General features: G+C 40.5%; 1 protein-coding gene across 8 annotated transcripts; it reads right to left on the bottom strand.

Moving 5' to 3' along the window:
• Positions 1-25806: 25806 nt before the first annotated feature.
• On the bottom strand, positions 25807-113931 carry LOC131230201 (uncharacterized). Of its 8 annotated transcripts, none has more exons than XM_058226008.1 (7): positions 113514-113931; positions 113198-113388; positions 112716-112761; positions 72256-72338; positions 72025-72141; positions 50308-50368; positions 25807-25930 (listed from the first exon to the last, which is right to left on the bottom strand). In XM_058226008.1, the coding sequence occupies exons 1-7, from the start codon at positions 113758-113760 to the stop codon at positions 25905-25907; spliced, it is 771 nt and encodes a 256-aa protein (XP_058081991.1). In that variant the 5' UTR covers positions 113761-113931; the 3' UTR covers positions 25807-25904. The 8 variants fall into 8 exon arrangements, 6 of the variants coding, with proteins under 6 accessions (XP_058081991.1, XP_058081992.1, XP_058081993.1 ...); XM_058226009.1 differs by lacking the exon at positions 25807-25930 and adding an exon at positions 26367-26745; XM_058226010.1 differs by lacking the exon at positions 25807-25930 and adding an exon at positions 46281-46300.
• Positions 113932-144179: the final 30248 nt, after the last annotated feature.

The raw sequence follows: 144179 nt of genomic DNA, 5'->3' as shown, positions 1-144179 counted from the left end.
TTCAGTTGGCGGACCCAAGTTATCAAGATTGATTAATTCATGGTCCATTCTTGTCTGGCTGAAGACGTTAAACTTAGCGCTCCTGGGAGGCAACCCAGCTTTTTATTCCATTTCATTTTCCTAGTTCAATGTTTGTGGGTAACATTGCTGTAAACCCTCACGAGACTACAACTCGTCCATTAGGGGCAACCTAGGGGTTTAAAGGCTTGTTGCATACGCTAAATACAACCGAGAGCATCTGCGAAAGTGGTATAGGTAGGATATTCTTGTTGTGATTTTATTTTTGTTATTTTACTTTTGTTGATTTCTCTCTTATGCTGACTCACTTTTACGTTGATATTTTGGGGAAAGCCTCTTGATTCTCCATCCAGGTGCTATCTTTCCATCACTCCTCTTTTATTTTCATTGTCCCATGTGCATTGCATGCTTATTTCTTTTACATTGAGGACAATGTAGATTTTAGGTTGGGGGTGGGAGATTAGGTTGCCTAATCAGTATTTTCTTGGTCTTGAGCAAAAAAAAAATTTGTGAAAATTTTTAAATTTTTCTGAAATTTCTTGTGAATTTGAAGTGATTTTAATGGCCATCTTGGATTTAAAATTAAAAGATACGTGATGTTGGTAATTTATAACTCTTGGATTCAGTTGTTTGTTAGATTTCACCGTTAAGTTTGAGTTACTAATCCATGATTAGAAGTTGTAAACATTGATTGAGTCATGATTTCACATATCACATCTCGCTTACACATGAAGGTTCTGGTTCAATATTGAATAATTAACTTGGTAATCACTAAGAAAGGAACCATCCTGATAAAAAAAATTTATCATGTTTAGTACGAAGAATTGAAAGGGTAAGTCACATAATCTTCACCATAGGTTTGCTCCCTATAGGTATAGATTCGATTCCCCATGGTTGACATGTGAAGAAAAGTTAGGCGACAAGTTTTCACCATAGGTTTGCTCCCTATAGGTGAGGATTTGATTCCCCTCCTTGGCGTTACTGTTCAGAAAAAAAATCGAAGGCTAGTAGAATGAAAAGTTAATCTGTAAGGCAAGAGTTGGTTTCAGTTTTGGTCATTATGAATTCTGTTGTTAATCACCAATGATATTATAAAATTGAGAATTAGATCTCTTAGATTGTAAGCCGAGATTACACTATAAATGGAACTCAATGTTTAAAATTTTCTAATTAATGGATTAATATTTTGAACTTGATTATGAAGTTTACCGTGAGCTTGATTCCAGGAAAAAATTCCACTCACCATTCATGAATCTTAGAATTCTCACATCTCAACTATTTGTTCACAAGTCACTCAGGTTTACAGGAATTGTCGTGTATTTCTGAAATTATTTTTCACATGTTTTGCTTGGGACTAAAAAAATGCTGGTTGGGGGTTGTGATGAGGGTCAAATATTGCATATCAGATCCCAATTATTTCTTGAGTTTATGTACATGATAATGCTTAATGTCATATTTTAATCGTGTTTTTGTTGTTTAATCGTGTTTTTGTTGTAGGGAGTATTAGGAGCGTGGACCGAAAAAGAGTACTAAAAGCATGGATTTGACGCTCCGAAGTCATCAGAGCAGGGGATGGATTCTAGAGGACCAAGATTGACGGATTTACATGCTAGGGATCCGAGAAAATCAAGTCATTCACGTTAAAGAGGCCAGAAATTGGTCCAGAATACAAGATCACAGGGTTTCCGCCATCCAATTGACTCGAAACTTCATACATGGGATGGTGGCCATAAATAAACCGTACATATTAAATTTCAACCATTAGATATCTCTAGAAGTAGGCCAACAGACATATCAGCCCATTAATCTCCAATTTCAGGCCAACCTGATATCTGGAAATGCCTCAACTTTGGACTCAACGCCTTAAATGGGGAGACAAAATGAATGGATGGATTGGATTGCTCATAAACATCACAGAGGATACCATCTGGTATGGCGTGTGCACATTGCACAAGTGCACTGAAGGTGCACTGTAATTCAAGACGGGTCAAACTGACTTTGACCCGCTCCTTTTCAAAAATGGCAACTGCCATTCTCTATTGAACGGACGAAGATGTGATCTTTGTGGGTCCACACCGTCCATAAAACCAACAATCAGGACTGTTCATTCGGTCCATGAGGCATCCATGACCCGAGCTAAGGCTTCTTCCTAGTCCTGTGCATGCATACATAGGTAGATTACATTCACTTGTAAGATGAACAGTAGAGAAAAATATCATGTGGGCCTCATCAACAGAAGGCAAAAATTACACATTTCTGACTGAAATTCTGAGAGGAATCCGGTGGACGGTGTGGATTTCTCAACTGTCAGATGAAATGGGCCCCACCAACATCACAGCGTAAGATGTTTATGCCGGCCCTATTGCAGTCACTGTACGACCATGGTGATGATCAGACGACCGATCTGGACCGTCCATCGTGTAGGCCTGTACCAAATTCCCCAAGGGACGTTGAGCTTTTGGATGAAATGTAAGGAAGAGGGGAGTTGGGAGGCTCCGGTTTTGATTGCGTAATGGTTATACACGCCACCGACTTTCAATCTCGCAGATTGCTGGGCATAAAGTTCTCCACCGACATCTCTGCACCGTCTTCCCTGCCTATAAAAGAGAGAGAGAGAGAGAACGTGAGAGGGGAATCCAGAAGGTTGTGGACGTGAGTGAAGCACAAAAAAAGGGACAATAGAGTGGTTTTATTTTTTCTTTTTCTTTTTATTTTTATTTTTCTTTTTGTTTATTTTATTTTTGTTTAAGGAATTTAGCCTAATCATGTTGCTAGGCTAAACTTCTTGGTTAGGGCTGAGATGAAGCTCCTATTTTGAATGACTCTTGTTATGTGTTGATTTCATCTGAATTGATTGATTTATTTCTCTCTCTAGTGTGCTTAACTGAAATTTCTGTATTTCTCCATTCTATGAGCTTAACCAAAGTCTAGATGTGAATATTGCTTGAAATCTTATTCTCGGTGCTTGTGTCTGACCATGAACAGGTTTCCTATAGAGAAAGAAATAGGAATTACATCTCTTCATGCCTGACCATGGATGGAAAGATGTGATCCTAATGCTTTAAGAGATTATACACTCTGTGTGCCCAACCAAGGCCATAGAGTGTGCTTTATTTATAAATATATATATATCAATCTGAATTAGAGTGAATCAACAAGTAAAATAAGGGTCAGGATAATTAGGGGTGGATTTAAAAGTCCTAGTCTTCTCCTTGATTGAATTTTCATTATTGCTCTCGGTTATTTTTCATAGATTTATGATAGTTTACTTAATAGTTCGCTAAACCCTTTGTTGGATTAGTTAAGAAGAGTCGTAAATTTCGAATTGTGACAACCAGTCCTCGTGGGAATGATCTCGTAATATGTACCATATCTACATCTGATTCGTATACTTTGCGAGTTTAAAATCATTTAAATCAGATTGGTTTAAATAAAACATGAGGCCTACAGGGCATGATTACATCAGTTTTATCCTAGAAAAATACATATACATCGATCTACAAATGACCAAATTGCTTGAAGCTAAAAAAGGCATAGGCAAGCAGCTCTTGAAGTGTTTGAAGCTGAAAAAGGGAAAGGTAGAGTAGGATGAAGGAAATATTGCTCTACAAAAGAAGCCAAACTTCAAATCTCAGAAGGTTGCTCGAGAGCTGCCGCCTTAGGAGTCGCTTCATCGCCCGACCCATCAGAACTCGACTCTAACTCATCAAAAGCGAAGAGATCAAGCTCTAGGAACGTCTCCTTCATCGCCCTTATGCACTCACCGTAACCCTGATGATAAAGGTTATCCCTCTCATCCAGGAATGCCTGAGACGACTCGAACTCCTGGACAGCCTCCTTTTAAGTCAGAGCGATCACAGCCTTGGTCTCATTCTTAAGCTTCTCCAGCTCGCCTCGATCTCAACAAGCCGAGCATGGCACTCATCATGCCAGCCCTTGGCTTCCTCCAACCATGCAACTACCTCGGCCTTCTCGGTGAAAGACGCTTCAAGAGCCGTCTTCGCAGCCTTTAGCTTGGCTTCAGCAGTCGAAGCCCAAGCCTCCCAACTAGGCCACCTTTTGCTCGATCTCCTCTGCTTGATCACGCATCCGAGCAAACTCGACACACACCTTCAATACGAAAGGAGCGAACAACAAAGAAAAGAAAAAATGGTGAAGACAAGCAATCAGAAATGGAAGCCAAATCAGCTTCAGATGATGTACTTACTCCAAGAGGGCTCGTTAACACATACGTGAGAGTCATTTTCGTGGGAGAGTCAAACAAGCTGACGAACTCCTCCTTAAATGTATGATGGTTTGCCCAAGGGAGGATCTCCTCCATGGTCCGGTGAAGGCTCCCTCGCCTCTCTTCAGCCTCCCCTCTCCCCAATGGTTGAGCCTCGACAGGAAGCTCAAATGCCCCTTGAACCTTGAGGGGGGGAGGGGGGGGACGTTTTCTGGAACAACTATTCCCACCGCTCCAGAGGAGGTCTCTACCTCCATGCCCCTCTCCCTCAACCTTCAGGATGACTGGGCAAGAGGGGTCGACCTTCCCCTTGGTGTTAGAGGAGGTCTTCTGCTTCTTCTTCTTCGACGCCACCAACTCATCTTGAGGGGGCGCACGAACCTTGGAAGGAGGACAGATGAAGGGCTTAACTTCAGGCATCTCTGCGCAATGCACAAGAACAATACATCAGAAAAATTCTTGAGAAAATTCTAAGTTGTGGAGCTCAGCTGAAGATCTTACCCAAGTTTTTACCAGTGAGTATTGAATCCAAGCCCGACTTAAGGAGTAACTTGGGCTGGAGAAGTACTCTCCAAGACCTCTTATCCCCGTCGATCACCCACAAATCCCTAATCCGAGCGAGTGACCTGCTACTGAGCAACGGAGGATGCTTAGGAATAGCTACAACAAAAATTGCATGTTACAAGGTTGGATAACAGTGAAAATCGATCAACTAAAAGACAAACGACTACCACAAGAAAAATACTTACATGGGTCGGAGAAAGCTCAGGGGACCAAGGGCTGAGTTGATGCTAGCTCGGCCGTCTCTGAGCACCCAGAGGCCCATTACCATTTGTCCCTCCAATTTTTGTTAGAGATTGAAGGGTCAGTTATAAGGGCCCCACCAGTGCTCCGCCAAGCAGAGAGGTAATACCAACCGGGCTGCAGCTTGTTCGGCTTTAACTAGTACAGGTGGAGGAACTCATCTACAAAGAGCTTGGGGTGGTCTAGCTCAGTCCATAGGAATGCGCAGCCGATCAAGGCTCTCCACCCGTTTGGGATCATCTGTCTCAAGGCTAAGCCTGGGCAAGCTAGCAGACGCCTGACTACCCCATGTAGAGGAAGCGACAGGCCGCACTGAAGGGCGACCTGGACGATCGCGACAGCCCCCTTTGGAGGTTGGTCTGGAAGCTCGTCCAACAAAGGAAGTCAGAGAACTACCGACTCGGGGCAATGATAGCCGAGCCTGATCCAAGTTAACTCCTCCTTAGTCAGGGTCTAGGGCACTGGCCCCCTTGGACCCTCCTCATCATTGGGCTCTTCCAAATCTACCTCGCCGGAAGGGTCGCGCCCCACGGCCACGGGTGCTGGGATCTGCGTAGGGGGCAGATTCAACGCCCTAACCACGGGCACCGGCCTCTATGGTGGAGACCTCTCCAATGGCCTTTACGACGACGACTAGAAATCGACGTCTGCCATCATCACTAGCAGCGACAGTGGATTCGACATTACCCTAAGGCAACTACTCATCCCATTGTCACCGAAGGCCCCCTCCCGTGAGCTCAATGAGCTTGACATGGTGATTCTTACAAGTAAAATTACTCGAAAATAGAAAAATAAAAGGAGGAGGGGGAGATGGAGATGGAGCTCACCAGGGAGAGAGCGGGCAAGTCTCCAACTTGATTGAGGAAGAAAATGGATGCCAAAAATCACCCTGGAAAGAAGAGGAAGACAAAGGGGGAAGGAAGTGAAAATGCAAAAGGAAAGACCCCAAGGGTTAGGGCTTCCCTTATACAGCAGTGTCACGTGGCAGTCATTAAAGACGCCCATCAATGCCAGTCCTTACCACCCCTTGACTACCACAACTTGACATGTGGCACGACCCCATGCGCTACTCGACCCCAATATCGAGAACGATGTCATGCGTCACGACCTCGTTGGTCCATCGTTGGAAAGACGACTTGGCACCCCCACGTGACCTCGAGCCATGAAACGACATGTCATGATTACGGACTGACATGTTTCGACTACCGTGCTGGCCGCCATACTTGGCATTTATGACAATACGACTTGACTTAGTCCACACATAACCCGACCTAACTACGGCCAGCTTACTTTTCGAACCTCTGTAGATCGGCTCGAAAAGTAAGGGGGGCTCACTATTGGGGGAAAAATTGACAAGTCGATAAGTTGGCTTATGGAATGGACTAACTTTACTAAACCAGCACGGGCCCAGTAAAACCCAAGCCTGATAAGGCATCTACGTCTAAAAATAGGCCGACCTTCAAGGAGGTCGAGGCAACTGTAAGGACACTCAAAGAACACAACTATGAGCCCATTCAAATAAGATGTGTTGTGACCTAATAAGTCGGTTATAGATCGGATTAGATTGACCATAAGTCGGTCATAGGTCAGATATAGATCAACCATAGGTCGATCCCAGATCGATTACTATCCGGCCATAGCTCAATCATAGCTCGGCCACTAGATGGCCATAGATCAGCCAACGTTCAGTTACAAGTCGGCGATGTCCCATGACAAGGTCAGGAACCATTAGCACCCAGCTAAAAGGGACACGAATCCTCCGACCCAACCATTGGTCGAAGATGGTGAATGATGATCTATCAAGTAGATCAGTGTCGTTTATTCCCAAGTCGTCACCGCCTATGGGACCCAACCTAAATCCGAGCTACAGATTCGAGGAATCTCCTAAACATCCTGAAGATCTCTCCCAAGATCTTTGGGGGATAAGATCAGATCCCGATAACTTTGGAAGCTAGTAATCTCGCAAAGATCCCAGATTTGAACGGATCTCCAAGATATTAGGGAAGAGTCCTCGTGCAATTGTACTCCCTTCCCTATATATAGAGGTGTCTCCAACCATCCAAGGTACACTCATTCTTACCCTAGCACTAGACTAGTGTCTCTTGTTTGGAGACCCTACCCTACAACAAAAGACTTCATTCTGACTTAGGCATCGGATAGGGTCTCCTTTGTTTCTCTTTTACACTTATGCAAGTTTAGGAGGGTCAACCATGGAGGGTCTGCCGGAAAACTACATTAACACATATGTAAAATGAAAATTTAAAATTAACTCAATGAATAATCATTCTACATTTACTACTCAAACCATAACTCTTTAAATAATTATTTAATTACAACGTGAACTTTAAACATCCCAACTACATCTACTAAATCAAATGAAGCCTTAATAATAGAGACATGCTTATTCGAAGTACTCCATTTCTACACATGAGGGAATGTTCAAAGTAGGGTGACCATACACAAGCCCAACAAGATCATTTCTTACCCAAATTTTGAAATATTCAGATTATATCAAAAAATTTATAAACAAGAGAAATAATGAAATTTAAATTCGGAGAATAAAGGAACATGAATTTAAGTAATGGAATAGTAAATATGCCATAAACGTGATACTTTTCATGAATAAATTAATTACATCATATCCAAGTTGATGGCCATGTTGCATTAATGCCCACGCATTAGTACCTCATGGTGAGGGACCCATTCGTACGTTAGGCGATCAGACTACTACTCCAATTGGACTTCTTACGTATGTCTGCGCGCACACTTGCACTCATACATTGTATACAAATGAGACTCTAAATGATCTAGTGGGTTCTAGGAAATTTCACCCAAGGGACACAATTGCCGTACTTATTGACTTCAGGTCTTTCACCCAAGAGACATGATTGCCCTACTTATACTTTTATAGATATTCCAAGGGTAGTGCAGTCGCATATACATCTCAATTTACAATAAAAGTAAACATGCACATGCTATGAACCATTACCTGATATTCCTCAATTTGAGTTAGGAGTATTAAACATCTCAATTCGCAATAAAAGTAAACATGCACATGCTATGAACCATTACTTCATATTCCTCAATTCGAGTTAGGAGTATTAAACATGTCTTCTATCATAGATAGGAAAGTCAAACATCGAAGTATTGTACTAATACTGTTTTCGCTCTATTTAATATTATCAACCATTTAATCTACTAAATTCCAAGCAAGAAAAAATAATTTTACAAAAATCTAGAGATTTTGAAAATTACATAAACCTTATTTCCAATGATATTAATTAAGGATAATTCTACTTTCTAAATTTAGAAGTGTAAGAAGATTAATTACCATTAATTAGGGATTTAGAAATATCATATGATATAGGAAGAATTTAATATTTATTTACTTTTAATTAATAAATTCTAAAATTTATTTTAATCACAATCTAAATTTAATGGGTAAATTTTAAATTTTAAATCTAAACTTAAATAGATCTAAATCCAATATTTCTACCATTCAGAAATTAAGTAAGATTTAAACTTAAAATTACCAATTCAATTTAAATAAATAAATTCAAGGTTTCAGGAATTACATTGAATTGTAATTTAAAATTTTTAAATCAATAATTATTATCTAATAAAACTAGTTTAAACAAATAAATTCCAAAGATTCAAATATGGGATTAAATAAATTCAAAATTTTTGAAACAAAATTATTTCATTAACTGATTTTTCAAAATTCATATTACAAATCAAATTATAATATAATAATTAACTTAACTCAATTAAATTCAGAATATAGTTCAGATGTCAATTTGAATCTAACTTTGTTAATTTAAATCAAATAATTTTTATTTTTAAAATTCAGAAATTTATTCAATCTAAATTTAATAAAATTTGATTTAATTCACTTAATTGTAAAATTCAAAATCTAACTCAAATTTTGATCTAAATTTAATTAAATTAACTTAAATTAATTAGTTATAAAAATTTAGAAATTAAATTTTTAAAAAAAATCCTAAATATTCATAAATTAATTCAATACTTCAAAAAAAAAAAAAAAAAAAGAACTAAATAAAATAATCAATAAATCAGAATATTTCAAATCCAAGTAAGATCACCTACATAATATGGAGTGCTGACCAAAACTTATGCAGTACGCACTCGACGTTGTAACTCTGATGCAGGACATGGAAAATTAAATATGATATGCAAGATTGCAGGCTTAGATCACACCAATTCAGAAACAATCACACAAATTCCACATCCCACATGAAAATCCAAACATTCAATTAAAGGGGAATCTATGCGGGTCCAAGCCGACACAGGCTAGGACTGGACCAATAAAATTATAAGCCAAACAATGTCAAAGGGAAATAAAATCAACTACTCATTCATAAAAATCAGTCCCTAATTCAAGGGATTCTCTAATTTCAATTCAAGGAACCCTAAGGTGATAAAAAGGGGCAAATCAATTAGGGATCATGTAATATAGGGTTAGGATTCATGAAAAAAATGGCTATGAGAGGATAAAAGAGGATAAAAAACCTGAGCCAAAAGATGATCCCGCGTATGGACAGCAACAATGGTCCAGATGGACGTGCGTGTGATCCCGGCCACACGTGCGTGGGGCCTACTATTCAGAAAAATGCCACCTTGGCCCTGGTCGGCCAGGGATGGACTCCAAAACCTCTAAATTTCAGCTTGATCCGATGTACGGTTTGTGCGTAGTGCTCCGCCGAAGTTTCAGCTCGCCTGCGGGCCGAAATCTGGAAACCTACTTCAATGAAGAAATCTGATGCGACAAAAGGACAAATTTGACATATGGATGGTGGGGGAAGATGAAAAAAAAAATGATGGAATATGGGGGTGAATTGGGATCGATGTGGCTTCGCACCACGGTAGTTAGCCCTTCGAAAAGGGAGGGCTTCGCACCCACTTTTGAATTCTTCCACAACTCACGAAGAGAGCAGAAAAAATAAAGCAGAAATTTTTTTTATTAACTTCAATGAATGAAAAGAACTACAAAGGGTACCTATTTATAGGGAGAACCCTATACCCAAAAACTCGCACCATGTGCGACACCTATTACTTAGCGATGAAGTAAAATAAAATAAAAACCAAACAAGAAAATCTAAAGCGTTCACGATGTTCTAAATAATAACAATAAGCAAAACCTAAAATATAAAACCAATCCGACGAGTGGGCCACGATCATGAGATCCCATGGTGGGCTTTTCTTGATTATCGGGCCACTTTTCTGAACCAAAACTTGTCTTCTAGTTAGGAGGCCCTCCCTGGACGTCGTCATCGAGCCAGATCGATAGTGGGGTCCTCCTTCTGCGTACGTACGTGCGTAGGGGTGGTGGTGTGCGGGCGTGCGTGTGCACGATGTCCTCATCAAACTCGCACCTCTACACCACGCACACACTGAATACTCCCCCTCCTTATTCCTAAAAATCTAAGGCTGGAACAGCACTCCAACTATACTTTATCTACGCTTCAACTTCATATCATATGCCCGTATCTGAAACCCTTTTATATACTGCATGTCCATTGCATAAATTTTTCATGCATATGCAAAACAAGAGTCTTAACTCCTTTACTACAAAGGGAGATTTTAATGCTAAATTCAATGGTAGAGCTTCATGTGTGAAGAAAATACGAATTCTAAAACTCCTTGCTTCAATGCCGACTTCAATGGTAGATTCAATACCAACATGGAAGTTTCGGCCCTTTCATGTATGCACATCTCACGTTGAGACTCATGCTACTGCCTTTATTCCTAACTGAAATATTCTGCACATAAAAAAAAGACCTGTAGATGGTTCAGATGATTAATGGTTTAGATTTCTTGATAGGAGGTTTGGTTTGATACGTGAATACATGGATGGATGGTGTAGATGGATAATGGTTGGATGAATGGGAGACTAGATGTTTGAATGGATGAGTATAATGAATGGGTGAATAGACGGTTAGAATTGGGCTGATGTGTACAAGTAGTTTCAGTGGAGAGTTGGATAGGGTTCGTATGGATAGTTTGGTACAACAATCGATGTCACAATTGAGCGGGTTAAAATTTATTCAGGTCACAATAAGCATAGCCTACATACAACAGTTGCAATGACAAGGAGCACTTTTTAGAGCACCACATCAGTGTCGGTCATAAAATAAAAACCTACATACAACAGTTTCAATGGACTGTTCATTGTATATTTCTAGATCTTGAGAGTCCCTCCAAAGCATCAGACTAAAGGTGGTATACAAGATGAGGAGATGTAAAGCAAAAGTAATTAAAAACAATGCGACAATTTGAGAGTTGGGTCTTCGCCCTTATGTCTTGAAAAGTTTGGACGTATTGGGATCGTCCACCAAGCATAACATGCTCTTAGGAGGTTCTCTCCAACTACTGGTTGAATCTAAAACATCAAATTTTGGCCAAGGTAAGGCAAGACAGTACAAAGGTGGACGCGACAAACTAAAATGGAAAAGGATTTTATTTCAGCAACTTGAAAACTCGGATACATCCTGACCATCTATTAGAAGCTTCAGGATCTCGGAAATCACATGGTAGTACCTGGTTGAGGACCAAATGTAAAGGGATGAGACACACCAAGCCTCGACAATGATTTGTAGACCAATGTCCAAAAGATTTCGGATGGATATAAACCACTCATCGGGTACCAGCCCCAAGAATCCTTTTGTGAGGCTCATTTCCAACAAAGAATGCAATGAAAGCGTAAAAGAAATTTTCCTTCATTACAAAGCAGTTAGGATACACACGAGCACGAGCACTGTACACAGAGAAAGTGTAAAAGAAAGACAACACTGCTCCCCATCCTCCTCATCCTACTCATTGTCACCCTCACCGTCGCCCTCGGTGTACTCGTCCTCATCCTCAATGTTGCCTGCACCCTCGGCCGTGTCTCGGTGCACGTGTTAAGGCACAACATTGCTGATCCCATTTTCAATTATTCCATGATCATCAAGTTTCAATTAGGCCATGATACTGATGCAACCAACCAAACCAAATTTCAAACATTCTATAATTGTAATACAACCGAGCAAACCAGATTTCAAACATTCTATGATTATAATATATAATGCAAAAGTACATAGACATGAGATTTCATAGAATTACCTCTTCCCATAAACCATAATCCAAGTAAAAATTAAGAAAGTAAATTGTTAAATTTAAAATAAAGAACCCAAATCTTGAATATTCAAGAAATTAGAAATAAAGGTAAGATTTTAAGAAGTTCAGGAAAAAAAAAAAACTGTCAGATTATGGTTTCTATGAATAATATGAATTGAATTATCTTCTCCTAGTTGGGTACTACTATATATAGATATAATTATATCTTATATAAAAGAAAAAAAATCATATTCTAAAGGAAACTAAATATTCTTATATTTACAAGGACTAATTATAAAATCAATCACACCCCCATAAAATCAATCACACCCCATATACAGCTTATGCAGACACTCCCCCTCAAGTTGGAGCATAGATATCTATCATGCCCAACTTGTCAATTATACCATGGAACACCTTTTCGGAAACTACTTTTATGAGTATATTAGCTAACTGGCTTTCGGACTGAACAAATGGAAACTATATAATCTTTTGATCGAGTTTCTCTTTGATGAAATGACGATTAACTTCAACATGTTTGGTGCAGTCATGTTGCATAGGATTCTATGAAATCTCAATGGCTGCCTTATTATCACAATGGAGATTCATAGGTTTTGCATATTCAATTCCCAAATCTTTTAGTATACTCTTAATCCACAACAATTCACATACACCATGAGCCATACCTCGGAATTCGGCTTCTACACTTGATTTTGCCACAACCTTCTGCTTCTTGCTTCTCCAAGTGATAAGATTACCTTTCACGAAGGTAAAATAACCAAACATGGACTTTCTGTTGGTTTGATCACCTACCCAATCAGAATCCGTGTATCCTTCAATGTTAGAGACACTGTTTTTTTAGAACAACAAACCTTTGCCTGGTTCACTCCTCAAATATCTTAAAATTCGATATACCGCATTCATATGCTCTTCACTTGGTGCATGCATGAACTGGCTTATGACACTTACTGCATAAGCTATATCTGGTCTTGTGTGAAACAAATAGATTAATCTCCCAACCAACCGTTGATAACGACCCTTGTTTATTGGAGCTTGATTTGGAAAAACTCCGAGCTTATGATTCATTTCTATGGGCGTTTTTACTGGTTTGCAAGCAAGCATTCCAATTTCAGTTAAAAGATCTAGCACATATTTCCGTTATGAAAGGAAAATCCCATGTTTCGATCTTGCTACCTCAATCCCCAAGAAATATTTAAGTTGTATGAGATCCTTCATTTCGAATTTAGCAGCCAAATACTCCTGTAATGCTTTCATTTCATATAGGTCATTTCCTGTCAAGACCATATCATCGACATACATGATTAAAACTGTTACCTTTCCTTCTTTGTGTTTTATAAACAAAGTATGGTTTGAATTACTTTGTTTATAACCGAATGTCGTCATTGTACAAGAGAACCTCCCAAACCAATCTCTAGGTGACTGTTTCAACCCGTACAATGACTTCTTCAATTTACCAACTTCACTTCTACACGAAGAACTACGTTTGACTCCAGGTGGTAACTCCATGTAAACTTCTTCCTCTAAATATTCATTGAGGAAAGCATTTTTGACATCAAATTGTTTCAAGGGTCAATCCCGATTTGCCGCTATAGATATGAGAATGTGAATTGTATTGATCTTGGATACCAGTGCAAAAGTCTCTTGATAATCCACCCCATGCCTTTGCGTATACCCCTTTGCAACTAACCTTGTTTTATATCTATCAATACTGTCATCCGCTTTGAGTTTAACCATGAACACCCATCTACATCCAACTGTCTTCTTTCCTTCGGGTAACAGAACAAGTTCCCAAGTCGCATTCTTTTGTAGAGCCTCCATATCTTCGTTCATCGCCTTTGTCCATTTCGGATCAGTCAATGCATCCTGTACACTACTAGGAATAGATATAATGGATAATTGATTAACAGTAAATGCATATGATGTAGACAATCTATGGGAGGACACATGGTTACTAATTGGATATTTGGTCTTGGCTTTAGAATCAAGTTCATATTGTTTCTTTGGAACTTTCTTAGTTGATCTTTGTAGATATTTAGGAGCTATATCTTCTGCAGAAACATGTGTTTCATTAGACTTATCAAATATGATTCGAGATTACCTGAGGAAGAACATTCTGGGTTGATTCTTCAGTTAATGGTGTGGACATGGGCAACTCTAAGGGCATTGATGATTCTGACATGTCGGGAGTACATGAATTGTTTTGGGGAAGAACTATCAACTCACTCTCAACTTCAGGAATACTATCACAGCTTTAATGAACACTTTTACCTAAATTGTTTTGGGGAAGAACTATCAACTCACTCTCAACTTCAGGAATACTATCACAGCTTTGATGAACACTTTTCCCAAAACTTTCATTTACTTTTTCTAACTCTATAAACTCATCTCCTCTGCCACCTTCTTGTACCACATTCTCTTCATTAGAGCTCTTCTCCTAAAGAGAAGGGCCAGAGACTTTCCCTGTGTAAAAAGGTTCTACTTCACGAAAAGAAGCATCAAAAGTCACATGTAATTTTCGGGTGTGAGGGTTATAGCACCTATACCCTTTCTGAAACTCAGAATAGCCAACAAAGACATACTGTTTTGCACATGAATCAAGTTTGTTTCACAGACTTTTGGGGCTGTAAATATATACCGTACAACCAAAGACTCGTGGTTCAAGATTTGGGAGATGAGGAACTTAAAGTAAGGATTACATCTTTTGTTGGGGAGTTTGAAAATCTATGACTCGAGAAGGTGTTCGATTAATGAGGTAAGTAGCAGATTTTATAAAATCTCCCCAATAGAACTGAGTCATGTTCATGCCAAAGAGAGAGGCACGAACCACCTCCAATAGTTGTCTATTCTTCCTCTCTGCCAATCCATTTTACTGTGGAGTATAGGTGCAAGAGGTCTGATAACGAATCCCATGCTGGCTCAAAAGCTCGCCAAAAGATATATCTGTATACTTAGTACCATTGTCGGATTGTAGAACACGAATTCGTTTTTGGTATTGAGTGCCCACCATATTATGAAATTCCTAAAATGATGTACATACATCACTCTTTTTGTTAAGTAGAGACACCCAAGTCATTCTAGTGCATTCATCAATAAATGTAACGAAGTAGCGAGCTTTTGAAATAGAAGGAAATTTTACAGGACCCCAAACATCAGAGTGAATAACCACGAAAGGTTCTGAACGTTTATTCAAACTTGGTAAATAAGAAATACGATGACTCTTAGTCAATTCACAAGTCTCACAATGAACATCCAAATCATTCAGAGCTGAAAAAAGATGTGGTTGTAATTTTCTAATATAACCAAAGGACAGATGTCCTAGTCTCTGGTGCCATAAGCATATAGTTGCTCGAGATTTGTCTTCGCTACTAGTTTGATTTGCCTGATTGAATTTCGGTCCCCCATTTTCTGTCAACTCCAAGTAGTAGAGTTTGCCCCGTCTAATAGCATAAGCAAAAATCTTCCGAGTTAGAATGTCCTGAAAAATACAAAACGAGGGCTAAAAAGTCACAGTGCAAGCAAGAGTAGAGGTAATTTGGCTAACAGACAAAAGATTATACTTAAGGGAAGAAACAACAAGGATAATATCTAATGTGAGAGTATTGGATAAGATGACAAATCCTTCTCTAGTAATAGAAGAGGTACTACCATTAGCTGTGGAGATAACAGATTGAGAAGAAGGGAGAATGGAATGCAACTGACCGGAGTCCCTTGTCATATGATCAAATGCACTTGTATCAATAATCCAAGTATTATTCTTAGAAGTTGCAGAGAATACAGATGCCTTAATTACCGACAATACCTGGATGGACAACGTTTGCTGTAGGCTATGATTGGTCTTCTTCCTTAGATGTCACCATATTTTTCCCTACAATCTTCTTTCGAGGTTTCTTTGTGAAGTCCCACCACTCAGGATAACCAATGACTTCATAACATTGCTATTTCGAATGACCTATTTCACCACAATGAATACATACCAGGCCACCAGACTTTCCAATTGATTGATTGTTGCAGTTTTTCGATGAGTCAGACGATGATCCTTGTCGAGTTTGGTTAGCCAGCATAGCTGAACTCTCAGATATTGGACGAGAGCCTCCCATTATCTGTCTCTGTTGATATTCTCTCCTGACATATGCATATGAGCTTTCCAAATCGAGTTTTGGGTCTTTTCGTAAGATTTCTCCACGGACCTAATCAAATTCGGAGTCAAGTCCACTTAGAAAAATATGAACTCAAAGTCTAGCCATCGCGGAATGCAACTAGACCACCCCTTCAACTGTTCTTCTTGAGAAATAATCCTATGACCGATTTCCTGGAGAATAGCAACAAGTTCATTATAGTACGTTGATAATGGTCGACCATTTTACGTGGTAAAAAAGGATCTCTGATTTAATTCAAAGATACAAGTTTCGTTCGATCCATCATAGAAAGTTTTCGATACAGCCTCTCATATTTCCTTGGCTATGGGGAGACGAATAAATCACTGCAGCGACGGACTCATTGAGTCAATAAGTCAACTCTCACTTTGTGATTTTGGGTAATTCATGTTCCAAGATTGGGATCTCCAAGTGCAGGTTTTTTCGCTTCTCCAGTGAGATATCCTGCTTTGTTACGAGCGCCAATACACATTTCCATGAGTTGAGATCATAATGAGTAATTAGTCTCGTCCAGTGTGATGCCGGTAAGAAACACAGAATTGTCTTGGTGGACAATAATTTGTGGTGCTGGTGTTGGAGCTGGTTCGATTGCTACGCCTGTGGTGATTGTCATCGCACTCACAACAGATTTATGGTGGTGACTCTGGTGTCGTACGCTCTCGAGGTCACGGCCTTCGTCGAGGACCGTCAGTTGAAGAAGATGACTGGGGTAAAGAGTAACGAGAGCTTGATCGTCTTGTCGATAGAGAAAGCAACGGATACAAGGTCCTTGGAGTGGCTGATGAAGCGATCGGACTACGAGTTCCTTGGAATCGAACCCGCTCTGATACCATGTCATATCATGGTTTCTATGAATAATATGAATTGAATTATCTTCTTCCAGTCGGGTGCTATATATAGATACAATTATATCCTATATAAAAGAAAAAAAATCATATTCTAAAGAAAACTAAATATTCTTATATTTACAAGGACTAATTATAAAAGCAATCATACCCCATATACAGCTCATGCAGACAAAAACCATTGTCAAAGGATCACTCACAAAAGAATCTTGATTTTCATGAAAATAAAGAAAAATGCCAAGAAAATAAATCTTGATTTTCAAGTAAAGAAAAAGGAAATAAGTTGAGAAAGATTGTAATAAAACCTTGAGAGATTTTTTGCAATGCATGCTAGATATGGATAGGGATATAATTTCAAGATATAAGGTATAAAGTACTATACTCAAAAGAAAAGGAGTTGTATGTGAAAGGCCTAGATTCTTAATTAAAGAAGAGAGTAAAAATTACCCAAAAAGAAATTATATAATGAATTTTTTTTTGGAATCCCTTATGATAGATAACTCATCTAAGGGAAAATCCCAATTCTCTCACCACAACAAGGGTTGGATGTCCAACCCTCCCTATTTATATAAGTGGGTATCTCTCTCTTTTCTCACATGTGTATAGAAAAAGTTTTCTTTTTTCTTTACGCTTTTTTTTTACAACTTTCAATTTTAAACTTCTTGATCCCCAAGTAACCCAAAATTAGAAATATAATCCACTTAAACTAGAAACACAATCTTCTTTGGAATCTCCCAATTTCAGAAACTAAATTCCTACCACACATTCCTTAAATAATCCTAACTCCACTTTCTAAATCCATAATTAACCTTAATTAAAAACTAAATCCTATCAAAATTAAAAATGAAATCCTAATTTATAAACTACCTTCCCATGTGATGTGTGTGTGGTCCCAAGTTACAACTACTATGGTAAGATTAATATAAAAATGTAAGCTATGCTGTAACACCCAGTACTTTTTAGTACTTGGGTGTTTCCCTGAATACTTAGCTTACTGAACTATTCACCTTCCTTCTAGTCAAAGTCTGAGAGTTAATCAAAGTCTGAGAGTTAATCTGAAGAATGGACCGTTGATGAACAATCCTGAAGCAATCTAATCGTTGGATTTCAATATGTCATTGAACTTCAAAACTAATTTATACCACACAATTCGGATCATTTCACAATTATTTAACCAATCATTGGGTGGCTCAGGGGATGCCAACCACAGAGAATAAATAACAACCCAACCCCGGATGGAATCACACATCTGAGCCAAGGCCAAGAGTCATTTCCATAAACTGTCACCTAATCTCACAAGTGGGATCACTTAATTATAAAAACAAGAAGCTAATAAAAGTCTTATAAACTTGACTAGAAGCCCTAAGAACCATTGATGATCAAACTAGGTAATGATCTGACCGTCGGATTTTCCTAAATCAAAAATCTAAATTAATCTAACGGTTAGATTTCAGCCTCGACCATTAAATCGCAAGAATTATCATTCAAATTGAGATCTGCATAGATTTGAAACTTGAAATCTTTATATGGAAAACTAGTTTCTCAAATCCCAATTATAATAAAACTATATAGGATCCTTAATTAGATAAATCGAACAGTGTAAAATAAATTTTGGGACTTGGATTATCTAATCCACCGTTCATCTATTCCCAACTTATATTTACACAATCAACTGGGTGACCTCAATGTGAACCATCAAAATACAAATTAAGAATCTATGAACCACCAAAACCAATTATTGGGACCTCTATTATCATTAAGGAATAAATAATGATAAAATAGACCGTTGAATAGTTAATGATCGACACTTAAAGTCAAAATTTGATTGATGGGGCCCACATAATCTATGGAACTACCACATCATTGGAAAAACGTCTTAATTGGATAAATATAGATCTCTGAACGGTGTAGATCTGAGGATACTACCATGTAGACCCCACTTTAATGTAGCGTGTGCACCTGCGGAGGTACTCCCGCAGTTCACCAAACCCAAAAGTGAGTCAACTCGAGTTTGACCCGAGCCGTGCCCGAAGAGGAGACTTCCGCTTCCTCTTTCATTTTCCCGCCGGTCACGATTTAAACGGACGTCGTCCGTCTGCTCGGATCTTGGCCCACCATTATTAGTCGGATAAATGATCCGATTCGTTAATCTTGTGTGGAAAGAGTTTCCGACCAAAACGTTGGAAATTTCATACTTTGAAGTTCCCACTTGTGCTCACAAGCTCATCTGCAAGTCGAGTCTCGTGCGGCCACTATTCTGATAACAGAAAATCCGTTTCTTCTATGATAAGCTGGCGATCCCTGTGGAGTATTTTCCTGTTTTCTGAACCGTTGGATGCGGATCATCCCAGCCATTCATTTGAATTCTCCGGATTAGGGTTTTTCCACAAGAGTAAGAGAAAGCGAAGGGAATCTTTCGATTTCGATGGGCTGGTACGATCTCGGGCGTTCTCCTACTTTTAAAAACCTCTTTAGGCCATCCTGGGCGTTGAGTTTAGGGCATTCTGAAGCCTCATTCACGTTAGTTAGGAGATCTCATCGGAGATTTCAATCTCTCACGAGATTTCGTGTGGATTCCAAGTTTCTTATGAACCACCAGATTTTTCTTCGTAGTTGTTCAAAAGGTGGGTCCCACAGTGATCATTAGACCAATCCACGCCGTCTATGATCAATGGACCATAGGATAAACTGTTGAATCAAAAGTCATCATGATCAGCCCCAACATCTTGTGGTGGGCCCCGTTTTACAATCCTGGGCCGAGTCCCGACTTTGTTTATTCAATCAGCGAGGAAATGAACTAAGGAAGAAAAAGAAGGAAGAGAAGAAGAAGAAGATCAGAGAGAGAGAGAGAGAGAGAGAGAGAGAGAGAGAGAGAGAGAGAAATTGAGTCTAGTTGAGTCAACTCAGTGTCTGGGTCCTGAGTTTGTAACGTAGAGTTGAGATAGATGTATCCAGTCTCCGTAGCTGGATGTAACTGAAGAGAAGAAAGAGAGCAATAGAAGGAAGGGAACGAAAAAGAAAGAGATTGAGAAAGAGAGGGCAGGGTTGTTGTTGTTGATAATTTGTCACTGGGTTAACCCGGCCAGTTCCTTCAAGTTCAGTCCAGATCGGACCTGGTTTCAGGTCTGTGTTAATTCAAATCTCACCATAAGTTTTGCTGGATAGTAAATGTTCAGCCAACCGGAGATCTAGTCTGGGTTCAAGTTGTCATGTTGCTGAGTTCGGATTTGAACTGAGTTTTAGCAGGTTGTGTCGCTTGGGGCCATTTGACTCAGTTCAGCCACCGAGTTTGGTGTTAGAAAGAGTTCTAATTTTGGGGTTAATCTAGTTCAGTCACATAGGCAGCTAGAGTGTGGAGTTCGAGTCACGATTGGGTTCAAGTTTTGGGTCGAATTGACTCGGTTGAATGTGGTATGTTATCTCTCCAATCTCCTATGGGATTCAAATAACAAATTAACTTAGATTAATGAGTTTTGATTTTCTAATTGTATGTAGCAATTGAAATTTCCCAAATCACAATGATATTATCCACCTATTTGATCTAGTTTAGATCAAATTGGTGATGGTTATTGAATCAATTTGAGGTACGGTTGTGTCTAGAGCCTATTGATTACAGTTCAATCAAAAGTTAATGTATTTTAATTTTATAATTTAATGTAGGAACTTAAAATCCCTGAATTCATGTTCCTTAATTAAATCTATATCCATTTATAGTTGAAAGCGGATTGAATCGGACCTTTTAGGTACGTAAATTCACATAGGTTGCCATTAGAATTTGAATTAGTGCTAACCTAGATTTAATTAATCTTTAATTTTAATTTGAATGCAGGGAATTCATTGTTCACAAATCTTCACTTAAACATATACACAATCAAGTTGCATAAGTCAGGGTGAATTCAACTTGAAGGTAAGGATCAGCCTTCAAGCTTTCCTACATTATGGTAGTTGGTTTAGTTCATTTATTTCTGTTACTTTCTCAATATAATATTCAGTGAAATGAATGATAAATGTTAGTTCCTATTTGAATAATTCTTTATCTAGGATTGATTCTTAGATTTCTACTCCAATATTCTAACATGTTATGGATCTCAAATTTCTCTATTCTAGTTTAAGATGAGTACTTTGCATGTATATTTGTTATTGATAATGTATGCTGAAATAGTTGTGGCTTGTTGTGCCTCTTAAAGATTATTGTATGGTATTATGGCATGTTCCTCGAACTAATGTCCATTTGTGAAATGGATTAAATGAAAATTGGGTTTGTAGACTTACCACCTCATGGATTATTTGTGCCTATGTAGCTTTTAGGTTGACTTATTTTTGTCATGTCTTATAATGGAATTTTTGCACAATGTGGCTTTTGATGGACTATTTTTGTATAAACTTTTGATGATAAGCTCTACATGTTGCAATATGATAGGTCGTTAGTTATAGAGGGTTATATAAATGGAATAATATAAATCTGTTATATTACAATTACTATCTAGAACCATTATAGTATATTAAATTCCTACTTGTTAAAGCTTCATTAGCCGGGCATAGTGGTATGGGATACCATGCTCGAGTTGTCGGCTTATGTTAGGTGACGAGTCCTCCATTGTAACCTTTGGACTTCCTAAAAATAGCTATTTATAATTAGACTAATAATAGTTAGGCTAATCATGCACATTTCATGGCATACAGGTGATATCGGGTGGCTAATCTAGATATTGTGGTAACACATACCCTTTATTAAGTTATTTTTACTGGCTTCCAGACCACCGTCAATCAACCTAATTTGTGTGAGCTAGTCTCCTGAGTCCGTATTTGTTGTACTTTCACTAGTGGCTAGCCACTTGAGATTGCATGTGGGTTTTGCCCCACTCATAGGTTTTTGCCCAAAGCCAGCTATGTGCATCCCCAGGCTGATATGAATGTGCATGTATTCATGCATTTAAACAAAAGCATCAATCTGTATTATTTAAAATGATGTACTCTAATGAATTTGCCTTATTATTATAACAATCATTATGAATTGGTTGTTGTAGACTTTTCCTAAAAACTATTCTTAATTATTATGATGGTACGGTAAATCTTGGGAGCATAACTCACAAGGATAGCCATCGATGTTATCGAACTATATTCAATTAGTGCAAGAGACGTAAATGATGTTTAGGTTAGTGCTCATGACGAGTTGGATGATCTTACGGCTTTAGATTCTAGATTTCATTGATATTGATTTTGTACTTTCATGTGTTTGTAAGACTCGAGTCATTAGGTTGTATAAGCTCAGTGGTCAACCACTTAATATTTCTTGGGTATTTAAATGTATATTCGGACTTTTCCCTTATGCTCGATTTGTTTCTCTTCCGCTGGTGTACTCACTTAAGAAAAAATATATGTATATTGTGAAATATAAGCTATCTTCAAAGGTTAATACTCCAGATTTTGGAAAACAAGTACTAAACTTGGGTTACGAAATCCAAGACATTACATATTCAATGCACCGTTTAAATTATATTTGGATGGCTTATTTGATAGATGTCATGAATTTATAAAATGAACGGTGGGAAGAATTTGTAAATGTGAAGTAAATGAATGATTAGGTAGCCAATGAGGTGGGTTAACTAGAGAATGGTTAAGAATCATGAATCAATTGGCGGTTGAGGAGATGTAAGGGTGACATGGGTAAAGGCATGTGAACCATTATAATTCATGGTGTATGGCTAGATTAATGTAGGATGATGTGATGGAGACATGAACTGTTAGATTAATTTATATATGTAGGTGCAAGAGAATGTACATAATACATTTTGGATAACTGATGTATAACCGGTTAAAATCAATAAAAAGGTTATAATGATTGGGTGGTTTGATGGTCAAGTGAATGGTCGGATGGCTAGATCCAAGGGTCATTGAGTATGTGGTTGAATGGTCTAGTGTACATGAAGTCGCGTGGTTCAAAGTGTATATGCCTTAAAATGCACTTAGGTTATTAAAGTGATGAATATCTCATGATATAGTCATTGGATCGGATTTCAATGGTAGAAAGGATTCATGTGAAATCAAGAAGTAAAGTGATCGGTTTACTTTATTAGATAGTCAAGTATATGGGCGGATACAATGCTCTAAGGTTTGGTTTATCATGATGGGGTAGTTTGCTATATGATACGCACTGATGGATTACAAAGTCTAAGGTTACTAAGTCATCTCAAAGGGTAGGATCGGTGAAAGATCAAGTCTATAAGCTAAAATTCATAAAAGATGGTCAATTAGGATATATACAGAAATAAACCCAAAAATACAAAAATCTTAAAATAAAGCCTAACTATCATAAGGTTGAAAAAATAAATTAAGGTTAGCTACCATTGTTATGGGAAATGTAGTCCGACCACTATCAGCTCGGCTCAGTAATATCACCATTATTGAAAGTAAAGTAAAGTTAATATCCGATCTCATAAAGACGGTTGTGAGCAATACGAAACGCCAAGCTTATGTTCAATAATAACTCACTAAAGGGGAAGAAATCCATCAGAAACATGGAGCAGTTTGGATCGAAACCCTCTCGTCCGACCTGAAGTGTCTACTTGTCACATCCCATCCATACCTGGATAAGTTATGTCATGCTCAGCCAACCAATGAGGCTAGGCGTAAAGCTCTAGACAGATTAGCCCGTCCTAGGTGGCTCAATGGCAAGCTGGGTTCAGACAATCCTCATTTGGAGAAAGCTTGGCTCGAACGGCCCTCAACCGACTAGCAAGGCTAAATCTACTCCAATAAAGCACGATAAAAGTAACTAACGCACGATCTTAGGGTAACTGTCGATTCCATCACTCGCGCGCATTCCGCCTAAATGGATAATATTGCACCGAGGATTGCGGGCCGCCTCGACTGGGAAGCATTATAAGGGGGAATCTGCATAGAAAGGTACGCAAAATCTCTCACCCAAAACCCCTCTACACTATCAGACCTAGATTCTTGGCCTAACTTTGGCATCGGAGGGTCCCCTGTATTAGCCAGGGTCTCCTTCGTCTCTTTTCTATGCAGGTGCTCAGCTGGACTAACAGCTCGTTCAAGGTGAACCGGATTTTTGTATCAACAACCACAATTCATACGACAAACCCAATCCAACATCTTAGTAACATTTATGGTTGCCCCAAACACCTCATCAAAGCCACCATCATGCTCAAGAACCCTCTTGAAGAGTGGTTAGGCCCCCTCAAGCCAGGCATTCCAACCCGATCATATGCATTGTCCCTTAAGTGCAAGAGGAGCCTTGCCAGCCTTTGCAAAATCTGAAAGATGTCAACCCTCACGAGGAAAGTTCAATGTCAGCCCGCACCGCTTCTACCCCAACGAGGCATTCCTACAAAGATTCCTGAGCATCAAGTCCTCAATCCATCTCCTTGCATTTTCATTGCTAATGGTTAAAAGAGGGTTTCATTCCCTTAAAATCATTTCTCATTGCTTATGGTTAAAAGAGGGTTTCATTCCCTTAAAATCATTTTAAAATCTAGGTGAAAACCCCCATAGTTAACCACGAGGGTAGTCGGCTTGTTCATTTTCCAGATGGTTTGCGCGTGGGACCCACGAATTCACCGATATGGGCAAGATGAAATGGTCCCAATTGAGTCCCACATGGCCCCTTTTGGCCATATGGGTGGGTTTTCCTCAAATGGCTTAATGAATGGGCTAAAGTTGGGCCCACGTTGATCCCCAAGTAGACCCCCTTGGCCGCGTGGGTGGGTTCCCAAGATCGAACATAATGAGATAGGTTCACATGCATTCATGGCCAATGGCAATACTAAAATGGCTCGAGGACTCTCCCTCTCTTTAATGAGCCCATAAGATGGGTTCACATGCTTTCTTGTCAAAAGGAGTCCAAAGAAGGCTTAAGGACTCTTTTTTTTGGTTGGGCCCATGAGTTGAGCCCACTTCATCCCCACATGGGTGGAGGCTCTTTACATTTGCTAGCTTCTCATGCTATGTACGTAGTCGAGCTTAGATAGGCCTACTTCCCCACATGGCCCTCTTAGCCACATGAATGAAGATCCCTCTTCAAAGGATAAATGGTGGGCTAATGTGGGCTAGTTGCAAAAGACCCCTTCTACTGCATCATGTTGGAACCAAGAAAGGTCCACTTTGTTAGGACTCCAACCTAAAGGGCCAATGTTGAAACCAAAATGCATTATGCTCCAAAGCTCAAGTTCACAAAAAGTGTACTTGGGAAAGTTCCATCTTTAAGAGGGTCCACATAAGTGAACCACATGCGCATTCAAGAGATTAAACCCAAAATGCATATAAGGCTTTCTAATCCTTTCAAAAGCCCACTTGCATGGATATCCAAAAAGAAACTAAAGTCCATTTTTGGTGGCTTTTAACTCTCAAGTGAGCCCACCCAAGTGGTCCACTCACGTGTCCAAAGGACTTTGGTTTCAAGTGGGGACATTTTATTTTAACTCTCAAGTGGGCCCATGCAAGTAGCCCACTCATGTCTCCAAGGGGACAAGCCCATATACAGTTTAGGGAGATTTTCTTTCAACTCTCAAGGAGGTCCACTCAAGTGACCCGCATACACACACGAAAGTTCAAAAACAGTTTGGTGGACTTTTCAAATCTCAAGTGAGCGGGCCCAAGGGTGGGAACTAAGTTTGAAAAAAAAAAGGTCCAAGTAAATGTGTCCATTCCACCACCAGAACGGAAGAAGCAAAAAGCCATCATGAATTTTAGATCTCAGAGATCCTATGTATCTGGAATATGTGTTATCCCTGGGAAGTAAAACAAGAAGATGTTTTAATTATTAGCATATGAGTTATTTTCGCCTGCGGAATAAATCTTTACATTTTACTTTAGAGATGAAAGGAGGAATGTAACCCTTGAGAGTCGCCTCTTTGGTGCCATAGGTGATGCCAAAGGACTTTCTAACTACACATGCTCTTGTCATTAGGCTGATGTTTTCAAAATGTGCGAATGTCTTATGTACAACAACTTTCCTAAAGCCCTAGTGTTACTTAGAGTAAATCAGATATTCTGGGTTCAATCCCTAGCAAAGTCACCTCTTTGTTGGTCATGATTTTGGATCGAGTAAATATTGCACTAGAAATCACATTCATTGCCATTCATGTATAAGACATTTATAAACATTCCCGTCACATTGCCATGCACAAAAATAAAAGATCACATGTAGTTAGAAAACCTTTATTACTATTATTTGGGTTCTTATTACATTCCAGGCCATGATTTACCATGAACCCTTCATTGCATCTCTTTTGGAATACCCTTGATTCTAAGGTAAAACATAATATGATAACAAAATAGTGATAAGTAATTCTATGGTGACAAAACGATTATATTTAATAAGAATATGCAGGAATGGATGCATTTATGACTACTCTTTAACAACCTTGGGATCTTCTATGTGATCCATGCTTCAGACTCTATGGCCTCCTCACATGGTGATTTATAGGGGTTGGGACCCTTATCGGTATTCACATTTCCAGTATGAATCTATGGTTATTCAAGGAATTCAGGATAATGGAATGTACGCTTGTCACGAATTAGTCTCCTAGACAAGGAGTGTCCACTGTATCTATTATCGAAGAAAGCATTATTCACATATCAAAGGATAATGCTAGAGCAATGTATATGATATTGAATATATAAGTTATCCACAAATCTGTGCTGGATTGGAGAATAACAATTATTCATCCATTCTTAGTGTATTTGAGACACATGGTAATGGCCACTGAGATAGCTTACTGCATTTATTGTCTATTGTTATAAAAGAATAGAGAAATGAACAGTTAATGCTAGAGAGGATATCAGTGGAAGATGGCACAGTTGGGCTATCACCTTGGTTGGCGTATCGGCCAAGGGGTTTTACTCCGGAGGGGTAGCGCGGCTTTTCCTTCAAGTTGCTCCCATGGCATGGTCATGCCTACACCAAAGATGGTGTATTTCTCCCACAACGCACTTAGAAAAAGCCATTCTATCCTTAGAGCTCTGAACTCAAAGGAAAGGAGGAAATGAAGAGACTAAGTGTTTAAAGAGAGATCCCCATGGGATACTTATAGATTTCCCCAAGGTCTGAATGATGGCATGATGCTCCTGCATCGAATAAGGGTCACACAATGCTACAAATGCACTCATTTGAAAGTTGTTCTGATGATGTGGCAAGAGTGGGGCTTGGGCCAATCCATGTGACATACGATGGCATGGACTTGGCTACAAGGCACACCATCGCGATAACAGGCCACGCCTTTGAACCACAATTTCATATATTCAGCCTGAACCTTTAAGCCACGCTTTCACAATTCTGGCCCATACCTCCTCTTGACATAGCATAATTCTACACTTTTTCGACTTGAACAGCAAGTTGCTCTTTTTCTTCTTTTTTTTCCAAGCAATCAGCTAGTGCAAACACTAAGGCAAGCAACAGGTCCAGACCACGTCATAACCTAATCAGATGGGTAGGGTGTCCACACGCTTTGTCATTTAGTTGCACACAACCTTAACCAAAGAAGGGCATCTATAAACATCCCACCTAGGATTAACAACTCAGTCGATGCAGTGCTTGAATACATGAATGGCTCTGATTCCCCCATCTCCAAATCGAAACCCCATCCAGCCTCTCGTGTGCCTAATCTGAACCCTTGAACCATACCTAAACCCAAGTCTAGCCAAAATCCAGCCCAAAATGCAAGCCAAATTCAGGCCAAATGCAAGAAAAATCTGAATCAAATTCAAGCCCAAGTTTTGGCCAAACTACAAGCCCAGACCCCACTAAACCTGGTCCAGCCCAGAAATCATAAGCCCAAAGGGGTGCTCAAGGTCCACCAAGGCTCCCGGTTCAATTTAGGGGCCACACACATGATGAGGGACACTTAAGGTGCCCCTTGCCATGTGGACCATTTCGCAACTCAAGGTGTGTTGTGCCCCCCCCCCCCCCCCAAATGGTTGTGCCTGGACTCTGAAATGACCAAAATGCCCATGATCCCTCCTGTTTTTACCACCCATACCATACCATTGGCCAATAAGAAGATGTCATATGACACTCTCATTCCCTCAACCATTCACAACCCTCCAAGCCACCATTTACCACCAAAATGTCATCCCCTCTACCTATAAATACCCCTACCCATTTCATTACAACATACACTACCACCTGATGTGAGAGAGGGAAGGCATCTACCTATCACATCAATCCACTAAGGGGGGAGAGAGAGAGAGAGAGAGAGAGAGAGAGAGAGAGAGAGAGAGAGAGAGCACATTCCAACCCATTGGCTAGTCTAACTACACCCAAGCCTCCCTATACGCCCAGTCATCCAATGCAACTCGAGTTTTCTCCTCAAATTTTGCAACAATTTGTCCATCAACCACTCCCTCATAGCCCTCCAATTGAATAACCCAAGCCACAAATCAAGCTCCATTTATCATTTTCATCATTCCACATCTAGTATTTGCATCAACGCATCTCTTCCAATCCCCCTGCTTCTCTGATATGTTCAAGTGTATGCTCTAGGTTTTGTCAATTTTCCCGGATCCTACCACACTAGAAACTCGAATTAGCTGGAGCATTTTTTATTTTCTTTTCATCTCTCTTAGGTAAAGTGGTGCTGGAGGATCACCTTGACAATCTTTCACTCCCAATCCCAAGCCAGACACCCATCATTTTGTTCTTCTTTTCTCTCTCTTAAGTAAATGGGTGCTGACAGATCGCCTCGACAATCTCTCACTCCCAATCCTAAGCTAGACACCCACCATTTTGTTCTTCTTTTTCATCACTCTTAGGTAAACGGGTGATGGTGGATCGCCTTGATGATCTCTCAATCCCAATCCTAAGTTCAACACCTACAGTTGTAGGGTGCTAGCCTGCGGTTGACTAATTAGCAGATATGTCCATTGCCATTTTCTTCCAGATATATAAGCGTTAGGTTAATTAATCCCTTAAAATCTGTTTAATCCCACAAAGTAGAGACCAAAATCACATGTGGACGGAGAGGGTCCCTAACACCTTCCTTTTCTATTACAGAGGTCCCTTACTTGGGATCCTGAGTCATAGATCAAGAATCATTATAAAATAGGGGACCCTCAAATCCTCTGGTTTCTAAAAATTCTGCAGAGGCCCGCAAGCACGACCCTTGATCTCTAGATTCTAGCCGACTGCAAAAATCTGGATTATTGGCTAGTGGTGTTTCTAAGTCAAATATTTCAGAGTTCGAGTGAAACCACAAAAGCACATGAACAAAGCCTGAAAAAGGCCCGCAAGCGCGACCCCTGATCTCTAGTGCCCATAGCTAAAATTCATATAATCGTTTAAAAGGTAGGGGATCATAAGATTCCTCAGGTCAAGTGACTCCTACAGTTGATTTGCTACCGTAGATTCCGACTAAGGGCCTCGGTGACAGAAAAGGAACGGATTAGGTACTCTTTTCTGCCTACACCATGTGTAGTCTCTACTTTACGAGATTTAATAGTTGTTGGGGGGATTTAATGGAATTTCAATATTATTACATCTAGTCGTGCTTCACAAAGTTCAAGACTCCAGGCAGACAAAAAAGAAAATAAATGGCACTTAGCCTTACTTCACAGGGTTTAAAACCCCGGGTGGGCAAAGGGAAAATAAGTAGCACATAGCCTTACTTCAGAAGGTTTAAAATCTTGGGTAGACAAGAGATAAAATAAGTAGCACATACCCTGAGCTACCTCCCCCTTTATTGGTCTCCTAGATCAAGCAGCACCTCACCATGTTGGAAATTTTCAAGGCACTCCAAAACCTTGGACTAACCCTGGATCCGTACCCCTCACCAACTTCTCTTGACCCTTTCATTTCTTTACCTCTGGTCCTTAGAATGTTAGTTGTTATGTGAAATTTGCAAACATTATTACCGCCCATCAATGATTAGGCTTATGTAAGGTTAAGAGAAATGATTGATAGTATAAAAAAAAAAAAAAAAAAAAAGAAGAAGAAGAAGCATGCCACGTGGACCATCGGTTTGTGGCCTGTCAACAGTGATGTCAACCCCCTACTTTCTGTTTTTCGTTCCAATAAGTGTTAGGTAAGCAGTTCTGTCAATTAAAAGCATGCCAAGCGGACCATCAACTCACCATGGGCCTGGGTTTTTCTTTTTCTTTTTCTACGCATGTTTGCCATGTATAGAAGGTATTTAGTGTCCCGAAGGGTCCGAATGTTCGTCTGGTATTAGCCAACCTTATTTGGGATGGATTAATCAGGTCCGTTGGTTGTTTCCGAAAGGTGTCGAGGACCATTTTGACCTGCACCATTTGGATTTACGATGCTTCGTGGGTTGGCTAAAAACAGTTTTATCATAGATATGCATGGTCAAGGTTTCCGAAGAGTGGATTATCGGCCAGGATTTGGTTTGCCAGGTTCTGGATCTACCGATCAGGTCTGTTGGCTACTTCAGTGACGTCCAAGGGTCCTACCCATTTAACTGGTTTGTATTTTCAACGGTTCTTGAGTTGCCTAGAGATGGTTTTATCAAAGCCCAACTGAAGCTTAAAGAGCAGTTTACTCTCGTTTTGGGTGGGACGTCTATATACTCCTAGGGTGGTCATGTAGCAAATGACATCACAGATCCAGACGGTAGTTAGATCGTCATAAGGCCGTGAAGTGCAGGGTGATTACCATCTAGATTCACTGACATTCCCGATTTAACTACCAATCGCGACGTGAATTGTGATTGGATACGCATAATGTCGTAGAAAGTGTTGGGGCAATCACAACATCTTCCATGAACTCTCATGATATGTGCGAGCAACTTCTTGTTGAGACAATCAACTAATGCCAACACCAAGGCAAGCAACCGATCTGGGCCACACCCAAGCCTGTCCAGAGGGAACAGGTGTCCTTTTGCATTTGGTTAAGAGGGGCATCTGTACCCCCCGCCCACCCCCCCCCCCCCCAAAAAAAAAAAAAACACGGGACAATCGATTACCGAAACTTGAGCCTTGGATGATCTCCAATCCCCCACAACCATCAACCCCTAAAAGCCCAAAGCTAAGCCCAAAATTGAGCCTGAAACTTACCCTGAACTAAACCTAGAACTAGCCCTTAAAAAACCCCTTTAGAAACCCCTCTAATGGACCCATGGTTAAAACCCTAAAGCATTATAAGCATATCGAAACTATGCCACGCAGCGCTTGTCAAGTGGCATAGCTTTAGTCTACAAGAATGGTAGGTGAGAGGGAGGCACAAATGGAAGAGAGTATCTAGAGGCAAAAGTCAACCCTTCTCATCTCTCCCCAAAATGCCCCTTATCCTTCTCCAAAATTATATGAAATGCTACCTCAAGGGCCAAGGGGAGGATGTGATGCAGGACATGAAAATTAAATATGATATGCGAGATTTCAGGCTTAAGATCACGTTAGTTCAGAAACAATTACACAAATTCCATATCCCACATGAAAGTCCAAACATTTAATTAAGGGGAATCTATGCGGGTCCAGGCCTACACATGATAGGACTGGAACAATAAAAAATTATGAACCAAACGATACTCAAAGATAAGAAATAATCATCCACACATGCATAGTAATCAGTCCCTAATCCAAGGGATTCACCCATTTCAAATCAAGGAACCCTAGGGTAAGAAAAGGGGCATAAAATTGGAGATTTGAGTAATTTAAGGTTAGGTTTAGGGATTTTGGGTGAAAGCGGAGTGAAAGAGAGGAGAGAGACGAACCAGAGAAGTACCGCACGCGTGGACAACAACAATGGCCCAGACGCACATGCGTGTGATCTCGGCCACATGTGTGTGGGGCCCACTATTCAGAAAAAGGCCACCTTGGCCCTGGTCGGCCAGGGATGGACTCCAAAACCCCCAAATCTCAACTCGATCCGATGTACGGTTTGTGCATGGTGCTCTGCCGAAATTTCAGCCCTCCTGTAGAGCCAGATTATAAAACTCTGTTGTGAGGAGGAGAATTTCTGCAATAAATAATTAATTCTAAGTGCAGATGATGGGGTGAGATGAGAAGAAGGGATGGTAGAAGGTAGGTAGTAGAGATGGCAATGGATAGGGGTGAATCGGGATAAATGTGGCTTCGCACCACGGTAGTTAACCCTTCGATGAAGGGAGGGCTTCGCACGCAATTAGGCTTCACAATTCAAAGAGTAGGAAAACGCAGAATTTTTATTAATCTTCAATCAATTTAAAAAAAGCTACAAGGGGTGCCTATTTATAAGAAAACCCTATACCACAAAACTCGCACCATGTGCGCAACCTATTACTTGGAGATGAATTAAACCAAAATAAAAACTAACAAAGAAATCTAAAGCATCCATGATGTTCTAAATAACATTAATAAGCAAAACTTAAAATATGAAATCAATCCGACTAGTGGGCCACAATCATGAGATCCCATGATGGGCTTTTCTTAACTAACGGGCTCACTCTTTTGAATCAAAACTTCGTCTTCTAGGTAGGAGACTCTCCCTGGACGTCGTCATCGATCTAGATCGACGGTGGGGCCCTTATTCTGGCGTACGTGCGTAGGGGGGCGACGTGAGTACGCGTGTGCGCGTGATGTACCCATCAATTCTCCCCGACTGCGAAGATTTCGCCACTGGCAAAATAAAACTCCTGAACCGCTCCAAGATGTCAGGATCAAGTCTCTGAAGCTCCTCCTCAATGAGCCACGTGATGTCTGAAGCTGGGTGTGACTTCCATTTAACTAGGTACTTCTGAAACCTCTTGTCCGACGTTGAAACTATCTGATGGTCCAGGATATCCTCTATTTCCTTTTTGGGTGTGTGAAGGTTAGGTATGAAAGGTAGAGGCTGAGAAAATGGGTCGGAAAGGATAGGTATGGGAGGTAGAAGCTGGGAAGATGGGTCGGGACGGGTAGGTATGGGAGGTAGAGGCAGGAAAAATGGGTTGGGAAGGGTAAGTATGAGACATAGAGGCTGGGAATATTGGTCGGGATGGGTAGGTATGGGATATAAAGGCTGGAAAAATGGGTCGGGAAGGTTAGGTATGGGAGGTAGAGGCTAAGAAGAAAGGTCAGGAAGAATGGGTATGGGAGGTAGAGGCTGAGAAAATGGGTCGGGAAGGGGCCATGGTTCAAGGGATAAATATGAGGAATGAGGACGGGTAGGCGAAGGGCCGAACAAAGTATTAGTGGTCCCCTAAAAAGTAACTAGATCCTCCACGTTGAATGTGGAACTAATTCCCATAGAAGGTGGAAGATCTACCTCATACACATTGAGATCATTTCGTTTTATAATTTTGAAGGGTCCAGCGCTACGTGCGTGTAACTTATGAACGGCCCCCGGAGGGTACCGTTCGGGTCATATGCGGACTATCACAAAGTCCCTAATATTGAATTCTTTGAAACGTTTATGTTGGTTTGCAAAAAATTTGTAATGTTCATTACTAGTAGTGATCTTCTGCCTGATTTCTTGATGCCATGAATGAATGTGATGCGCAAAAGACTCCGCAGGCTCTGACACCCTATGGGACAGTGACATAGGGACAAGATCAATAGGTTTCCCAGGTTTATAAACAGTAACAACTTCATAAGGACTAAGACATGTGGACCTATCGACAGAACTATTAAATGCAAACTCGACTGTAGGTATTACGGTGTCCCATGTTCTGGAGTGCTCTATATCCCTCCTAGGGGGAGACTCATCCGGTAGATCATCAGGAAAGACATCACGTAACTCATCCATTATCGGAATGGCATCAGTGGGTAACTCTACACTAGTGTCTGGTGCACTCTCTCCAACCACAAGGCCGCACATGTCGTACCCCTCAAAATAGTGGTCTTAATGTCTCTCATGGGGTGGGTGCACAGGTGCAAACCCATAATTGATTCATTCACCAACTCCATTCATTGGTCTAGCCACCAAGCCACCTGCCTGAGATGGGACATCTACCCCAATGGTGGGGTTTGTTCTGGCGATGGTCTTTAGTCGGATAATGTGCACATCAAGTTGTTCTAAGTATTGGTCCATTTCCAAGCGCTTAATCATAAACTCCAACTTTTGGGACAGCTTCTTTAGTGACTCTTGCAATTGTTCCATGCTTGGTGTAGGGTACCAACCAAAATTTAGCAATATAGTTGTCAAAATATAAGAATTTAAAAAAAAAAAAAAAAAAAAAAACAACCTAATTTCTAAAAACGCAAAAGGAAAGTTTTTAAAACAAGTTAGGAAAGTTTCTAAAAAAAAATGCAACCTAGTTTCTAAAAACGAAAAAGGAAAGTTTCTAAGTAAAACAAATTAGGAAAGTTTCTATAAAAAACAAATTAGGAAAGTTTCTAAAAAAAAAAAACAAATTAGGAAAGTTTCTAAAGAAAAGTAACCTAGTTTCTAAAAACGAAAAAGGAAAGTTCTAAAAACAAATTAGGAAAGTCTCTAAAGAAACAAATTAGGAAAGCTTCTATAAAAAAAAAAAACAAATTAAAAAATTTTCTTTTAAAAAAAAAAAAAAAAAAAAAAAAAAAACAACCTAGTTTCTAAAGAAAAAGAAAAAGGAAAGCTTCTAAAAATAGAAAGTAAGTTAGTTTCTAAAAAAGAAAAAGGAAAGTAAACTAGTTTTTGAAAATGAAAAAGGAGAGGAAATTAGTTTCTAAAAACAGATTAAGAAAGTTTCTAAAAAACAGAAAAGGAAACTTTCTAAGCCTATAAATAGAAAACTAAGTTAATTTCTAAAATAATTCAAATAAAGGGATAACAGAAAATTTCAATAGCTTATGTTAGGGTTTATGGACCTGTAAACAGCCATATATGATGAGAATTGATGCGTAATGGACATAAACAACCAAACCCTAAACATGTAATGAATTCCCCTACAAGAACCCTAGACTTTGATACCAAATTTGATGTAGGACATGAAAATTAGATATGATATGCGAGATTTCAGGCTTAAGATCACATTAGTTCAGAAACAATTACACAAATTCCATATCCCACATGAAAGTCCAAACATTCAATTAAGGGGAATCTATGTGGGTCCAGGCCTATACAGGATAGGGCTGGAACAATAAAAAATTATGAACCAAACGATACTCAAAGATAAGAAATAATCATCCACACATGCATAGTAATCAGTCCCTAATCCAAGGGATTCACCAATTTCAAATCAAGGAACCCTAGGGTAAGAAAAGGGGCATAAAATTGGAGATTTGAGTAATTTAGGGTTAGGTTTAGGGATTTTGGGTGAAAGCGGAGTGAAAGAGAGGAGAGACGAACCAGAGAAGTACCGCACGCGTGGACAACAACAATGGCCCAGACGCACATGCGTGTGTCTCGGCCGCACGTGTGTGAGGCCCACTATTTAGAAAAAGGTCACCTTGGCCCTGGTCGGCCAGGTATGGACTCCAAAACCCCCAAATCTCAACTCGATCTAATGTACAGTTTGTGCATGGTGCTCCGCCAAAGTTTCAGCCCTCCTGCAGGGCCAGATTCTAAAATTCTGTTGTGAAGAGGAGAATTGCTGCAATAGATGATTGATTCGAAGTGTAGATGATGGGGTAAGATGAGAAGAAGGGATGGTAGAAGGTATGTAGTAGAGATGGCGATGGATGGGGGCGAATCGGGATAGATGTGGCTTCGCACCACAGTAGTTAACCCTTCGATGAAGGGAGAGTTTCGCACCCAATTAGGCTTCACAACTCAGAGAGTAGGAAAATGCAGAATTTTTATTAATCTTCAATCAATTTAAAAAAAAAGCTACAAGGGGTGTCTATTTATAAGAAAACCCTATACCTCAAAACTTGCGTCATGTGCGCAACCTATTACTTGGCGATGAAGTAAATCAAAGTAAAGCTAATCAAAGAAATCTAAAGCATCCATGGTGTTCTAAATAACATTAATAAGCAAAACCTAAAATATGAAATCAATCTGACTAGTGGGCCATGATCATGAGATCCCATGATGAGCTTTTCTTGACTAACGGGCCCACTCTTTTGAATCAAAACTTCGTCTTCTAGGTAGGAGCCCTCCCTCGACGTCGTCATCGATCCAGATCGACGGTGGGGCCCTCTTGGCGTACATGCATGTGGGGGGGGGGGGGGGGGTGGGGGGGGCGTGAGTGCGCGTGATGTCCCTATCAGGATGACATGTATCCCCAAGCTTTCCCTGGCCAATTAGGGCCTGCCATGTGTCACTTTACTCTTTACCTACTCACTATTAACCAAAGTGTCATGGGTTCCACCTATAAAACCCTCCTCATCCCCTCGTTCCACACAATAACACACACACCACCAAGAAGAGGGAAGAGAGCTCTCACTTCTAACCTTTCTCCCTCCTTAATCTAGTCATCCATCCTAACCATCCACTTTAGCCACAAAACTTAGTTATCCAAACCCTAGCCACTAACCTTAGTCATCCATTCAAAACCACTGAACCACCCTTCCATCCATCTATCTAAACTAATCGTTCGAACCATCCAAGCCATCTATCCCATCCATTAAGCTTACTAAGATCATTTTATCATCTGAAGTTTCGAGGAGTAGAGTTTAAGAGTTCCAATCATCTCTTTCCATGAAGAGTATCAGAATTCTTCTTCTACTCACATCTCCATAGATCTTCCCACGAAATACTCAAGTGTTGTTACATTTATTTTCCTTCTCGTTAGCAATACTTCTCCACTCTTACACCCCTCTGCCCCCTCTCTAGACAACTCTTAGGCATATGTTTTGTTCCTTGCCTAGCTTCCTGGATCTTGGAATATTAAAAGCCTAAGATTGCTTAGTTCTTTTCCTTTTACTTTCAAATAATCCACTCCTTGGTATTGGTTGATGTGAACAAACTGCCTCCATAACCCAACAGAGTAGAATTTTTTAGTCGATTAGTCGGCTCCAAATCTTGTTTGTAATAAAGGCTACTCCACAACTCTAAATCCCCCCAAATCCCAAGAATCCCACAAAGTAGAGACCGCACATTTGTGTCGAACCTGTTCCTTCTCCGTCACTGAGGTCTCTTGTTTGAAATCTCTAGCGTCGGATTTTCTAGTTTCACAATTCTGCAGGTTCTGGCCGACTATGGAATTTCAAGTAAATTAACTAGTGGCCATTCTGAACTAAATGAACCATACTCTTGAGTCAATACCACCCCACCCATAAGCCACATAAAAGAGGGAGTGAAGGACCATGAAGAGGCACATGGGTGCACCACGTTCACAATAAGATGTTGGTCGGTTGCTCCATTAAGGATCATATCATTAAAATGGAGCAAATGATATGTGTCGTTGGGAATGTTGGGAACAGAGAATCAAAAGATCATCGCAAGGCTCCATTCCTTGCCCCGAGTCATGGGCCCCACTTAAAAGGGATTCTAAACTACAATTATTCAAAAACTACATTTAGAGACTTGTGTGGCTGCCTGGTACATGAGGTTGAGATGAATGTAATTCAGCGAGGTGAAGTCAAGGCCTTCGTAGAAGAAACCCACAAGCGGAAGTCTAACAAGAGATGGTCAAAGCTCACAAGATGGTGAAAAAGAACAACCAGGAACAAAAACCTATGACACCTACTCCTAATCCCAAGAAGGGAAAAGGAAAGAAAAAGCAGAAAAAGTCTAACTTGATCTATTTCATCTGTGAAACTCCAGCCACTACACCCGTCAGTGCACACATAAAAAGACAGTAATTCCTAAGTCATTTGATTATTTGTTTGCAGGCATTTATTTCAAAATACTTTCCGTTTATACTCTATCCAACGAATGGATTTTGAATTCAGGGTAACAAAGTATGTGACATGATCTAGTAAGCATTTTCGAATTTCGATGCTCTTATTTTCTGTAAATCATGTTAAATTAGTGTCAAATTGTTACAAATTTATGATTTTTCATCATCTCCATGAAAAATCAGAGCTTTGATTTCGAGATTTGGAGGAGATGGGCTGAGTAGTGAAAAATTGAAAAAAAAAATCAAAATTTCTCAATTTCTCGCAAATCATTTGCAATCTTTGTATTCAATCTAGTGATTTTTCTTTTGCTTTTGAATGTATTGCTTGTATTTTCACATGTCTTCTTACAATTTATAAATTATATGAATAGACATTGAATATACTTGCATCAATTCAGTTAGACAACGCATAGATTAGGACCCAATACAAAGAAAACCTATTATGTGTACTTCTTTTTTGTAATGTTTTGATTTATAAGTGTGTATTGATGTCTTTTTTAACAATTACTGAAGTTTTATCGAAAAATTCAACCAATTTCCCAATGTTTCCCCATGTTTCTAACAACAACAATACATTACACGATACAACTGATATATCCCCTGCGATAACTGATACGTATCCGTATCCCAAGAATGCGATACGTAACGCGATACTGATATTTCGAACACTAGCTACAATGTGTACATGGGGAATAACGTTGTTGAAACTATGTTAAGGACTAGGGTTTAACGTCTTCTTACGTGAGAGGGTGAGCGGCAATCCTCCATAATACTCTTTATGCCGAACATGCATTGGAGTTTAAGTTTTGTTTTTAGGTTGTTAGTAGATGGTTTTGATATTCATTTTTTCATAATTAAAGTTTCATTAAAACTAAATAACCTCATTTTTGCATGGGTGGTTTAGTTTCAGATTTATTGATTCTTGATGTAGAATGTGATGATGCACCCCTTACTTTTTATCTGAAAAGACGAATAAATCGATTGTATCTAAATCTATAAAATGACACTCGAGGTTAGGTCACATTGAAAAAGACAATATGATAAGACTAGCTCATTTTGATCTATTGTGTTCTTTATCCAAAGTCGATCTGTCATTTTGTAAACATTGTGTCCGGAAAGAATTCTAAGAAATCATTTTCTAAAAGAGTTAGGCCTAAGGGTTTGCTACAGATAATCCATTTGGATATTTGTTAACCCCTAAATGTACGTGCAAAAAATGGATGCCAGTACTTGTCACTTTCATTTACAATTACTCATGCCATGGATGTGTATCTCATCTTATTTAAATCTAAGGCTTTGGACTGTTTTCTCAAATACAAAGCTGAAGTTAAGAATCAGTTGGAGAAAAAGATTAAAATCCTTATATGTGACAAAAGTGGTAAGTATAAATCTGAAACGTTTAAATCATACTGTGAAAGCGCTGGCATTGTCTGATAATATATAATGGCTTATACTCTACAACAAAATGGAGTTGCAAAGAAAATAAACATGATACTATTGGACATGGTTAGATTAATGACGGCACATGCCAATCTCTCTACCACATTCTAGGGAGACGTATTGCTTATAGTTGTCTATGTCCTTAATAGATTCCCATATAAATCCGTTCCTAAGACCTCATATGAGATGTGAACCGGGAGGATTCCTTCTTTAGCCGATCGACCCCTTGGGAATTTTTAGAATATGTATTGTTGCTCGCTCTTCATAAGGTAAACTCAATAGCAAAACCATTGAGTGTGTATTCATTAGGTACCCCATGCGCTCAAAGGGATACATTCTAATTTATGAGGATTGTGGAGAATGGACTGTGATATAATCTCAAGACAACCTTCGTCGAAGACGGATATTCTAGTTGGAAAAAGTTGAAAGCTAAGTAGAATTTTTATATCTCCGATGTATCTCAAGAGAGTGAGAGGTCCACTTCTCACAATGGAGATACTCCCATGGTTCATAAGGACAATAGAAGTATACCTCACCAAGCTCATGAATTACGTTGAAGTGAAAGATGATTAATTCCTCGAAGATACTTTGATATCAAGGGTAAGTCATACTCTTGCATTGCTATTAACGATGACTAATGTAATTCTTATCATAACGCATTGTTTGTCTTCAAATCTAGCTGATTGGGTAACTACGATGGATGAAGAGATCGCTTCCATATAGAAAAATAAAGTCTGAAAAGTTGTAGATATGCGTTCTAACCGTAAAGTGATATGTAACAAAAGGGTATTCAAGATCAAAAGAAAGGCAGATAGTACAATGGACAAGTACAAAGCACGATTAGTTGCTAAAGGTTTCATGCAAAAAGAATGCATTGATTACGAGGAGACCTTTTCACCTATTGCAAAATTCTCCTCAATCTCCATGATCTTATCCAATGTCACAACTTTATACTTAAAGTTATATCAAATGTATGTAAAGACCACATTCTTAAATTATGACTTAGATGAAGAGATATGCATGCAACAACTCATGCAATATGTGGACAAAAAGAACCCAAAGAAAGTCTGCACATAGTTAAAATCCATCTATGGATTGAAGCAATCTTTAAGGGAGTGGTACATAAGGTTCCACTTAGCTATCACCATCACCGAATTCACAAGGAAATAAGAAGATCATTGCATGTGTGTGTATAACGGTCTGAAAGATCTTTTTTATACTATCTCTATATGTGGATGATATCTTGCTAACTGATAATGAGCTACAACTGTTGATGACAACTAAAGATTGATTTTTATAAAATTTTGAGATTAAAGATCTTAGTGAAGCCAACTTTATTCTTGGGGTAAAGATCAATCAAGGACCACCCTAGGATATTCTTAGGCTTGTCTCAAGCCACCTACATGCAGAAAATTTTAGAGCAGTTCATGATGAAAAATTCAAAAGTCGTTAAAACTCTTACAAAGAAAATTACCAAGCTAGACAGGAAATTGTTTCCCTTGACAGAAGCTAAGAAATTGATCATGTCCTCAGTACCTTAAGCGAGCACAGTAGGCAACTTAATATATCTCATGCTTTGCATCAGAACAGAAATTAGTTATGTATCCAATCATTACCAGAGCAACCCGTGACAATCTCATTAGAAAGTTGTCAAACGCATATTCCGCTATCTCAAAGGAACCAAAGACCTGATGTTGTGTTATATAAGCACGAATATCGAGCTTAAAGGATATTCTAATGCTGCCTAAGGTAGTGATGCCCATGAGGGAAAGTCTACTTCATACTATGTATTCTTACTCGGAGGGGAACCTATCTCTTGGTCGAGTAAGAAACAGACATCTACAACTCTTTCATCTATAGAAGCCAAGTACATTGAATGTCGTGTTGTTGTTTAAGAGTACATACGGGTTCGCAAATTCTTACAAGGTGTAGGTGTTGTGTTGTGCCAAGTATTCATGAGCTTGTATCATGGAGGATAGATAACACATTTTCCATTGACGTGGTGAAGGACCTCAAACACTACCAAAAGTCCACACAAATTGAGATCAAGTATCATTTCGTCCGTAATCAAGTAAAGGATAAGAAGGTTGCCCTCAACTACATTCCACAAAAGACATGTTAGTTGATCCTATGACGAAGCTTATGACTAGAGATCTAATCTAAGTTCACGTCGGATAGATGGGATTGAGAAGAGCTTAAATGATATGATTGTATCATATAACTTTTATCTTTCATTAATGAATAAAATATTATTTTTATTCAGTATTGGGCACTATTATTGACTAGGTGTGTACATCATCAACATTTGCCTTAAGATCATGTAGGATCTCTACCTTTGTCACCAGGACAATCACCCACTTGTATGGGTTAACCAACACTGAATGAATAAAAGATGTACAATTGGAGTGATGTTCATACGTGGAGGTGTGAACCGCCCTCTATTGTGAAGGACAGAGGATGAGGATACGAGTGAAGAGATATCATATCTGCCTTCAGCCCTAAAGAAGTGAAGATGAGATTGATGAAGTCAAATAACATAATCGCTTCATTACTCTTCTTCACGATTAATGTTAATGGCCTAAATAAAAGCCATGTCATGAGGAAATGAGATGAGTCATACCTCATGTGTGGCAACTTGCGTATTGTAAACCCGACATATGCCGAGTATTGTCTACTTTACAGCGTAGATTATAGCCACGTGTTGGGACCTTTTACCTACATATTGCATTGAATCAATCTAATCATTGCAATGTGCGAATAGTCAGTCCCATAAGAGATTCTGTCCTTAGTTACCAACCTCTTATGTATGGGAGAATGAAATTGAGTGTAGCTACTTTAGTGTACGATGAGAAAGAGCCATTTGATTAGTCAGGCTCAGTTACACTAGGAAAGTGGCTCAGTCAATTCCAAATTACACATATATGTGGGAAAGATCCCGTGACAGCTACATCAAGTTTCCAGAACTATTAGTACGTACTTAAAGGCTTATCCACTCGCAGGATCGAGTTTTTTTTTCATTTTTTTTGTAAACGATATTATTTTTAAACGTATATGTATTACAATATTACTTTAAAATGATTTAAATTGATGTTTAAAAAAAATTGAGTTTTCAAAATTACTTGATTAGTTGGATGAGTGCGTATGTTGGTCGAGTACTGCAAATCGAGAATTTACTCCATTCGGTGTGGTCATGCAAACCATGACAAGCATTGCTAAGCTTGAGTTATTGAGTACTAGTTAAGAGGTCACTGAGTACTCAAATACATATAAGAAGAAAATAATGTTCCAATGAGTCTCCATGCCTCTGATTCTTTTGATTGTGATTTTTTTATTTTGAATGAGCTAGATGGACAATCTATATTGTGCTCATCCCACAATATGATTGAGTAGATGTGGGACATGAGCTTGAGGGGCTCATTAGTGAGTGGGTCCCACATAGGTTTCTCTCCATATATCATCTTTCCATTTTCTCTTGGATGTTTAAGTTTAAAAATTGAATTCTTAATTCAAAATTGAATTTAATTGTAGATAGGATTGGGAAGAAGGAGAGATTTAATGAGATTGGATAACTTCTAGCCTTATCCAAACTCATCAACCTCTCCCTTTAAATAGGGAATGGTATCTCTCAAAAATGCATCCAATAAATCCAAGCCCTAGAGAGAATACGGAGGAGAGTGCAATAGTCATTGTCCATATGTCCATCCCTTATACAATTCAAGTCATTGATCATAATCTAGGGCCATCTTAACTATAGAATCATAGGAAGATCAGACCTCTCTACTTCATTAGTGGTTAGGGGGACCATTGGACGCACACCATCCATCTTCAGCTTTTGTGAAAGTCTCAAGATCATGTAGACCATCAGATGTTGTAGGCCCACCCATCTGGGTCATCTTTCAATGTGATCCTCATACAAGTGCTCAATCAGGCCTAACACAAGAACCTGCATTCTTTGAGAACCAAAACTCACTGTGAAGAAGAGTATAGGTACCAGTGGGCCAATCTCAAAGACCTTTTATCCCAATTCACATCGGTTTCCACACACTAGATAACTACTTGACAATTAAGGATTGACCACTTCTACATCTAAGGTCATGGAATTTAGGGTACTGAGATCCATGAAACAAAACTCTCCCTTCTCAATGTTGTTGTGTCCAAACTCTTCCTCTAAGACACTAGAGGATATCCTCTCCTTTAAACCATTAAATATCCATAGGTTTTATTAGTTCCACACACACTTGAGGTGAAAGATAATTTGATTTAATAAATAATCGAGGTTATACAAAAACATTGGCTTTATAAGGCACATAATACTAATAGTTTCACACATAATTGTGGTGAAAGACAGTAAAGTTCATTCAACTAAGTGATAATAATAAACATAATCCACAAACGTATTTTATTGGCTTTATCGGGCACAAATCTAACCCCCAAAACTCCTAAATTCAAGTGGTGTGACTTGCCTGAGTTTCTATCAAGCTAATGATTAGAGTTTTTGTTCATCCTGGTGAAGAATACCTGATAGATAGACTAGATTAAATATACAAACCATGCTGCACCCCCCACACAAGGCAATGTTAAGGTCCACTCCATTATTATGTTTGGCATGGAACGACATGAATTTTAGCCGCATGGCCTAAAAATCGAGAGGTGTACCTAACTTTTAAAGTGGACGTCTTACAAACAACACAATGGGCCCACATAAGAGTTTGATTGTTGCATGTGTTGTGTACAATTGGTGATGGTGAGGATTCCTAGTCCTGTAGGAGAGCTGATGAGGATATCTAAGCACCAGTTAGAGCATACCAAAGGAGGAGGAGAGCTCTCGTTTCTTTATGACTAGGTGATGCATACATGGGGCCATGTGGGCCTAATTCGAGTGCCTAGCCCGTTGAAGACCCCACATGAATGCTTATACATCTTTGAAGGCCCCACATTGGGAGGATGCATGTGGGTTACTTAGTTGGACCATTTGGACCGTTGGATTTCAATTGTGGACCATTCTGACTATTGGATCATTGTCATTGGACATCATGATCATGGACCCCACAAGCGACGAAATAGTTTAGTTTATTTAGTTTGTTTATATGTTTTGATATTTTTTGTTTTGTTGGTTTAGCTTATGTTTTGTTGAGAGTAGGGAATTAGAATCATATTTCATTTCATTGATCGTCATTATGTGAGATTTTTTTATCTAAGAGCGTCTTTTTGTAAAAAGTCTCTTTTAGACTATGAAGGCTTGTACGTCCCCACCCTAGTTGCATATGAAATAAATAAATAAAAAAAATTTCTCTTTGCTTTGTGATGAAGTAAAACCTCCTGTGATTGGAGTGGTGTGAAGCCATGGAGTGATTCCATCTTATCTATCTCCCTTATCTTCTTCTTTCAAGGTAATATGATCTACACTTTTCCTTTCTTTTCTCTCCTTCCACTTTCCTCAATCTCTCAATCCTTCTCTACTCCTTTATTTTCTTTGTTTTCCCTAAAACTCATCCACAATCTCTTCTAAAACCCATCGAAACCTAGGCCCACTTACACCGTACCACCATAAGGACCTCCACACATGACCGTACTACCGTACGGCCAACCCATCTCCTCCCTATTTCCTTCTTTGATCCTTGCTCATTTCTCTCTAAAACCCATAACCCTAAGACTAAAATCATTAAGTCCAATCCTAGAACCTAGATTTCCCAAAACCCTAATCTTAAACCCTAACCCTAAAATCCCAAATCCCAAACTTAGTTTTCTAAAATCTCAACCCTAAATCTTAAATAAATAAATAAATAAAAACAAAGAAACAAACCCTAATTACCAAATCCAAAATCCCATAACCCTGCTTTTAAACCCTAATTTCCAAAATATGATTCTCAAATCCTTGCAAACCAAGAGATTTCCTTTAGAATTAGATCAATTCCTATGCTAGATGGAAGTCCTACCTTCCCTAGGTCCTATTTAATCATGTTTTATAAATTCTAACTGACAGGTTGTAATTTAGTCTTAAATCTGGCCATTGTTAAATACTTGAATTCATTAAGCTTGTGATTGATTAGCATTATTATGTGATTGCATTATTCTAGGCTAGGCCATCCATCCTGCATCAAGAGCAGGAGATCAGTCTAAACCGAGGGCTTTTAGCAGGTACTACAACCGACATCTTAGATGCGATCAATAGATATACTGGACCCTATATTATGGAAAATGATTTTCCTCTTCTCCCAAGCTCCATTCCCTGCCTGAACCAGTAAATTGACGTTGTTGTTCTCATCTAAGGCAGATGAAAACCTTACCATGGATATATACCACTGGAAATTGACAAGCCATTCTCAGTTGTTGTTGAGGACACCAAAGCCACCGAGAAGTATCTAGTGGGCTATTTTGTGGGCAAACATGCATACTATCTCATATTTAAACAGGCTTGGGAGAAAACATAGAAATCTGCAACTGGATTCGAAATCCTTTCTTTTGAAGACAACTTCCATCTACTTGCAAATTTTGATGAAAGCCAGAACATCCTAGAGGGTGGGCCTTGGTTTATCAGCAGTCACCCTTGAGTTCCCAAGAGGTGGTCATCAAAACTTTCTCCAATTGAAGAAGTCAATTCTATTCCATTTTGGGTTGAATTCCCAAATTTGAACTTCAGCTTTCCTTCCGTTCAGAGGAAGGTCTCAGTAAACTAGCTAGCACAATTGGGAAGCCATTGGCAATGACAAGCAAATGGTAAATGAGATGCTAGACCTTCTTCAGGTTTTTGTAAATCAACGTGAATACCAAACTTCCTGATGAAACTGAAATTTCCTTTGAAAGCTTTCCATGAAAAGTTAAGTATTCATGGAAACCAGTAGCTTGCACACAGTGCTCCACATTCAACCATTCCAACAACAGCTGTCCTCACAAGATCACTACAAGCAAGAGAGTTTCAGTCGAAAAGAAGCAGAATTTTGTAATCACAATGCAATCGAATTCCCCTGAAATCAATCAAGGGTCAAAGCCAACAACCAATTATCCCTGAAGATGCATGCTCGTCTCAGCTGTCTGATCAGTCTACACAATTCAAAGATGCAAGGAAACAGCACCCTAATCAGCCATGAATCCAAGATCCAACAAAAAAAACAAGGAAATAGTGAGTTGAATGTACTTGCTTTTCAAGCTGTCTGGTCTCGATGGAAACTCAGACGTGGACAAATTCTCTATCAAGGAAACAAATGATTTGATCCCAAACATTGTGGCCCAATCAACTCATGCCTCAATAAACATCCAGCCGCCCAGCTTGTACAGCACAACACTCCCATGAATATCCTAATTTGGAGGCCCTCTATGGACCAAGAAATAAGAGAGAAGATTTCCCATCTCAACACTCGTTTTCTTTGTTTAATTGAAACTTGTGTTCCTCCTCCACTCGAATTTACATGCTCTTGTTAATTCTATTTTTCCTCCTGGCTGGTCTACTTTCTCTAATATGGACTTGGCTTCTATTGCTAGGATTCTGTTGGCTTGGAACTCTAAATACCTCTCAGTTACTATCTTCACATCTCACAGACAAGTGATTCATTGCTATATTGCTTCTATTGGCCCGGAAAACTCTTTTCAAGCGTCTATGGTGAAAATTGTGGGCCTGTGACTGAGCCGTGGGATAAAATCATCACTATTTCATGGAATGTTTCAGACTCTTGCCTTCTAGCAAGCAACTACAATTAGTGTGAGGTACCTTGGGGAACAGTGGGGAGTTGCCTGTCCAAATATGAATCATGTCAAGAGCTTTAGGGCCCATTTGAATGCTCTTGCAGATAAGGGGGTTTCCACAGTTGGGGTTTCAAGCCTGCTTTTCTAGTTGATTAAGCGAAAACCCATCTAATTGGTTTTCGTCATGTCGGCATTTTAGCATCTAGATTGTCGAGCAGATGGTGAAATGGAGGTTTTATAAAGTACATCTAAATGCATGTTTTAAAAGAAAAAAAAAAAAAAAAAACTCCAATTTGGCTCAAAAGGGGGTTTACGCCTCAAGTGCCCTTTCGGAGGGTTGTCCAAACGGTCCCCTGATCCATGCATCGAGAAAGCTAGTCTCTATGATTTCAAGTAAACAGGAAGGAAATTCTCTTGGTCTAATTCCTGTCAAGCCAAGATTGATTGCATGTGGGATTGGGCACTCTATAACCTGTTCCACACCAACTTAGAAACATAAAAAAAGGTCAATATCTCAACCCAAATCTCTCCAATCATGCTCGGGTGTATCACACAACTAGCTCCAGCAATGTTAAAGTCCACACGCCTTTTCTTTACATCAATCGTTGGTGCAAAGAGACCTCCAAATGAATAACACATTGAGAAAAGGCTTCAGATGGTAGGATTGCAATAAAACCCTACTAATTTCCTATTCAATAAAATAAAACAGAAATACAAGTGAAACTTTGACGCCGAACCCCCCTCGTGGGCTCCACTTCACAAGGGTCTCACCTCACATGGGCCGCCCACCCCTAAGTGTGCCCCTGCCTCACACAGGCCACCCCGGTTAAGCCCGGCGTGAAAATGCCCCTGCATTAATCACCCTCGGTGAGAGTCTCGAACACAAGACCTCCCACTCTGACGGAGGACAACTAACCACTTGCTCTAAAAACTCGAACTGATAGAGCATAGAGAATCAATCCCTTTATCTCATAGCCCAGGCCCCACATCCCATAGGTTAGGTCCTTGGCCGAACCCCAACCCCCCCCCCCCCCCCAATTCACATGGATCTCACCTCACACGGGCCGCCAACCCTGAGTGTGTCCCTGCCTCACACAGGATACTCCACTCGAGCCTAGTGTGAAAATGCCCCTGCATTAAACTTAAAATAAGGAAATACTCTAATTAATTAAAGAAAGATCTAAATAAATAAGAAAGATTCCATATTGCCTTTTGAGGAGCTACCTCCAAATTTTCCTATATGCGGGAATTCAACAAGAGATTTTCACTCGTGCATCTTACCTTGTAAGCGCTTATATTTAAAGCACACAGTGTTGTCAAATTTCATAGTCTCGAATGGATCACAAGCACTCATGAAGATGTTCTTCGACGACTCATGAAGACTGTATGTGTCAACCATCAAGTGGTATAACCTCAGAATGACCCAACGTTAGATGTATTTCAAATGGTATCATAATGAACATAATTCTAAGTAAAATACACTGAAGTTAGACCAACCCGACTTCTAGTTCAGCCAGCCTAACTACCTTCGGCTAACCCAACACATTTCGGGCAAGTATACAACAAGATAAGGATTTTCCACGTCAAGTTCAGCTAGCCCAACCTGTCAGTTCGGCCAGCCCGAAGTGTTCAGTCAAGTTTCCAACAACATTAGATTTTTAGATCTCAGGGAGATTCGGCCAGCCGAATTTTTGAAAGATCTTATCCCGCAAAATCCGAGTGTTTGTTGGAACAATATCATTGGAATTTGGCCAGCCAAACCAAAAATCAGGCCAACCAACCGAATTTCCAAGACCTTTGACTATAAATAGAGGCCTTCTCTCATTTATTTCAACAACGAAAATTTGTGAGCAATATACTCAAGCAAGAAGAGAAATTCAAGGCGATCTTAAGCTATTTATGCGGTAAATCTTATATTAATTTAGCTTATTCTATTCTCTTTTCTCAAGTTAGTTTTAATCATTTTCAATAGAGTAATCCATACTCGAGAATCAACGAATTGAATTTGCAGCATTACGGTTTTGTTTATTGAAAATACATTAGATCCCTATATTCTTTTTGGGTTAAACACATATACAGCTTCATCAATATCCCAAGAAAGAAGATCGCTGCAATCACGCTACAGTTACGTCTTCGACTCGACATCAGAAGATAAGTACTGTACTTTCATTTGTTATTTTTTTGGGTTTTTCTGAGATAGCCCGGAAATCTCAACGGGTTGTTTTGTAGTGAGCCCATGAAAATCACAAAGTGGGTTTTGTTATGATAACCCGTAAAAATCACAAGAACTATATTAGGTTGTTAAGGTGAACTTGTGAAAACCTTGAAATAGTGAAAGTCAAAATTACGTGGGTAGTAATTTTGGGAGTGGAGTAGGTGTGGGGTTAAGCACTGAACCACTATAACTCCTCGAGTAGTGGTGGTGAATGTTTATTTCTTTATTACTTTCCTTGTGATTGATTGTCTCTTGCTAAGTTTGATATTTTGATCTCAAAGACGATGTGAAATAAGGTTGTCCTGCCTAAATCTTTTAGGTGAAGGTTGTCCTATGAACTATTTGGAATCAAGATTTCAATACTCAGCAATTGAGAGTATTTGTTTAATTATTCCACATTATATCGAAATATTTTGTATTGTCTTATTCACCCTCCCTTTAGGACAACTATAGCTCGTCCTTTCATACATGCATTCAGTAGAGGACTTACGACATCCTGTACCTGAACAAATGTGTACATTGCACATGATTACATCCATAATATGTTGATCAAGATGGATACCCAAAAATTCACAAAAAGCTTCCAGATTAGGAGATGCTAACACTTCGACCAGTGGGGCGCATGGGGGGGCAATGATCCACGTCCAACAGCAAATAAGACAAAGTAAGATAGATCAAACAGCTAACATCTCGTAACCTTGGAGGTTTTGGGCACATTACTATGAGAGAACCATCACATTGATGAATCAATGTTCTGGATCACTAGAATAAGGGCTCCAAATGCACCGAGCCCACGCCTCAACAGACAATACATCTCTTGAGGTTCAAGACTTGAAAATTCCCTCCCAAAATATTTCTCAAAGTTCTTGATACCTTGGGCACATATCAGAAGACAAACTTAACTTGAATTCTTCTTATTTGAATTGATGTAGTTGTGGATATCATGAAACACTCTTGGCTACTGACCTCTAACCAGAAAGAGAACAACAACATATCAACATTGTTCTAAAACCATTAGAAGCCTCCAATGAAAACATGGATTCTTCAGCAGCATCAACATAAGCAAAGAAAAACAACATGAAGGGACTCCAGATCAACAATATAAATCAACCAACAACTGCTGCAGTCACGTTGCGGTGGCCTCAAATTTTACCTGTACCTAGAGGCTGCCTCGAGGTGTCACCAGAAGCCCATGCCTGGTAATCCTTAACAAGCTGAAATAATCAACCAAGAACAATATATGGTCATAATGATAAATCCAAAACTGCTCTTAGGATGTGTATAGATGTTATATTAAATTAAATTACAATTGTTAGGTCGATTAAGGGAAAATAACAAAATTGCAGTTTCTTTGCATTCATATTGAGGCTATGGTAGAGAAATTGCAATTGAGTTATTACCTCAAAGCTGGGATTGAAAGAGACGTAACTGCAACTTAGGGGCTACTTCCTCATTATGAATGCCAGAAAGCGTCACTATCTTTTTGTCATTTTTCCTCTTGACTAAGCTAAATATTCGCAATATAATGCCAGGAAACATCATCATCTTTTTTAATATTCCTCTTAACTAAACTGAATGTTCTCAGATCAATTTTCCATCCAAATGCCACAATAGCACATGTATTTTTCATCCAAGAAGAAAACACAGTTGTTGAACAGAATATAACACAATAATAAAATAAAAACAAAAATAAGTAAAAGAAAGGAAACATGTAAAGGTGTGAGATACACTAAGTTTATTCTGAACAAGCATGGTTATAGAAGCCATTGGCCAGTTTAACTTGTGGCAGATAGTAATGATTAAAGAAACCATTCGCCTCTATGGCAGGATATCATAGAGAAATAGGAATCAGTGTTATCAAAGGATTTCCCAAGATTATTTGTAGAACAGAATGAGTCAATCATCCACTTTGGTATCTTATTGAACAACAATGGTGATATTGTTCCTCCATTGATCAAGAATTTCCACCTTTGGGAAGTATCATGATCATCTAGTAGGAAGGGTTTCAATTTATTCCATTGAACAATCTGAACACCTATTGATTCTGCCTTTCAACAAAAATAAAAAAATAAAAAGATAAAATAAAATCTATTGATTCTAAAAACTGATTGCAGAGTTAACCATTCAGACCTCTCAATTCATAGATGTGGATCTCAGACCTATGAATGGTTATAGAAGCCATTCACTAGAGCTCTTGGAACTGCAGCTAAAGAGTCAAGGGATCCAACGTTTCAAAGCAATGTCAAGCGAACTATGCCACTCTTTATCCAATTAATGTACTAAAAAATGAAAGGGCAGACTAAGATTTCATGTTAGTATCTTTCTTTTGCTATGCCACTCTCTATCCAATTAATATACTAAATAAATGAAAAGGCAGACAGATTTCATGTTTAGCATCTTTCTTTTGCTATGCCACTCTTTATCCAATTAATAGACTAAAAAAATTGAAAAGACAGACTAAAATTTCATGTTTAGTATCTTTCTTTGTTACGCCACTCTTTATCCAATTATCTTTGTTCCTTAATGCATCACCAAATTTCTTTGCTTCAAGAAAATGTCCCTTTATCCACTTGCTGCAATTTTCTTTCAACAAATTTACCAAAGGCTTTGTAAACATTTATGGGAAGGCTGATTAAAAGAATAAAGAAACACAAGTATGCAGCAAATGCTGCATAAAAGTTCTGTTGAGTTCCTTCCTCAAGGTTCAGATGGCAAACACAAGGTGAACGAAATTGTTTGTAAGGCCAGTTACCATGTGGATGAAATTGCAGTGATTCGACAACAGTGATCATCAAGTTGTTTATTTTAATGGTCAATGTGGACCGCTGCTCTAACCATATCTTTTGCAGGTCACTTATTGGATGGCTACTACCATAGATATGAAAAACGGTATCGTATCGGCCGATACGGGTATATTGTATCCATATCAGCTAGATACAATGCAAAATACGGCCCTGTATCGGCCATATCAATATCCGTTGTACCGTATCAGCCGATATGGGCTGTATCGGTGCCAATATTCTGTAAAAGGGCAAAACGCCCCTTTCCTTCCCCATTTTCGATCTCTCTCTCTCATTTCTCCTCCAAGCTTTCAAATTCCTCAAATACATCAACCTAATGGGATTTTCAAAGCCATTAACAGCAACTTGGAGGATCAAAACATCGGATTTCAGCCAATTTGAAGGATCGAAACAGTTTGGGGCCAGTTTTGAAAAAATCAAAAAAGAGGTAAAAAAAAAAAAAAAATCCATTTTTGGTTATCAATCCTTGTTGTAATCCATATTTATGTTTATTATACCCCAAGATCTACCAAAAACTGCCAGCATTGAAGATCTTTTTTACATTTTTTGGGTTTTTGTTTTTAGAGGGGGGGGGGGGAAGGGGGCAGACTCCTGATTTTTGTATATTTTTCAAAAATCATTAAAAAAAAAAAAAGAATCTAATCTCAGATCTGGAGAGGCGACCCATTTCCAATCAGATCTGTAGATCTGATCCAAAAAATAAAAAAGGTTTTTTTTAATAAAAATCTGTCGAAAAATCAGTAAATTCCAGAAAAAAAAATTAATCTGATCACAGATCTGGAGAGGGGATGCATTTTCAATCAGATCAAGTCAAAAAAAAAAGTGTTTTTTTTTTTTTTTTTGTTGGGGGAGGGGAGCTAATTTTGTCCCTTTTTTTTTTTCATCAGATTGAGTAGTTTGGTGATTTTTTTTCAAATATTATATCTAGTTTTCATTAATTTCAAAAAGAAAAATAAAAAATAAAAAATCCAAATATGTTGAAACTTGAAATGTAATGCATGTCTAGGGGGGATGCAAATTGATGCAATTTCTTAGTTGCTGCAATTTCAATTTCATATGCTTAGTTTCATAGTTTGATGCAAATTGATAATACATTTTCTTTATTGTTTGTCGCTTTGTGGCTTGTGCAGACTGTAGAGTGGCCATTGTTGTATAATTATATTTGTTGGGATGATTGGAAATGAGAATGAAGATGTAGGGTGTAAGTATGGAGTATGGATAGTTGGGAGTAGACAATAAATAATGTGCAAGTTTTGCAGCAGGAGTTTGAGCGGGGGCATAACCCGATTAAAATAGCACTTGGCCCATCAATAAGGGTCAAGTTTTAGGGTGTCCAAGTGTCCCTTATGCAGTAAGGGAGGAGATGAAGAAGAACTTGGAAGAAATTAAAGGTAAAAAGGTGATGAGGGAGAAAGAAAAGAAGGATACGCTTGATGCATGTAGAGCAAAGGTGTTTGGGGATCCTACGTGGCTACCTGATGAGGACATTAAGTTAGGGGAAGATTCAAATAGGGAGGTTACAATTGCCGGGAGGAAAAGTTTACAATCTCAACATGAGGAGGAGCGGCATCAAATGTTTGAGAGGAATGGTTCGGTTCGTGATGTGGGTGGGGGGAGTGGCAGTGGTAGTGGGCGTGACAACATAGGATTATTTGGGGGGCGCTAGGGCGGGGTTACGTCGTTCCTTTAGCACGCAATGACAAGAGTTACAGCCTTCTCTCTCTCAAAAAAAAAAATAAATAAATAAATAAATAAATCATAATCTTAATGGCGAGAGGGAGTCACGAGCAATGTTCGAAATATCTGTATCGCACCCTTGGGATACAGATACGCATCGGTTATCGCACAGGATATATCGTTTGTATTGCGTAATTTATCGCACTTTTTGGGAAACATGGTTGAATTTTCAATGAAACTTCAGGAATTATTAAAACAAACCTTAATACATACTTCTAAATCATAAAATCTCAAAAAAGAAGTGCACATAATACGTTTCCTTTATATAGGGTCGTAAGCTATGTGTTGTCTGATTGAACTAAGACAACTATATTCAAGTATGATGCATAATATTTATAAATGTATCAAGACATATATGAAAACACAACGAATGCATTCAAAAGAAAAAGATATAGTAGAAATTATAAATATATCTACCAATGATGTGACTGGCTATGGCCTAGATCCACATAGAGTTACGTGGTGGCTAGTAATCATCGTCTCCATCTCGACATGGCTAGAAAGAATATTGCTCCTCCACGAATCGACAGTATTGTGCCCAGGTCATAATAGAATGGTACCAATTAAGATACTCCTTGACATAACGTTGGTACTCATCCTCTCGGAATTGAACTAATACGCCCATTCGTGGGTACTGTGTAATAGTTACAGTATGTGGCTAATATGGATCTAGAATGGGCATAGATAAAGCTACTGGGTATCCATATTGTTGCTCATATACCTGCCCGTATGTGGAAGTGAAGTCCTGACCGTAGTCGTAAAATGATGATCCGTAACTGATGGAGTCGCTCCTCGCATATCCACTAGCTCCGTATCCATACCCATACTATGCACATAACTCAAGCTACTCTCTTGTCTGTGATCCATATCCATGTTGTGGCCTGTAACTCAAACTCCCCTCCCTCATTCGTGAACCGAAACTAGAGTTACCTCGCTTCCCACGAACGCTTGTGTCCCTCATGCATGTTTCCAGTAACTCCTCAAAATCAGAAAGCTTTTGTGTCTGTTTTTTCTTTTGTAACTTCTAACGCTCGTGTGTCTTATTGTAGATAAGATGGGGTCGTGGTCCTCCTAGACGAGAACCATGGTCAGGGTCCTGTGTAGCATGATCGAAATCCCACTCCCCATTGAAAGGGCTAAGAGGCCTCTGAGACTAAGTCACACCCTCGTCGCCATCATCACCATCACTACTGTCGCCAGAGTCACCATCACCCCCATCGTTGTTATTAGACTTATCAGCATCACCAGATCCACCCGCCACATCACTCTGTCTCAGTGTTGGACAATGTCTCCCCGCCACGTGTCCCGCATAATAGTGACTGCCAAGGACTGTCTACTGAACTTCTCATCAATGGGTTGAATGCCTCATCAGGAGATCTCTACTACTCCACATGTGCATCAACATCGATCCCTTGTCCTACTGCCTCCTCCACAACATGCGGCTCCAGTCGTCCTTCCGAAGTATCCAAGTCATCCGACTTAACCCACTAGTAAATTGGATCATTGTTCGTCCTCAATAAATGAATGTTGTCCGACCGCCATCAGAGCCAATGGGTTCTCCCGTGCTTTTCTTATCCCTTCGGATCATAGCAACCTCTCTCGTAACCTCATATTGTAGTGGTAATACACTAGCTTCTAAAGCCGGTTGTACCCCAGTGTGTTGCACTTATTTGTGTGGATGAGGGAGAATCTGCTCCAATTTCTTTCACAGGGTGAGGAGGAGACTGTCTGTGCGAGCACACAAACAACCAGCCATTGTAAAACCTCACAGTCAGTCCCATACATGGTCCACCATTCGCCTGCGAATTTTAAAGTTATTTCATTACTTTCAAATTTTGTAAAATAATATGAAAACTAACTTTAAATGTAGCCACTCACATGGCATCATGGTGGTCCTCGACATCTTTTTGGCTTCACACCCGAACATTCTAGTCGCATCGCGGAATTTAACAATTTGTTGATGGCATTTAGCAGCCAAGGGTAAGTATGGAATAATTATGATACAAATATGGAGAATGTAGGTGCGGAACATATTTACCTCAATACTGAATGTGCCTTTCCCTATACAGTCAAGGAATAAGTGCTCGTATATTTCATGTACAGCCCTCTTCAATTCATTGTCAGCATAGAGATTCTTGCTGTAGTGGAATTTTGGATTTAGGAAATACGCTAAAAACCAGCATGATTCAAATATTTAGACATTAATAGCAAAGTACTTGAGTATATAGACAAGAAAAAAGTATGTAAGTACTTACTAGCCTCATGTAGTGGGTAGGAAAGTGTCCTCTTCCAACGGTCGTCTATTATTGCATGCACCCACATATATGCGTTGGGGGTTTTAGCCTAGAAAACTTCTTTCATCAATTGTATGGAGGGATACAATGACCCCATCAATGGATTCATTTCATTGTCGACCATCCTCAACACTACATAAATGGGCTCCAGAATAGTAACTGCATCGCATATGCGATCCCAGAAAGAGTGGCGCAACACGGGCTCTTCAATTCTCCAGGTTACTCTATTCCTCTTCTTAGCCCAAACTGTGTAGTCATGAGAAGTGAAAAGTTCTTATAGCCCATGCTTGTGTTTGATGAGGCTATTTAGGTCGATATAAGTTGTGGCAAACTGCGTCACCTCAAGGCGCACTATATCCCTACCACACTTCTCGCGCATCGTGGCTAATAACCATGTGTGGTTGTATATGAAGGTCGTGATGAGCCGTGCATCAGTAATAGTGATCTTCGCTAATAGCCTATTCCCGATCGCCTCTAACACGAGATCAATACAATGTGTTGCGTAGGGGATCCAATACATATTATACTTGTTTTGTATATCCTTCCCCACCTTGACAAATTTGCTTCCATTGTCTGTAACAAATTGCACAATATTCATCCTCCCAACATCATTAATGACACAGTACATTAATTTGTAGATGTAGTTCGTATCTTTAATCTTTTGCTCGCATTTACGGACTTTAAGAACACCGCTTGTCCTCTACAATAGACCATAAAATTTATGACCACATTCTCATCGGTCCGGTCCAACCGTCACACATGACTGTGCAGCCGTACATCTCCCATGACTGCTTATGTGAATCCACATATTTCTTCATCTCATGTTCTTCATCTAAATACTGGCCCATTATCTGAAAGGGCATGGGCAGCTACACACCTTTAACGCAACGCTGCACCCCACTTATCATATTCTTGAAGTGCAGGCTCACTGCTGCATTCACCGAAATTTGATCATATATGAAAAACTTTGCAACAAACTCCCCAACCTTTTTCCTTACGTCCCCTCCACTAAACATGTCCATTATTTTTTTTTTTTGTGTCCCTCCTGCTTCCTTGTACATCATCGGATTTGAGGGTAAATCCAACACTCGCATGCTACTACTCCTCCCCATACCCCTATATCTCCCCCTGCTCCACTCCCCCCACTGAGTAGACCCCTCAAATCTAGGCCTACTCTCTGCCACCTCCTCTCCTACTCCCTATCCCAATCATCCTGTATGGATTCCTGAACTGCACGTCTAAAACCAGGATCATCATTGTTATCGATATCCACTACATCCTCCTCCCCTATATATCAAGGTCTCCCCAACTCCTCCCTAATCTTCATCCCCCATGTACGTCGTTCATCTCTTATCTTCACACTTTTTTTCAATACAACTCCCATCTCTTCTCGCACATCTTGTGGGCTCTTAGGATAGTCCACAACATTGTAATACCCTTCCGCTAATTGCTCCTTCAAGCAGGTTACCCCCCACTCCTCGACACATGGCCACGTAAATTACATATACTCTCAAATCGATCATCGGGAGTGGGCCGACCGTATCACCACCCTATATCAGGTTGTCTCCCTCCTCTTCCTCCCGACATATTTTATCTATAAAAGAACATTATGTTAAAACTTTTTAGGGCCCACCTTGATGCATGTGTTGTATATACATGCTACCCATCCATTTTGCCAAATCATTTGAAGGAATGGTCCTAAAAATGAGAACTATCCAAATCTCAGGTGGACCACACAATAGGGATTTCCACCATTAGAAACTTCCTAGGGCCACAAGTTTTTGATGGCGTGGAAAATTGATGGATGGCGTAAAATTACCAGGAAATAGATGGATGGCGTGGATAAAACACATCCATCATGGTGGGGACATAGAGCACTGTCCAATAGGCAGTAAGCAATTCAAGACAAAAACACAAGCAATATATAATGAGACGCCAAAATTCGATAGTCTCATGCAAGTAGCCATTTTCTTAGAAGTTATTTGATACTCTGCATTGTATAATCTTTAATACAAACATACTTAGAATGTGGTGTGGTCCACCTGAGATTTGGATCTGCATAATTTTTAGGACCCCATCCTACAATGGACTGGAAAAAGTATGGACAGGGTGGATGTCACCAAATCATCAAGGTGGGCCCACGGTAAGGGTAAATACCCTGTCATAACACACCTAATCTGCCCCCAAAAAAGGGGGCGTTGATTGGGTTACGCTTGGGTGAGACATGGAACCAGCGATGTGGCTGGGACCTTGACACTAGGGCCCACCTTATCATATGTATTTTATATCCACACTGTCCATTTGGTTTTTCATATTATTTTAGGACATGGTCCTAAAAATGAAGCCAACAAATATTTCAAGTGGACTTCACCACAGAACACAGTGGTCATTGAACTTCCACCATTAAAATCTGCAATGGACCACACCATACTAAATAGTGATCATTAAATGGGCACCATTAAAATAAAAAATAAAAAATAAAATAAAAATAAAAATAATTGAGGACTACTAACTTTTGGATCAAGTTAATACTTATGTTTTCCCTTAACCGTTCGACCTCATGAACAGATTGGATGGTAAATCCTGAATCATGGTGGGCCCTAAGAAAGCTTCAATGGTAGACATCATTGTCACCACGACTTCCTGTGGTGTGGTCCACTTGAGCCTTATATACTTTTTGGGCTCATGCCTTAAAATGAGCTATCAAAATGGATGGACGGTGTGGATAAAACATATATATCATAGTGGGCCCTACAAAGCCCTGAGAGGACCGTACAAGGTGGGCCCTACAGATTGGTTGGTCTACCACACACCACTAACGGAGGCGGATTAGCTACTGAACTTGACAGTAACGAGTCTCACTACTGAAGTGACGTCACCACGTTCTATGGGACCCACCATGATGTATGTGTTGTATCCACGCCATCCATCCATTTGGAGAGATTATTTTAGGGCATGAGCCAAAGAATGAGGAAGATCCAAATCTCAAGTGGACCCTACCACAGAAAATAATGGGGACAGTGACGCCGACCGTTGAAATCTTCCTAGGGCCCACCATGATGTTTATTTGAGATCCAACCTGTTTATAAGTTAATACAGACATGGAATAAGGTAAAATACAAATATCAGCTTGATCGAAAACTTTTGTGGCCCAAATAAGTTTTTAATGGTAGGCGTTCAATCCCCACGGTTTTCTATTGTGGGGTCCACTTGAGTTTTGGATCTGCCTCATTCTTTCGCTCATGTCCTAAGCTGATCTCTCTAAATGGATGGATGGTGTGGATACAACACATACATCATGGTGGGGTCCACAAAACATGGTGACGTCACTTCCGTAGCGAGTTCAATAGCTAATTCGCGTCCCACCACCAACCTAGTTGGTGTGGGTACGTGTCGTGCGAAGACGGGAAGTGGATTGCGTCCTACCCCACTTAGACTATTATCTGCCCGGGCAGAGCTCTGTGGGGGCCACCGTGATGTAAAGATCTTATCCGCGTCGCCCATCCCTATTTAAAGATCATTTTAGGTTATGAAACCAAAAACAAGGCAAAACTAAGGCTTAAGTGGACCACAAAGTGGGGATTTAACGTCCACCATTGAAAACTTCTTGGGAGCTGCAAAAGTTTTGGATCAAGCTAATATTTGTGTTTTCACTTCATCCAGGTCTACATGACCTTATGAATAGGTTGGATGGTATTTTAAAAAAATCACAGTGGCCCCTATAAAGGTTTCAATGGTGGGTGTCATTATCACTGCTGCTTCGTTTGGTGTGGTCCAAGGGGCTCTAGACCTGCTTTATTTTTTGGATCATGTCGTAAAATGATTTGAGAAAAGGGATGAACAAAGTGGATAAAACCCTTACATCATGGTGGACCCCACAGAGCCTTGCCCAGACGAATTATCATGCGGGCGGGGGTAGGACGCAATCCACTTCCGCGAAGATGAGCGTTGATGCTCCTCGAGATCGAGTTGTACGCATGGTTCAAAGGAGATCAAAGTTACAGGGGCCCCATAATGATGTGTTTAGTATATCCACACCGTTCATCCGTTTGGAGAGACCATTTTAGATCTTGATCCCAAAAATGAGTCATATCCAAAGATCAAGTGTACCACACCACAGATAGCAATGATTCTCACCGTTAAAACATTCGTAGGGCCCACCATAACATTTATTTTCCATCCAATCTGTTCATAAGGTTACACAGACCTGGATGAAGGGGAAAAACAAATATCATATTGATCCAAAATATTTGTGACCCCAAAAAGGGTTTCAATGGTAGACGTTCAATCCCCCACTGCTCTTTACAGTGTGGTCCACTTGATTTTTGAATGTCATATTTTTCGGCTCAAGCCTTACCATGAGCTCGTCAAGTGGATGAACGGTTTGGATATAACTCATACCACAGAATTAGGTGACGTCAACACACCAGGCAGGTCGGTGGTATGTGGTACACCAGCCAATCCGCTTCCATTAAAAAAGGGGGACGCGGATTTCTTGTGAAAGCCTTTCGCACGAAGTTCCGGTACTGGGATGGTAGGTGGGGTCCACCTTGATGTTTATGAGAAATCCACCCCATCCATCCATTTTCTGATATCATTTTAGGACATGCGACAGAAATGAGGTGGATCCAAAAATCAAGTGGGCCATACGAGAGGGAAAACTGGGGAAACAGCTTTCTACCATTGAAACCTTCATGGGCTCCACCTTGATGTTTATATGCCATCAAACCCATTTATAAGGTCATTCCCACTAGGATGAAGTGAAAACACGAAACACTAAGCCTGATACAAAATTTGTGTGGCCTTCAAAATGTTTCAGCGGTGGTGACCGAATCCCCACTGTTTCCTCCAGTGAGGCCCACTTGAGTTTTGGATCTGCCTTATTTTTTGTTGCAAGTGCTAAAATGATCTCGCAAAACAGATGGACAGAGTAGATTTCTCACAAACATCAAGGTGGACCCCACCAACCATCCCATTGCCGGAACTTAAACTGGTTACGCGTATGTCAGAAGGGGTCCAAAGCCCATTTTGGGAAGCTAGACGAGAGGGTTTCCGATTCCGAAACCCTAAAACCCTCAAACCCCAAAATCGCACCCAAATCTCAGAAATTTTCCAATTTTCTCTGATAGTTTTCTTCAATTGGGTTAGCTCAAGATGGAGATTCACTCAGCTACAAACGGTGCGACCATCTAATTCGAATGGCCCACCAAGTGAAGCTTCCAATCAGAGCCAACCCTTTTTCGGGTACCAAATCCCTCTTGAAAGCTTTTTTCTCTCTTTTTTTTTTTTTTTTGAATTTTTTGAATATTTACGATGTCTTAGGTCTCCCGATATCCCAACCCCTTTATCGACAAATTTGGTAGGTGGCTACAGTAGCCTCGTGACTGGGTAGGTGTTATACAACGTTATTGGCAAAAAAAATCCCAACAAAAGTTATAATATCATCGATATCGGCCAATATTTAGCAATATATCGATCGATACCAAGTATTCCTCGATTTTTTTTTTCCTTCCTAAGTACCTTCCGGAGGGTTTCATATCGCTAGACTGTGATACCGATAATATCAGACGATCTATCGGCTGATAGTATCGATATTGCAAACACTGGTCACGAGTACCTCTGGGTGATGAAACAGTGTTTAGAAAGGCCACTAGCACATAAAAGAAATTGAAACAGATATGGTCAAAGCAAATAGTGGATAATCTTCAAGAGGCAGTTGCAAAGTTATTCTTGCACAATAGTATTCCTCCACATGTTGCCGATTGCCAATACTTTCAAGCATTTATGGATGTAACAGTTGATGTGGGACCTGGGATTCAAGCGCCCAATTCTTATAACAAAGATTTGAAGCATTCAAATTAAGTGTACCAGGAAGTGTGGACTTATGTACAATCATTTAGAAGTATATGGGCAAGTAAAGGATGTATAATCATGTGCAATGGTTGGACTAATCCAACAAGATTGAGTATGATAAATTTCATGATATACTCTCACTTAGATACAGTCCAATCTTTATTATAGCCATCAATTCATCTAATGAAGTGAAGAATGATGACTATATATTTGGCCTGATGGATAGAATGGTAGAAGAAATTGGGGAGTAATACGGTGCAGATTGTCACTGATAATGAGGCAACATATAAAGTAGCAAGAAAACATCCTATGGCGAAGAGGCCTCATCTGTTTTGGTCACCTTGTGCAGCAAACTGTATTGATCTCATCCTTGAAGATATTAGAAAGAAGCCTAATGTGTCAATACTAGCTGAAAAGGCAAGATTGATCATGATATATATATTTACAATCACAATTGGACAATTGCTCTTATAAAGAAATTCATTTGCGGGCGAGAGTTGTTGAGGCCTTGGGTGACTAGATTCGCCACAAATTTCATAGCCATTGAGAGTCTATACAATCATAAAGGAACACTTAGCGAGATAGTTGCATCTCAACAATGGCTCAACTCGAAATATGGACAAAAGACAAGTGGCACACCTATGGAGATTGTGCGATTATAAGAGACAAGTATTGGAAGAAATTCTAGGAAATTATGAAAGCAACGTAATGCAGGGGCATTTTCACACCGGGCTCGAGTGGGGTTGCCTATGGGATGCAGGGCCACACTCGGGGTGGGCGGCCCGTGTGAGGCGGGTGGCTCGTGTGAGGCGGTACCCATGTGATTTGGGGCCCACGAGGAGGGTTTGGCCGAGGTCCTAACCCAAGAGATGTGGGGCCTGGGCTATGAGATAAAGGGATTGATTCGTCATGCTCTAATAGTTAGAGCTTTTAGAGCAAGTGGTTAATTATCCTACATCAAATTGGTACTAGAGCAGGTGGTCTTGTGTTTGAGACTCCTCACCAGGGGTGATTAATGCAGGGGCATTTTCACACCGGGCTTGAGTGGGGTTGCCTGTGGGATGCAGGGGCACACTCGGGGTGGGGCAGGCCCTGCCGGTGTGAGGCAGGTGGCTCGTGTGAGGCGGTATCCATGTGATTTGGGGCCCACGAGGGGGGTTTCGCCGAGGTCCTAACCCATGAGATGTGGGGCTTGGGCTATGAGATAAAGGGATTGATTCGCAATGCTTTAACAGTTTGAGCTTTTAGAGCAAGTGGTTAATTGTCCTGCATCACAATGGAGCCCTTAATTAAGGTGGGCTATCTATATGAAGCTATGGACAAAGCAAAGTTGTCAATTAAACGTAATTGTAAACACTACAAGGAATATTGGAAGCTCATAGATAGGCGTTGGAATAAATAGCTTCATGATCTCCACAAGGCATGTAAACACAAGTTACAGGGATTAAATTTAGTTATTCTTTTTCCTTTGGTTCTTTATGTAATGTTGATAACTCTTTTAATCAACTTGCAAGCTTCTTTTTAAACCCACAGCTCCGATACGCGACTGCATACAAAGATGCTAATGAGATTACTATCGGTTTGAAGAATGTTATAAAAAGGTTGGAGCCAGATGTTGATCCTATTAAATTATTTACATATGTAGATTGTATAGTGTAGAGTCTGAGACTTGTGGTACTTATTATTAGCTACTATTTCAGAGGTAGAGGTGTTTGAACTAGCAATGGGCATCTTTGGAGATCCACTGGCACAAGCTACAATACAAAGAACCAATCCAGGTAGGTGTATTAAGTTATAAACTATTAAGTATGTTTTTACAAATTTAATTAACTAAATAATTGATATATGATATATTTCTTTGTGATCTATGCAGCTCAACGGTAGGTCAATTATAGAGAAAGTGTACCTACACTATGGAATATTGCAATAAGAATCTTGAGTCAATGTACATCATCTGCTAGTTTTAAAAGAAATAGGAGCACTTTTGCCCACATCCATACTAAGCAATGGAATCGATTAAAGGAGATAAAGGTGCAAAGAAATGTGTTTATCCACTACAATGCGAGGCTGCGGTTGAAAAACATGAAGAAAGAAAGAGGGCAAACTGGCAACTAAGTGTAATATTGCCCAATAAATTTGGACTATATTTTTTGTTGAAGACAACCCTCTTCTTCCATGGCTTAAACAAAGGAAGAAAGGCAAAGAAGCAGCCAAAAGTGAGGAACTTGAATACCCAGAAATCATTGTAGAAACCGCTCAGAGCCATCCTCCAGAGCCCATTATTGAAGAAGATGACGAAGTTGAATGTAGTAGCAGTGCGACTCATATTGATTGTCATAGCAGTGCCAGTGATGGTGGTGGTGATGCACCTACTGCTTGTGTTGCTCAACACATTATAAAGCCGCATATAGATCGTGTGAGGCAGATGAGCACCGACGTGGTATAAAAGGCCGGACTTATGAGTCTACTAAGTCACAATACAACCAGCCAGGGGGAGGAGCATCATGGAGTGGCTGGCACTAGTGGCACTCATAAAGCATCAGGACATCAGGAGGCTTACGGACATTATGGATATGGTTACGGTCCTTACAGATACGCAGAGCCTATTGCGCCACTTTTGTGTTGGAGTAGTCTTCCTAATCAATAGTATGGATATGGATATCCGGATACATATCCAAATCCAAGTTATTCGTCATCAATTTCACAGTCTCAGCAGTACGAGCAGTAGTATGACCATTTGTCTGGTGCTAGTAGATATCCTTACTTAGGATCAAGGTCGATTCCTAGTCAAAATCAGGCTTCCTCAGATTTCGTTTACCTACTCTTTCCATCCGACTCTGGTTATTATGGATATGCAGCAACAACAATTATTACACAACCACAAGCACAATCAGATGATGATGAGGACTTGAAGGTCAACCAACCACAACTAGCCAGTTTTTCATTTTGGTGGTGACTAGTGAGGTGATTGGTGAGTTTTTATTAAGACTTGAAAATAATGTTTTTTTTAGAGATAATTCACATTTAAGGAAATCGGTAAGTACTAAGTATTTTTACACTTACATTGTTGCACCTGTCGCACATATTCTCCAAGCAAGCACGTACTAGTGAATAAACTAGTGAGTATTGATACTTCTTGGACATATTAGACTATTAGTAATATATGATATCAATTTATGACATATATCAACAGTTTAAAATAAATAAATAAATAAAATTCAACACCAGAACTTACAGTAGGTCAACCTGCCAAGACATCATTCTTACCAAAGAATAGTCCGATACACCATTAAATACATGGTCAAAATACAAACAAACAAAAATAATAATAATAATAATAATAATAATAATAATAATAATAATAATAGATTCATGAAGATCTCATTTTTCCCTATTTTTCTGATATTTTTTCATATTTTTTTGCTTCAAAAACAATTCTAACTTATATGGGCTGATATGGGCCCGATTCCGATACATGACGTTATATCGTATCATTTTTCAGAGAGGCCGATACAGTGGCCGATACCGTCATTCAGAACCATGGCTACTACAATCCAATCCCCGTGGTCTATCCACTTGTTGGCCCAACAACAGTTCGATAGTGCATAGTTTTGTCTCCTAAACAATGGAAAACTATTATGCATAACTTATTTTGTAATGTTTTGAAGTATAAGTTTGTAGTCATATGTCTTTTTGGGGCCCATTTGGATACTACCAAATAAGTAGCTTTTTTAACTTATGTAAGTTAATAAGTTACTTTTCTTAAATAAGTTAGCTTGGTTATTAAACTTAAATAAGTAGTTTTTTAGAATAAGTAACTTATTTTCATAAGTTATTTTTTATTGCTTTTAACTTCCAAAAGTAACTTATTTTCTTCATTTTCATTGGTGACACAGCAAGCAAGGAAATTATTTAAAGGAATATGCTCTCTATGGCCATGAACCCCTTCTAAGTTCATGAGATTGGGAAATCATCCATTGAATGGGTAAGCGATCTAGTGGGTCCCACATGAGCCCATATCGAGGTTGCCCCACATGATGGATGATCCACATCAAATGTCCGCCCCCAATGATGAATGACCAACCTCCAAGGCAAGCCCCTCATGATGAGCAACCCACATTGAAGGTAGGGCCCATGTGATGGGCAACCCACATCAAAGGTGGGCTCCACATGATGGGCAGTTAATAATGGTGGGCCCCACATGATGGATGGTTCACATCAAGGTGGGCCCCACATGATGCACAGTCCACATCAAAGATCAGCCTAATGATGAGTGACACATATCCAAGGCAAGTCCCGCATGATGGACGGCCCACATCGGAGGTGGGCCCACATGATGGATGATCCACATCAAAGGTGGGCTCCACATGATGGGCAATGGATATTGAAGATGGGCCCCCACATGATGGACAATAATGTTGATGGTGGGCCCCACATGATGGATGGTTAACATCAAAGGTGGGCCACACCTAATGAACTATGCACATTGAAGATCGGCCCCTATGATGAATGCCCACAACCAAGGTGGGCCCTGCATGATGGACGGCCCACACAATGAACGATCCACATCAAAGGCTAGCCCCACATGATGGATGGTGGATGTGAGGAGGACCAAACAGATTTTCGGGATAATTAACTGTGATGTTGGAAACCAAATATGCCTTTGTTCGTTTTAGATGATATGCATGTTGTTTACTAAACATACTTTTTTTAAAAAAGATATTTACTAAACATACTTATCTGCTGATTAAGTAGAAACCAAGATAAGCTACTTGTGGCATAAGTAGCTTACCTAAAGTAACCTACGATCCAAACGCCCCCTTTGTCTCCTAAATTTTCGTCAGAAAAAATCCACATGTTCCTAATGTTTCCACCAAACTGTGATATATATTACATGATACATGAGATGTTTCCTGATGCTTCCTGCAATTTTTCTAGCTTTTGTATCCTAAGGGCATCAAGATATATGGTGCAATACTGATATATAAAATATTTCTCACATAATTTTCCCAATAAATTCTCTTTATTGAACCTAGGATGAACCACCACAGTGCTAGTGAGCCAACCTCTGAGATCTTCTAAGCAAAATCTGCAAACATTTTTGTGTTTATAAAAATAAAAATATATTTAATTTCTTTGATGTTATTTTTTATGGAGAGCAATCAAAATGTATGCATATAACTTTATATAGACACTTCGTAGAATTGTCTTTCTTTTCTTCTTTTGAGAATTAGACACTTTCTAGGTTGGGATTGGGAGTTTGGGAGCCTCTCCTAGTTAATAACTTTTTTTTTAAACAGCATTTCCTATCTCCAGTTTGGAATTGGTTCCCATTTAATGTAAATCTAAGATATGGCCTATGGGTGAAATAACATTATCATCATCTGAAAGTATTTGCCATTTGTTTTATGTTAGCTAGTGTCACTTTTATGTAGGACTAGGTTTAGAGTAATTTGAACTCAAATATAGGATGATGTAATGATAATCATAATGCATAGAACCATCATGGTTTCACATAAAATATTAGAATCTGGGGTTGGGAAACCAAGGCAACATTTTTATTTGGCTTAGAATGTCAAAGGAATTTTCTTATTACAAAGTGAAATGTTGCTTCCTTAATGTAGGCAGCTTGCTTTTGAAACACACATTCCACCAATGAAAACTCTTTAGCTTCCTTAAGCAGGAGATTAAATTTGATGCATGACGAATGGTCTAAACTAAATATGGTGCAAAGAAATTATAAACGGATTAAAGGGCAATTCAAAGCATAGAATATATTAACCTACCACAAATCTAAGAAATCAAATAAACAATAAAATTCAGATTTCAAGTTAAATCACAATCCCACAATAAACTAAACCATATAGAACATGAATTTTAAAGGATTAATGGAAGGTAGAACTTCCACTTTAGCATAGGCTTAGGCGTAATTCAAAGGGGCTGATTTGGTCTCTCTAGGGTTAAAGATATGAGAATCTAGGGTTAGGGTTCGAGTATGTAAGGTTAGGGATTTGAAAGGAATTAGAACTTTGGAATGATTTGGGAATTTAGGATGAGGATTAGGGTTTCATAGAGAATTGGAGATTAAGGCTTGGGAAAATAAAAAATAAATAAAAACTACGGTTTATAAGGGAATGGGAACTAGGGGTGTACATGAACCAAGTTAGCTCAGTTAGGTCGCTCGACTCGACTCGAAAAAGCTCGATTCGACTTGGTTGAAAGCTGAGTTCGAGCCGAGTCGAGCTGATTTTTTTGAGCTCGAAAAAATTTCAAACTGAGTTCGAGCTTGCCCAAGCTCGACTCGACTCGGCTCGAACCCCAACTCGAATCGAACTCAGATCGAACTAGTTCGGTGACTTGGTTACTTTGATATTGATGTTGCTCACCAAGTGTTTGACGAAATGACTCAACGAAGTGTTGGCTAGTTGCAAGGAAGGTATGTATATGAAACAAATATCATTTTTTCTTGATTTTGATGTTGCCTAGAAGGTGTTTGATGAAAATACTTGTAAACAGTTGTTGTTGTTTTACACACAGTGAGAAATTGAAAGTGCACAGCATGTGTTTGTGAAAATGCCGTAGAGGCTCGATTTTGGCTCGAACTTGGCTCGAACTGGCCCGAGCTGCTAACCGAACCGAGCCGAGCTGGCCAGTCAAGCTCGAATACGAAGCCAAGCCGAGTTCGAGCTGGGGTCAGCTAGTGGCCGAGTTGAGCTGAGGCCGGCTCAACTCGATGTACACCCCTAATGGGAACTAGGGTGGTTTAAAGGATAAGAAGAAGAATCGAAGAGAGTGAAGAAAGGAAGTAAGGTGGCTAGCTGTACAGTTGTACGGCCCTATCCGTACAGTCGTACGAACAGGTAGTCCATACGAGTGGGGCTTGATAGAGATTGGATGGGTTGGGTTTTGGTGGAGGCAGGGATAAGAGAAGATGGGTTTAGGCTTTGGCAGAGAGAAGAGTAAAGGGATTAAGGTTTGGAGAAGAAAAGAGGGATTTGAGAAGAAGATGAGAAAGACAAGAGAGAAGTACCTTTTAAAAGAGATATAAGAGGGGAAAGATTAGGCTTCACACCTTGGCATTACACCATCAATCTACATTCATAAGAGAATCCATTCTCAAGAAGAGAAATCTTCATTGGAAGCAAAGAAATTTCATTAAAAAAACACCCATCCTTAGGGTTGGACATACCCCCTAGTCTCAAAAAAAAAAAAAAAAACTTTTTACAAAAACACACTACTCTCAGATAAAATTTTCAACATAAAGATGCTCAATAGAATAAAAGTTGTTCCTAACTCCCTAATCTCAACCAAAATATCAAAATAAATCCAACACGAATAATCCACTAAATAAAAGAAATAAATCTAAACATCATAAAGTCTACGATCAATGTAATCTAAGATCACAATGATCCAACCGTCTGATCAAAGCGTCCTCAAGATCCAATCATCCAATCGACGTGTCCTCACAATCCAACGGTCCAAACTACTCAATAAGCAACCCACATGCATCTTCCTAGTGTAGGGTCTTCGAAGATGCATGATCATGCATGTAGGGTCTTCGATGTGGCCCACCTGGACCCATGTAGTGGTCACCAAGCCAAAGTGAAAATGGAGTTGATCTCCTCCTCCTGGTATACTCTTTATGGTGCTCGGATGTCCTCATCAAAATTCCTAGAAAAAAGGAACTTGTCCTTCACGTGGTTATGAATCTAGGTTACAATACGGCCTTGGTCACCCTTATTACATGATACAGGTGTGAACCAGTCCCTTTTAAAAAAAAAGGCATGTATTAGCTGATATAAGCTGATAGCGGCCATTGGCACCGATACAGGGTTGATACAGGCTGATACGGCCATAAAGTTTCCATTTCAATTTTATTTATTTTCAAATTCTCTCGTTTTCCCACTTTTTCTTCACTTCGAGCATGGAAGAAGCTTTGAGACATTTTGCTACTAGATCCAAGCCTATTTTAAGGATCAATAACGCAAGAGGTAATCGACAAATTGAAGTGGAATGGACCATTTTGGAATTTTATTTTATTTATTAAAAAAAAAAAAAACAAAGGGATAAACCAACACTTCTTTCATTTTTTTTATTTTTTTTTCCATATTATGTGTTGTGTTTCAATGAAATGAGCCCTAATCCATGGAAAATACTTGACATGTGTTTGATTAGGGCTGATTTCTTTACTTTCAGTAGGTCACACCTATTTGTTTGCTTTCAGTAGATCATTCAGTGACACGCACACAGGCATGCAAAATTAGGGCCTACTTGACACACAAAATTAGGCCCTATTTGTTTACTTTCAGTAGGTCAACCTAATAGCTAGTATTCTTACCAAAGAACAGCCCATTACACTACATGTCATGCACGCACACATATTATGCATGTATATGTATATATTCTAGATCCTCCCATTTTTCTTTTGTTTCTAGAAATTTTTCAACGAAAATTAAAAATAGGCCAATAACGGTGATTGGTACAACCTGTATCACATGGCCAGCAAGAGGGCTAATGCAGGACAATTAACCACTTGCTCTAAAAGCTAGAACTGATAGAGCATGGCGAATTAATCCCTTTATCTCATAGCCCAGGCCCCACATCACATGGGTACTACCTCATACGGGTGGGGCCCACCTCACACGAGCCACCCACCCCGAGTGTGCCCCTGCATTAATCACCCCCGATAGGAGTCTCGAACACGAGACCTCCTGCTCTGATACCACTTTGATGCAAAACAATTAACCACTTGCTGTAAAAGCTCAAACTAATAAAGCATGGTGAATTAATCCATTTATCTCATAGCCCAGGCCCCACATCGCATAGGTTAGGACCTCATCCAAACCCTCCTCATGGGCTCCACATCACATGGGTTCCACCTCACACGAGCCACCCACCTCACACGGGCCGCCCACCCCAAGTGTGCCCCTGCATCCCACAGGCAAGGAGTTCCGTAATGATAACAGTGGTTGTAATGGCCACCACCATTACCTTTACGATATGGGGCATAACGGTTGTTACGGTCCCATAACGGCCGTTACGGTCTCTCTTATTTATTTATTTATTCATTGAAAAAACCCCCGAAAAACCTGTATCTGCCCCGTAATGTTGATTAATAAGTATGAAAAACATGTATGTCCCGTAATAGACCATTATGGAAAAAAATGACCCGTTAACGGGAATTACGGGTCATTTTTCCATAATGGTCGTTACGGCCGTTACGACCCCGTAACGTATAACAGTTGCCACTGTTACCTTTACATAACAGCCTTTACAGCCCTGTAACGGCCTTTACGGCATACCATCCACAGGTCACTCCACTCGAGCCCAATGTGAAAATGCCCTTGCATTAAGGGCCATCGCTAATATTCAAAACCTTGGTCCTTCTATCAAGATGCAACATTCTTATATTTAAAAGAAGTGGGTTTCAACTGGCTTTTTAAAGCAAGAATGTAGTTAATGAGCTTACCAGGAGCAGGCTCCCAATAACTAGTCACAATGCTCACACCCAATCCCTAAATGGAAAAACTCACGAATGAGCATGTTGTTAGCATATTCATTCTATTAAAGAACAAGAGAAGAACAGAACGTTTATCCTATAGAAACGGATTGGAATATGATGCCCTAGGAATCAAAACAAAATCAAATGACAGAAATAACATTAAATAGGATCTAAGGAGCAACGAAAATGCAGTAAACAGGAAAGCATGTTTATACTGGAATTTTGGTCTTAATGTTGCAGTTTTAACATGGATCTGCTTAACTAGAACCCTTTCCTCTGGTGACCCTCAGAACCATTAGTTCTGACATTAACAATCTAAACTTGGGGTTTATGTGATTACAGGTGATGGAATAGAACTTGCTTCACCTAACTATTATTTAATATAATCCTTACGCACTGAGATAGTGTAACATGAGAAAATAGACACATAGATATTATCCAAGCTCTACCACATATCCAAAAACAACAAAATACAATGTGTGAACTTGACTGGCATGGCATATATCCCAAAATTAGAGACCAAAAAGGTTCATTATTTTTCTTTCTTTGTTTCTTCTTTTTCTTTTTCTTCTTCTTTTTTTTTTTGGTAGTCTTAAGGGGACTACAAGAAACAATCCATAGAGGTTTTTTTTTTTGTTTTGTTTTTTTTAGTTTTTTGAAACAATCCATAAAGTTCTACTGACCTGTGTCAAAAATCGTGGAAGCATAATCTTTAAAAGTTGTTCAAGGACCTGTGTCCCAGTTGATTCAATCACTTGCGCCGGTATTGCTTGAAATGCAAAAGGGATATCAATAACAACCTGAATACGATAACTTGGTCAAAAGCAACTCGAAGAACATACCAACCACAAATTAAATTTCATGTCAAGAGTTGATGTTCATCACATCGCAACGAGAAACTGCACGGCAGTCACCTCAATAGTAGTATCTGAAGTAAGCTGCTGCACTGATGAGTTGCCACGATTGGAGTTGCAAGATATTTTATTCACCATTGAAGCTGCATTTCCCATACCAAATCAATGTCAAAGGACTCCTGAAAGGGCATTGCATAATTCAATTATGAGCTACAACTTCAGCTTCAATTAATTGTTACCACATTAGAAAAGAAACTTGTTTCAAGATAACTTCTGCAGCAGTAAGGAAAAATGGCCAAAATTACAGATTCTGGCCAGGCAGGAATCTGAAGTTGAAAAGTACACACCAAATAAATAATCAACTTCCTGATGAAATGGGAGAACTTTGGAGATTGATTGTTAACGTTGTGGGTCCTGAATGTAGGCTTTAAGTCCTATATTTCAGTATGAGTCTACAGATTGAGTATAAAAATAAAATAAAATAAAATAAAAAAAGGTTACACACAATTCACAAGAACATTAAACAGGAGAATTGTTCAAAATGGCACCCTTCCAGGAATTTCTGATGGATCAGGAATTTCCAAAAAGAAAATCTAAGGCAACATTGTGGAAAGAAAATCTAGGACATCGCTGCAATAGCCAAAACAACTTCACCCTTTTTGAAGGTGCATTCCATGAACTCTCAGAAGAATCTCTACTACTACCATTAACAAATTATTAGGGAGTAAAATTTCCTATAATCCATCAGAATCGATTTAGAAAAATACTTGAATATCTTCCACAATATACATTATTAGAAAACCATACACTCTTGACATATATAAGACTGAGATCTAATCATACACTCTTGACGTGTATAAGACAGAGATACCCTTATACATGACTAGAAAATCTACACTCTTGACATATATAACACTTAGATACCCTTAAAAATATACAAGGCAATACCTCAAGAGTCAAATATCTTCCCCAATGTTTCCCTCAGATAATGGTACAATCCTAGATATCTGTGAAATTAAAATTATCAACGATATTGATACATGTTTTCGTAGCACAAGAGTGCAAAACATATAATGCTAACGACACGTAAAACCTTGCTTGTCTTGCACCGGAATTTCATGCTTTGCAACATGAATCTCTTTCAGTGTAGAATCCAAACCAAAACCAACCTTCAACCACCACTAGCCTTGCGGCACAAAGTTCATCTGACCTATAGATTTGATTCTGTGCTCACCAAAACTCCCCGGCTCACATACATCCTTCCAAGTGACAATATGATACTTCTGTCCCCTTCCGAATCGTGCCACAAGAATCTTCTAATGATGGATTTGAACTTTGACACAACATAAAACCTTGCTTGTCTTGCTCCGGAATTTCATGCTTTGCAACATGAATCTCTTTCAGCGTAGAATCCAAACCGAAACCAACCAGCCACCACCACTAACATAGCAGCACAAAGTGCATCTGACCTATAGATTTGATTCTGTACTCACCACAACTCCCTGGCTCACATACATCCGTCCAGGTGACAAGATGATACTTCTGTCCCCTTCTGAATCGTGCCACAGGAATCTTCTAAGGATGGATTTGAACTTTGACATAACTTTTATCGGAAGTTGTAGCAACAATGCAAAGTAAATTGGGACATTTTCCAGAACCACCTTGATCATGACAATCCTCCATCCAAACACAACAGTTTCTCTTTCTAACTAGCAAGTTTCCTGTTAAATTTATCAATAGCCCCATTTCATACTTCAGCCCCAGGGTCTTCCAGGATTCACCAGGAAGCCCAAATGTTTAATTGAAAAAGAAATCCCCCCCCCACCACCCCGAACAAAAAAAACGCGGCTATTGAAGCAACCAAACTATCTTCCAAGTTGAGACTGAAAATACTGCTTTTCACCAGATTCACTGATAACCCCTACACAATCTCATAGTATCCAAGGATGTGATTAAAAATTTGAGCTTCTTGCAGCAAACTATCACCAAAGATAAGGATGTCATCAGCATACAACATGTGAGATGTCCTGAGCCCATCTCTGCCCATCACTGTCCCCAAAATCAGCCTAACCTCCATCCCTTTCTTTAACAGTATGCTTAAAACAACTATAGTGAAGACTGAAGAGAAAAAGGGACGTTGGATCCCTTCGCACAAACCTCCACTACTATGGGGGGAAAAACAACTTCTGAGATCTGGTGATTAAAATTTTTAAACCAGGAAGAGTTTATGCAGACCTTAATCCACTTACACCACATTTCAATGCAGCCCATACATTGCCTAAGATGTATCAGAAAATGCCAATTGACACAGTCATACTACTAATATGGCTTCTACATATGAACCTTTAGCAAAACGCCTCTCCATCTTTTCTTATGATATTCATCCACCAACTCTTGACCAATGAATGAACCTTAAGAAGCCAATCTCCCTTCCACAAAGGCACACTAGAACTGAGAAATACTATTCCTGAGAACCCCTTTTTACATTGCTGTCATTACTTCCCCAATCAACTTGTGTATTCAGAACGTGTGGGGAATCAGACAATGTATGTAAGTCTCATGTAGCTTCTTCTACACAATGAAGGCAATATTTCTTGAGATGGGTATAGATGGGTATGAACCCAAGCAAGGATGGGATTTCTTGGTGAAAACCTTTTAATTGATGCTTCAAAGCCACTCCAATCCACAAGACAGAGATCTGATTCGACACATCCGCATGTATGTAGGACCCACTAGGGAGGTGGCTTTCAGACGGTTGGTGGAAAAGAACGAAATTCTCACCCTTGATAATCCGAGGAAGACAGACATGATACTGTCAGATGGATGCATCATGTGTTTGCATGGTGAAGAAACAATGGATCATCTATTTCGACGTTGCTCATATTCTCACAAAGTTTGGGAGAGGTTTTTCACACTTCTAGAGACCATCTGGGTAATGCCTAAGAAGATTGAAGATCTACTTAAGAAGAGAATCGTTTCGCACATAGTTCTCTTGGCTATCTTATGGACAATTTAGCTAGAGCGCAATCGTCGAACCTTCAATAATAAGGCCGCTAGTCCCAACCAAGTGTTTCACATTGCCAAGTGATCAGTCATAAAGTAGTCAAGTGCTTCCAAAGCCCTTATTGGTGTTGACACCACACGATGTGAATCGTTTAGACTTATAGAGGTGTTAATGCAGGGGCATTTTCACACCGGGCTCGAGTGGAGTGGCCTGTGGGATGCAGGGGCACACTCGGGGTGGGCGGCCCGTGTGAGGTGGGTGGCTCGTCTGAGGTAGGTGGCTCGTCTGAGGAGGACCCATGTGATGTGGGGCCCACAAGGGGGGTTCGGCCAAGGACCTAACCTATGAGATGAGGGGCCTGGGCAATGAGAAAAAGGGATTGATTCGCCATGCTCTATCAGCTCAAGCTTTTAGAGCAAGTGGTTAATTGTCTTGCATCAGGTGTGTTGTACCAATTTGTAATCCTGAAACATGCACAAAATTTTCCAGTCCCCTTACCCAATTAAACCCAACCTAAGCCTGGATTCAACCCAAAACCTCACCAAAAGCCCCTCGAACCCTAGAGGACTCACATGGAAAGATTCAAGACGTGCGGGATCCAATCGGGCCTAGGTTTGGGGCCCACAAAATTTCATTTTTTTATGATTTCCCTCGACGAGAAGAAAATTCATGGGGCTTTGATGTCAAATTCCATGATCTAACAATCCATTTTGAATCCCATCGAATTGAATTTCCAATACACCCAAGGGGTTCGTTTGGAAGCATGTATTCGGCGGTAATTAGTGTGAATCAGTAAAGTTAGTGCATTTGGGAGAATGTATTCGGTGTGAATTGGAATCCATTTCACACCCAATACACCAAAACCCTCTTGTTTTGAAAACACACCAAGACCCTGTGATTCCAATTCACATCAATTCCAATTCGCATGGATACCAATGTGTATCAAATACACACTCCCAAACAACCCCTAATTTCAGCTCAATCCAAGCTCTGGGAACCAACTTATGTGTGGAAAGTCAGAAGATGCATAGACATAGGTTGACTGTTGCAGAACAAAATTTTGACCCAACTTGCAGACCACATTATCTCCCTAATCCTTGGGAATTTTACCCCCAAAGAAAAACCATTAGTTAGTACAAAAATTACCTTTCCAACAAGCTACAGAACACCCTGATTTGACGCATAAGCACCATGTTGTTCCGATTGAGAAGCCCAAAGATGCATAGGCTCAACTTTGTGCAAGAAACTTTTTTTAAAAATGATTGTCCGATCCTTGCATGGAAATCTAAAACCCAATTTCCATTTTCCTATGACACTTTGACCCACTTTCTACCAAAACCCTAGGAGCCTTAGTTTGACCCTAACCTCTCATTTTTCTTTTCTTTTCTTTTCTATTCTTTTTACATAAAACTACACTCCGAACTTCCTTGGATAGTGAAATCCAAATTCTAACCCTCCTAAGCTCTAGGATTCTTACAAATGTCCAAATCTCATCCATGATCCATCCAATGTTTTAAATATCGACGATATCGGCAGATATATCCCACGATATATCTTGTATCCAACCTGTGCAATACGAAACGCATAGGTAGTGCCGAAATATCCCACATGTTTGATCAAGTAAGCATTTTCAATTTACAATCCCTTTTTTTGTTGAAATTATGTTAAATCAGTGTCAAATGGTTATAAATCCATTGGTTCTTTATATTTCGCATGAAAAATCATGGAGTTGAAGCTTTGATTTTGATATCCATTGGTTCTTTTTGTTCTTCATGTTTTTTTCAAAATTTTCCTTCAACCAGCTATCAATTGAGACTAATTTAGAAAGCTTTGTTTTGCACGTTTTTTTTACAGGGGTAGTTTATTCATTTCATTTTTAATCCGAATTTTATAAATAGGGTGTTTTCTACTCTAAACCTAATGATGTTTTTTAATGAAAGCTTGGTGCCTCCTTCCCCTTTCTCTCTGTGGTAATTTCTTCTCTTCCCCTGATCTCTTCTCTTCTTCTAAATTCTGTTTCTAACCCTCCGACCTTCTTCTTCTTCTCTTTCTATACCTAGTATTCTTTTATTGCTACTGTTTACAATTAGATTCTTAAAGTCCCCCTGCCCTGAAAATCTGAGAATTGATCCCAACCCTCTTTCAGATTTTCCAACCGTCCCTATTCTAGAAATCCTTTGATTTCCTGGATTAGAAAAGTTGCACTGACTGTTGAATTGAAACCATCCAAGATTGAGAGGTTCCATCCCTCGCCGGATCCAATCCATGCATGTTTTGAATACAGTACTGCAGGATTGTGATGATGGTCTTCAACCATTGCATGTTTCTTTTGTTATTATCGTTACTATGATGTGAAATGTTGAATATTTCAATCAATTTGCTTAGTTTATTTTGTTGGATAATTTCTGTGCTCACACATGCATTCTAGTTTAGACCGTCCTGCATCAAATTTGGTATTTGAGCTTTAGGTTTTGCATGGTTTTTGTTAGATCGAGTTACCTGAACTTGGGATCATCTGTTTTCTTATCTAGGATTGTCTAGATAATTCTAGATCTACATCCCACAGAAATTGTGAACCTGATTTTTCAGATTCACAATCCTGTAAGATATAAATCTGAATTTTCATATTTGTGTTTTCATTCTAGTTAAATCTGAAAATCTGCAGCATTCATGCATCATATAGAAATAGGATCATACATCCATATTGAGGTCTATTCAAACCTTAGAGTCGAGCTTAGGAAAATCGAATTTGAGTTTTTGGTGTGTGCCCACTAGAAGAGGTAAGGGTTTTCACCATCACCCCATCATGAGTAACGAGCAATTAACTGATCACCTTGCTCAATTACTCCAAAAGATAACTGCCATAAAGACATCCAACAAAAATATCGAACAAAAACTGACCGCCACCGAAGCTAGACTTGAGCGATTAGAGGCATCACAAATGGAGAACCCCACTGTTGGAGGAGATGTGCAGCCGCAGGAAGGTGGTGTTGGTGAGGAGCCGGCCCTTAGACAAACCCCCACCAATAGCGGGCATGTGGGTAGAGAACAGGAATATCAGGACCGCTTTGATTCTGACGAGAGGGCCATAAAGAATGTCAGGATTGATGCCCCGAGCTTTGATGGTCGCTTTCACCTGAAGGCATTCCTTGATTGGTTAGCTGACATGGACCACTATTTTTAGTGGCATGAGATGTTAGATAACCGACAAGTGCAGTTTGCCAAAATGAAGCTTGTGGGGCAAGCGAAAATGTATTGGACCAATACAGAGCATAGGATTGAATGGGTGGGAGGAGCTCCTGTTATCCAATGGAGCGAGATGAATGCTATGCTAAGAGAAGTGTTTCCCTTTCTCTTATCGCCAGAAGCTCTTGGAACAATGGCAATCTTTACGCCAAGGATCCATATCTGTCATGGAATACATCGCAAAATTTGAGGAATTCATGATGCGGTGTGACATTGAGGAAAACCCTCTAGTAACACTCATGCATTTCAAGATGGACCTTCGATCGGATCTTCAGCGCGAGCTTTGGGCTCGCCCGTGACAGATTTGGACGAGATGTACCAAGTGGTGCAAGAATCAAAACAGTATCTGAAGACTCATATCACAAGACGGTTCGATTCCTGAGATTCTGATGTTAGGACTGATTCTTAGGGAATTAGACCCAACATTGGTAATCAACCCAGGGCACAGGCGAATGTTCCGCCTAAGCTACACCAGAGGTACCAGTAGAGTTACCCCACGAGGTAGCCTTGGTCTTAGAGGAGTACAAGGATGTATTCCCTAAAGAATTGTCGGATGAGTTGCCACCCATGAGGGACATCTAGCATGCCATTGATCTTGTCCCTAGGTCAACTCTACCAAACCTTCCTCACTATAAGATGAACCCTCCAATGCATGCAGAGTTGAAGAAGCAGGTAGATAAGCTCCTACGAAAGGGTTTCATCCAAGAGAGCATGAGTCCGCTTGCCATACCCGCTTTATCGAAACCTAAGAAAGACGGCACTTAGCGCATGTGTGTAGACAGTAGAGCCATCAACAAAATCACAGCCAAGTATAGGTTTCCCATACCTAGATTTGATGACATGTTAGACATAATAGCTAAGTCCGCCATTTTCTCCAAAATAGATCTCAAGAGTAGATATCACCAAATCCGTATACGCCCCGGTGATGAATGGAAGACAGCCTTCAAGACAAAGGATGGGCTATATGAGTGGTTGGTCATGCCTTTTGGCTTGACTAATGCACCCAGCACTTTCATGCAGGTGATGACCCAGGTCTTGAGACCGTTCATGGGGAAATTCTTAGTGGTGTACTTCGACGATATCCTGATCTATAGCACCACTAGAGAATCACACCTTGAACATTTAAAGTTGGTCTGTAGCGTCCTTAGGGCGGAGAAATTATACACTAACCTTAAGAAGTGTTTGTTCATGTCCAGTCAGGTTGTGTCGGCAGAAGGGATGCGTGCAGACCCAGAGAAAGTCAAAGCCATAGTTGATTGGCCTGAACCGAGGAACATCCATAAGGTGAGAAGCTTCCATCGCTTAGCCACATTCTATCGTCGGTTCATTAGGAGTTTTAGCATAATTATGGCTCTAATTACAGAGTGTATGAAGAAGGGAGAATTCGTGTGGTTGAAAGCCGCAGCTAAGGCTTTCAAAGAAATTAAGGGCAAGATGGTCGAAGCTCCCGCCATGCACCTTTCCGACTTTTCTAAAGTCTTTAAGGTTGGTATAGGTGGACTCCTGAGTCAAGAGGGTCATCTCGTTGCCTATTTCAGTGAGAAACTGAATGAGGCAACACAAAGATACTCTACCTATGACAAGGAGTTCTATACAGTAGTATACAGTCTTTGAGACATTGGCACCACTACCTCCTACCGCAGGAATTTGTCTTATTCTCTGATTATGAGGCCTTACGTTATCTTCACTCCCAGAAGAAACTTAACCCAAGGCATGCTAAGTGGGTTGCGTTCCTTCAAGAGTATTCGTTTATCTTGAAACACAAGGCTGGAGTAGAGAATAAACCACCCGATGCCCTTTGCCGTAAAGTGGCGTTGCTCAATTCTTTGAGTGTAAGAGTTGTTGGCTTTGAGCAAGAGACGAGTACCCCACATGTCCAGATTTTTGGGGTACCTATACGTCACTCTCGAGTGATCAACAAAGTGCAGGGGATTTTGTGTTGAGAGATGGATTCTTTTTTAAAGGAAATCGTTTGTGTATTCCCCGTACATCCCTCTATGAATTCCTTGTTTGGGGGCTTCATTCAGGAGGGATAGCTGGCCACTTTGGTTGCGATAAGACTATTGCCCTTACAGAGGATCATTTCTACCGGCCAAGTCTCAAGCGAGATGTCGCCTGAATTTTAGGGCAATGTAGAACGTGTCAGATGGTGAAGCAGCAAAAGAAAAACTCTGGATTATATACACCATTACCTATGCCACATGCCCCGTAGCAAGGCATTTGCATGGATTTCGTGCTTGGACTTCCCAAGACGATTAAAAAGCATGATTCCATTTTTGTTGTTGTGGACCGCTTCTCTAAGATGGCGCATTTCATCCTATGTTTTAAAACTTCGGATATGTCTAATATTGTGAAGGACTTTTTTGATGGTGTGGTCCGTCTCCATGGTTTAACTAAGACCATAGTATCTGACCGTGAAGTCAGATCTACCAACTATTTTTGGAAGACAATATGGCACATGATGGGAACACGTTTGCAGTTTTCTACTGCATACCACCCCCAAACTAATGGCCAAATAGAGGTGGTTAATCGCAGCCTTAGAAACCTTTTACGATGCTTAGTAGGTGAACATGTGAAAACTTGGGATTTGATTCTACCTATAGCCGAGTTCGCCTACATCGGTTCAGTCAATGGATCTATAGGGTTGAGTCCATTTGAAGTTGTTAGTGGGTCCAAACCTAGGATGCCCATAGACTTGTTAACCATGTCAGTTAACCAAAGATCTTCTGAGTCGGCCGATGCATTTGCACGACACATTCATGACTTGCATGCACATGTTAGACAGCAAATAAATGCGAGCAAATGTTCAGCTGACCAACATCATAGGTGGACAGAATTTAATGAAGGGGATTATGTAATGGTTGGGATTAGACCGGAGCGGTTTCTTCAAGGTTCCGCTAAGAAATTACAAGCTCGCAGTACAAGACCATTCAAAGTATTGCGTAAATTGGGTCTAATGCGTACAAGGTAGACCTTCCACCTGAAATGGGAATAAATTTGACGATCAATATGGAAGATCTAGTCCTCTGTCCTAACCCTTCCATTGTTTCTTCTTCCTACCATTGGCCACTTTCCAACTTTACTTCTCAACCCCCTCCACCCCTTCCACCATCAATTGACCGTAAGGAAGAGATTGAAGGGATAGTGGATGAGGAGATTGTTTCCACACGAGATGGGGGCTTCCAAAGGTACCTTGTCAAAATGGAAGAAAGCCACCATCCGATTCCACGTGGCTTATGGAAGCGGAACTGCAGCAGATTAATGTGGCCCTTCTCGAGACGCACAAAAGTCTTAACTCATCGGAGACGAGTTCTCACCCGAGGGGAGTTGATGAGGACATCAGACCCTTCAAAGTTTATCAAAGAAGAAGGCGGCCGACGAATACATCTTTATGACTCGATGATGGTTCGTGGCACAACCAAGGAGGATTTTGAAGACCTTACACGTGTCCCTTGATTAATTGAAAGCCCCACATAGGAGGACACACGTGTAGGATGAGTTAGAAGACCAATCTGTTACGCGGGATTTTTTAGAAAGCTTTGTTTTGTGCCTTTTTTTTGTTACAAGGGTAGTTTAGTCATTTCTTTTTTAATCCGAATTTTATAAATAGGGTGTTTTCTACCCTAAACCTAATGATGTTTTTTAATGAAAGTTTAGTGCCTCCTTCCCCTTTCCGTATGTGGTAATTTCTTCTCTTCCCCTAATCTCTTCTCTTGTTCTAAATTATGTTTCTAACCCTCCAACCTTCTTCTCTTTATATGCCTAGTATTCTTTTATCGCCACTGTTTACAATTAGATTCTTGAAGTCCCCTTACCCTGAAAATTTGAGAATTGATCCCAACCCTCTATTAGATTTTCCAACCGTCCCTACTTCAGAAATCCTTTGATTTCTTGGATTAGAAAAGCTGCATTGACTATTGGATTGAAACCATGCAAGATCGGGAGGTCCCATCCCTCGCCGAATCCAATCCATGATTTGAATACGGTACTGCATGATTGTGATGATTGTCTCCAACCATTGCATGTTTCCTTTGTTATTATCTTTACTATGATGTGAAATGTTGAATATTTTAATCGATTTGCTTAGTTTATTTCGCTGGATAATTAATGTGCTCACACATGCATTCTAGTTTAGACCGTCCTACATCACATACACTCTAATTTTGAAATTTGAGTATAGGTAGTCCGATTTGGCGAAAATTTGAAAAAAATCAAAATTTCCCCAATTTCTCCCAAATTGTATGCAATGTTGCACTCCAAACATGAAATCAAGCATCTATGAGGGTTGATCTACTAATTTGTCAAGTCCTTGCCAATTTTCAAAAAATAAAAATTAATAAAAAGTTTTTTTTCGAAATTTCCTATCAATTGAGACTAATTTCGAAGTATTTAGGAGTGTTTGATGGAATAACCATCACATACACTCTAAATGTTATGCATTCAATTTGAATATAGTTGCAAAGTTCAGTTAAACAACACAGAGCTTAGGACCCTATACAAATGAAGCCTATTATGTGCACTTCTTTTTTGAGATGTTATGGTTTAAAAGTGTGTATTAAGGTCTTTTTCAACAATCTCTGAAGTTTCATTAAAAAAATCAACCATTTTCTCAATGTTTCCCAAAAATTGTGATAAATTACCTGATACAAAAGATATATCCCCTGCGATAACTGATATGTATTCGCATCCTAAGGATGCAATACATAACGCAATACCGATATTTCAAACACTGGATCCATCCAATTCCCAAGCTCCTAGAAAATTCCCAACACCTTCCCTCCATTGTTGGAAATTTCAAAAGACGGAAGTGTAAAACTTTGAAAACTGATTTTTAATTAACATGATTGATTCCCCATTTACATATGATCAAATTTCATAAACTGAATATGAATGGTTTGGGTCATATCCTGCTATTGTGTGTCCTCAATTGCATAGAATCGATGTCATTACTCCTCAAATTGAGAAGATCTCTCCTGATCTATTCTCAATAAAAGAATAAAACCCAAGCCACCTTTGCTCTACACTATAGGGTTGTAGAAAGGCTAGAAGTGCAAGAGCCATAGATCTGATGGAAGTCCTATAGAGAATGCTAGTGTATTTTGTATGTGAGTAGTGGCCCCTTTTAGTGTAAGTGCATGTGCACACTTCATGATAAAACACTGTAAACGCATCAAACAATTCACTTTTATATTTCAAACGATAAATCCAAGTCATGTGTGAATAATCATCAATAAAGGTAACAAAATATCTAAATCCAAAAGTGGAGGTAACCGGAGCTGATCCCCAAACATCCGAGTGAACCAGATGAAAAGGTTGAGATTTCCTCCCAGAAGAGCTAGGAGGAAACGTAGTACGATGATGTTTAAACAATTCACAAATATCACAGTATAATGGTTTAGTGACAGATAAGGAGGGAAACAAAAGTCTCAATCTAGCTATGGATGGGTGGCCTAAGCGGTAATGCCACCGAGTCCTGGACTCTCAATCTAGAGAAAGGGTACTAGAAGCGGCAACGGGTGTATCATCGAGAAGATAAACACCTCCTCGGTCATGCCCCCCACCAATCACTTTCTTCGTCTGTAGGTCCTGAAACAAATAATAAGAAGAGAAGAAGGTAATGGAACAATTGAATGATTTAGTAAGAGAGCTAACAGACAATAAGTTTAATGGAAAACGAGGCACATGCAAGACTGAAGACAAAGACAAGGAAGAAGAAAGAGGGATGGAACCAATCCCAGATATGGGAGATTGGGTTCCATCTGCAACTATGACATACTAAGCGTGAGGGGAAGGAGAATAAGAAGAAAAGAATTGAAACTTACCAGTCATATGGGAGGAAGCTCCAAAGTCGATGACCTAGGAAGTAGGAGAGGATGACGCAAGAAGGGCAGTACCTGACTGGGCCGAAGCTGCGTGAGAAGGCTCAGGAATATCACGAATGTGAAGCCGCATAAGGGCATCATATGCAGCCCGAGAAATGATAAGAGACTCCCCTGAAGTATACTGCTCACCTGTCGGGGTGAAAGGTTGTCTTAGAAGCAACTGTAGATGCAACAGAAGCAGTGGCATACGTAAGACGACCATGTATCTGCCAATAATAATCAACAGTGTGATTAGTTCCACTGCAATGTGAACAAATGTGGGAACCATCGCGTCCTCGTCCACGTCCACCACGACCACGAAGACTACGGCTGCCACGACTGCGATCTCCCTCGCAGCCTCTACCACGACCACCAAAACCAGAAATGTACCCTGAACTCAAGGATGTTACCCGAAGACCAAGAGAGGACTGATCGCCAGTAAGATGTGTCAAACGCTCGGGCGGCACAAATGAATGAGAAAAAAGAGTAGAGACAGTAGCATGCTGACACATGGCATAGACTGTCGTCAATTGGAGAAGAGGATCCTGCATAACAATCTGATCTCGAACATAAAGATAATCAGAATTCAACCCAGCTAGGAACTGCATGATACGAGCATCATCCCGGTGCTTATGAGCATGTTCATGATCCTCTTTACATTTGGAAGGAAGAGACTGATACATATCCAACTCATCCCAGATACCCCGAAGCGTCGAATAGTAATCTTTTAAGGATCTGGAGTTTTGTTGGAACCGACCAATTTCTTAAATAAGCTAGAATACCCATGAAAAATTATGAGATTCCGAGAACATATCATGAAGCGTATCCCAAATGCCTTTAGCTGAGGATAAAAACATCACTGAGTAGCTAATCAAGGAATCCATACTATTCAACAACCATGCAATAACTTGATAATTCTCCTTTGTCTAAGACTTGTAAGTAACATCTGCAGAGCTTGGGAGATCATCCAAAATATACAACTTGTCACGGGCTCCTAAAAATACTTTTACAGATTGTGCCCATTGAAGATAGTTATCACCATTCAACTTAGTGGAGGTAATCTGTAAGGGGTTGGATTCAAGAGCCTTTATGCCAAGAGATGAGGGCCCTTTGTCAGTCATAGGAGAGTCCAAGACAGATAAACCTATGCCAAGAAGGCCCTATGCCAAGAAGGATTGATTCAAACAACTCTATCTCATTCAATCCTTCAAGATAATAAGAGATAAACCTCAAACAAATATCAATCATCCAAAATACCATGAAACGCAGTAAAAAAGGCCTAATCGAGTGAAAAAACAGCCCAGCCGCACGTTTGTTTGAGGTTAAAAACCTCTCAAACATTGATCTTAAGTAAAAAAAATCCTCCATGGGTAGCTTGGGAGGAAGATTTCGATCCATCTTGAGCAAAGAAACCAAAGAAAAGCTTACCGATTTGAGGTATATCGAAGAAAAATGAAAGATGGGCCCGATTTTCGAATTTCTTTATTTCGCCCAAAATACCAAGAAAGGAGGTCCAATAAATTCTGAAAAAATCATGACAAATCTTCTAAAATCAAGATCTATCAAACCCCTAAACTTTTAGCTCAAACGGAGTCCATGTGTCCGTACAACGCTAAAGCCAGCCGTACGGCTGCTGATGTCAGCAAGGTGACATGTCACCTCTCAATCTGTTGGATGCGGAATGCCTGCATCTAGGCTCTGATACCAAGTAGAGAATGATTTGATGATAATAATAGAGGAGAATATTGAGAGAGAAGAAGGAGAGCTTGGGAGAGATGTTGCATTAGGCTTACTTGCCGTAACACAATTTCATTGTTCCATCAAATCCCTCCATTCTGATAATTTGGGGGGGGGGGGGGGGAAAACATGTCTACTGCCTTTCTGTCCTTCTTGTAGGAACGTGGTATTTTGTCTAAGACATCATGTGCTCGCACACCTCAACAAAATGGTATTACAGAACGCAAGAATCGTCTTCTTCTTGAAGTTGCTCACACCCTTCTACTTAGTATGCATCTACCTAAACATTTTTAGGGTGATGCTCTTCTAACTGCTACTTTTCTTATTAATCGTATACCCTCACGTATCCTGTCTTACAAATCTTCATTTACTATATTGTATCCTCATGATAATCCATTTCCTCTACCACCTACAATTTTTGGTTGTACATACTTTGTTCAAATTTTGGATGGGAGTAATGATAAACTTAGCCCCAGGGCAATTAAATGTGTCCTTCTAGGGTATCCTCAAAGTCAAAAAGGGTATAAATGCTTTGACCCATTGACTCGCAAGAAATATGTCTCTGCCGATGTAACCTTCTTTGAGGATATTTCTTTTTTCTCCGCTCCAGTCCGATCCCTCTGTGATCCTCTTGCAAGTCAGGGGAGTATGACTCTTATCCTCTTTCCACTAGTGATCATGGGAAAACACCTCTCCCCTTTATTCAGCATCCTGTTGGTGATATGGGTGGGCCTCAACCTCTGCAGGTGTATCATCGTCGAGATAAATCTTCACACGCTCAACCATCCACCCTTCCGCTCACTTTGGATGTTAGCTCAGGTGACTCTCCTATCTCGAGTTTAGATCTTCCCATTGCCTTGTGCAAAGGGTCACGATCTTGTACTCAACACCCCATTAGTAATTTCATTTCATATGATCATCTTTCACCGTCTTTTCAGTCATTTGCAGCTTCCCTTTCATCACAGACTATTCCTAGATCTCTCTCACATGCTCTTTAGAGTCCTGATTGGACGAAGGCGATGATAGAAGAAATGTCTGCTCTTGAGAAGAATCATACTTGGGACCTTGTGCCACTTCCTTTAAGCCATAAACCTGTTGATTGTCGATGGGTTTATACGATCAAGTTTCTTCTATACGATTCAATTGATTGCTATAAAGTCCGTCTTATTGCTAAGGGTTACATACAGACTCATGGTGTGGATTACTTTGAGACATTCTCTCCGGTGGCTAAGCTTAATTCGATTCACGTTGTGCTCTCCTTGGCCATTAATTTATCATGGCCCTTGTTTTAGCTTGATGTTAAGAATGCATTTCTCCATGGGGATCTTGCAGAGGAAGTTTACATGCATCAACCTCCTGGCTTTGTTGCTTCTCATAACCCTGCACTTGTATGCCGGTTGAAGAAGGCTCTTTATGGACTCAAACAGTCCCCACGTGAATGGTTCGAAAAATTTAGCCAGGCTCTCTTGGAGTTTGGCTTTGTTCGTAGTCATGCCGATCATTCTCTCTTTATATGTCGTCGATCGACGGGCATCATGGTTCTCATTGTCTATGTGGATGATATTGTTCTGTCCAGTGGTGATTCTACTGAAATGAAGGAGGTCAAAGATTTTTTAAAGACCAAGTTTGAGATCAAGGATCTTGGTCCTCTTCGCTACTTCCTCGGATTTGAAGTTGCTCACTCATCATTCAGATTGGTCTTGTCACAACGAAAATATGCGCTTAATCTTCTCATGGAGACCGGCATGTTAGGGTGCAAGCCTGCTCCCACTCCCATGGATACTTCACAGAAGCTTCGACCAGATGATGGTGCTCTCCTTACTGATCCCGAGATGTATCGACGACTTGTAGGCCAGCTTATTTACTTGACTATTACTCGCCCAGATCTCTCATGTGTGGTGGAGGTTGTTAGTCAATTCATGCAAGCTCCCCTTCCCATCTCACGGCTGTCTACCGCATACTTCGGTATTTAAAATCAACCCTGGGTCTTGGCCTCCGCTTTCAGTTACATGGTCATCTTCATCTTTCTGGCTATTCCGATGCTAATTGTGCAGGTAGTACTTTTGATGGCCGCTCTACATCCGGCTTCTGTACCTTTCTAGGTGGCAATCTTATAACCTAGAAGAGCAAAAAGCAACCAGTTGTTGCCCGGTCCTCGGCTGAAGCAAAATATCGTGATATGGCTCATGCGACGTGTGAACTCATGTGGCTTCGCCACCTTCTTGAAGAACTTGACTATCCTCCTTCGGATCCTGTTCCTCTTCACTGTGACAACCAAGCAGCCATCCATATTGCTCGTAACCTAGTTTTCCACGAGCGAACCAAGCATATTGAGATCGACTATCACTTTATTCGGGAGAAAGTAGCTTCTAAGGAAATCGTCACTCCTTTTGTTCGATCTGGGGATCAACTTGCTGATGTTCTTACAAAGTCCTTGAGTCGAGATGCTCTTCATCGTGTTCGTGACAAGTTAGGCATGATCAACATCTATGCTCCAACTTGAAGGGGAGTATAGAGAATGCTAGTGTATTGTGTATGTGATTAGTGGCCCCTTTTAGTGTAAGTGCATGTGCACACTTCCCTCTTCTCCTGCGGTGTACTATATGGTTTATTATAATAAAATATTATGTGTTAGGGCAAGTAAGCCTAACACAACATCTCTCCCAAGCTCTCCTTCTTCTTCTTCTCTCTCAATGTTCTCCTCTATTATTATCATCAAATCATTCTCTACTAGTCCAACCCTACGAAGAGAGGGGGAACATTCCTAGCTTAAGGTCCTATTCCCAAGGGAATACGATCTCACATAGGAGGAGCACTAGGGTTTCATGAGAGCACCTGTTTTGATACTCGCACCCTATGGACTTCGATATGCCCTACAACACCGCAAATTTGTCTACCCGCATAATCCATACTACCAAATAGACTAACGTCTTTACACTAACGATAGCATCCAATCTTGGCCTCTAAAACCCAATGCAAAGCTCTAGCATGAGCATCAGAAGATCTAACAATTAGATTTCCCTCAAGCTTGATAAAAGCAGACATGCGGTGAAAACATAAGATCCAATGGTTGAAATTCATCATTTGAAAACATCTAATGACACTGGCCACAACTAATTTGAGCTTGATGGAGCAAAAAGGTAAAATCTAGCCACCAATCTTAGTCACTGTCTCATAAGCAACAAGTGGATTTCATATTAAAATACAATGGGCCTCAATTGAATCTCAATGTGTGAATCCAAACATTCCTCAATCAGTCACTAGCGTAGCCTCAGAAGGTGTACCAAAGCCATCATATCAATATCCCTAAAGTCTCTTCGCAATCTTAGGTCAAAGGACAAATCTAAGCAAGTGCATGATCGAGTCCATCAAATTAAAGCATGGTGGGTACTCCTGGTTAGGACACTTCATGCGTCCATCTAATACTAGTATCCAATTGAGCCTAAGACTAGGTCTCGATAAACAGATGAACATCCATACTCCCATATGTGAAAGGGCATTGGCAACTAAATGCCCAATGGTGAAGATTAATCCATCCCAAATCATCATCGATTCATATCACACGGGATAACCATAAACAAATCCCGGATTGTCCAAACCCACTAGAGTAGTCATGGAGCTTTCAGGTACTCAAGAAATATGGAGCATCATCTCTATAATAACACATCTGGATTGTATGTCCACTTCATTATTTTCCTAAGGACCTTAAGAGATTCCATGAGGAATCCCTACAACCCATTAATATGTACAAGTTTCCAATCACTATTAATAATGCAAGCACATAGAAAATGGGTCATGATGACCCTATTCCATTCGTCCACAAAGGTAATAAACCTTAAAATCCCCCCCCCCCCCCCCCAGTTTACATCCAAACCACGCAATTAACAACGATACCTGTAATCCATCCAACAATTCATTACCCTTTAGATCACCTATCTTCATCACCCAAATTGCAAGTCTACCACCCAATCCCTTTATAGATAAAGGCCCCTTTCTCCACGAGAGGGATCTTGCCTATCTCCCTTCGAGGAACAAGACAGTCCTATGATTCTTGCATGATTGAAAGTGTCGCAAGGACGACTTACCTATACTCACCAAAATAGTCCTATGATTACTTGGTCTTCTTCCTTTCTCATTTCTCCTTGAAGACCAAGGCAAGAAACTCCTTGGAGAACTTTTAATCTTAATCCTTGGAGTACCATCTCAAGATCAACTACCATTCAAAGTGAAGATCAAAGCAATTTGAGGAAAACATTCAAGAGACCAATTTGCTACCTTACCATCCTATTCTTCTTCTACTTCTCTGTAAACCAATGGGAAGAGAGATGGAATAGAGGAGAAGAATGAGAGAGAAGAGAAAGAGGTGAAAGATAGGGTTCACACTCCCCCCATCCTTCTTTTATATTATCAAACTTTCATAATTACATAAATGCCCTTAATCACAAAAGAAAAAATCCCCTCTATGTCCAGACCAAAATAACCCATCTAAGTGGGCCAACATAAGCCCGTATCACATTCATTAACACTGCCCCTCAATCCGATCTCATGGGACTGAATAAGATAGAAATGGGGAAGAAGATTAGGGAAAGAAAGCCTATTGAAAGAGGGAAATCAAAAAAAAAAAAAAACTGGATCCCTAAATCCTGTGCAAATGTGGTGAGACGTCAGAGTGACATTGCAAACGTTGGGATGCCATCTTAGTCTCGACTGAAGTTATCGAACTGCAAATAACGTGATGACTAGGCCTGGAAAGAAATGCAGGAGGATATCCCTTTGGTAAGGGTGAATTCGAAAGTTATCAAATTGTCCCGAGATAAGCTACGCCACTCTCCACTCATCAAGACTAGGGAAGGAACTTCTTTAAATCATGTCTATGCATGGTTTCAAGCATGTTGTGCGATCGAGGGGGGGGGGGGAGAGCAATTCGTGTGTCTCTAATAGGTCAGACGCCAATATCGACCAGATAGTAGCCGTTGGATCCTTATTTAACAATGGTCCAGTTCTAGAGGTCCATCGATGAGCGGAGAAATCGTATTTTGGAAAAATAGAAGCTTGGTTCCTTTTATGAGGGATCCCCTTGGAACTATGGGTCGAAAAGGTCTTCAAGGCGTTAGGATCCTACATATGAGATGTTGTAGAAGTTGATCCAGCTACGGCAAATGAAGACGAGATCTGCGTGAGGAAGCAAGCTATTGGGGCGAATCCGAAATCGATTGACTTATGGGCGGGTCACAAGAAAATTATAGTGGGGGTGGTCCAGGAGAAGACTTAAGGGACTCCTTTTAGATGGGGAGAAGAATGGCGATTGAGAGATGGCAGTCGTAGTTCAAAAAATGGTGGTCAAGGCGAAGGTTTGGAAGATGGAGCATGAATTCCCATATCTAGTGGAGCATCGGAATTGGTAGAAGAGGGGAAGGGCATGTGGCACCAGGATCTATTGTTTGCAGAGAGAGGCATTAGCATGGCGAAATCTCCTCCGTTTGATGTGTGTAATGGACAAATGGAGCATCATTACGGTGATGTGTCTCAATTGAGGTCGTGTGATCCATCTAGCAACGAGATCATATCTATGCCTCGTGATTTCGTTCAAGGAGAGGCTCGAGAGGAGCCTTTGGTTCAGGAGATAAATGGCCTTCTAGCAGTAGAGATGGGTTCAGCTTCGATGACAGTTCTAGGTTGACCCTATCGCCTTGGCTTCATATTTCCAGCAATATCCCAAGACGTGGAGCCTCTTTTCTCAACCCAAAAGCCCAAGCCTCTTTTGTCAAGGACGGCGCTTGGTTATAAAGCTCCGCACATTTTCTCAAGTAAGGATGATGCCAATTTAAATTCGAATGAGCTGGCCCTCGTGCCAACTTCTCCGCATGTGTGCTCCAATTCCTTCCCCCAAAGTGCGGTGGAGTCTCGCACGTATCAAGGGGAACCCACTATTCTTAAAGAGTCGAACATTTCGTTTTTCCTCAATTCGGAAGCGAGCGTTCCAAATTCTTCCCAATCTTCCTGTAGTTTGCTCTTAGGAATCCTACCTCAACAGCCTTCTGATCTCCCTTATCCCGACATAGAGCTGGCAGAGCCAAATCAGGAGTACGCTCTGTAACCTCGAGAAAAATTCTTTGAAGCTGGAGAAACTTCTCCATTCCAAAGATATCTTGAGCTTTGATTTCTTTGACGATGCTCATGACGTTACCTCCCTGCAAGCTGCAAAGGAAATACCACGAAGATCAATCGAACTGGCCCCTCGGGAAGTCTTGTGCTCAAATCAAGGTTCATTCTCAGTGTCTGACGAGGATCGTGCTTGGTTTAGAGATATGTTGGAGTGCGTGGTGAAATCAGTGGTTATGTCGTTTGGCGTTAAAGACAATGATGTAGATGCTTTCATTAAATTTGTCAAGGAAAGAAGTATCCGCAAATCTGGGAAGGCCTAAACTAATAAAGCAAAACAAAAACTTCCAAGAGGGTGGAGGGAGCTTCTTAGTCTGGAATGTTCTATGAATTATGATAAGACCTCCAATTGCAACAAAGGCAAAAGGGGAAAAGGGACTCGACACGGTAATCCATGAAGATCTTGCGCTGGAATATTAGGGGTTTAGGAAGCCAAGACAAGAGGGCTCAAGTGAGACAAATTCGTAAAAAAAATACAAGATTCATATTTCTCGCATTACAAGAGACAAAGCCGGATTCTTTTAACGACAATATCTTGAAATCATTTGGGGTATAAAAATCAAGGGATGGGCCGTGCTAAAGGTAGAAGAATCTGTTTTATCTGCCATGGTTGCTTCTTCTTTTTTTTTTTTGTAATGGAGCTAACATTTGATTGATAGGAAAATTGTACACAGGGACTTCGGGCTGACCCTACTACAAAAAGGGGCGGGGTCCGCCTATCATAAATGGAACTAAAAATCAAAAGAACAAACTACAAGTTTCGCAAATTTCACAAACCCAACTTGTCGAGAAAAATGAGGCCTCTAGTGATCAAAGCAGATCCTTTACAGCGCTAATGAGAAATCGGGATTGAGTAGCGCTACCCCTTCTAGCCAAGTCATCAGCAACCGCATTCGCTTCCTTGGGGATGTGGGAGACAGATACCCTCAAGGAAGCCGATATCTTCTTAGTCCTAGACCACCAGTAGCTTAAGGCCCAGGGAGGAGCAGAGATCCTATCAATAATATTGATAGTAGATTTTGAATCACTCTCAATCTCAATGTTGGGGAAGCCCAAATCCACACAATGGGAGAGACCCTCCCATATGGCCCTTATCTCAGTCCGCGAATTAGAATCGAAGTTGTAGCCAAACAAGAAAGCAAAAAGGAAATCACCATTGTTGTTTCTGGCCACGCCCCCTCCCCCAGATGGGCCAGAGTTCCCCAGAGACGAGCCATCGACGTTAACCTTGATCCAGCCCAATTTGGGCCAGACCACTTGATGAGTTGAGGCTGCTTCCTGGCGGCAGAACGGCCATTGAATCCTAGCGACGATAAGGTTAAGAAGGCATCACGGTGGAGGACTCTTGGGGGAGGGAGAGATGGGAGGAGCCAGTTGACCCAAAATACAATCTTTGGAATCACTCTCGCAGGGGTGGAAGGAATATCCTCGAATCTTGCTGCATTTCTGGACAGCCAGATTTCCCAGAAGATGATTGAGGGAAGGAGACCCATGAGAAAGCACACCTAGTTTGTAGAGGCAGCAGCCGCCCACATCTAGAGGCTCTGGTAGTTGCTGAGTCTTGGGTGGAAGAGTGAATCTTGAAAGTGGGCTGGAAGAACGACCTTTAAGGCGAGCTCACCCAAAGAGAAGAGGTGATCAATAGTTTCTACTTTGAAGGGATGAGGGGCGTGGCAGCACAAGCATCTGGAAGCCAAATGGGCCCCTTTGGCTTGTGTTCTATCATCTACTGGGATGGCTTTATGAATAATTTTCCATGATAGAAGAGAGATTTTTGGGGGCAGTTTTGAGTGCCAAACCCACACTGCCCACCGTTTGTTGAGGCTAGGAGGTCTAGTTAGCAGCCAGGCTTGGCCGACTCTAAGCTTGTCCATGGCGGAGGCCACCCACACCCTTTTGTCTTCTCAGTCTGATGTGCAAAATCCTTCTTCAATCACATGTTGGAACACCAGAGGGGGCAGCAAAGGTCTGACTGAGTTCATGTCCTTCCATCCCTCTAACCCAATGAAATCTCTGACTTGGGCCAACTGCGTCTGAGGCTAGGAAGGGGTTGATTGAATTTTCCAGTCAGAAAGAGGCATTGGCCGTTTCCAAGCAACCACCTCAAACCTGCCACAATAGCTGCGAAGTGCCTGCGGATTTGTTTCCACAAAGGTGAAGCCCATGGGATCAGCGAAGTTACACTGACTGAATTAAGATCGTTAGCGTATTTTGCTCTCATAAAAGTTGCCCAACCACTGCCTTTATCCCTGAATAGGGTAATCCAAGCCATCTTCATCCTAAAAGCCTGCATGAAAGCTTTTAGGTTACGGATGCCTAATCCGCCTTCCGACAATGGGTTGCGGACACTATTCCATTTAACTCAATGGCACTATTTGTTGTCGTTGTTCCAGCCCCAAAAGAAATCAGCTGAAGCCCTTTCCAGTTCACTCAGAAGAGAACGGGGAATCTCCGACGCTGCCATCGTGTGGACTGGAATGCTGCTGAGAACATGCTTGATTCAGGTGATATGACCGGTTTGGGATAGTATTTTGCCCTTCCAACCTGCCAAACGTTGCCGCACCTCCAGCAAAGGCTGAAAATGCGCTCACTTCGCCCTGGCCTTGAATACAGGAACCCCTAAGTATGTGAAAGGAGCCTCCCTACTGTTGAATCCGAGAATCCTTTGGGTTGTTCTGACTCTCGATTCAGATTTGGAGGCGGAAAGGATGAAAAAGCTCTTTAAGGGGTTGATTTTCTGGCCCGATGCGGCTTGGTATAGGTCGAGGAAGTCTTTGATCCGCTTCAGCGATGAACTCCCACCGTTAGAGAAGAGGGTATCATTAGCGAAAAGAAGATGGGAAGAAGACGGACTGAATAACGGGTTTAGAATGGTTGGACCATGCCACTGCGAATCAAGTGGTTGAATCCTCTGCCAAGAACTTCGGCCACTAAAATAAAAAGCCCTGGGGATATGGGGTCCCCCTGATGTACCCTCTAGAGGAACGAAAGAAGCCACTCGATTCCCCATTGATCAGAATGGAGAACCATGAGTTACTCCAACATTTCTCCACCATCTCTATGCAGCCACTTGCAAAGCCAAATTTTCTAAGGACTACCTTAAGGAAGCCCCAATCCAACCTATCATAGGCCTTCTCCATGTCCAGTTTGATCAGAATGTTCCCTCCTCTAACTTTTCTGTCAATATCTCTAAGCAGGGCGAGGGCGCAGCTCTTAACAATACTTCTCCCTTGGACAAAAGCCCACTGCTGGATATCTATGATTTTTGGAAGGACTTTACTCAACCTATCAGCTATGATTTTAGAGAAAATCTTGTATATACAATTACACAAGCTGATTGGCCGGAAGTCTACAAATTTATCTGGGGATTGGATTTTTAGGATAAGATAGAGCAGGGTGGTTGTAAAAGCTCTAGGGAAAGATCCTCCCTTGAAGAGGAAGCGGGCCGTGCGAAGGATATCGGGGCCAACTATCTGCCAACACCCTTGGAAGAAACCGCCCGTCAACCCATCAGAACCGGGAGCTCCGTCGGGAGGGATAGCTTTCACTGCCTGCAGGACTTACTTCCATTGTTGGCTTAGCCATCAACCCGAGATTGTCTGCATCCAAAATAGAGGGAGGGATGATGTTCAGAAGAGGGTCAGGGATTGAAGACGTAGACCCTGATAAGAGCGAAGAGAAAAAACCAACAACTGTCGCTTTAATAGTCTTGGTCCACTGCCAGCCTGCCACTGAACCATCATCCAGTTTGATTTCACTGATTAACGATCTCCTAGCCCAATCCGTTGCAACCTTGTGGAAGAAGCTCGTTTTTTTGTCTCCCTCTTGCAGCCAATGGACGCGGGCCTTTTGTTTCCAGAAAATCTCCTCGTACAATTCACATTTGGCTAGGTGTTGCTTGGCATCATTAAATTCCTACAGGATCTAAGGAGAATCTGAATCTTAGAGCACTGATTCAGTTCAGAGAAGGTCTTCCTTAGCCCTTTGAATGTTGAGGAAAACATTCCCGAACACTACTTTGTTCCAGGACCTTAAAACTCTTTTGATGTGAAGGAGTTTACCAAGGAGGATCTGAAGCGGATCTCCTTTTGCTTCGACTACCCAAGCCTCCCTGATTTGCTGCTGGAATGTGTCATGGTGCATCCACATACGTTGGAAGCGAAAAGGCTTAGGGAAGGACTTCAATTGGGGAGGAAAAGACAGCAAAATGGGGGAGTGATCTGAGTTCACTCTCGGCAGATGGTGAATCTGAAAAGAGGGGAACTGCCTTAGCCAAAGGTTGTTACAGCAGGCTCTGTCTAATCTTGCCCAAACACGAGCTTGACCGCTCCTGTTATTCGACCAGGTGAATCTGTTCCCTGTGAAGCCAGAGTCAAATAAGCCCGCCCTGTTAAGCCTATCCGAGAATTCTGGAGAACTTCGGGCGTCAAAAGCACCTGCACCCCTTCTCTCGTTGACAGCCAGAACTGCATTGAAATCTCCTGCCACCAACCAAGGAGAAGAGAGACCCAAGGCTAGACCATACAACTGATCCTAGAGGGCCCTGCGCTGATATCTCGAGCATTTTGCATATACTACAGATATTGAGGTAGCAGTTGGAATACCCTGGATTCCTACTGCTAGAGAAAACATTTGATCTGATGCCAGAATAACATTAACAGATAGAAAAGAAGCACAGAAAATCCAGATTTTACCTCCTTGAGGAGCATTGGAGAATGAGGAATGGAAACCGAGCCTGAGACCAATCTTCACGTGCTTTTCATCTCGGAGCATAGGTTCCAGAATAGCAATTATACTTGAATCTCCTGGTAAGTCTTTTGATAAATCTGATAGTAGGCTGATTACCCACTCCCCGAGCATTCCAGAAGATAATATTATCCATTGTTTAATTGCACGGCCAATTGTCCTCGACGTTGTAGCTTCCTGAGTCTACCGTTCCAGCTCAGATCAGATTTCCTGTTGTTAGAGGTAACAGGGAGCAACAGAAGAATATGCGGTTTGCCTCCCAATGAACTTTTACTTCTTCTACTGTAGGTTCTGTGTTTGGGGGGCTCTGGAATAGCTGGATTGATTGAAGGATGGGGAGCTATGACCAGAGAAGAGGGTATAGGCAAGTGGTTTTCTCAAGCAGTGATGGCTTGATGATCTGCTAAGTTCATGTGGACTGGGGCTGAAGGCTTGATCCCGAGGTGGATGGGGTTTGGCGAAACGGCTGCACGGAGAGACTGGTCTCGAGCCTTCGAGCCTTCCTACTTCACGCCTCCCTACTTCTAGCCTTCGAGCCTTCCTACTTCACGATCAGGGGTCTATACTTGAGGGGTATCAGGCTTTCAAGCCTTCCTACTTCACGCCTCCCAAACCTCCAAAGTGCTCCAAAGGAGACTGTAGAGCCCTGTCTGAAGGTCATAGCCCCCTGAGATCAGGAGGAACATTCCAACGGGTGGTAGATGACACTTTAGTAGCAACCTGGAATTCCTTCCCTCATGGCGTGGAGATCAGAAACGAGAAGAATTCGGAGATCCAATTGTCAGTAGACCTCTCGCCTTTCTTTCTCAACATCCCTCGACACCAAGAGCCGTCAGCCCTCCCATGTGTTTTTGAAGAGGGGTGATGGTTGCTTGGAACAAGGATCTCTAGAGTGCAGAGGATAGTTATATAGGAGCTTTTTCGGTCTCGATTGTATTCAAGGACCTATCCTCTCAGTTCAAGTGGGTGTTCTCGAAGTGATAGTAAAGGAATTGACGATCTTAATTAGTATCTTCAACATCACTTCCTAACAAAAGATTTGGGCCATCTTCGATATTTTTTTAGGATTAGAAGTTGTCAAATCATAGGCATTAATTCATCTCAAAGGAAATATGTTTTAGATTTGCTCACAAAAACAAACCTTCTTGATATTAAACCAGTTGATACACCAATGGATCCAAATCATAGACTAGTTAGCAATCAAGAAGTGGTTGAAGACCCAGGAAGGAATAGAAGATTGGTCAAAAACTTATCAACCTAACAATCACTAGGCCAAATATATCATATGTTGTGAGTGTGAAGAGTCAGTTTATGAGTTCTCCCAGGGCCTATTTATTTCACCAGTTACCATGGTAATGTAAAGAAAATTATGATGATTACAAATTGCTTGTCTCTTGAGTCTTGACAACAACTGCATTTGTTGCAAATTCCCATGTTTGGTTTATCAGTAGTAAAATCATAACGATAACATATTTACACTACCTTAATGTCAAATTATCACTAAAATACACTATGTAGTTGTTTGAATTCAAGATTTTTACATAATTACATTAAAAAAAAAAAAAAAAAAAGTGCAATGATTACTAACCTCCTGAAAATAGCTACATTTAACCGACCATTCCTGTGTTTGGTTTGGCAATGGTAAAATCATAATGATGACATATTTCCTTACAGTACCAGGGAAATCGACAAACAAACGGACCCGTAGGGTGCCTCACATGGATGTAATAATTCCGATTCTGAGTATCTTAAAGGACCATAGAGCCAAGAAATTTATAAAAAAAGGAATAATCATCTTCAAATTGCAGGGTATTCTAATGCAAATTGACCAAGCTCCCCGACTAATAGATGGTCTACTACCAAGTACTGCATATTTGTGGAAGGAAATTTGGTCACGTGGAAGAGGAAAAAGCGGATTGTTGTAGCCTAATCAAGCACTGAAGCATAATATAGGACAATGGCTCATACCGCGTGTAAGCCATGTGGAATGTGAATCAAGAAATTGTTACAAAAAATGAGTTTTGCAATGAGCCCACCGATGCAGTTACTTTGGGATAATCAAGTAGTGTCCCATATTGCAAACAATACAGTTTATTGTGAGAACCAAGCATATTAAAGTCGAGTATTGCACATTTGTGGAAGGAAATTTGGGTGGTCTACTACCAAGTATTGCACATTTGTGGAAGGAAATTTGGTAATGTGGAAGAGGAAAAAGCAGAATGTTGTAGCCTAATCAAGCATTGCAGCATGATATAGGACAATGGCTCATACCGCTTATAAGCCATGTGGAATGTGGATCAAGAAATTGTTACAGAAAATGGGTTTTGCAATGAGCCCACCAATGCAGTTACTTTGGGATAATCAAGCAACCTCCCATATTGCAAACAATACAGCTTATCATGAGAACCAAGCATATTGAAGTCGAGTACTGCACATTTGAGGAAGGAAATTTGGTCCTGTGGAAGAGAAAAAAGCGGATTGTTGTAGCCTAATCAAGCATTGAAGCATAATATAGGACAATGGCTCATACCGCTTGTAAGTCGTGTGGATTGAGGATCAAGAAATTGTTGCAAAAAATGGGTTTTGCAACGAGCCCACCGATGCAATTACTTTGGGGTAATCAAGCAGCCTCCCATATTGCAAACAATACAGTTTATCATGAGAACCAAGCATATTGAAGCCGAGTGTCATTTCATATAAGAGAGTCTCTAGTGGTGAAATTTCTACATCGTATGTTCAATCTCAAGATCAACTTGCTGATGTGTTCACTAAAGCTCTTGGCCACAATCAATCTACACATGTATTCCAAGCTAGGCATCGATAACATCTATACTCTAACTTAAGGGGGAGTGTTAATGATTGTGGATGCAAGTCATACAACTATACAACTCACCTAAATGAATAAAATAAGGGGTCATACAGTGGTACGACCCACCAAATCTTGAGTTCAGTCCTTGTTTCTCCTACTTTAGTGAATTACATACACTTAATATTAGAATGTCATGTTGTGAAGGGTAGTTTGGGGATTTTTTCTTTTTAACTTAATATAAAGAGAGAGTGCGTGATGCGGACACAAGTGCATTCAAGGTGTACCAACGAAGAAAGCGCCAACCACAAGTGCCGTCCTTGTGGATAGGCGAATATTGAGGAGCTGAAGACCTTTCACATGTGATTGGACATATAAAAGACCCCACTTAGGGAAGACACATGTGAAGGAAGATTGGAGAAAGAAGACTGAGCGCCCAAACTTTCCCATACTTATGTTATTTGCGCGCTTTTTGACTTAGGGGTCTTTTAGTAATCTTATATCTTTATTTGTTTATCTTAGGGGTATTTTAGTAATTTTATGTCTTTATTTGCTTATTTAAGTGGGGTAAAGCCCTAAACACGAATTTCAACTATTGATGAATGAAAAGCAAACCCTTGGTTGCCTCCTTCCTCTCTTCTCTCTAATGGTGCTTCTTCTCTCCCCTTGATCTTCTTCTTCTAATTTCTTCTTGTGCCCCTCCAACTTCTTCAAGGTAATAATTTTCTTCCTTCTATTTTCCAGTTTTGGCTAATCCTTCTTCGATCAAAATCTTGAGAACCGATCTAAACCCTAAATCCCCAAATTCTCAAATCCCTAATCCGAGAAACTTCTTGGTTCTTCGGACTAGTGATCCTCATCGATCGATTGGGTGTGACCATGCAAGATCGGGAGGTCTCATCCCTCGCCGGATCCAACCCAAGTAGTAATTGAATTCCATAACCCATGGTTGTAGTGATGGCCCGCTCCATTGCATGTTTCCTTTATGATTTTCTCAGTTATGATGATTACTGTTAGAATTTTAGATCATTTATTCCTTTTATTTCCGCTGTTTAATTGTGTCCATGAGCATGCATCATAATTAGGGCTGTCCTGCGTCAAATTTGGTATCAAAGCCTAGGCTTGCATGGTTTTTGTCTAGATCGAGTTATCAAATTAGGGTTTTGATTTTTAGGTTTAACTTAGGAAAGTTCCAGGTTTAGAAAGTTTTCAATTTTAGAAACTTTCCAATTTTAGAAAGTTCCTAATCTGGAAAATTTTCAGATTTGAGTTGTTTCCTGTTTCAACTTAATTGTGTCAGTTCATAGTAGTTTTGCATTCATCGCATTCATCTTGAAAGTCATAACACCTAGTAGTCTAGTTAGGTAGAGTTTGGTTCAAGTCTTCATTGTATGCCCACGAGAAGAGGTAGAGGTTTCGGACTTCAACCTACCATGAATAACGAGCAGTTATCTGAGCAACTTGCTCAATTGATACAAAAGATAACCACCCTAGAAGCGGGTCAAAGGCGTGAGTTTGCCCGCCTTGAGAACCAAATTACCACTACCATGACTAAGGTGGAGCAACTAGAGGCGTCCCAAAAGGAAAACCCCGCTGTAGGGGAAGATGCGCACTCCCAAGTGGAAGGAATCATGGAAGAACGTGCTGCCACACGTGGTGGTAGTGAGGATAGAGATCGTGGTAACGGTCGTGGTGTGGTGCGAGAGGCACGAGCCACATGTGGTCATCAAGACCGCTATGATCTAGATGAGCGTGCAATGAAAAGTGTGAGAGTTGAGGCCCCGAGTTTTGATGGACGCTTGGATCCCAAGGCATTCCTTGACTGGGTTGCTGACATGGACCACTACTTTGAGTGGTATGGCATGTCAGAAAACCGTCAAATGCGGTTTGCTAAGATGAAGCTTGTAGGTCAAGCCAAGCTCTTCTGGACCAACACCGAGCGTAGGATAGAGAGAATTGGTAGAGCCCCTATCACACATTGGTATGAGATGAAAGAGAAGTTGAAGGAGAAGTACCTTCCTCTCTCATACCGTCAGAAGCTCCTTGACCAATGGCAATCCTTACGCCAAGGGTCAATGCCTGCCGCTGATTACATCGCTAAATTTGAAGAGTATGTGATGCGATGTGATATCCGAGAAGACCCTCTAGTAACGCTCTCACGTTTCAAGACGGGCCTTTGTGCGGATCTTCAGCACGAGCTTATTACTCGGCCCTTAACGGACTTAGATGAAGCATATCAAGTCATGCAGGAGTTAGAGCAATATCTGAAGGCTCCTGTCGTTCGTCGTTTTGAGTCCCGAGACTCCAGTGCTAGATCTAGTTCCCAAGGAACTAGACCTAATATTGGTAGTCAACCTAGGGCACAGGCGATCATTCCACCTAGGCCTAGGGAGGACAAGGGCAAAGGGGTTCTTGGTGCCGGTCCTAGTAACATGAGCCAAGTGAGGTGCTATGAGTGTGGCAACATTGGCCACATGTTTAATCAGTGTCCTACGAAGAGTCGTGGGAGAGCCTTAGTTATAGGCGAGCCCCACGAGGGTGGAGATGACCAGGGTGATTATGAAGTTGAAGAGTATCACCCTGAAGGAGGACTTACTGATAAAGAAGTGGATGGAGAAGCAACGCTTGCAGTAGTCAGGCGTGTGTTAGCTTAGTCTAGAAGTAGTGCTGACTGGCGTCGAAGCACTATCTTCTACACTATTGCCAAGTGTGGTGAAAAGAATTGTAAGGTGATAGTGGACAGTGGAAGTTGTCAGAATGTGATTTCCACTAGCACCTTAGATCGCTTAAAACTGAAATCCACACCTCATCCAGACCCGTATAAAGTTTCTTGGGTTGACAAGACATCCCTACCTGTCACCCAGCAATGTCTAGTCCCCATCGAGTTTGGGTCATACAAAGAGTCCCTGTGGTGTGATGTTTTACCTATGGATGTGGGACATGTTATCCTAGGTAGACCATGGCTATTCGATAATGATGTCACGATCTTTGGCCGTTCGAATGCGTGTACTTTTATGTATAATGGTAAAAAGATCAAACTTAATCCCATGCCACCTGAGAATACACTAGGGAAAAAGAAAGATGAGAAGGCAAGTGAGCCTAGAGAAATGGGGAAATCCAAACCTAAGTCTTTACATATAATCAGCGCAAGAGAGTTTGAAAAAGAGGCTAAGGAGGATTCTATGGTGTATGCCCTTGTAGCTAGAGAAATTACACCTGAGGTTCCATCAGAGTTGCCCTGTGAGGTAACCTCGGTCCTGAAGGAATACAGTGATGTATTTCCTGAAGACTTACCGAATGAGTTGCCACCTATGAGGGACATACAGCATGCCATTGATCTTGTCCCAGGGTCTACTCTACCGAACCTTCCTCACTACAGGATGAACCCTGCACCGCATGCAGAGTTGAAGAAGCAAGTTGATGAGCTTCTGCAAAAGGGTTTCATCCAAGAGAGTATGAGCCCGTGTGCCGTGCCTGCATTGTTGACGCCAAAGAAAGACGGCACGTGGCGCATGTGTGTGGACAGCCGTGCCATAAACAAAATTACTGTCAAGTATAGGTTCCCTATACCTAGACTTGATGATATGCTTGACATGATGGCCAGGTCCACTATATTCTCTAAGATAGACCTCAAGAGTGGATATCACCAAATTCGTATATGCCCAGGAGATGAGTGGAAGACGGCGTTTAAGACGAAAGATGGGCTGTATGAGTGGTTGGTCATGCCCTTCGGCTTGACTAACGCACCCAGTACTTTCACGCGGGTGATGACACAAACTTTGAGGCCGTTCATGGAAAAATTCCTAGTGGTGTACTTTGACGATATTCTTATTTATAGTACCACTAAGGAATAACACCTTGAACATTTAAAGAAGGTCTGTAGTGTCCTTAGGAAGGAAAAGTTGTACGCTAATCTTAAGAAATGTGCATTCATGTCTAACCAAGTTGTGTTCTTAGGATTTATAGTGTCATCTGAAGGAATGCGCGCAGACCCTGAAAAAGTCAGGGCCATAGTTGAGTGGCCAGAACCAAGGAACATTCATGAGGTGCGAAGTTTTCACGGCCTAGCAACTTTTTATCATCGGTTCATTAGGGGTTTTAGCACGATCATGGCTCCCATTACCGAGTGCATGAAAAAGGGAGAGTTCGTGTGGTCTAAAGCCGCCGTCAAGGCTTTTAAAGAAATCAAGGGCAAGATGGTGGAAGCTCCTGTCATGCGTCTACCTGACTTTTCTATAGTCTTTGTAGTAGCGTGCGATGCGTCTGGTGTCGGTATAGGTGGAGTGTTGAGTCAAGAAGGACACCCAGTGGCCTATTTCAGTGAGAAACTGAATGAGGCAAAACAAAAATACTCGACTTACGACAAAGAATTTTATGCGGTAGTGCAATCCCTAAGACATTGGCGACACTACTTTCTACCGCAAGAATTCGTTTTGTTTTCTGACCATGAGGCTTTGAGATATTTGCATTCTCAGAAGAAACTCAACCCAAGGCATGCCAAGTGGGTAGCGTTTCTTCAGGAATATTCGTTTGTTTTGAAACACAAGGCCAGGGTTGAAAACAAACCAGCGGATGCCCTTAGTAGGAGAGTGGCGTTGCTCAACTCCTTGAGTGTAGAGGTAGTCGGATTTGAGCAACTGAAAAATGAATACCCCATATGTCCTGATTTTGGGGTACTTACGCGTCGCTCTCTAGTGACCAGCATATTATGGGTGAATATGTTCTTAAAGATGGCTTTCTTTTCAAGGGAGACAGACTTTGTATTCCCCGTATGTCCCTTCGTGAATTCCTCATCTGGGAGCTTCATTCAGGAGGGATAGCTGGCCATTTTGGTCGTGATAAGACCATTGCCCTCGTGGAAGATCGTTTTTATTGGCCAAGCCTCAAGCGAGACGTAGCCAAAGTTTTAGGGCAGTGTCGAACATGTCAGCTGGCAAAGCAAAGAAAGCAAAATACCGGGCTGTACACGCCATTGCCAGTGCCACATGCTCCGTGGCAGGACATTAGTATGGACTTCATGCTCGGGCTTCCAAAGACTATAAAAAAGCACGATTCCGTTTTTGTCGTTGTGGACCGTTTTTCTAAAATGGCGCATTTCCTCCCATGTTCGAAGACGTCAGATGCGTCTCATGTTGCTCGTCTTTTTTTTGATGGTGTGGTGCGTCTCCATGGGTTACCTAAAACCATAGTGTCTGATCGTGATATTCGATTTACTAGCTATTTTTGGAAGACATGTGGCACATTATAGGAACTCGTTTGCAATTTTCTACTGCTTACCACCCACAAACAGATGGTCAAACTGAAGTGGTAAATCGTAGCCTTGGAAATCTTCTACGTTGTCTAGTGGGTGAACATGTTAACACTTGGGACCTAATTTTACCAACTGCTGAACTTGCTTATAATGGGTCAGTTAATAGATCTACAGGGTTGAGTCCTTTTGAAATTGTAAGTAGTTATAAACCTAGAATGCCCATAGATCTCTTACCTATGTCTGTTACCCAAAGGTCTTCTGAGTCAGCCGATGCATTCGCACGCCATATTCATGATTTGCATACACATATTAGACAGCGGTTAAATAAGAGCAATGATGATTATAAAGTTTCAGCTGATTCTCACGTAAAGTGCAAGAATTTCAAGAAGGAGACTATATAATGGTGCGAATAAGGCCAGAGCGATTCTCTCAAGGATCTGCAAAGAAATTACAAGCGCGTAGTGCTGGACCATTCAAGATATTACAAAAGGTTGGGTCCAACGCGTATCGGGTTGACCTTCCACCTGAAATGAGCATTAATCCAACTTTTAATGTGGAAGATCTAGTCCGTGCCCATACTCCCATTGTTGATACATCGTCCCTTTCATGGCCTTTTTCTGAGTTTGCTACCCAACCCCTTCCACCACCTCCTCCACCCATTACCCATAAAGAAGCAATTGAGGAAATCTTGGATGACGAGATAGTATCCACGAGAGATGGGGATTTCCAAAGGTATCTTGTCAGGTGGAAAAACAAACCATCGTCTGAATCTACGTGGCTGTCGGGCGACGCATTGCAAGGTATTGATCCAGATCTACTCGAGCGCTACAAAAGTTTCAACTCGTCGGAGTCGAGTTTTTCTCACCCGAGGGGAATTGATGCGGACACAAGTGCATTCAAGGTGTACCAACGAAGAAAGCGCCAACCACAAGTGCCGTCCTTGTGGATAGGCGAATATTGAGGAGCTGAAGACCTTTCACATGTGATTGGACATATAGAAGACCCCACTTAGGGAAGACACATGTGAAGGAAGATTGGAAAAAGAAGACTGAGCGCCCAAACTTTCCCATACTTATGTTATTTGCGCGTTTTTTGACTTAGTTAGGGGTCTTTTAGTAATCTTATATCTTTATTTGCTTATCTTAGGGGTATTTTAGTAATTTTATGTCTTTATTTGCTTATTTAAGTGGGGTAAAGCCCTAAACACGAATTTCAACTATTGATGAATGAAAAGCAAACCCTTGGTTGCCTCCTTCCTCTCTTCTCTCTAATGGTGCTTCTTCTCTCCCCTTGATCTTCTTCTTCTAATTTCTTCTTGTGCCCCTCCAACTTCTTCAAGGTAATAATTTTCTTCCTTCTATTTTCCAATTTTGGCTAATCCTTCTTCGATCAAAATCTTGAGAACCGATCTAAACCCTAAATCCCCAAATTCTCAAATCCCTAATCCGAGAAACTTCTTGGTTCTTCGGACTAGTGATCCTCATCGATCGATTGGATGTGACCATACAAGATCGGGAGGTCTCATCCCTCGCCGGATCCAACCCAAGTAGTAATTGAATTCCATAACCCATGGTTGTAGTGATGGCCCGCTCCATTGCATGTTTCCTTTATGATTTTCTCAGTTATGATGATTACTGTTAGAATTTTAGATCATTTATTGCTTTTATTTCCGTTGTTTAATTGTGTCCATGAGCATGCATCATAATTAGGGCTGTCCTGCGTCAGTGCGGGCATGTAAGTCTATTCCCTCTCCTCCATACTCTTTCTACATCTCTTTTTATTTCTCCTTTCTATTTCTTTTCGCTTCTACATAATTGATGCAGAACATGAAATTAAATATGGAATGCAAGAGATCAAGCATGAGATTATACCAATTTTAAATAATCACAAAATTCCACATCCTAGATATTATCAAACATTAAAAAAGGAGAATTTATGGGGGTCCAGGCCTACAAAACTTTAGGGCTGGATCAAATAAAATTATAAGTCAAACAAGCCTAAAGGAGTGTAAGAACCATCCATTCTTGCAAAGGATTATTCCCAACTCAAGAAATTCACTAAGTTTCAATTTGGGGGGAAATCTAGTGTTTGAAAATTGGGGATAATTGGGATTTGGGACTTTTTAGGGTTAGGGATTTGGATTAAGGAGTTTTTAAAGTCAAAAGAGAAGGGAAGAGACCACCTGGGAAAGTTGCGCACGCTGGACAACCAAGGGGCCTGAACGTACGTGCGTGATGGATCGTCCGCACGTGCATGGGGCCCACAAAATCGAGAAACGCCTCCTAGGCTGGGATCGGCCAGAGATGGACAGGTTCCATACCAAGTTTTGCGTCGATCCGATGTACGGTTTGTGCGCAGTACTCTGCCGAAGTTTCAGCCCCTTAGATGGGCCAAAATCTGAAATCTGCTTGTGCACTGCTGTAGGAGAAAACTTGGATGCAAAAAGAGATGAATCTGATGATGGGAGGGGTGTTGAGGGTGATGGAATTGGTGCATAAGAGGATGGAGATGGTTTGGATCGGATGTGGCTTCGCACCACGGTAGTTAGCCCTTCGAGAAAGGGAAAGCTTCGCACCCAATTCGATTCTTCAACCCAAAGAAAGAGAGAAGAAGAAAACGCATGAATTTTTATTCATAAACATCATTGCAATACCTACATGGGATAGCTATATTTATAAGAAAACCCTAAACCTAAAGAAAAAGGACAAAAGTACCCTTGCACCATGTCCGCGCACTAATACCAAAGCTTAAAGCAAATAAATACTACTCTAAGCAATCAAACCCGCTCAGGAAGTTTCTAATAACAAAAGTAATCAAAACTCAAAATCCTAGATCATTTAAAATAGTGGGCAACGATCATGAGATCCGATGGTAGAATCTATGTGATGATCGGGTCCACTCCAAAGCTCCATAATGCAGCCTCCTAATTATGAGGCCCTCCTAAGATGTCGTCATCGATCCAAATCAAAAGTGGGGCCCGCCTCCCCCTCGAATATGTGCGTAGAGGGGGTGTGTGCATGATGTCCCCATCAATAATTCTAGAGTATCTAACCTAGTAGTAGAGACTTCAATTTCTAGTGTTGTAGAACATCTAGGGTGACAAATCACTGGGGTGAAATTTGATGGTGAGAATTATCTTGAGTGTTTTAAGTCGACAAGGATGTTTATTCATTGGAGAAGTAAATTAGGATATTTAAATGGCAAATATGTGGAAACAAGTGCAATTGATCTTACTCATGCAAATTGGGAGGTAGATAAAATGATAATCATGTCCTTGTCGCTTCATTCTATGAATCCTGAAATCAATAGAACTTTCATGTATCATGAGACTAAAAAGGAAGAACCTATTGCAGCCTCCTATTCTCAAAAGATAATATTGTGAGGGTGTTTCAACTTAACAGATACCTCAATTTCATAAAGTTGAGATAAAAGAACAACAAATACTTGATTTGTTAATGGGGTCTAAATCCAGATTATGAGACCATTCATACTCAAATTCTTAGTCGAGAACCTCTTCCATCCTTAAGAAAAAATTTCTTGTTGCTGCAATGTGAAGAGAGCCAACAAACAGTTATGTTAGTTGCTAATGATATCCCTAAACAATCTGCTTTGGCAGGATTTCACTTTCGTGGGGGGAGAGGTGATTAGGTCTCATGCCATCTGGATCATGGTGGTCAATCTGGTGGATTTGGTGGGCACAGTGATCAAGTGGGACATTCTAGTGTTCACAGTGATGTTGGATGTGGACGTGTATTTTTGAAAAGGGTAAGTTGTATTGTGCACATTTTTTTATGGACACGATGTACAAGGTAGATGTTGGAATCTAGAGGAACAACTCAACCATACAAAGGAGATACTGGAATCTAGTTGGAGGAACAACCAACCACTCCTTTAATCAAGGCGTTGGTCCTAAGAGAACGGCCTCTATCTTTTTCTCATTTAAACTATCTGGTCAATTATTGTTGAAGGGGATTTCATCAATTTTCCCCTAGGCAAGAATGGTCGTGACAAACTGTGGAAGCTTTCTTTCGTGTTTGACAAGATATGTATATATGGGCAGCAATGGTCCTAGTTGGGGTCGGCCCTTGTCCCCTAAGCCTTGGTCTGGCCCTGACCTTAGCCTAGGACCTACACAATTGCCCTAGGGCCAGCCCTCTAAGGAAAGGATTTAAATGATAAAAGGTCTGAAATAGTCCAATCAAAGAAGTTTTCTAGTTAACCTTCATCTACAGCGAGTCCCATCATATAAACAATTTGGACCGTTGAAACATGACTCAAATCCAACAAGTGCATTTAAATTACACATGTATGGTGAATGGGAAACAAGAGATGACATAGTTTTGCAAACAAATAGTTTTGATTGAGAAGACAAAAGAGGCATAAACACACAGCTAGATTTATCGAGAAGTGCTTTAGAATCTAAAGGATTTAAAATTAGTCAGACTAAAAGAAGGAGTGCAATTTTAATAACAAATCAGTGGGAAATGAGGAATTAGTGAAGGGTTTTATTTTCTTTTTAAGAATTTACGAATTTATTAGAAATCCCAAGAAATACAAGAAAGATCACAATCACCGGGAATGATTCAAACCAAAGCCCATTCCATTACATCCACCTTAGCCCGTCTAAAGACCTCTGATGCATCTCCGCATGACCACCCCCCCCCCCCCCTAAAAATAATAAATAAATAAATAACATGCACAATGGAAATCCACAGTTGACTTCAACATCACTCACGTCACCCCCAAAGATTCCGAAGAATCTTTCCCTCACCTCCCTCACGAAGGTGCAATGGATGAAAAGATGATCAACTATTTCTTCACTCCTCATGTAAAGCACTCAAATACTCATAATCATCGAATCCCTCCTTCGAAGATTATTGATCATGAGAACCTTGTTCCAGCCCACCAATCAAGCCAAAGTCAAGACCTTGGGCAGGGCCCATATGACCAGAGAGAGAGAGAGAGAGTGTGTGTGTGTGTGTGTGTGTGTGTGTGTGTCGCTATTGCATGAGAGGACCTGGTAAGCATGCCATAAAAGGAACAAACCAAAGGTAGCCCAAATTTGTCCCTAGGCCAAATCAAGGAATCCAGCTCTAAAATTGGGAGGGGTAACCGAAAACCGCCCAAACTAGCTAACAAACTCATTGATCTCTTCCTCCTCCAGATTCCTTCAACAAAATAAGGTCCATACCAAACTAGCCCCAGATTTTGAGAAGCATTGAGCAATAATCATATCCTCATTCAAAGATAGGGATGCCAACCATGAGAAGTCTTCACAAAGTCATCTGTTACCCAACCATTCATCCTTCCAGAATCTAAACCTCCTCTAGCACTGCAAACCCAATCCCCTCCTTAAACCACCTCACTACACTAGATATTGCTTTCCATATCCATGAGGCCCTATATGTAGAGAACTCCTTGGTCCACCAATCCCCATATCTTTTGTTCTGTACTTCTTCACTACCACTTCCTTTCGAATGCAACCCTCCTCCGCATTAAACCTCCAATGCTATTTACCAAGGAGCACAAGGTTCATAGCTTCCAACTTTCTTATTCACACAACCCTCCTCCAGCCTTACACCCTCAACCTCCTCCATAGGAATCCATATTCCTAACATTCACATTTCTAAATATTAACCTTTAAACCTAACACCACCTCGACACAACAAATAATCTTCCGAAGTTTGTCTGCGTCCGCCATCTTCGCTTCACAAAATAGCATTGTGTAATCTGCAGACTGGAGATGGAAGACGTAAAAATCACTCTCATCCACCTTAAAGCCACTTGTAAGACCCGTTGATACCCCTTTTTTTTCCATCATTTTACTTAAGGCTTCAATCACAACCACAAACAAAATTAGTGATAGAGGATCCCCCTACCTAAGCCCTCTCAACAACTTGAAAAATCCTTTAGGAGAACCATTTACAAGGATTGAAAACTTGGTCGATCTCATGCAAACCTGAACCAGTCTCCTCCATTTCTCGCCACCCCCAACCCTGCCCAACATGTAGTCTAAGAAATCCAAATCCGCATAAGCATAAACCTTCTCTAAATCAAGCTTGCGTACTGCCTCTTCTACCACATGATGAGAATTGATGCACTCATGGGTGATTAGTGTACCATCCACAATTTGTCTCCCTTCGACGAAAGCACCTTGAACCTTGGACACAATGCACCTGAGAATTGACATTGTTCTTGTAGCCAACACCTTTGCAAGGATTTTATATGGAGCTCCATCAACCTAATCAATGTAAAATCCCACAGGCACTCTACACCCTCTTTCTTTGGAATTAGCGCAATGAATGAAGCGCCCATTTAAACCGGAAGCTTCGGAAGAATTCAAAAATGAATGCCACCACATCTTTAACCAACTCACAAAATACCTAGAAAAATGCCAAGGAAAAGCCATCCATCTTTGGCACTCTATCCCTCCCTAAAGCATCCACTATCGATTTAACCTCATTCTCTGAAACCAACTTCTCGAGAGAGTCCACCTCCAATGTAGACATCGTTGGAAAGGAAAGATTATCTAACCTTGCAAGTTAAGATTGTGGACTAAGAAGTTGCCCGAATTGACCCCTTTCGATATTTTGGATCAATAACTCATCGGACTAGAGATATTGAGAAGGATTTTGCCCATTGAATTCAAGCTGGGTGGAAGAAATGGAGATGTGCCTCTAGAGTTTTATGTAATTGTCATGTACTAATCACACTAAAGGGAAAATTTGATAAGATGCCTATAAGACCAGCCATGCTTTGTGGGACAGAATATTGGCCAATTAAGGAACAATAAGTCCATACAATGAGTGTAGCTAAAATGAGGATGTGGAGATGGATTAGTGCAAAGACAGGGAAGGATATAATTAGAAATGAATACATTTGAGGGAACTTAGAAGTAGCACCAATATGTAATAAGATGAGGGAAAGTAGAGTTAGATGGTTTGTTCATATGCAACAAAGACCAACAATTGTGTTAGTTAAGAGGAGTGAGTTGGTGAAGTTGAAGCCTCTAAAAGGACCAAGGGAAGGCCCAAATGCATGTGCGTAGAGGTAGTAAAAAAGGACTTGAGGACCTCTGGTGTAACTGAAGTTATGGGAATGGCGGAAAGGATTCATGTAGCCAATCCCAATTAGTTGGGATAAGGCTTAGAAATGACATTCGGTCAATGGGAACCACTCAAAAGTGTCTTTAAAACATCCATTCTTTTTTATAATGGTGGACCACTTGATGATTGTATTGGGCCAACAGACTGGCCGCGCCATTCATCATTGCCCTATGCCCAGCCCTCTAGCCAAGTTTTAGGGCCCAATCCCTGGCCCTACAGGGTTGGGCTGACCGGCCCATTGCCACCCTTGGTCATATAGGGCCTGTGCTGAATATAATTCTTTATTGGAACCTTGGCTCCCTTCTTTTGGTGTAAATTTTCTTTTCTTTAAATGAAACAGTTACCCTTCAAAAATAAGAACTTAGGTGCAAGCAAGTTGGCAAAGTGGACAAAGCAGCAGTTCCTTGCATGAACAATCATGTTGTCAACAATGACATCATCAAAAAGGGTTACTTTCAACATTGTCAGAACACCACCACCCACCAACCCACCAAACAATCGAAGTGCACTGAAAAAATGATTCATACATTTGCCGAAGCAAGACAATATAATCCTTTTAAAGACTAGAGAAGTCAGCCTAAAAGGAAAGAGCATACCATACCAGAGAACTTGTCATTCTGTGCAACAACAATTGGTGAACCCTCCAGCTGTCATCAGAAGTCAGCAGGCCAATTTCACACACAAGATTAACAATAAGAATAACGAGAAGAAACTGAAAAGGAACCATAATTCCTAAGCGTGCATCCTGCATCTCACAAACTCGTATGCAAATGAACTAGCGATTAAAAAGACAAATAAATTGGTGAGCCTGGGTATGGATGTACTGCAAACCTGGAGAGGATTGGATTTTCCATTCTGCTATGAATTTGGACCCTCGTGGAAAACCAAAACAACATCACCCAGGATCCGGCTGTTCCGTCCCAACTAAAACTGGATGTGGTTTAGTTCGCAAGCACCCAATATTAGTGTGGACAGAAAAGAGCATCATGCCCACACCCATGTATCGACGGGCATCCTATCATAGCCTAGAGAGAGAGAGATAGAGAGAGAGAGAGAGAGAGAGAGAGAGAGAGAGAGAGAGACCTTGCAAGACAACAGGCGAATGCAGCAGCCATCGGGCTCTTCATCCACTCTAACAAGAAGGACCGGACAAACTTCAAAAGAGAAGAACTTTAACCTGTATACATAGCATCGGAACGTATTCTCGTTTACACGCTCAATGCGCTCCGCATCCAACACCGAGTACTGGCTAGCCGGCAAGCTCATATATTCAACTTGCCACAAAATTTAAAAAGAACAAAAAAAAAAAAAAATCAAAAGTCGAACTGGGGAATATGTTAATGAAGGAAATGACAAGGAGAGAGCAAGAAAAAGAAGAAGAAGATCGATGTAATGGTACCAAGAGGGCGCTGGAGTTGCTGAACAGAGGTAGTTTCGGAGCGTTTAGCAACGAATCGAGCTTTCAAGTCAGCGGAGATGCGGAAGGAGGTACTTTTCGGGGCTGCATTGCAGCTGTTTGAATGAATGCCGGCGTAATAACTGCTGTTGCAACAGCTTCTTCGAGGCTGCCTTCGAGAATAAGCGAGAGGAATGGAAGCGGCAGCACACACCGAATAGTATGAGTTGAGTGCCATTGATATTACCATGTATAAGAACGAAAGATGAGAAAAAGAAAAAGACGAGCTCCAACTCAAAGAACAGAAGAGGGGGAGATTTCTCCTTTCCAACGGAGGGAGACGTCTTCTGGTGATGGAATCATGCTTCCCGGAGAAGTGTCTCCTCCTGCTGCTGCTCTCTCGAGTGACCTTGTGTGTGGCTGTTATTTAATGGATGGGGACTTATTTGATACTCCCGATGCGTTCGACTCTTGATACGCACGCATATGGAAATAGTGTAACTTAGGCCATGCAAGGTGAAAGTCACGTTGAGCGGACTATTGGGAGACAGACTGTCCTCTCCAGGCCCTTGGGCAATTTGGATTTGAAATCTAAGATTTTAAAATAGGATCATGTTTGGCGCACCCTAAAATCCTATATCTGAGTTCCAACCAAAGTTCAAATCCACCGTAAGGCTGCTTTTTTAGAACCTACAAATAACCTATGTTATAAAATCCAAGTTTTTTAATCTCCACCAAGGATCACAACTACCTTCTCCTCCTCTCCTTATATGGCATTTGGCATACTTAAAAATTCTAGATTTTGGGGCAATTGGGAATTGAAATCCTGGATTTAAAAACAAGATCATGTTTGTGTAGGGCGCAGCGTACAGGATGGCACATTACATTTGTTATAATTACAGATTGAGCTATGTCATTACACAATTGAATTGGAGAGCCAAAACTCAAAAATCAGTCACCCGCTCAAATCAACCATACAGCAGGGAAGACAATCCAATTCATTTATCTACTGAAGTAGCGAGACTAGCCACTGAAGTAACGTCACCAAGTTCTGTGGGCCCCACCATAATGTATGTTTTATATCCACACCGTCCATCCATTTTTAGAGATCATTTTAGGGCATTGGCCAAATAATGAATCAGATCAAAAGCTCAAGTGGACTCCACCACGGAAAACAGTGGGGAGAGTGACGCCCACCATTAAAAACTTCTATCGGCCACAAAAGTTTTAGATAAGTTGATATTTGTAGTTTCGTTATTTCATATATGTGTTAGCTTATGAACAGGTTGGATCTCAAATAAACATCATGGTGAACCTTAGGAAGGTTTCAATGGTAGGCGCCACTCTCCCCACTATTTTTTGTGGTGGGGTCCACTTCAGCTTTGGATCTACCTAATTCTTTAGCTCATGCCCTCAAATCATCTATCCAAATGCATGGATAGTATGGATACAACACGTACATCATTGTGGGGCCCACATAACTTGGTGACGTCACTTCACTAGCGAGTCTTGCTACTCAAACTTCAGTAGCTAATCCGCGCGCGTTAGCGATATACATGTGACCTCAGCCAAGCAAATGACCGACCGACATTTTTTTTCTCTTCTTCCCTTCATTGTTGCACACACATATACTATCTCTACTATTATGATTGAGGCGAAAAATAGAAAATAAATCACTTAAAGATAGGCTTAAGGCGCATTACGATGTCGCTATCTTTAAGGCGATATTCATACCCTACTGGTGATTAAACCAATTCGCAAGAGGGTTACAGCAAATCCATCTCTAGGATACAATAAGTCTCTTCTCCAAGATCGAAAAAATGTGGGTTTCAAAATCGAAAAATTGTACCCCAAACACACTTTTACACGTACACTCCTGACTTCTGTCCTATTACAATTTACTCCATAAAAACTGTATGCAATTTACCACCTGAAAAACTACTTGCAGTTTAGCACCTGAAAATTGTAACTTTCCAAAAACCATCCAAAAACGAAAACGGAAAAGAATAAGAAGATGGAGAGGAGACTGTTGGAATTGTTATTCGGACTGACTCAAAGATGAGTTTATATAGAATCACAAGAGATGCTTTAAGACCCTTTTCATGAAAAGACATCTTCTTACATGGTGTCTTTTCAACAATGACATCCCTCCATTTCAAATCTAAATGATACTCCCTTACCAAGAGGCACCACCATTCACAAATGAATGGTGACCAATAATCACCAAAAGCCACAATCCTTTTCCCAATTTCTTTTATAAATTAAAATTTATTTTCTTCTTATATTGAAAAAACCCAACAATCCCCCACTATTTTTCAAAATACAGAGGTTAGGGTATGTAAGGAAAATATGTGCATAGGAAAAAGCATCTTATGGACTTCAACCTTCACTTGGTTTAAACAAATCAAAGTTGAATCATAATTCTTAGTGACTATGGTCTTGAACTAAGTATTCTATATGACACGACCGGACATGTTACACACACATATATTTCAATTGTCATGTGTTCTAAATTTATAGCACATTAACGACCTTGTGCTCTGTCCTGGATTCATGAGTTTATGAGAGTAGCCAAAACTCTTGAACATCGAAAAACGGCCTCATTTCCAATACTCATATAGGTGAGTCCTTATGAATGCCCCTGTAACTATAGCACCCTTCAAAGAACTCATTAAGAGCACCAGCTCATCCTTCTTGTTATCATTATAGGTACTCAGTAGTATATATACATCAAGGAATGAGACAGATAGAAAACGCACAGTGCTGCTTCAGACACTTCCTATGAGGTACTTTGCCCATTGAACCTATTAACTTATGTTGGGTTTCCCTCATCCGAGCTTCACATCCATTGTCAGTCCCTTGGTGAACGGGTCCACTAGATTTTAGATAGACCATACATACTGTATTGCTATAACACCGTCACCAAGTAGTTGCCGCACAAAACTATGCCTTAGACTATATGTCTGGATTTTCCATTATAAGTCTTATTATATGCCTTTGATAGTGTCACTTCACTATCACAGTAGATAGAGACTAGTGGTAAAGGCCTTACCAGTAATGGTATTTTTAATAACAGGTTTCTTAACCATTCTGCCTTTTTACTACTAGCCACCAAAGCTATGAATTCAGATTCCATGGTAGAGTGAGATATGCAAGTTTGCTTCTTGGATCACCGAGAAGTGGCAGCTCCTCCAAGTGTAAAAATTCATCCACTGGTAGACTTGGATTCATTAGAATCAGTGACCCAACTTGCATCACTATACCCTTCAAGCACACTAGTGTAACCAGAAAAGTGTAAACCATAATTAATTATTTTTCTCTAGTATGTGAGTACTCTAGAGACAACATTTCAATGATCTAAACTTAGATAACTCGTAAGCCTGCTCAATTTACCCACTGTAAAAGCAATATCAGGTCGAGTATAAATCATAATATACATAAGACTGCCCATCACCTTAAAATACTCTAACTGAGATACACTATGGCCTTCATTTTTATTTAACTTGATATTAAAATCAAAATGAGTAAAAATTGGGTTCTTATCATAATGATCAAATTTTTTTAAGTATCTTTTCAATATAATGTGATTGAAATAGAGTTATACCATCATTGTTTCTTAATAGCTTGATACTTAAAATCACATTAGCTTCACCAATATTCTTCACGTTAAACTAGATGATAAGAATCTTTTAGTGTTATTTATAACTTCTAGACATGCACCAAAGATTAGCATATCATCTATATAAAGACATAATTACTCATTTATTATCAGAGAATTTTGAATGTACACATTTATCAGATTCATTAATCTTAAAGCCATATGAGGTGACTACTTTATCAAAATTTTCATATCATTGCTCATGTTTTTGTTTAAGTCCATATAGCGACTTGATCAATTTACACGCTTTGTTTTCACGTCCTAAAACTATAAAACCTTCTGGTTGCTCCATATAAACCTCTTCATCCAGGTCACCATTTAGAAAAAAGTTATCTTTACATCCATCTGATGGATTTTTAACTTATACATGATGCTAAAGTAACTAAAATCGGACAGTTGATATCCTTGCTACTGGAGCATAAGTATCGAAAAAAATCAATACATTCTTTTTATATAAATCCTCTAGCCACTAATCTAACCTTAAACCTTTTAGTGGTTCCATTTGGTCTTTGTAAGGCTTTATCCTAGACCGTACTGTTCCATAAATTTATGTGATCCTCCTTGTCAAATTCTGGCAAACTGCGACCTGTAACCAGCGTTTGCCCGTGACCCCGAGTCGCATCCCTTATATCTGAGTCGGCTCAACCTGAGACTTGTACCCTTATAACCGCACCGTCATCGCAGTTCCAATGCCACATCTCACACGCCGATACGATACTCAGGCCAGGAGTTGTAGGCCCGTGTATATTTCGAGGAAACGCTGCGCGTTGTGAATCTCAAGAGAATCTCTACAACCCATCACATCAATCAATCAAAGTACAACCTATCACTCTATCCCATCCCCAAGTACACAAGCTATCCCTGAAGTCAACTCTCTCTTATACAACTCATATCATCCATCACCCATCACCCATCACTCCATCCATTACCCATCCCTCTCTCCTTACATCTCCTTTCTCTCTCATTCTTTCTACCATTTTTCCAAGCAACCCCAAGGAGAGAAACGTCCAAGCTAAGGAGAGGAAAGAGAGGAGCCTAGCGTGGCCCACTTCCTACCACCCAAACTCCCATCCTAGCCATCCAACCTTCGTCAACTTCCATCAAAGGGAAAGCCAAGGAATTTAGCATTCCGAGTAGCCAAGAAGATCCAACGGTGGGTGTGCATAGCACTAGATAGTGATTTTGATTTAGGGCCCACATGATTTGGGACCCATATTGATGTATATATTGATGCATGTGTTAGAGGGGCCCATAGTGGTGGGGCCTCTCCATCACAGCTTTTTCAATCTTTTTTGTTAAATGATATATTATGAAATATCCAAGATCTTGTAGAATGAGGTGAGTTTGGAAATAAACTTTGATGGCTTCTTGCTAATTGAGTTTGGTCCTGCTTTGGCATCATGTCGTCGAGTACATCATTGATATTTAGATGCCTTTGCCTCTTCCTTTCTTAACTTTAAGGAAAATTTTAATTTCTTTTCTTCCAGAGTTCTCAATTTAGCTTCCTCCTCCTCTTCCTCTTCCCTATCAATTCTCTTCACTCTCTCTATTTAAGATTGTTCAATGATTAAAGTAGGTCTGTTACGATATATCTTGTGGCTAGTTTTATTTGGTCTAGAGGATGGGGTGGAAGGTTCTCTCTCTCTCTCTCTCTCTCTCTCTCTTTAATGTGTGGCCCACCTGATGATACACGTATGGTGATCCAGACCGTCCAATTGCAGGACCCACCTTGTTGCCCGTCCATTTGGACAGGCTTGGATGAAGGAAAAACACAAATATCAGTTTGATCCGAACTTCGGTGGGCCACCGCGTGGACCCACCTTGATGTGTGTGCTGGACGCAGTATGATGTGTGTTCCACATCCACACGTCCATCCATTTTGTCCTGATCATGGGCCCACCTGATCCTGACCGTCCAGGCATAGGCCTCCAGTAGCAGTTGTTATTGGACCATATGAAAAAGAAAACAAATAACAGCTTTATTCCAAGCTGAGGTGGGGCACACGTGTGGACCCACCTCTAATATATGTGTTTCAACCATGTTGTCCGTCCATGGGTCCCACGTGGGGACTACCATGATGTATGTGTCGCTGATCCACATCGTCCATAAGGCTGGACGGTGGGCCAGATCATGAAGTATGAGTTATATTCATAACGTCCTCCTTTGGCAGCCCTGGGGCCCACCCCACACATGTAGCACATGTAGGAGTGGGGCCCACCTTAATGTATATATTCCATATCCACACCGTCCGGTGCTGTGGGCCAGACCATGAAGTATGTGTTATATCCTAACCGTCCATCCATATGGACGTGGATGTTGGACCCATGATGTATGTGATCTTCCAGCTGTTCATCTGTAACGGTGCAGATTAGCAACACCATGATGCATGTGATTGATCCACACCGTCTAGATGGCTGGACGGTGTGACCCAACTCGATATATGTATTTGCATCCAAGCCGTCCAGGGCCTGGATGCTGGATTGTGTTAAAATAATGAAATATATATAATAATATATAATATATATAATATGATATATATATATATAGTGTGTATATATATATGTATATGTGGTGGGCCCCACATGGGACCCACCTCTGTAGAAGGGGATTGGCTGGTGTACATTTACACTAGCGATATGGCTACTATATTGACGTCGCAAGTTCAATGGGTCCGATCACGATATATGGATTAGATCCACACCGTCCAGATGGCTGGACGATGGGACCCACCGCTAATGTATATGTCCTATCCACCCGTCTATCAAGTGGACCACACTACAACCAGTGGAGGATTGAATGTCTACAATTGAACTCGTTTGGGATCACTGAAGTTTCAGATCAATATGAAATTTGTTTTCATCTTAATTCAGGTTCTTGGTGACCTTATGAACAGATTGGATGGAAAATAAACATTATGGTGGGCCCTATGGAATTTTAACAGTGAAAAATCATTATCACCACTGCTATTTGTGGCATGGTCCAGATGATCTTTCGATAATTATATTCGCTGCTATTTATGGTGCGGACCATGTGTTGCGGCCCACCTTGAGGTATATGAGGCCCATTGTTGCGGCCCACTTGATGTTTGTGTGGCCCTTAAATGCGGCCCAATATGATGTTTGTGTGGCCCATTTGATAAGGCTCATTGTGCTGTATTTGTGGCCCATAAATGTGGCCTATTGTGATGTATTTGCAACCCGTGTATAGGGCCCATTGTGATGTAATTCCAGACCGTGTATAAGACCCATTGTGATGTATATGGCCCCTGTGATAAGGCCCATTGTGGTGTGCTTGTGGCCCATTGTGATGTACTTGTGACCCGTGTATATGACCCATTGTGATGTAATTCCAACCCGTGTATGAGGCCCATTGTGATGTATATATGGCCCATGTGACAAGGCCCAATATGATGTATTTGTGGCCCATCGTGATGTATATTAGACCTTTGTGTGAGGCCTATTATGTTATTTATGAGGCCCTTATGTGAGGCCATGAGCCCACTATATGTTTAGCCCTGTGAGGGTCACTCCTTGGGAGCAATGTTGGTTAAATGTCCACATTGATGGGCAATGATGGTTAAATATCCATATTGTGACCTTCCCTTAGGCCCTTTGTTAGGCTGATTATCGATGCCGATTATCGTGTCGGTTATCGATGCCGATTATCGTGTCGGTTATCGATACCGATTATGAGTATGTGATAGCATGGCATCATGATACATGCCCATATGCATCATCTGCATGTTTGTTATGAGGTGTGGTTGACCATTGCATATGCCATAGGGCAGGTTGTTTATGAGACTCCTTGATAGGCGGAGTCGTCCCGCATGAGCACACGGTATGCACAGGAATGATGCATGATTGGACTATGTGACTCATACATCTTGTATTTTTTGATATGACCACCGTACGCCCTATCGACATCAGGACCGTAGCCTCCACAGGCATGTCATGGATGGCCAGATGGGAAACTGAAAATGTTTGGTTCTAGTATATGAGCGTCATAGATGTCCCTGGGTGAAAATCCGTAAAACCTCGAGGCCAGGGGACACTCCAATGTCTAGACCAAGTGGATATACATGAGCTCATGAGGGCCGTATACCAGTAGGTTGCGTCTCCCACTGTATCGTGGTCGGTTGGAAGGGGGTGTGACCTTACCCACCTAAGTGAGGGGGCAATATCTAGGTTGAGTTTGACTAGCTTGAGGAATGGGTCTGTTATCGATGGGTCGGGCCCAATATTGGCAGGCGGATAGTGAGGTCTCTTCCACTTACCCAGTTGTGCGCTCGGATAGGGGCGACAAGCTGGCGTAGAGTGTACTAGACCCCGGTAATGATCCCAGATATGTACGGTACTGATATGTGGACTTATTGAGTAGGAGTTGCATACTTAGCATTTTACTCATTCATTCATTCATTCATTATTCACTCGGGCTAGTGGTGCGCAATTAAGTCATCGTGTCTACCTTCGTAGTAGCCAGGATTTTGGTTGGAGCGCGCGACCAACCTGAGATCAGGAGTTTACCACAAGAGTCTAGCTATCCAAATTTAGGTATGGGACTAGTTTGGATAGAAGTCCCTTGTGATAGACCCCATAGCCTATGATACTACATGTTATCATCCCGCCTTCACACTCTAACTTAGTCATTTCATTCGCACTGTATATTGCATTACATCCTCAGCATATAGCATTGGTTTACTATACTTTTGTATTGCATAACCTGAATAAGGTTGATGGTATTATGGACTTGCCATGATCTGCATTGCATACTCTGATAATGTATGACTTATGGATTTGCCAGTATTTTTGCTCACTCTGATATCGCTTACTTAGCACTTACCTTGAGCACACACTTTCACCACCCTCTAAGCTTTTTATAAGCTTATATATGATAAATGCGTGCAGGTGGCGTTAGGTCGCAACAGCGTTAAGCTTCGAGTGTGCAACTGTCTTCTGGAGCTTTGATTTTAATATATGCATTTCCCTTTCAGCACTGTATCCAACTGTTTATATTAGGAGATATGTGATAATGATGTTGCCTTTGTGATTTGGGTAAACTTGTGCTATGCTTCTTATGAGATAAATGTACGTTGGAAAATCCTTCTTGTAGGATCTTAGGATCGGAATCTGGTGTATGGGTACTAGGAGCCGAGAATGGGGTACTGCGGAGGCTGTCGACACCAGATTTAGTAATCGGGAATTCCGTGAGCCCGGTTTCCGAGTTTGGGGCATGACAGTCTTAGTTTTCTTTTGAAAATCCATTTACAACATATTAGTTTTGATCCTGGGGGCAGATCAATAAGTTTCCATGTTTCATTTTGTAATGTAGAATCCATTTCATCGTTTATATATTTCTTCTAAAAAGAAGCATCCTGAGATTTAAGGGCATCATCTACTATTACCGGATCATTTTCTATGTTATATATCAACATGGTTTCTTCTGTTAGGTTATCTTTATCTCCTTCTATTAGCAGAAGGTAGAAGTCGGGTCCAAAAGATACACCTGTTCTGATCATCTTGATCCTTCTAGTTTCTATGTCCTATTTATAGAGACTGCTGATATCTTGATTAGGTATCTAAGAACTACTGCTTGTATAAAGTCTTGAGATCTTATCTCTTTTCTAATTATAGAAGTGAATGAGTTTTCATAAAAATCGGCATCTCTAGATTATATTATGGTGTTTATCGGGATTGCATGATTAGATTTTACAACTAGAAACCTATAAGCTTTACTATTTTGTGCATATCTTATGAACATACACTCAAGAGATTTCAATCCAATCTTGGGTTTTTTAGGCTCAGTAAGTCGAACTAAGACTCTACAACCCCATACCTTGAAGTATGAGATGTAAAGAATCTTATTCTTCCATAGTTCATATCGAGTCTTATGAGTCTTAGAGTGAGGTATCCTATTAAAGATATGACAGACAGTTAATAAGGCTTCTCCCCAAAATCCTGAACTTTAAACCTTCATTATTTAGCATAGAGTTTACCATGTCTATGAGAGACCTGTTTTTCCATTCTATTACCCATTTTATTGGGGGTGAATAGGGAGATGTAGTTTGGTGAATTGTACCGTGAGTTTTGCAAAATTCAGATAATTCTAAAGATAAATATTCTCATACCCTATTCGATATTATGATTTTAATCTTTTGGTTTAACTGGTTCTCAACTTCTGCCTTGTATATCTTGAATTTTTATAGTGCCTTATCTTTATTCTTCAATAGATATACGAGGGTATAACGGGAGAAATCATATATAAAGGTTATGAAGTACCTCTTTTCCCATCTTGTTGTTAAACTGCTCATTTCACATATGTCACTATGAACTAGATATAGGAGTTGTGATTCTCTTTCCACCATTGGAAACGATTTTCTAGTTATTTTGAATTGTACATAAATACTACATTTGTCATTAGGTTTTGTATACTTAGGAATTAGATTTAGATTAGACATATTATCCATACTACGATAACTAATATGTCTTAATCTGGCATATCAAGCATATAAACTATAACGCCTTGAAAATCGGGAGTCGAGCAGAAGCTCAACTCCCAAGTTCCAACGCATCACTTATGCAACATAGATAATGATGATTAACTATTGTCCATATTAGTGTATTAAACATGAATGAGATTACCCTAGATCAGCATATCATACTCTAGAGACAATTAGATTACACAAGCGGAAGACTGTGATAGATATATAAAAAAATATAAGTCGTTGTAAGTCTCCAGAGTGTGAACATGCTACCAGGTTAAATAATTACATGTATAGTTCAAAAATATACAAAATGATAAAGTGTAATGTCATCTAATCCATATCCTTATAGCCCCGGTGACACAACTCTAGGTCTACATAGACCCGCCAGGGAGTTGCAGGTAAGAGAACTTCTCGTCGTCGTAGAAGGTCGACTCCAACTCATAAGCCTCGCCATCATCTGAAACTGCAACAAAGTCTGGTTGGTGTTTTAAAACACCGTCTTAGAGTGAGAGTGAGTGATCAACTCAGTGGAGCTATAAGGCAAAGGTTAACATGTTATCAATTCAATCAAGCAGTAATGATAAAGCAGTACAACAAGCATTCCAAAGTACTCTTGTTAACATAAGGATGATATGTATTAATGATGCATACCCTCGCCTGCACTCCCTCTACGACATCATCTCACGGTCGCGCATGCTAAACTCCCACTATGTTCAACACCTATGCCAAAGGCCCATGCAATGCGATGCATGGTCGTGTTAGCCAAGTTCTTAATTAGACTTATTCATACAAAAGATTCAGGAAGCTAAAGTACCTCCCTTTATATCATTTACCCAAACAATGATCCATCTAGGGTCTTCAATCCTATTTAATTACATACGATAGGCAAGTTCGCAAGTTTACACTTTAAGTTGTTATAGGAAGCTCGTCACCTCAGCGCATGCTTAATTCACACTCGAGGTCACTACGAGGGGCTTGTCACCCGATCGTAGACCTATTTTATACTCAAGGTCACTACAGGAAAGACTCGTTACCTTAGCGTAGGTCGACAGCTCGAATACAGTGTCCCATACCACTGTATTCGGCTAATGAGTTTGGTTTGCTCACTGGACACTAAGGGGAGGCTCGTCACCCCAGTGTAAGTCGAAAGCTCGACCACGGTGTCCCATACCACCATGCCCAGTTCATGAGTCTTAACAGATCGTGGTACTAAAGTTAAACAAGTTTTTTAATGGTAAGTGGTACCTTAGATTCAAACAGTAGCGTCCATTCATGGTGAACATACATATGCCAATCGGGTTACTTAATAAGCTTGACTGATACGAGCGCACGTTGAATTAATTGACATAAAGCGCATACGCACTCCTCGTGGCCTAACCATTGTCGATAATCACTGTACGACTTGGATTCATCAGACATATTTGTCGTGGCGAAACTAGTTCGGCCACTTATCGTAAACCGCTACCGTTTGCCTGGATTACATATCAGTCCCAATCATACTCAAACACAATAGGCATTCATATGTGCTAGCTAAAAATAGTATGTGACAACCAATTCAAATATAAATCTCATTTGAGCATTTTAACAAACACATAGTGCACATGTTAACGTACATAGGCATTTCATCCATAAATCACATAATAGTAAGAGAGGTTACATAAAGGAAACTGTAGCGATAGATAAGGTAATTGAGAATCCTATCTCAACACCCTCATTAAATATATTTCAACAAGCATTTTCTCATTCAGGCATTTTATCAAACACTTAGACTGTACATATCAACAAACATATAATAAGTTAGTTATGACATATATTATAGCAAATCCTTTCACAAGGGAGTTGCCACACGTACAACAATCATGTATTCCCAAACAACAATCATGGCAAGCACAAATCATAATTCCATATTCATACAAACATTTCAACAAACACATGGAATGCATAGATTTCAACATAGTTCATATACATATGTAGTACGTGGAAAACATCACATCTAAGCATATGTGATAACAATCAAGTCAGTCATAAACCATTAACTGACATTGAAAGCCTTGAAAACCATAACCTAAACGTTTATAGTCCGCACCTTCCGTCGGTAAACTCGTATCGAACTCAGTTCGAACACTACGCCTTTGTCTATGGCACAACGGGTACCTAAATTATGAAATAGGTTAGTTATTTCACCGATCTACCTATCTAGACACCTAAAATAGATTAGGGTTAGGATTCTTTACCTAAAAGTGGAGTCGAAATTGCCGGTATAGCGACACGGAAGAGGTGATCCAGCACGTGGAGTGACAGGAACGAATCCCAGCAACTATTTCTCACTCTTTCTCTTCTCCTCACTCTTTCCTTCTCTTTTTTCTCTTCTCTCTCTAAGGGCTAGGAATTTCGTATGGAATGAGAGAGGGGTGGGTTGAGGCCCTTATATAGGCACATAACTGATGTTAATGGCCCCAAGGCCATGGTATACTTAGGTTATAGCTAAAAGTTGTCTGTTTCAGGCCAATGGAGCTTATCTAGAGGTCCATTGCCTGCATATGGTCTAGAGAAAGTTCCTTGAAAATAGATTTATGTCAAGTTAAGATTTGGTCTAATCGAATTTGTGGATCGACCATGGAGGACCAGTTTCAGTTCAACGGCCATCGTCACTCGATCAGGGCCACAAGTACACTGACATGTGTAGGAAAATTTTCGTAATCTAAGGGTGTAGTTGGGTCAGAATCTGATGGTCTAAAATCTTAAACTTGGCCTGCAAGCGAATGACCCAATTCACTTAAGTTTGAGTCTATTTTTTAAAGATATTCACGTTTCTCACACACTTCGCTCTGAGCTCAAGTTGTGCATTTTTGGATACTATTTGGACTTGATTTTTGAGATGGTTGTTAAGCCCAGTAAGGCGGCCATAACCGTATAGTTTTGCGGTAATCGGACTTTCGATGCATGGTCCATGTCTGATATGGAGTTTCAAAATGTTCCCGAGAGCAACTGGGTTTTGAGATTGATCCTAGGTTTTTAGGTAATGTAAAGTTAGCGATTATGCTGGTTTTAGGTCTTGCAGTTCGTATAGAAAGTGATTCCAGTTAATTCGTCGATTAATTCAGTTTAGTACTTAATTAATTTTTGTCTAATTTCTACATAATTTGATCATTAGCGATTTTTGCCTGAGGTAGTACTCGGTTCTTTGTACGGATTTTTCCGAGACGTTACATGAACATGAGAAGAATTTTCATTCATAAGGTTTAACTTGAACATTTCGTTGGATACGTAACCCTTCCCTACATATACCACATTTTTAGACACAATCAATTTATTGGATTCAAATAGGAGTCTAAATCCAAACTTAGTCAGTAGACTAGTTGATATAAGATTCCTCTTAATATTCGGTACATGCAGCACATCATTCAGAGTAAGGATTTTTTCGTAAATTAGATTAAGACATCCCTTCCTTTTTCTTATAACCTTGGATGTGAAAGCATTCCCCACATATAGTTCTTGATTATCCTCCATTATTTCATAGGAATTGAACATGTTATAATTTCTACAAATATGTCTGGTAGTGCTAGAATCTACCCACCATTCAACATCCTCATTTGGCATATTAACTTCAGAGATGACAACTGTCAGATTCATGTCTTCTGTCATATTGACTTGCCGTTTCTTTTCTTGCATTTTCTTTTTGTATTTTCAACAGTCTTTCTTAAAATGACCGAGAATTTTGCAAAAGAAGCTTGGACCCTTTTTGAATGTGTTCTTTTTTAACCCTTGGTTATTAGGTTTAAGCCAATCATCTTTCTTAAAATGTGGCTTCTTTAATTCCCGATTCACACTATTCTCGACTACATTAGCGTTACTTAGGGCCTCCTAGTCACGGAACGTAGATTCTTCTTTTATTCAAAGAAACATTAGGAGGTCCTCTAAGGACATTTTCTCATTTTTCATCAGGAATTTTGCAAAAGAAACTTGGACCCTTTTTGAATGTGTTCTTTTTGAACCTTGGTTATTAGGTTTAAGCCAATTATCTTTCTTGAAATGTGGCTTCTTTGATTCCTCATTCACACTATTCTCGACTATATAAGCGTTACTTAGGGCCTCCTAGTCACGGAACGTAAATTCTTCTTCTATTCAAAGAAATATTAGGTGGTCCTCTAAGGATATTTTCTCATTTTTCTGTTTCAATGATTTTCTAGTATCCTTCCATTTAGGTGGAAGTTTAGTAATAATGGTGGATACTTGGAGGATTCATCGAGATTAGTGTCATCGGCAATAATTTGTAGGATGATGACCTCTAACTTATGTACTTGATCAAGGATAAGCTTTTCATCTAACATTTTGAATTCTAAAAACTGACTTACAAGGAATTTTTTGTTGCCTTTGTCCTTTGATATGTATTTGGTGAGCAGTGCCTGCCACAAATCCTTAGCAGTCTTCTTTTGACGGTGTACAACATATAACGAGTTAGAAAGAGCATTGAAGATATTATCTTTACATAGGTAGTCATTACGCTCCCAATTTTGTCTCTTTTGAATTTGTTCTAACACATCATTGTCAGATGGTGGTGAAGGAGGATCTTGAGTGAGCACATGATCCAACTTGAGTGATGTGAGGAAGAAATTAACTCTGGATTGCCATCGAAGAAAATTTAAGCCATCGAATGGTGTAATCTGAACAAAGTCAGGATGACCCATAGAAGAGGCGATAATATCACCTTAAAATTGTCATGGTTGAGGCAAAAAATAGAAAATGAATCACTTAAAGATAGGGTTAAGGCACGTTATGATGTTGCTATCTTCAAGGCAATATTTTCACCCTATTGGTGATTTAACTAATTTGCAAGAGGGTTACAAGAAATCCGCCTTTAGGATACAATAAGTCTCTTCTCCAAGACCGGAAAAATGTGGGTTTCGGCCTGTAAAACCAAAAAACCGTACCCCGAACACACTTTTACAGCATACATCCCTGACTTTTATCCTATTACAATTTACCTCCTAAAAACTATTTACAATTTATTGCCTGAAAAACTATCTGTAGTTTAGCACCTGAAAACTGTAACTTTTCAAAAACCATCCAAAAATGAAAACGGAAAAGAAAAAGAAGATGGAGAGGAGATTGTTGGAATTGTTATTCGGATTGACCTAAAGATGGGTTTATATAGAATCACAATAGATGCTTTATGACCATTTTCATGAAAAGACATCTTCTTCCATGGTGTCTTTTCAACAATGGCATTTCTTCATTTCAAATCTAAATGATGCTTCCTTTACCAAGAGGCTCCACCATTCACAAATGAATGGTCACTAACAATCACCAAAAGCCACGACCCTTTTCCCAATTTCTTTTATAAATTAAAATCTATTTTCTTCTTATATTGAAAAAACCCAACATCTACCATAACCAGCACCCCCTCTCCCTAACCTTTAAATAGGAAGAGTTAATGGAGAGGTGGGAGAGGCATTGGAGATGTGGCAGTCGAGTAGTTGTGCCTTCACATACTACCATGTGTAAGTGAGCCTTAACTAGGTTTTATTATTATTATTATTTTTTGAACACGCACACACACTGCCACACACTCATGCCGTAGTGGGATTTCACCACCCATGGGTACTTGAACCCTTGACCAGGTGTTGAAACTCCTAAGAGTCAACCACCGGAGCAAGAGCAAGGACCCAGAATAGTGGAGGAATATACTACTATAGGATCTACTCTACAAAATTGGTCCAGATCACACATAAAGAGTAAGAATCAAGATTTAGGACCAACTTAGATTCCAATGTCTCTACAATGTATGCTAAGCAACCACCATGTAGCACACAGCCTCCCAAGCTCTCCAAGGCGTACCTTAAACTCGAATGAGCACACCAAACGGAGAAAACCCTTAATCTAAAATCACTCTACCCACATACACACTTATCCTCATCGTAAATCCTTTTACAAATATTCTTTGAAGTATTTAAAATAAATTATATGAGTTTTTTCCGACCATATGCCTCACTTTCAAGCCACCATCCTTTCTTTGCCCCTCCAAACTTACTTTACCAAACCATTACCCTGTTGTACGGGCACATTTTTACTGGACCAAAATGTCCCTGCTTTATTAGAAACGCAATTTCTGAAAGTTGTTGTTCCCCTCACACGGTTTAACCCTAGCAGTAAAACTCCCATTTTTTTTTTCTTTTCTCCTCTTTGTGATTGTCCACTCTAGCAGTAAAAGCCTTATTTTCTGATTTCTTCTTTCCTCTTTGTGATTGTCCACCCTAGCAGTAAAACTCCCATTTTCTAATTTCTTCTCTCCTCTTAGTGATTATCCACCCTAGCAGTAAAACCCTAATTTTCTGATTTATTCTATTGGTCGAGTATACACTTGCCACATACGTTATTTTCGAGTTTTGCTAACCCAAGATATGATGAAAATGGTGCTCCCATCAAAGAAGTTACAAATGACAAGTATATTTCAAAGTCTTGACTCTATTATGTGGATCCCACCATAGTTTATATGATATATCTACACCGTCCACAATCCCGCTAATTTATTTGAACATTTTAGGGCATGACTCAAAAAATGAGGCAAATTCAATGCTCAAATGGCCCACATTAAGGCTTTTTTAAAATCAAATAATGAAGACTGGAGTGAAATTGAACGAAGACCGAGTGAAATAGACCGAGGATTGACTGAAATTGACCACGAACTAAGTTAAATTGATCGTGAAATAACTTAAAATGATCACGAACTAAGTTAAAATGACCGTGAACAGAGTTAAATTGTCCACGAACAGAGTTAAATTGACCACGAACTAAGTTAAATTGATCACAAAAACCAAGTTAAATTGACTGCAAACTAAGGAAAATTGACCGAGGACTAAGTGAATTGACCGAGGACTGCTTGAAATTGATGTATTGACCGAGAACTGTGTGAAATTAACCAAGAACTGAGTCAAATTGACTGAGAACCGCTTGAAATTGACATTGTGTTGACCGATAACTTGCGAAAATTGACCGATAACTGCTTAAGCGAGTTCTTAATCAATTTCACTAAGTTCATGATAAAATTCACTTAGTTATCGGTCAATTTCACTAACTTAAGCGAGTTCTCGGTCAATTTCACTCACTTCGTGGTCAATTTCATGATGTTCGCCGTCAATTTAACTGAGTCCTTGTTCAATTCCACTCACTTTGCGGTCAATTTAACTCAATTCAAGATGTCAATTTCACTTAGTCCTCGATCAATTTCACTTAGTCCTCGATCAATTTTACGCAATCCACGGTCAATTTCAATCAGTTCGCAGTCAATTTCACTCAATTCGCGGTCAATCTCGCTTAGTTCACGACAAATTTAACTCAGTCCGTAGTAAATTTCACGACGTTCTTGGGCAAATATGCAACATATAAGTCAGGAAATTGACCGAGAATTGAGTGAAATTAGTCGTAAACTTGTTGAAACTCACCTAAAAGTTAGGCATTTTGACTTGGAATTCACCAAAAAATGACCGCCGACTCGGGAAACTGACAGTATACTTTATGATTTTTCACCATAAGTCAACTTTCACACTATCCTTCATTAAATATTGAACGTTATTATTGATATATTTTCCTATTCATCCTTGTATTGGCAAGTCAAATTGACCGATAACTCCTTGAAATTAACATCGTGTTGACCGAGAACTTGCAAAAATTGACCGACTACTTCATGAAATTGACTGAGAAATGAGTGAAAGTGGCAGAGAATTGAGTGAAATTATCCGGTCAATTTTCGCAAGTTCTCGGTCAATTTCATAAAGTTGTCGGTTAATTTCACTCATTTCTCGGTCAATCTTCCCAACTTCTTAGTCAATTGCACTCAGTTCGTAGTCAATTTAACTTAGTTGTTAGTTAATTCATTTATTTCTCGGTTAATTTTCCCAACTTCTCAGTCAATTGCACTCACTTCCCGATCAATTTCAATCAGTTCGCGGTCAATTTCACGATGTTCTCGGGCTAATATGCAACATATAACTAAGGAAATGGACCGAGAATTGAGTGAAACTGGCCACAAACTTGTTGAAATTCACCTATAAGTGGGGCACTTTGACTTAGAATTCGCCAAAAATGACCACCGACTCGGGAAACTGACACTATGCATTATGATTTTTCACCACAATAAGTCAACTTTCACACTATGCTTCATTAAATATTGAACGTTATTATTGATATATTTCTAATTCATCCTGGTAGATGATAAGTCCTCGTGTAAGGGATTTGATGTTGGAGTCCCGAACTTGTCCTGCAGATGTTCACTAATGTGGTGGTTTGATATCGTGAAGAGTGGTTTAGAGAAGAACGATAGTAGATTAAATATTTTTAGGTAGTCTTCATTCTCTTTTTACTACACATTCCATTATTTAGGTTTATAAGAGCTTTCTTTCACTTACTTTTTGAGAGATACAAAGGTGATCTTGTATTCGAGATACGGGGGAACCGTTTGAAATTTACGGAGATAGACTTCACCCTAATAACATGGCTGAAGACTGGAGACCTCTTTAGACCCAAAATTCATCATACGAAAAGTCAATAAGAGAGTAGTTATTCAAAGAATATCCTAGCATAAAGAAACATGTACAAGAGGTGTTCAATAAAATAGTTAACAGTGATAAGGACGAAGATGTCGTGAAGGTAGCCCTAATATTATGCGTAAAGTGGTTTGTTAGGGGAATCGACACGAAAATTATATGCAATATGGAGTATGTTGATTTAGTGGACTTGTTGGAAAACTTAAATAGCTATTCTTGGGGTAATTTGGCCTTCCAGACAATGGTCGAAGGGGTCAAAAGTACTGCGATGGAATCACATGGGTTTCACTACAATATCAACGATTGCCTCTTTCCTCTATAAGTAAGGATTCTTTCCCTTTTTATTTGAATTTAGAGTTTATGCTAAATTATAGTTTTTTTAATCCCATCTTGCTATTTCCTTGTAACAGATATGTGCCGTAGAGAAAGTAGCGACCTTCAGAGAATGTGTCATTTCATACGTTCCCTCACAAATTCCACGATTCATACAATTTCGAGGCTAGAAGGGTTAAAGGTATAAGAAAATTCAGGGGATTTTTTAGAGTGAATACGTAAGCGCATTTATATCAAGCTAGATGGTCACTTATTGTAATATAAATGTTTTGTACTATACATGAACATGAAAGATGTTCTTTTACAGACTGAAGTAATCCTTACCTTGGAACCCACCAGTGAAGAACTGGAGATGGAGGCCATTTATTTGGTCCGTGATAGATTTCATGTAAGGTGTCATAAAAGTCTTCTTTTATGTTGAAATTTTATATTTACTTTGACATATTGCATCTTTGATATATACATTGCTTCATTTTGTAGGGCATTAAAGATGAGGAGGATGAAGTTATGGAAGGGGGAGAGGGAGAGGGAGAGGGAGACAAAAGGGGGAGAGGAAGAGGGAGAAGAGGAGGGAGAGGGAGAGGGAGAGGGAGTGGGATATGAATTGGCATAAGAGCTGAGGGAGGATAAGGAAGAGCCAAAGAAGGAGAGGGAATTGTTGGAGAAAGATAGGGAAGATTTGAGTCATAAATTCCTCTCACGAAAGGGAGGGAAGAATTGATAGAGAAGGAGAGAGAACTAACACTCAAGGAAAGGGAGCTCATGCTGAAAGAGAAGGAAGCCTTAAGGTTAGAGAGGGAAGAGTTGAATGAGAGAGTGATTGTTAAGATGGAGAGGGAAATGTTATTGAAGGAGAAGAAAGACTTGAAGATGAAGAATGAGGAATTGAAGAAGGAGAAGAAAGAATTGAAGATGAAGAATGAGGAATTGAAGAAGGAGAAGGAAGAAGTTGCATGTGCAAAGGAAGAGTTCGAGGAGGGGAAAGTGGAGTTGAAGAAGCAGATGGATGCATTTCAAGTAGAGAAGGGGCAATCTTGGAAGGATAAGGAAGAGTTAGAGGAGGAGGAGATGGAGAATAATAAGGAATCAGAGGATTTGGAAGATAATGAACAGGGGAACGGAGAGGTGGAGGTTCGAGCCTATAATACGACAGATGGTAATGTGTGTGAGAAATCATTGTTGTCCACTCCTATTTATCAGAGGAGAACTAAGAGGGTCCCGAAGCCGTCTGTCTACAAGGTTTCTCCATTCTTATCCATCTTTGCCATTCAAACAACTCCAAGCATCGTCGCCGATTCTAAGAAACCTAACAAATTTTGTACTTCTCTGATACCCTTCCATGCCCAGATGGATCCATTCAGGGTTACATCGGAGGACGAACTGCAATAATTGGAGAGTTGGTATAATGCAAACAAAGGGCTGGGGACATGTATTTGGTTCAAGATCATATGGGAGAAGGATGCATGGATTGATAGCGAGGTAAGTAATTCACATACATATATGGATGTGTATTTAGCTTTTATATTAGCTGTGAGCTTAATCATTAAACTTTTTTGATTAGGCTATTGACAAATACGTTGATTTCCTTGAGAGAAGGCATGGTTCACTTTCAACATTATATACTTAGGATTGCAAGTTCTGTCTCACATATTTTTTGGTAAATGTTTAAATTGAATTATGGGCACTTTGTTTTGTGTTTATGTGAGATTTGTTCTAATTTTTTATTTTGTCTATAATAGCCATGTCTCTAGTTAAAAATGCCGATATTGAGAATGTATCGGGACATAGGCAGTGACTTAGAGCAGAAAGCACTACAAGTCGATAAGGTCGGTGTGACTGCAATTGTCAAATATTAAGAAGGGGCTAAGGCCATGTGGTATTATGAATGGGTAATGTTGTCATTGCAACTTATCAACACTAGGCATACCCATTTCTATCATTTCTTTAATGATATCTTATTTTGTCAAGCATGGACGGGCATACGTACCGGTGAACCACAACAACAGTCATTGATACTTGATGGTCATCTACCCTTAAGAACGAGAGATTGTTCTTCTTGATAGTTTATATTCGAGGCCAGTCAGTCGATACAGGGAACAGATCGAGCTGATGAAGGAGGGATTGCCTATTATATTTCATGCCACAGGAGATACGTTTACGCTGGACGGGAAGGATTGGACCATCAGAGAAGAGACTTCCATACCGAAGCAGACGAACTGATATGATTATGGCATATTTGTCATGAAATATATTGACATTTTGTGCAATGGTTAAATTTTGTTAGGAACAGACTTGCAAAATTTCACTCCCATTATTAGGAATTCAATAGCCTATGATTGCTTGAGTGTTCATGATAGATAATATTTGTCGTAGGCATGAGAGGAATTGAGAAATTTTATAAAATGTTGTAATTTGTTGTGAATGATGTCTTATATAAAATTCAGGTTGAATGAAGACCTGCTTGTGAATTATCAATTAATTTATTTATGAATAGTGATTTCACTGTGAATGGTGATTTGTTTATGAATTGGTATTGGTCAATTTCACACACCTCGCGGTCAAGTAAAGTGACTTCGCAGTCAAGTTCACTCACTTTATAGTCAATTTCAATCACTTCGCTGTCAAGTTTAATCACTTCGTGGTCAATTTTAATCACTTTGAGGTCAAGTTCAATCACTTCGTGGTCAATTTCAATCACTTCGTGGTCAATTTCACTCACTTCGCAGTCAATTTCAATCACTCCGCGGTCAAGTTCACTCACTTCGCGGTCAATTCACTCAATTCGCGGTCAAGTTCACTCACTTTGTGGTTAATTTCACTCACTTCGTGATAAAGTTCGATCACTTTACAGTCAAGTTTACTCACTTCTCGATGAATTTCACTCACTCCTCAGTTAATTTTAATAACTTCGTGGTCAATTTTAATCATTTCACATTCAAGTTCACTTAGTTTGCAGTCAATTTCAATAACTTCGCAGTCAAGTTCACTCAGTTCGCAGTCAATTTCACTCACTTTGCGGTAAAGTTCAATCACTTCGCGGTCAAGTTTACTCTGCAATAAATTTCACTCACTTCTTGGTGAAGTTCACTCACTTCATAGTTAATTTCTCTCACTTCTCAGTCAAGTTCACTCACTCGGGTCAAGTTCACTCGCTTTGCGGTCAATTTCACTCTCACTTTGCGATGACGTTCACTCACTTCGCGGTCAATTTCACTCATTTCGCAGTGAATTTCAGTCACTTCTCGGTCAAGTTGACTCACTTCGTGGTTAATTTCACTCACTTCACAGTGAACTTCACTCACTTCGCGGTGAATTTCATTCACTTCGCAGTCAAGTTTACTATGGAAGCGGCTAATTTCAGTTGGCTCGCGAATTTGGTGTGCGCAACCTGGCGTAGCATGTTGGGTCACTAAAGTAGCTCATCTTTCCCCAAAATCATATGTGGTACATCTGACAACTCATTTTGGTTTACGAGATACGTCTATTTAAGGTTATGATGGTCTGGATCATCTCCCCTTCTTATCGAGCCTTTTTCTAATCCACCTCAGCCATGGAACGGACAAAAGGGAGTTGGATTTGGAAAGAGGGGGGGAGAATGGAACAGGAAAAAACTTTGACACAATCAGGTCCTTCGACACCCAAATGGGCCACTGTCGTCTCTGATCAGTCCCAATTCGGTCACTCGACGCCCATTTGAGGTTTAAGTAGACTTTAGATGGGACCCACCCAACAATTAGAGTGCAAAAGGCTAATGTGGCGGCGGCCCACCCAACATTGGAGAAGATTTGGCTATGATGCGATGACACTACCGCCGCACTCTGGACATCCGGGTAGCAGTGCCGCTCGGTCAGCTGTAGTGCCGCCACATGTTGATGATAGTGTCACTCGATTGACGGTAGTGCCGCCACCACCTTTGCAAATCCCTCTCTCTATTTGATGGGTGGGTCCCATTTAATGTTTACTTAAACTCATCTTTCTAACACCATCTTTCTAACACTTTCTAATACCATTCTCTCACAAACCCATCTTTTTAAAACCCACTCTCTTCCTCCAACCCCTCTTTCTCAACATTTCTCTTCCACCATTCTCTCACAAACCCCTCTTCCAACTTATCTTCCAATCCCATCTTTCTAAAACCTTCTCTCTTCCTCTAAACCCCTCTTTCTCAACATTTCTCTTCCACCATTCTCACACGAACCCCTCTTCCAACTTATCTTCCAAACCCATCTTTATAAAACCCTCTCTTCCTCCAAACCCCTCTTTCTCAACATTTCTCTTCCACTATTCTGTAACAAACCCCTATTCCAACTTATCTTCCACACCCATCTTTTAAAAACCCTCTCTCTTCCTCCAAACCCCTCTTTCTCAACATTTCTCTTCCACCATTCTCTCACAAACCCCTCTTCCAACTTATCTTCCAAACCCATCTTTCTAAAACCCTCTCTCTTCCTACAAACCCCTCTCTCACAACGTTTCTCTTCCTCCAAACACTTCATTCACAACACATCTTCTTCTTTCATAACCCATCTTCCTTCTTCCAAACCCTTCTTTCTAAAACCCAACTTCTTCTTCCAAACCCTTCTTTATAAAACCCATTTTCTTCTTCCAAACCATTCTTTCACAACACACCTCATTCTTCCAAACCCTTATTCCTCATGAGATTTATTGCAATCTTTTCCTCATTATTTTTCAACCCCTTGATTCTTTCTTTAATGGGGAAGAAGAGAGCGGTGAGCCATGAAACAAAGTCAAAGAGGGACAATGACAATGAAGAAAGCCCTTCATCACCATGGACCGAAAGAAGGGTGAGGAGGGTCGCTGACAATGAAGTGAGCCCTTCATCACCACGTATTCAAAGAAATGTCAGGAGGGCCAATGATGATGCAGCGAGCCTTTCACCACCACATCGTGAGAGGAGGACGAAGAGGGCTAATGATTAAGATGCGGGTGTAGACACCCTAGCCAGGCTAGCAACTTGATAAGATATGGATGATCCTTATGAACTGAACTTAAACCTCACACCTTACCCAAAACTGCAACCATTTCCAAAACCTAATCCAAACCCTAACCGAACCTGAACCATTATGTTACCATAAACCCTAACTTAACTCGAGCCATCATCCAAACCAAAGCATGCCCAAAGTTGACATTTCTCAAGCCATTCCCGAGCCAAATATCCAAAAAGGGCTTCGGGTCGCTCTTAGGGCCCGAAATAGGACCACTAACCAAATCGCAGAAGCAACCATACTCAAGCGATAGTCTGACTATCGTGGGCAGTAATCAGATTGCCGCCTCGTGGTGTCAAACTACCACCGGCAGTAATCAGATTACCACCTTCTCTCGACAGGTGTACCCTCTAAGCACACAACTGTTCCCCCTCCAAAAGTCAACTCTTTTATAAATTTACCCCCAAAATTCACTCTATTTACCATCCTACCAAACCCAAAGAGCTTATAAAAGCACGTCATGTGGCATTGCCCTTCCCTCAGCCAATCACAAGCTGCCACACCAACATTTACCCTCCATAAACCCTAAAATTACCAAAATGTCATCCCAAAAGGCTATAAATAGACTTCACTTTTTTCATTTCACACACCAACACCAAGATCAAGAGGGCTATTCAATTATAAAGAAGAGGGTGAGAGTGAGAGAAAGTGAGTGAGAGTGAGAGGGAGTGCTTGAGTTCTCAAGCTCTCATCTTTTCAGCCCCCTCTAGCCTCCTCCAGCCATCTCTTAGCCTTACAATCCACTTGGATCAATCATTCCCAACCATGTTGCATCCAAACATCCAAGCCATTTCAAGTGCAAGCGAAAGATCATGCAATCATCGTTAGCATTTATACTTCATCAATCGCATCATTACTTCCCTTCTTAACCCCCTTGCTTCTCTAAGTTGCCATTGAATGTATGCTCTATGACTTGCCGAACGCAGGATCCTGTCACATCAGAAACTCATGATAGCCTAGTCCTCTTTTAATGATATTTTAGCATCATCACATTTGTTCAAAAACTCCTCTAGACATTCTTTGGATGTACGCTCTAAGGCTTGCCGAAATTCTGGACCTTGCCACATCAGAAATTCAAGTCTGTCTAGTCCCATTTCAATCTTATCATCTTATCCCTAAAGATCATCTTATTACACGAAGTAGAGACTGTACACCTGTATGGGCAGAGAGGGTGCCTAACACCTTTCCTCTTAGTAACTAAGGTCCCTTACTTAGAATCTCAGGTCACAGATCAGGAGTCAACTTAAAGCAAGAATCTTTGAATTCTCTGGCTTTTACAAATTTTGCAGGTTCTAACCAACTGCGGGATTTTGAGCTAAATTTCCAGCGTTCACAAAATGACGACTCCACTGGAGATTTTGCTAGCTCGCACTAGCTGAGACCTGACTTGAAAGAGTGTGGTAATATAATCTTAGGGGATATTAATAAAAAAAAGAAAAACAAAATATGAGCATCGATCTTTGGCTTGCACCCATTCAAGGCTTCCGCTCATCCCATGCTTACCAGGTCCAAAGTTGTCATGACAAACCAAAAAGAAGAAACCATTGCGCCTGAAAGGCACCCCTGGATGACTTAAACTCGTGACCGGTAATACTGCAACCACTGCATCAATGGCCGATATGGCCTAAAATCTCAAGGCTTTACAAGACCTTCTTACCCATTGTATTGAAAGAGGGGCTGCGCAAACTATACAAGTATCACCACCTAGTGCCCTAGTCATCTCAACTTTCCAGCATCCTCCCTGTAATGGGAGTTACATTCAAGGCCAATTTTCCTTAGCTGAGAATCCTTTCCAGCAGCTTCTCACTAATGAGAACCGCTATCAAAATCAAGCTCCCACAACCATAAATCTCATCCAATTCCAACATCCTCCTCCTAGTAGGAGATCCAGTCAATTCCAAGGAGGAAAACCCCCCTCATCTAATCCCTCCGAAATCAAAGAACTCTGCGTGCAATTGCAAGAGATGCAGAAGAAGTTATGGAAGCAGCAAGGGATGGATTCTCCCACCCACCAAGTTCAGGGATCTTTGTCCCTTTCCCGATGCAAGGGTACCTCAAGACTTTGAGGTACCAAAGTTTAAAAGATATGATGGTACGAGGTGTCCTATGGATCACTTAAGAGCATTCTATGGAAAGCTTAATACTATGGCAGGTAATAACAAAGCGTTGATTTGTTTGTTTCAAAAATCCTTGAAAGGTGATGCATTAGATTGGTACACATCATTGGACTACTATCAAATTAAAACTTGGGAACAACTTTCCCAAGCTTTCATTGATCGTTTCGCGTACAATCTTTGTAGCGCCCTAAAAGGTGGATCTTGTTGCCTTAAGGCAGAGGAATGATGAGTCATTATCAACTTACGTTGGACGGTAGTGGGCCATGGCCGCCAGAATGAAAACACTCATTGATGACAAAGAGAAAATCTACATGATCATCCACTCGGCACACCCGAGTATTTCTGCATACCTCGTCTTGTATCCGTATGCCAACTTTACCCAACTCATCCATGCTTAGGAACAAGTCGAAGCCGGAATAAGGGCTGAGACGATCTCCCCTTGGTGGCCTCATCAGGCCTCCCCTGTACAACAGATAGTGGAAGGAAGGCTTACTGGATATGAAAACGGTAACAAAAGTGTTCCTGACCTCCATCCAATAGAAGAATATAATCTTGTCGCCTCGCGCTCTATTCGCCCCTCATGAGGGACAATGGCAACAACAATAACAAAGGGAGATTCCTCAATACCCCAATCATGGTCAGTAGATGGGGATGGCCCGAGAAGCTAGGCAGTTCACACCGATATCCTAAACTTACATTGAGATACTAGTCATACTAGTCCAAAGGAAAATACTTACAACGCTACTGCCTAGGCCCCCACCAAATCCTCTGCCACCGAACTATAAAGAGAATGAGTATTGTGCATACCACCAATCTCTAGGCCACACAACGGACATTATTTCACCCTGAAACATGCGGTCTAAGACCTGATTAATAGCTGAAGGATTGTGGTTACCTCTTATGTTGTTGCCGCCCTCTAGAATTCCCTACAACCGTATCAAGTATGCACTAGCTCATCTGGAACCCCTACCAACAATATCATTTAGGGATAATCGCCTTGTCATCTAGTCTAATGCATCCATTCAATCACTGCCAACCCAATACCAATACTCCCGATTATGCAAGGGGCACACCCAGCTAGTCTAATCTCTGCGCCCTTAAATATGCAAGGGGCATCTCTGTCCAGTCCAATCTCCATGCCCCCAAGTCTATAAGAGCCACCCCCGATCAATCCAGTCCATACATCCTTTGTCTTACAAGAGGCACCACCTGCCTATCCACCCCCTGCTCCAACTGTCATGCTCCAAGGAAATGCCCATTCTCTGATCAACATACCGCATGCCCTGACAAAATCAGGGCTTAGCTTCAATCATGCGGTAACTTTCCAAGAAGGACATTTTAATACTCAAAGTGATTTGCTTAACTCTCCTCAGTCTTTGATCCTTTAAAAAGAGGGTTTAGGATGTGTGGTTCCCACTTCTAGAAGAGAGGTCGAGGGAGAGATTAACATCAAGATCCTGATTAGTCTCAAAGCACCAACCATCACTTTTTAGGTCTTCAATATCACAGCTTCATTTCATATGCTCCTTGATCGATCTTGGATCCGCAAAGTCAATGCTATCTCTTCGACTCTTCACCAAAAGGTCAAGTACATTTTTAGAAACAAGGTGTTGACCATTCTAGATGATCCCAAACAAACTTTCCTAATAGAAGCAACCAACCATCAAGAGCTACATATCCCGATCGTAGACATACAGTGCACCAATGAGGACATCCCATACCATAGTCTAGAGTTTAAGACTGTAAATTGCTTGCCACTTGCATGTCCCATCTAATCAAACAATGTCTTCCCTCTAGTTGAGCGCCAAATTTTTTATCAGCTCGAATATCAAGAGAATGCAGGCATGAGAAGATTAGGATATCAACCTCCCAGGGGTGAGATAGCAAAGCACAAATATATCGAAGGAGGAGAAGGTCGGCAAGAGGAGGATGATCCCTTCATCTACACATTAATCAAATCCATCAGAGAAGGGATCATCTATCCGGTTGGCAGGCCGAGATCAACTGTGGAGGATCAAATGAGCAGAATGAGCCTAACTGAGTTGTTTGAAAAGGACTAGGGCAAGGGGCAAGAATTACCTCTAATTGATTGGACCATAGTTTGGGTCCCACTTGAGCTGGAAGAATCCAAAGACTCGTAATGCATCGAGGATGAGCTAAGAAAAGTGACAACCAACACCAACTCAAAGCCCAATCTCAAATTCTTCATGACGTTTGGGCACAACGGTGAGGGCCCACCTACTGATCCGTCTGACCCTGCCTCCTGACGAGTGCGGCACAATAAAAGAAAATAGTGTTTGGCTCCTCGAGCCGAATCAGGCTTTCCTGGTTTACATCGCTGTCTTTCTAAAAAAAATCAGAAAATTTCAAAAAGCCAAAAACACTGGATATTTTCAAAACACCAAAAAATTAGATACTCGTAAAAAAAAATCAGAAATTCCCAAAAGCCAAAAACACTAGATATTTTCGAAATACCGATCAAAATCCAAAAAAAAAATTAGAAATTTCTCAAAACATAAAAATAATAAAAAACCTTTAAAAAAATTAGAAGCAATGATGAGTCAGGTGTGTCTATCAAAGCAGTTGAGTATAAAGTCAACTCGTATGATAAACTCATGGGTTTGGATGAAGCATAGGATGTGGAAAATGATGATCCGACTCTCGAGCTAAAGAATTCCCTTAAAGGTTCGAAGCAAAGGCTAATGTCATTGCGGACGATTTTGAAATTGTGAACTTGGGATCCCTCGAGCTCCCTAGAAAAGTACACATCAAGAGATCCTTACCTCTTGAATACAAGCAGATAATGACAGAATTCCTGAGGCCCGAGGCTATCTAACTTTGGGTTCTCCTATGGAGCCTTACTTAGATCAAATGAAGAACTAATCATACACAATCTGCTATGAAGCCTGAAGTCAAGCCCATTAAGCAAAGTTGTCAAGATCATATTTGAAGTCCACGATGGAGTCCTACTGACGAACGACGGAGATAAGCTATTGCAGCATGTCAGGAAGTGCTTCAAGTATCTAAAGCTTGTATAATAGATCCATGTGCATGCTTTGAATCTTTATGACCTAGCAACACCTTAGCCCTTTTTCATTATAGGGTGTGGACATCATCGAAAGAATGAACCCAAAAGCATCCAGTGGTCATGAGTGCATTCTCGTGGCAAACAAAGTGGGTACCAACAACATCCTACATCATGGGTATGAATGAAGCAAGAAGGCAAGGAAAATGATTGGTGGTAAGCTTGATACAACCAACTACATCTTATAGACATAAAGCGCACGACGATTGCTAGGAACAATGACAAGCAAGTCTGAAAGAAAGGTTAGCAACATGGTAATAATGTACATTGTACCATTGCACCTACTAGATCTAGGGGGTAAGTCCAAGCCATCCTGGGATAATTCGTTGATCGTTTGCGAAGTTCTTCCGGGAGGTGCCTTTCGTTTCACCTTCATTAGGAGCAAAGATCTTTCAGAGCCCATCAACGCCGACAACATGAATATCTATCACGAGTAATGTAACGACCTTGGATTTTTTTCTGTGCTAATCTTTCCTTAAGTAGTTGTTTTGGGGTAATTAGCGCTTTACTCGATTGCTTGTGAAATTCGCATCAATCACTTTAAATTGTATCTGCATGGCTCTAAACGTGTAGATTAGTGAGCGCTACGTTACTCTGAAATCTGGGATCCATCGCTAAGTCCAGTTGTTCTGGGGAATTTTTGGAAGATCTGGATCGGACCTGGACCGCGCGTCGAAAGTCCGATGGCGATGATCTTAAGCTGTTGCGGTCACCGAGTTGGGCTTGACCATCTCCTCGAAAATCAAGTCCATGTGATGTTCTGGGTCGATTTGTTTGAGCTCGGAGTGAAGAGTGTGAGAACGGTTGGAATTTAGTAAGTTTTTTATGAAATCTGAGTCGTGTCGCTTGCGCGACGATTTTAAGCTATCTGACCGTTGGATTCTGACCCAATTTCACCCTCTGATCAGGATAGTTGGCCCAGGCATATCCTAGTGCTTGTGGACCTGATCGAGATTCCGTGACCGTTGAATTGAGTGTGGTCCGCCACGGCCGATCCAAGAGCCGGTCGGTATGAAAACTCAGCTTGACCTAGATCCATGGTCAAGGAGCTTAAGTCCGACCTTTCGTGGTTATAGGCCCACCAGAAGTGCTTCGTTGGATCGAGAAAGGCTTACTTTGGTTATAACCTAAGTATACCTTGACCCTGGGGTTATTTCCATCATTTTAAGGCCTATATATAGTCCTTAAACCCTAGCTCTCTTTTCCATACGATTTTCTCTAACCCTAGCTTGGAAAGAGAGTGGAAAAGAAAGAGAAAGTGAGAGAGATAAGTTGGTGAATCATCTTGGATTCTTCCTTGTTCTTCTTCATCTTTGAACCTTCACTTTGAATCGTTCTTCTGACGGTTCTGAGTTCTTTGGGGGTAAGTTAACCTAACCCTAACCTGTGTTAGAGCTTAGATTAGTTTTAGAGTTGTTGTATCTCATTTCTATCCTTGTTTTAGGG

This window comes from Magnolia sinica, chromosome 17, assembly GCF_029962835.1.
Source record: "Magnolia sinica isolate HGM2019 chromosome 17, MsV1, whole genome shotgun sequence".
In the NCBI taxonomy this organism is placed as follows: Eukaryota; Viridiplantae; Streptophyta; class Magnoliopsida; order Magnoliales; family Magnoliaceae; genus Magnolia; species Magnolia sinica.
This window is presented reverse-complemented; position numbering and strand designations above follow the sequence as displayed.

What these genes read in the sequence shown, in the direction of transcription:
- LOC131230201 (XM_058226008.1), bottom strand. Translation starts at nt 113,760, where the DNA reads ATGGTAATATCAATGGCACTCAACTCATACTATTCGGTGTGTGCTGCC. An exon ending in GCAACTCCAGCGCCCTCTTG is followed by an intron (nt 113,389 to 113,513) that starts GTACCATTACAT and finishes TTTTGTGGCAAG; the next exon opens with TTGAATATATGAGCTTGCCG. An exon ending in ACAGAATGACAAGTTCTCTG is followed by an intron (nt 72,339 to 112,715) that starts GTATGGTATGCT and finishes TGGGAAATGCAG; the next exon opens with CTTCAATGGTGAATAAAATA.